At 43.4% G+C, this 112,570-nt stretch overlaps 7 protein-coding genes and 1 long non-coding RNA gene across 19 annotated transcripts; 4 read left to right on the top strand and 4 right to left on the bottom strand.

Moving 5' to 3' along the window:
- Nucleotides 1-9,430: 9,430 nt before the first annotated feature.
- Nucleotides 9,431-13,780, top strand: VHL (von Hippel-Lindau tumor suppressor). The gene is made up of 3 exons (XM_082210806.1): nucleotides 9,431-9,794; nucleotides 11,097-11,219; nucleotides 11,842-13,780. Exons 1-3 carry the CDS (start codon nucleotides 9,581-9,583, stop codon nucleotides 12,048-12,050), a joined length of 546 nt encoding a protein of 181 aa, XP_082066932.1. The 5' UTR covers nucleotides 9,431-9,580; the 3' UTR covers nucleotides 12,051-13,780.
- A 2,398-nt stretch (nucleotides 13,781-16,178) lies between these two features.
- On the top strand, nucleotides 16,179-46,728 carry IRAK2 (interleukin 1 receptor associated kinase 2). 8 transcript variants are annotated; one of them, XM_082209641.1, is made up of 14 exons: nucleotides 16,189-16,595; nucleotides 20,387-20,566; nucleotides 30,070-30,177; nucleotides 32,344-32,453; nucleotides 33,008-33,202; nucleotides 34,465-34,514; nucleotides 35,946-36,060; nucleotides 38,132-38,241; nucleotides 39,717-39,912; nucleotides 41,598-41,660; nucleotides 43,499-43,699; nucleotides 45,078-45,585; nucleotides 45,692-45,751; nucleotides 46,560-46,728. In XM_082209641.1, exons 1-13 carry the CDS (start codon nucleotides 16,370-16,372, stop codon nucleotides 45,721-45,723), a joined length of 2,094 nt encoding a protein of 697 aa, XP_082065767.1. In that variant the 5' UTR covers nucleotides 16,189-16,369; the 3' UTR covers nucleotides 45,724-45,751; nucleotides 46,560-46,728. The 8 variants fall into 8 exon arrangements, 7 of the variants coding, with proteins under 7 accessions (XP_082065770.1, XP_082065764.1, XP_082065765.1 ...); XR_014216018.1 differs by lacking the exon at nucleotides 45,692-45,751 and adding an exon at nucleotides 46,308-46,387 and having other exon boundaries at nucleotides 16,191-16,595; nucleotides 45,078-45,593; XM_082209640.1 differs by having other exon boundaries at nucleotides 16,191-16,595; nucleotides 45,078-45,593.
- A 290-nt stretch (nucleotides 46,729-47,018) lies between these two features.
- On the bottom strand, nucleotides 47,019-57,958 carry LOC309525539. The gene is made up of 2 exons (XR_014216397.1): nucleotides 56,970-57,958; nucleotides 47,019-47,509 (listed from the first exon to the last, which is right to left on the bottom strand). It is a non-coding gene; the product is annotated as an uncharacterized lncRNA (long non-coding RNA).
- TATDN2 (TatD DNase domain containing 2) lies at nucleotides 50,263-60,599 on the top strand. Of its 2 annotated transcripts, none has more exons than XM_082209357.1 (7): nucleotides 50,263-50,372; nucleotides 51,106-51,482; nucleotides 52,321-53,691; nucleotides 54,638-55,519; nucleotides 56,689-56,816; nucleotides 57,965-58,148; nucleotides 59,038-60,599. In XM_082209357.1, exons 2-7 carry the CDS (start codon nucleotides 51,120-51,122, stop codon nucleotides 59,176-59,178), a joined length of 3,069 nt encoding a protein of 1,022 aa, XP_082065483.1. In that variant the 5' UTR covers nucleotides 50,263-50,372; nucleotides 51,106-51,119; the 3' UTR covers nucleotides 59,179-60,599. The 2 variants fall into 2 exon arrangements, with proteins under 2 accessions (XP_082065483.1, XP_082065484.1); XM_082209358.1 differs by lacking the exon at nucleotides 50,263-50,372 and adding an exon at nucleotides 50,705-50,864.
- A 1,601-nt stretch (nucleotides 60,600-62,200) lies between these two features.
- Nucleotides 62,201-67,995, bottom strand: GHRL (ghrelin and obestatin prepropeptide). 3 transcript variants are annotated; one of them, XM_082210893.1, is made up of 5 exons: nucleotides 67,829-67,995; nucleotides 65,662-65,810; nucleotides 65,438-65,551; nucleotides 63,444-63,552; nucleotides 62,201-62,356 (listed from the first exon to the last, which is right to left on the bottom strand). In XM_082210893.1, the coding sequence occupies exons 2-5, from the start codon at nucleotides 65,767-65,769 to the stop codon at nucleotides 62,337-62,339; spliced, it is 351 nt and encodes a 116-aa protein (XP_082067019.1). In that variant the 5' UTR covers nucleotides 65,770-65,810; nucleotides 67,829-67,995; the 3' UTR covers nucleotides 62,201-62,336. The 3 variants fall into 3 exon arrangements, with proteins under 3 accessions (XP_082067019.1, XP_082067018.1, XP_082067020.1); XM_082210892.1 differs by lacking the exon at nucleotides 67,829-67,995 and adding an exon at nucleotides 66,022-66,118; XM_082210894.1 differs by lacking the exon at nucleotides 67,829-67,995 and adding an exon at nucleotides 66,022-66,118 and having other exon boundaries at nucleotides 65,438-65,548.
- Nucleotides 67,996-72,098: 4,103 nt separating this feature from the next.
- On the bottom strand, nucleotides 72,099-82,611 carry SEC13 (SEC13 homolog, nuclear pore and COPII coat complex component). 2 transcript variants are annotated; one of them, XM_082212200.1, is made up of 9 exons: nucleotides 82,411-82,611; nucleotides 80,785-80,829; nucleotides 79,563-79,678; nucleotides 78,247-78,398; nucleotides 77,209-77,342; nucleotides 76,387-76,520; nucleotides 75,179-75,299; nucleotides 73,496-73,642; nucleotides 72,099-72,867 (listed from the first exon to the last, which is right to left on the bottom strand). In XM_082212200.1, exons 1-9 carry the CDS (start codon nucleotides 82,594-82,596, stop codon nucleotides 72,757-72,759), a joined length of 1,146 nt encoding a protein of 381 aa, XP_082068326.1. In that variant the 5' UTR covers nucleotides 82,597-82,611; the 3' UTR covers nucleotides 72,099-72,756. The 2 variants fall into 2 exon arrangements, with proteins under 2 accessions (XP_082068326.1, XP_082068327.1); XM_082212201.1 differs by lacking the exon at nucleotides 82,411-82,611 and adding an exon at nucleotides 82,058-82,081.
- A 2,509-nt stretch (nucleotides 82,612-85,120) lies between these two features.
- Nucleotides 85,121-105,965, top strand: LOC309524586 (cullin-associated NEDD8-dissociated protein 1-like). The gene is made up of 15 exons (XM_082209266.1): nucleotides 85,121-85,439; nucleotides 89,496-89,639; nucleotides 90,124-90,278; nucleotides 90,851-90,974; nucleotides 91,327-91,583; nucleotides 92,344-92,449; nucleotides 93,413-93,561; nucleotides 94,470-94,762; nucleotides 96,309-96,450; nucleotides 97,025-98,530; nucleotides 100,697-100,792; nucleotides 102,127-102,296; nucleotides 103,166-103,330; nucleotides 103,888-103,995; nucleotides 104,866-105,965. The coding sequence occupies exons 1-15, from the start codon at nucleotides 85,372-85,374 to the stop codon at nucleotides 105,091-105,093; spliced, it is 3,711 nt and encodes a 1,236-aa protein (XP_082065392.1). The 5' UTR covers nucleotides 85,121-85,371; the 3' UTR covers nucleotides 105,094-105,965.
- A 1,065-nt stretch (nucleotides 105,966-107,030) lies between these two features.
- On the bottom strand, nucleotides 107,031-111,267 carry RPL32 (ribosomal protein L32). Its single transcript, XM_082210862.1, has 4 exons — nucleotides 111,132-111,267; nucleotides 109,381-109,481; nucleotides 109,042-109,223; nucleotides 107,031-107,212 (listed from the first exon to the last, which is right to left on the bottom strand). Exons 2-4 carry the CDS (start codon nucleotides 109,474-109,476, stop codon nucleotides 107,083-107,085), a joined length of 408 nt encoding a protein of 135 aa, XP_082066988.1. The 5' UTR covers nucleotides 109,477-109,481; nucleotides 111,132-111,267; the 3' UTR covers nucleotides 107,031-107,082.
- Nucleotides 111,268-112,570: the final 1,303 nt, after the last annotated feature.

Below are 112,570 nucleotides of genomic sequence, written 5' to 3'. Positions count from 1 at the left end.
TAAAGTGGAGATGGAAGCCCTGGGACTTGCCCGAGCAAATGGGAACAGATGCCGGAAAACATGCAGGGGGGAAAGAGAAAGAGAAAGGAAGGGCTGGCTTGGGTGCAGGGAGAGAACTTTTGCCTCACTTTCCTCCTCCCCCCCCTTAAACTGCCCCCCCCGCCTCGTCCCTCCAGTGGCAACGGGTAGAGGATTGGGGCTGGGAGAACACCTGGGAGAAGAACCTTCCTGCATGAGAGCAGAAAGGAGATGCTCTTGTCTTGAAGTGGGTGGGCCAAGCTTTCTTTGGGAGCATTGTCAGGGCAGGGGCACTGGGCATCCATTCCCCACGTCTGCCAGGAGGATACCAAGTCCTCCTTCCTTTGCAGGGCCACGCTTCAAGAGAATGGTCTCCGTCGCCAGCACCCAAGCTGTTGGACAAGAGTGAGACTCCATCATCCGTGGCATTCCAGTCTTTCCTTTCTGGATTGTAAAGCCCTTCCAAGTCGCTGGAGGAATCCATGCTGCTCAGTGCCTTGTTCTCCAGGAATTCTCAAAGATGACTGCCAGTGGTTCTGAGATCACATCTGCCAGTTCTTTTAATACTCTTGGATGCAGTTCATCTGGCCCTGGAGACTTGAATACATCTAAACTAGCCAAATATTCTTGTACTATCTCCTTAGTTATTCTGGGCTGTGTTTCCTTTGCTGAATCATTTGCTCCAAATTCTTCAGGTCGGGCATTGTTTTCTTTATCGGAGAAGACTGAGGCAAAGAAGGCATTGAGGAGTTCAGCCCTTTCTGTGTCCCCTGTTTGCATTTCACCATCTTCTCCTCTGAGTGACCCCACTGTTTCTTTGTTCTTCCTTTTGCTACGAACATACCCATAAAAGCCTTTTTTGTTGCTTTTAACCTCTCTAGCAAGCCTGAGTTCATTCTGTGCTTTAGCTTTTCTGACTTTGTGTCTACACGTGCTGGCTATTTGTTTGAATTCCTCTTTAGTGGTTTCCCCCCTTTTCCATTTTTTGTACACATCCTTTTTTAATCTTAATTCAGTTAAAAGTTCTTTAGATAGCCACCCTGGTTTCTTTAGGCACCTTCCATGTTTTCGTCTCATTGGTATTGCCTGATGTGCTTTTACTATCTCCCTCTTAACAAACTCCCAGCCATCATGAACTCCCTTTCCTTTTATTATTGCTGTCCATGGGATCTCACCCAGCACTTCCCTAAGTTTTATGAAGTCGGCTTTCTTAAAGTCAAGAAATTGAGTCCTAGTATGCTTGGCTGCTCCTTTCCGCTGTATAGTAAACTTCAGAAGAGCATGATCACTCGCGCCTAATGATCCTTCCACATCTACCCCACTAACCAGGTCATCAACATTGGTTAGGACCAGATCTAAAATGGCTGTTCCTCTTGTTGCTTCTCCCACTTTCTGGACAATGAAGTTGTCTGCAAGGCCAGTGAGGAATCTGTTTGACCTCATGCTCTTGGCTGAGTTTGACGTCCAACAAATATCCGGGTAATTGAAGTCCCCCATTACTACTATCTCCCTTCCTTTTGCATGCTTGGCCATCTGTTCCAGGAAGGCATCATCTATGTCCTCCGTTTGGCTTGGGGATCTATAGTAAACTCCCACAATGAGGTCTCTGTTATTCTTCTCTCCCTTAATTTTGACCCAAATGCTCTCACTTTGGCTTTGAGGTTCTAAATCTTGGATCTCTTCACAGGTATACACATCCCTGACATATAACGCCACTCCTCCTCCTTTCTTGTCTGGTCTGTTTCTCTGAAATAGATTGTATCCCCCCATTATTACATTCCAATGGGGTGGTGTGAGGCATCTGGGCCTCAGCAGTACAAGCCAAGCCCTAGCTCCATGGATCTCTTAAATTGACGGAATTCTGTTCCCGGGCAGCTGGCAGAACCCCTCTTGTCAGGGAACGGCCACATGCCCTGGGCAATGGCGACTGGACTACAGTGGTACCTCAGGTTACAGACGCTTCAGGTTACAGACACTTCAGGTTACAGACTCTGCTAACCCAGAAATAGTACCTCGGGTTAAGAACTTTGCTTCAGGATGAGAACAGAAATCGTGCCGTGGCAGCAGCAGCGGGAGGCCCCATTACCTAAAGTGGTGCTTCAGGTTAAGAACAGTTTGAGTTTAAGAATGGACCTCCAGAACTAATTAAGTTCTTAACCCGAGGTACCACTGTATTGATCCTAAGCTGAATAGCTGACCTGCTCAGCTTCAGGTCCTCCACCCCTTCTAGAACCCACCGCTCTCAACTGCCCCTCCCCCCCGCAACATTCAAACTCCTTTTCCAAGCCTCCTCCAATCTTCTCTCTCCACCAGAATTCCACTCTCTCCCCCCTTCCTCCCTGCTTGACATTCCCTTTGGAACTCTAATATCACCTCAATTATCTTCTTACACAATTTTTTAAAAATAGATTTTTTGGGGGGGATCCCACTAAACCCTGGAAATTGAGAAATGGTAGAGTTTGGGATTATTTGGGTTTTCAAGGGAGAAATAGAAGCTGCAAGGGCCATTAAGAAACAATTCAAGGCCCCTGAAAGACTAACTCGAAATGAAAGAAAAGTCCTTCTGCCTTGCCCTGCAGTGTGAACAGAGACAAGGGATCTGGAAGGGGACCAGGATTACTGGGTGTGAGGTGGCAGGAAAAGAGAGGCTTTGAGCAAGGGGTGCTGAGGAGGAGGAGAGTCTGTAATCCAACTTGGGAAGGCTGGCTGCCCTGCTGTGGGGAACAAGTCCCTCTTGAAAGGACCCTGCTGTACTCTTTCCTAAAGCTACAAGTCTCCGCCACGTCTCAGTTCTCCAAAGGTGAGAGCCTGGAACCCTTTGGGCTCTTGCATAGGCGCCGACTCCATGGGGCCTGAGGGGGCCCTAGCCCCCTCAAAAATTCGTTTGGGGGGGCTCTGCCCCCCCAATAATCTCGGGCGCCCCTCCAGCATCAATCCCCACGCCCGCGCCGCCAGCCCCCGACGGGCGCCCCCTCCCCGGCTTGCCAGCTCCGCGCGCACGGAGCGCGCGCTCCGCCTCGCCTGCCAGCTCGGCTCCCTCCTTCCCTCGCGCAGCTTGTTTTGAAATTCCCCTTCCAGCTCCGCCGCGGCTCACCCGCTCCCTCCGCCCTCGCCGCCGCCGCCTCCTCCAGTCCCCTCCCCTTGGCTGTCCCTGGCACAGGCTGCCTCACGTACGCGGCTGCAGGCAGCCCCCGGAATGGATTCCCCGCGCGCGGAAGGGAGTGGCGGGCACGCAAAAGGAGAGAAAGCCGCCGGCGCGCGGAAGGGGCCGGTGGATGGATGGACCGGCGGGCGGCGGAGTCACCTGGCTGGAGGGAGGTGGCGCGCAGCGGAGCTTCCAGGAGCGGCGGCAAGTTACCTGCGCGTCGCCAAGGGCGCACCTGCCTGGCCGCCAGCTGGAGGCTGAGGGCCGCGCTATCTAGACTTTTGGCTTTTGGTCTGCAGAAAATGCACCCACACCCAACGGGGTGAGAAAGGCCTAAATAGCTTTTTATTATCACTATATGTATATCCCACCGCCTCCTCCCCACCTGCTCCCTCGCCAGCCAGCCAGCCAGCCAGCCGCGCGCCTTAGCCGGAGAGCCCCGGCAATCGGCTGGATCTCCCTTCAGCAGGCCGTGCTCACAACTCGGCCCAGGGACCCCCAGCAGCGGATCTCCGGCCCAGCTGAAGAATCCGGCAACAAGCCCCCTCCTCCCCAATCGCTCCGCCGAAATACGCTCCAAAACCCCCCAGATAGGCCGCCGGCCGCCAAGTCTGGTGGCGCCCTGAGCGAGGGTCTCTCCCCAACACCGCCACCTCGAACTGCGTTCTCCCGGCTACCCGAGCGAACCAGCAGCAGGACCCCGGTATGGGCTCTCCCAATATTTTTTATAAGTCGGCGCCCCTGGGCTCTTGCCACCACTCAGCAGAGAGAAGGGAGGCACCCAACTTTTGGAGCAATACTTTCTACATCCTGCTCTGTCAAGTCATCCTATTAGATGCACATAAGCTTCCCGTTTCTGCTTCCTAGGAAATTGAGGGAAGTGAGCTGCAGGTTCTCCTCCCTGTTCTAAAAAGCAAGTGTCTTCCAAACAATCTCAGGAATTGTAGTTTGTCAGGGGTTCTATGACGTAAGAGCAATTAAAACAACCATTCTGATATGATTTATGACACAAGAGGCACATGCTGCAAGTACACAGTGCCAGTTTTCTCACATGGCTTCCATCATTCCTTTTTAGATCCTTTGCCAAGATTCTCGCTTGTTCAAGTGGTCAGATGGGCTTAGTTCACTCACAGTTAATTCCTCACATGTTTCTAGCCTGGGTCTGCATAACCTTTGCATGAACTTTTTACCTTAAAGTGAACTGTAAGCTACATCAGAGGGAATGTTTCTCGTTTTACATCCCCGTTTTTATAGGCTTGGGGATCATTTGCACTCAAATTGGTGGTTCAAAATAAATTCTGATCGACATCACCTACAGTAGGAAAATAGATCAGGGAAAGAGTCTAATCTTCTTTCCCCATATATTAAAATCTCAATACAGATTACAATGATCTCTGCTGTTGTTATTTTTAAAGGAAAAATAAACCCAGGATAGATTATCATATGGTAAATGTTTCATATGTTCTGGATCTTCGTAAACCAGTCTTCTGTGTCATCCAATTCCCACCAAGTAGTGAATTTTTTTTCTGTTCAGGTTTTTGACTTGTGGCAAAATTCTTCTAATTTATCAGGGGCAATACTTACTGTTACGCCTATGTCATGGGATCAATTACCATTTGGTACCTAGTCATTTGTACTTGCCCCAAGTCAATGACTAAGTTTAGATGGTCATCCTATGTTCCGACATTTAAAGTGCAACCCTCTGCATATATAAGGTAAAGGGACCCTGGACCATTAGGTCCAGTTGTGGCCTACTCTGGGGTTGCGGCGCTCATCTCACTTTATTGGCCAAGGGAGCCGGCATTTGTCTGCAGAAAGCTTCCGGGTCATGTGGCCAGCATGACTAAGTTGCTTCTGGCGAACCAGAGCTGTGCACGGAAACACCGTTTACCTTCCCGCCGAAGCAGTACCTATTTATCTACTTGCACTCTGATGTCCTTTTGAAATGCTAGTTTGACAGGAGCAGGGACCGAGCACCAGGCGCCCACCCCGTCACGGGGATTCGAACCGCCGACCTTCCGATCAGCAAGTCCTAGGCTCTGTGGTTTAACCCACAGCGCCACCTGTGTACTCAGATGTAAATTCCTTTACCTCCCACATAAGCATACCCAGAATTCCAGCCTGAATTCAGGGGATTTCCTTTGTTGTGAATTCAGATCTCAGCACACTGTTTGCTTATGCAAGTTTCATTAATTTCAATAAATCTTGAAACTAAAGTCCTTTACAAATCAAACTCTGTTTTGAAGCCAAAAAAAGCAAATAAAAATATTTTTTAGCAAAAAAACAACCACTAACACAGTATGATGCTCTGTAAAGCAAGCAAAGAATGACTGCATTTGGATGCCTTTTAAAATCTATGCAGAAGATTTGACTGAAATGAGAAAGCAAATAGCATGTCCCTTACAATTGGATATAGATTAATTTCCAGAAGCACCCCTGTACACAGATGGGACAAACTGATTTATACCAATTATACATATGAATCACCAACCAAACTTCAGTGCTAAAAACACTTTAAAGGTTTTAAAGTTGGCACCTCCCACACACATACCTCATTGCTAATAGCATCCAGATAAATTCATTCTATTTCCATACAAACAGGATCCCTTCATTTCTTCATTGCCAAGCTTACTGCTGTTAAAACAGACTTTGGAGGCTACTTCCTCATTTACTGCAGAACTGCCAGGCTATGTTCACTTTTTACCCTGTAAAAATGTGCAGGCATCCGCATGACGTAGCCATCATAATGTTCTGCTCCAACATCTTCCCTAATCAGACTCAGGAAATACGTTTAATTTTTTTAAAAAAAAACAACAACCACAGCAACCACAATAGCTGGTTTCCACAGGTGTAGATGACCCATCACATTTCTGAAATTATGACTATACAGGCTGCTAGTTGCTAGTATGCTCTAGTCATTTCCTTCTGTGTATCTCCCTGCTCCCTCTAGGAATCAGCTCTGTGCAATTAGCATTACTTTTCCAAATAACATTGCTTTTAAAGATTTTTAGAACATGTGAATATCCCTGCTGGATCAGGCCAGTGGCCCATCCAGTCCAGCATCCTGTTCTCACAGTGGCCAACAAGATGCCAATGGAAAGTCTGTAAAGCAAGGTCTGTAAGCAGGACCTGAGCACATCAGCACTCTCCCCATCTTGAAATTAGGGACTGGGTCATGGTTGGGAATGGATAAAGGGGCAGCATGGTCCCAATGGAAATTCAACCCACCTCAACATTTGAGCCTGTGGGAAATGGGGCAGATCACATGGATTTGGAAGAACAGCCGCTAATCCACTTCTAGTTTAAAGAAGAACAATGACTGGGTGCTACTAAATCATCCACCTCTGGAAACACCAAGAGAGACCTCTGTAGCAGAACAAGGAAGTGCTATGTTACAACAGCAGGAAATTCTGCTAAATTTAGGCCTGAAGCGATGAAAATGTTAAGTAAATTGAAAATTAGCATCTTGGAATTACCCTACCTTTTGAGATATATTTGCCCCACTATCAATAAAGCTAAAGAACTGCACCCATGTTTCACAGAGAATAATGCACACACACAAAAAGCCTGCAGCAAGATTCTGAACTAATACTGTCTGGTCTTGGCGACATATAGGGTACTAAGACCCCATGATGCATAGGATTGCACTGTAAAAGAGATACTTTAACCCAACCCTTCTCCAAACAGCCTGCTTATACATTCTGATTTGTTTGCACAACCGTTATATTCTACTGTATTAATGGAAAAATCCGAGGGCTCCCTTGGACAGAAAAACAAAGACACCAACCAGGATAACTTGGAGCAAACAGCAGCCTGTAGGCTTGGCCTTTATTGATCTGTTGCAACAGGGTGCTCCCCTCACTTGCAGGAGAGAGGAAGGACCCAGAAAAATGGTGTGCCAGGCCTTATAAAGACTTTTGAAATTGCCACCTTGTAGATCAAGACCCTCATTAAAAGGTTCTTTAATTCCTCTCCACTTTCTGCCATCAAGGTTGTGTCATCTGCATATCTGAGGTTGTTGATATTTCTTCCGGCAATCTTAATTCCGGCTTGGGATTCATCCAGCCCAGCCTTTCGCATGATGAATTCTGCATATAAGTTAAATAAGCAGGGAGACAATATACAGCCTTGCCGTACTCCTTTCCCAATTTGGAACCAATCAGTTGTTCCATATCCAGTTCTAACTGTAGCTTCTTGTCCCACATAGAGATTTCGCAGGAGACAGATGAGGTGATCAGGCGATGGCAAACCTAGACAACATCTTAAAAAGCAGAGACATCACCTTGCCAACAAAGGTCCGTATAGTAAAAGCCATGGTTTTCCCAGTAGTGATGTATGGAAGTGAGAGCTGGACCATAAAGAAGGCTGATCGCCGAAGAATTGATGCTTTTGAATTATGGTGCTGGAGGAGACTCTTGAGAGTCCCATGGACTGCAAGAAGATCAAACCTCTCCATTCTGAAGGAAATCAGCCCTGAGTGCTCACTGGAAGGACAGATCGTGAAGCTGAGGCTCCAATACTTTGGCCACCTCATGAGAAGAGAGGACTCCCTGGAAAAGACCCTGATGTTGGGAAAGATGGAGGGCACAAGGAGAAGGGGACGACAGAGAATGAGATGGTTGGATGGTGTTCTTGAAGCTACTAGCATGAGTTTGATCAAACTGCGGGAGGCAGTGGAGGACAGAAGTGCCTGGCGTGCTCTGGTCCATGGGGTCACGAAGAGTCGGACACGACTAAACGACTAAACAACAACAAGATCAAGACCACCCCCAGAAACATCATACATACATCACAGAAAGGAGGGGTTGAGGGAGGAGTTGTGGTGGTAACCTGAGTGTCCTGTCACCTGGCTGGTTCCCCCTCCCTTTCCAGGTGACAGAGGGGAGTTTGCAGTTTCCTGCCCCCAGAGGGAAGAGCTGATAATTGTCCTTTGTTCCAGTCCGTGCTGAATCCACTCCCATATGAAAGTTCTTTGTGATCTTGGTGGTCTTCTGTCTAGGACTATCAGGGTTGGCATAGCAACTGGGCAGGGCTCCTGTGTATGTGCTGGTATGCTCAAGGGATTATGGCTGCCCTGTATCAAACCCCCATTTTATAGTCCTTCCTTCATGGAGTAAAATAAAAGTGGAACAGTGCAAATCCGATGTATGGTTGATTTTCTATGAATTTATAGAGAAAGCGTAGCGTATGTAGTGTGTGTGAAGTTTGTACAAACTGAATGATTGGGGGGGTTCCTGCGACAACTGTTAAATTGCACATCCATGTTGATCTGCTTGTGCAGAGAGTATACAACTCCCCATCCTATGATTGTTACTTCCCACTTTATATTGCATTTTATGTCACTTTTCTTACTGCAAAAAGCCCATTTTTAATTTCCAAAAAGCTTTATCAGAACGGGACAATAAGCAAATGCCTGAAATAAATAAAACATCAATGTGTCGATGTACAAGGAAGACTAAACCTTTACTGTAGTGGATACAATAAAGGTTTCTCCAGTCCATCACCAGGCCAACAAGGACAGCTAAGTCTCAGCTTCAGCTGATCTAGGAACCCTAAAAGGGAATTTAGTCAAATTCAAGAAGGATAAGGTTATTAATGACTGCTAATCATGACTATATGCCACTTCCAGAATTGGAGGCAGCATCCTTGTTGGAGCATGTTGTTGACTGCTGTGGTAAGTGGGATACTGGGCTATACTCACTGACCTGGGAGTAAGCACTATTGAATTTAGTGGAGATTTATAGGGTAGCACTGTAAGGACGCTGCCAATATCGTCATACAAATCTCCTTAGCTAAAAGGGAAACCATCACTATGTGCTCAAAGCCAATGGATTGTTGTACTTCTCGAAAAGAGGTCATACAATGCGTCTGCAGCCGTATTTGCATATCCACGTTCTGCTTTTGACACGCACACATATTATATATAGCAACTCATTGAGGAAACTCTAATTTCCCCAGCCTACTCTCTGTTTCCTGAGGTTAACATCCCACTCCAATCCCTTCCCCTCCCTCATCGGTTTTAATGGAACTTTTGCCCCACCCCAGCCCCCGCAAAAAAAGAAAGAAGAACTTCAATTTACCATTTTCAAAATGGCTAATTATGAAATGACCATCTAATAAACTGGCTTGGCATGAAGCTAAGGGCGCAACAGAGACCCTTCCCCTTAACAAACGAAACGCCGAACTGCGCAGGCGCCCAGAGGAAGTGAGCGGCGGCGGCGGCGCCTGCCTCTCTGGCTCCCCCACAAAACAATGGCCGCTGAGGGTGCGCATGCGTAGTGTTGCTCTGGTTCCCCCCTCCCTCAGCCTCTACAAAGCAATGGCTGCTTGCGCACGTCTAGGCCCGGCGTGGTAGGCTTCCGCTTCACTTGGGCTGCGCGGCGGAGGTGCTGTTTCGTGTGGTTCCGAGTCGCCAGGATGCCGCAGAAACCCGGGGAGGAGGACGAGGAGAGAGGGGCAGGAGAGGCCTTGGGGCGCCTGCGCTCGGTGAACACTCGGGAACCTTGCCAGGTCATTTTCTGTAACCGCAGCCCCCGCCTGGTCAGCCCCGTCTGGCTGGACTTCGAGGGGAAGCCGCGCTCCTATCCGAGCCTGAAGCCCGGCACGGGCCGACGGATGCACAGCTACCTGGGTGGGTATTATGACGGGGAGAAGAAGGGCGACGGGGGCAGCTCAGGAAAGCATCGCCGCTGCTTCAGTGCCTGAAGGTTAGGCAGGCAGATATTCAACAAGTGGCGCTTCCTGGCACTAACCTTCCAGCGAAACCTGCGCCTGCAGCCGGGCTTCTGCTCCCTCTTCCCTCGGACGTTAGAAGGGCCTCGGCCGTGCGAGAAGCCGGGAGCGGAAGGGCCCGGGGTAGGGTTAGAAAGTGGGGCGGCGGGTGCAGGAATCGGGGGGACACCAGAGTGGGGTGGTTTGGCCACGTTGCCTCTGGAGAAGGAGGCCTGGACTGCCTCGAAGGCAGTGGTTGGGATGGCCGCTCCTGTGTGCAGAGGAGCGCAGCTGGGTGGATCTCTGAAGACCTCCTTTCGGCCCCAGGAAAGTGGTGGGAGCAGCTGTGAAGGGGATTCGGCGCCTTCCAACTGATCCAGGATGCGGCTGCCAGATTGGGGACTGCGAGCCAGCATTGGCTCCCAGTGCTGTACATTTCCGAGCACAATTCAAAGTGTTGGTGTTGTTGACCTTTAAAGCCCTGAACGGCCTCAACCCCTGGATCCCTTAAGGAGCGTCTGCAACCCCATGTCCATCCCAGACACCGAGGTCCAGCTCCAAGGGCCTTCTGACAGTTCCCGCAATGCGAGAAGTGAAGTTACAGAGAACCACGCAAAAGGCCTTTTTGGTAGTCACAGTCGCCCTGTGGAACCAATTCCCTTCATATGTCAAAGAGATAAACAGTTATATGGCCTTCCTTAGGCATCTGAAGGCAGTCCTGTATGGGGAAGTTTTTAATGCTTGGTGTTTAGTTGTGCTTTTATATTAGGTTGGAAGCTGACCACAGTGACTCGGACAACCCAGTCAGATGGGATATAAATTGTTGTTGTTGTTATATTTATTGATAGGAATACTGTATCCCTGTGCAGCTGCTCATGTTTTTCTTTAAACCCAGTACTGTATAGCCTTTTCTGCATTCTTTTTGCAACTTTCATATACAGACATAAGTTTCAGTGAACCACATTTGACTCATCAGTAGTTGCATACCATTTGGAATCAGTCTGTAAACATTGCTGAGCTGTTGAGCTTAGATCCTGCTTATTTGTTTGTTTTTAAAATTTGTTTATTAAATTTCTATGCTGCCCTTCTTTTCTGGCTTCTCGTGGGCATCTGGTTGGCCACTGTGAGAACAGAATGCTGGACTAGATGGGCCTTTGGCCTGATCCAGCAGGGCTCTTTTTATGCTCTTATGCCCTAACTTCATTTGTGATTTGTTTTCTAGAACATCTTTGGCTGTTCAGAGATGCTGGGACAGATGATAGTCTTCTTGTCAACCAAGCAGAGCTGTTTGTGGCTACCCGAAATATGAATGGGCAGCCTGTATTTGCAAATATTACACTACCAGGTAAAAATCCAATTATAATACTAATGTCTTTATCTCTTTACACCGTGAATAATGTTGTGCAATTATAGTCAGATTCCCGTTTGACTAAATAGTAATCAAGTAAAATGTCTGATTATTTTTATTTGTAGCAGTGTGACACCCTCAAAACAGTCCTTCCCACCTACCCAAGGTTTATTTAAGATACTCCCAATTCTGTCCAGTTACAAATAATTTTAAATCATTTGATCTTAACCATAAGAAAAGCCAGTAATAGGGCATTTCAGAAATTAAAAAGTGATGTTTCTCAAACAGTGTATTCCAGTTGCTGCTATTAAAGGTTACTTGTATAGTTTCTCATTCTGTGCCTTCATAATGCTTCATGTTTGTATAGTACAGGAGTAGGTCTTCCAGATGTTATTGGAGTACAGTTACCATTAGCCCCAGCTGGCATGGCCAGTGAGGATGGGAGTTGTAGTCCAGTGACATCTGTAGGGCCACTGTTTCCCATCTCTGGTCTATCAGATTAAGAAAAACATGAATTGTATTTCTTTTTCTTACGGATTAGCAAAACATGGTATTTGTGATCCATGCCTCAATATCTTCAGCATGACATTTAAAATCTCACTTTAACATCTCTCTGCAGTGTACACTCTGAAGGAAAGATGTCTCCAAGTTGTCCGTGCTTTAGTAAAACCAGTGGACTACAGGAAATTAGACATTGTTCGGTCACTATATGAAGATTTAGAAGATCATCCAGATATTAGGAAGGATCTTCAGCGGCTCTCTCTGGAAACAAATGATAGGCTAAGGAATAGAGTTGGAGGGTCAGCAGTGGAAAACTACTCTTACTAATAAATTGTTGGGTATAAGAGGCATTAACTGCTGTACGAACTGAAAAGACATTTACATTCCATAGTGTTTTAGGAAGCAGACATTGCTTTGGTTTAGAACTTGTAACTTCATAACTTAGAGACAAAGCCATGGGACAATGAGGCAGAGTGGTAGAATGCTGCAGCTGAAAATACTCAACGAAATCCTGTCCTGGGAAAACCTATACAAATTGTATTTTACATTAGACCAAATACAAACACATATGTCAGTTGATAGAAGATTAGATTGGCAAAAGCCGTTTCATGTGATTTTCCACTTATTTAAAATATCATTTTATTATATATGTGTTTAGAAAACACCCTGTATGTGTGGTCTTTGGAATTTGGGCAACTTTAATTTAATTATCATACCAAATGATAAATTATCTTTAAACTGCAATTTGCCCCCCCCCCCAATAATTCAGATTGAATACTGTAAATTAGAACTCTCTTGATTTACTTTTTCTTGTGCCAGCGGTTTCCTACAGGTCATTATTTCCTATGGTGGACCAACATACTTCCAATGTGCAGGAACTGCACTCTGTCACACATTTGCCCTATGTTTGTCTATGCTGTTATGGGAATTTTGATGTGATGGGAGCTACTACTGTTCCCACTTCAGCTAGAGAAAGAGCCTGGCAGCTCTGTGGTGCAGACAAAGTTTTTTCTCAGATCACAATTTCACCCTCAGTCAAAGGTTGCTATCACATTGAAGGTGAATTTTGTGAGTATGAAAAGAATATGCTGTCGCTTAGAGGTCCATCAAACTCATTCTTTGCTACTCTTTTTTTTAAAAACACTCCCCAAGCTATATATATTGCCTTCTTAAAAATTATCTGTAAAATTTTGAGGCAACAGTTATGAAGCTGACTACTTTAGAACCTATTTTTGCTTTGAGCTACACAGATGATCAGTGGAACACTATTTTCCTATTTTCCAATATCCTGTGTTTGCAACTATTAAAAATTGTTGGTTTTGGGTGTCAACCCAACATTTTTACCAGTTGATCTTGTACAGTTATTTCCAAGTATCTTAATAGGACTACTGTGAAATGAACTTGTTGAAGACATTACGGTGTATTGAATGTGTTGTAAATTGTTACCTTTTGTAAAGTCACCGGTTTGTGATGTAGCTGTGTACTAATTTTTTTGTATACTTTGTAAATTTCTTTCTAAAAAGTTAAAGCTTGAGAGATTTCTGTATATATGATAAATCTGTACTTTTGATGTTGCCAGACAAATATGTGCACACAACCAGAACTTTCCCTTAGGAGTTCTGCAAGAGGAGGGAAGAGAAAGGTTTACCCTTCACAGAGCTACAGTTCCCAGCATCCTTAACAGACCTATAGTTCCTGGGATTCTTTGTGGGATTCTGTGTGTTCTTCCAGGTCTAAAGGAAGAATCAAAAATGGCAAAATGAAGAAGAAAGTCTGTGAATTCCATGCAAGATAGATTGCAGTAGCTAAGCTGTCAGTTTTGTATCTGAATTTTTGAACATGCTGGGGCACATTTGGAGCATTGTTAGATTTCTTTGTTTCTGATAAATACCTAGTGAGAAGATCAGCTGCCCAGACCAGATTATTAGAATTGCAATTTTGATATTTAAACATTGCTTTTAATATGTATTCAGCTATTGCTCAGCATTCCATACAATGCCATTTCATGTATTATTATTTTTTAACCTATGAGGCATTAAAGCGGTTTTCCCCCTTAATTGCAGCACTATTATTTCCCCCATTCTTTACTTTGTCTGGTGCTTTATTATATGTAAGCAATGGTGGCAGCCATTATGTTTGCTAATAAAATATAGTAGGATGCATGCCTGTTCTTAAAGTTCATTTGTGACTCTCAGGTTCATTTCATATACGGTGGTACCTCAGGTTAAGAACTTAATTCGTTCTGGAGGTCCGTTCTTAACCTGAAGTACCACTTTAGCTAATGGGGCTGCCACACCACCACTGCGCAATTTCTGTTCTCATCCTGAAGCAAAGTTCTTAACCCAAGGTACTATTTCTGGGTTAGCAGAGTCTGTAACCTGAAGCGTCTGTAACCCGAGGTACCACTGTATTTTGTTTTGTTGGTGGTAATGTGTTACTCCCTTTTCAATGTCTTATTTAGCAATGATTCCCCCCCTTAGAATAATAAAACTGTAGAGTTGGAAGGGACCATGAGGGTTATCTAGTCCAGCCCCCCTGCAGTGTAGGAATCTTTTGTCCAACATGGGGCTTGGAACGCATGACCCTAAGATTAAGAGTTTCATGGTCTGCCAACTGCCAGAAATGACCAAGAAGAAGAGCAGCTTCTTTTTCTTAACCAATGTTTCAATGTTGATTGCCTGTGGAACAGATGGATTTTTAATGTAGGAGTCATTTCCCCCTTTTGCTTTGCTATTTTCTTTTCTTAAAACAGTGCAAGCTTGAGAGTCTTAGACTTTAGGCTGGTATGCTTGTTATCTTAAACATTACATGGGTATCTAAAATGGAATTGCTACAATCCTAATCCCACTATCCCAGGAGTAAGCCACATTGAATTCAATAGCACTTCAGAGATGGCATGATTAGGACTGTGCTATCTTTGACCACAATAAAGATTGATGGATGATTGCTGTTAGTCTGGAATCTGTCTCCTTTTTAAAAAAGAAATCTCTGACGAAGATCCTTGTGTATAAGCAAGAATTAGGTTAAAATCAGCAATATTTACATTTACTATTCACAGCCGAGCACTCCTAACATGTGGTTCTTGATGCTGGAGAAGGAAAAATATGTAAGTGATTCAGTATTAGATTATGTACAAAATTAGAATATCCTATTTGGAATATTTTTCATAGAATATTTTAATGGCACACAATTTATGTTTCTGTATTTTTGTAATCAGTAGTGTGAAAGTTTTACATGCAGAAGCAAACGGTGTATTATGATGGATTTACTAAATCAGGGCCAGTCCTACCATTAGACAGTGGGGCGGCTGCCTCAGGCAGCAGAAGCAGAGGAATGGCACAGAGGTGTCAGCGGGCAGAGCTATATGTACCACATACATCCTAACCAAGCTAACCTGCTGTCCTCAGCTGTAGTGGAGGATAGTGGCCTGTCACTTGTGGTGAAGATTAAATTACAAATCAGGTTGACTGGTACATGGAAAGGGATGGGGTGCAAGGTTGCCATCTTGTCCTTCAGCCGAGTAAACAAAATGTATTGGGACTAGTCCTGAATACACCAGAATGGATAGGTGAACATCTTAGGACAAGACTTATTCATTCTAATACCATACCTTTTAATTTGTGTTCCTCTGTTTATATGTTTGTTTTGACCATTGCATCTAATGATGGGCTTCATATTGTAAAAAAAAAGGGGGGGCTTGCTACAATAACAGCGCAATCCTATGCGTGCCTATGCAGAAGTAAACCCCATTGGGTTGAATGAGGCCTGCTCTAGCAATGTAGAGAGGGCTGCAGTCTAAATTGTTTTCCTAGCAGCTGCTTCTTTTTCTATTTTCTCTCTCGCCTTTCTGGTGCCACCCTTTTGCTGCTTCTTGCTGAAAAGTTGGGTGGAATGTTACTTGCATAGTTTTCCTTCTCCACAATTCAATCGACTAGTCACTACTGTTTTCTGTCCTATATTTTCCCCATTTTATGTTTAAAAAAAGAAATGAAAAGATTGCACACTTCAGTTTAGACGATAATAATAATAATAATAATATACCCCATCCGTCTGGCTGGGTTTCCCCAGTCAAGTTCAAGATTCGCCCATCCTAGCTCCCCATCCTAACTCCTTCAACTCACAACCAGTTGATTGTTTCCTGGAGCTAAATTTTTCGCCAGAATACTGTAATTTGCTCGTCTATTCACAATCGTGCACCTCCTTCCTTCCCTATTTATTTTATTTATTAACCTTTCCTTTTTAAAAACCACACATGCCCTGAAGCCAGGGAAGTCGAGGCTCCAGCTAGATCAGCCCGTTCCCTTGTTTTTTTTACTGCTGCGCACCGATCGGCTGGGAAAAATCAGGTGCGAGCTGGTTCCTGAAGAGTCCGGCCGCGGGAGCGCAAAGTGGGAACAAGCGCGCAGCCCTCGAAGAAGGGAGGCGAGCCAGTCTCGCCCTGGCGTCATTGAGAGAACTCCCCGGCGTCGGGAAACGGGGCAGGACAGGGCGGAGTCTGGCAGACAAAAATAAAGCCGCTGACAAGTTTTGTGAAGCGAGGAGTGGCTCCTTCAGACGGGGAGGAGACCAGGCTTGCTGGCTGGAGTCAAGGAGAAAAAAGAAACCCATTTCCTTCCTCCTTCAGGCCTTTGGGTGGACAGCCGTCCATGGCCAAAGGAGAAGAGAGGGGAATTCCCGCGGCTGTGACACAGCAGGAGAAAGACATGGCCCTGCAGCAGCAGCGGCAGCCGCCGCCGCAATATCCCTCGACGCCGTTTTCCTTGGGCAGTTCTGCTGCGCAGTCTCCTTACATCCACAGCATGCCCGCCTGGGTGCTGGAGGATTTCTGCCAGAAGATGGACTGCCTCAACGACTACGACTGGATGCGCTTTGGTGAGCCCGGGATCTCGTCGCCTGGCGGGTGGGGGAGCAGCAGCGCCGGGTTTGGGGGTCCCAGGGCAACTTTTTTGGCCTGTCGGATTTTGTGGGACTTCAGCTCCCCTCGGCGGGAGCGAGTTCAGAGATGTGGCCCAGTAAGAGCAGTGGGGGGGGGATCACACCCCGAGCCCCCGGTGGTGGAGGGATTGCTGGTTTTAAGGAGATAGATGGTTAGATCTATGACAAGCACAGGTGTCCCTATGTTTTAGCTGAACCCTGAATCAACTCTATCCCAGGGACCCTTCTCCTCCCAAAAGCCACAGCTTTGATAGCACCGGTAGAGTTCACAAGCTGCTGGGTCTGATTCAAGGCTTGTGAACTCTACTGGTGCTATGAAACTTGTTGCTTCTTGGATAAAAAAGGGTCCCAGGGATAGTTGATTCAGGGTTCAGCTAAAACATAGGGACACCTGCACTTGTCATATGGAAGGTGAAAGGACAGCGCTTGCCAATAGGGGAACCTGTGGCAGCCCTTCATACTGCACTGAAGCACTTCTGTCCGGCACTTGAGAACTCCACACATCATACAGGCCCCAGATTTATGGATTCAACTGTGCACTGTCACATTAAACTCTGTAATCAAACGTTAGGATAGACATTGGTTTATTTAGCTTTCCAAAGCATTAGAGCAGATTACGAGGCGACTGATAAATCATTTTTTTCAAATAAGTACATCCATTTAAAATATAACTTGAAAGCACTGTTAAAACATCTTCTGGCAAAATAATTCATCTGAAGCATTTTTAAAGCTATAGTGCATTTATCCAACTTGTCAAGTACTTCCATGCTCTGTTCCTGCCCTCTGTACGCAATTCTTACTGCTCTTGCCCTGCACCTGAACATTACTGCTAAACAGCACCTATTGGTGGTCAGTGTCCTGTGTTTTAGTACTTTCCAATCCCTGGCATCTCCAGGTAGAGCTGGGAAAGGTTCTGTCTTGCCTGGAATCCTGGAGAGCTGTCGGTCAGTATATACTGACTGGTGTGACGGATAGATGGCACTGGGCTAGATGGAGTGATGGGCCGACTTGGTGTGAAGCCACTTTTTCTGCCTGGCTGTGGAGGAAGGGATATTGGTGTGGAAAAGATGGATACAGAGACAGCTTCATAGAACTGTAGAGTTGGAAGGGACCATGAATGTCATCTAGTCCAACCCCCTGCAATGCAGGAATCTTTTGCCCAATGTGAGGCTTAAACCCACAACCCTGAGATTAAGAGTCTTATGCTCTGTTGACTGAGCCACAGTTTCCTCATCCCACTCTCCTAAGACTAGGAACTCAGGGTCATCCAATGGAAATTATAGGCAGTAGATTCAGGACAGATGAGAGAAAATACTACTTCTTTCCACAGCACATAAGTAAATATATGGATCTTCTGCCCCAAGACTATTACACCTTTAAAATATTAGACACAGTGGTGTCTACAGGTAGAATAAAGTCTCTGAACGCCAGCTGCTGGGGAGTAACAATGTGAGAGCTGTGACCATAAGTCCTTTTTTTATGGGCTTCCTGGAAGTGTCTGGCTGACCATCAAAGGAAGTGTGATGCAGAACTCAAGAGACCCTTGACACTGTTGTGCAATATTGCGAAGGAGCATTGATGTAATCTAATGCTGACACTCTGCTCTGGCTAAACTATATTATTTATCACATGCCCAGCACCCTAAGGTCCTGGGGCGGGTTACAGCAATTAAAAGACAGTGTTAAAAACCATTCAGAAAACTTACAATAACAGAAATAAGTTGGGTCCTGAAAATATTGTTATGTGCCACCCCAATGTCTGAGCAGTGTGAGATTCCAGGGGCACCAGGCACACTTGCTAGGGTCTGTGCTTTCTTTTGGAAATGAGGCACAGCGGAGACTGTGGTGTCTTTATGATACATGGTTTACTTGCACCTATATACAACCTGAGTCTAGATGGAGGGAGCACAGAGCATTCACATTCCAAGAGGTTTGGGCTTCTTCCATAGCCACAGCAGCTTTAGTCACCAACCATTCCTCTGCCTTTGCCCCCTCCCCATCCCACTGCTTACTAACTCCATTGCATAACTCAGGCTTACTGTCTAAACCCTTTGCTAACCTAAGCTCTAGTTTTTTTGTAATACAGGGAGAGGCCCCACACCTTTGATGTGCTAGATGGTTCATTACCCCCAGGCTATTATCTCAAAGGAAATTAGCTTTTACACATGTTGTTTGCCTAGGATTAAATAGTTAAAAGATACACAGTTTAAGCAGTTTGCCTAAATTGCATTAGAAGGATTAGAAGTGTCTAGACTCCAGCACATATTTCTTAATGAACACTAATGCACACAGGTCCAACTTAGATTCTACCACTTGGTAGTCTGACACAGTTTTACATGGAAGCCTTAATTAAAATCTAGCACACCTTAATTAAATTCCAACACTAACTTCATCTGGAATTTAGGGTGCCTTGAACCCACAGCTTCATAACATTATACATCCCGAGTGTGAAAAGCCAGGGAGGTTAGATCTCATGTGGGTTTTTACATCAGTGCAGTATATTTTGTGGAAGAGGTTTAATACATTTTTTTGGTAATCTTTCTCTTCCCCGCAGCTACTGTTAGCCGTTTGGGAAGAAAAATGCAGATACCTGTAAAAGCATACCTGTCAGTGTCTTGGAGTACTTTCCTAATGCACTGAATGATTAGCCCTTGCAAGCTATACTGCACAGAAAATCTTGTATTGTGATCCCATGCCAGGGGGATTCTAGCCTGGGACAACAATACAGTGGCTGAATGTGATTGGTTGGTTGATTGCCTAATTGCCTACCCTGTACCCTAAGGTCACTAAGTCTGGGTTACACCAATTAAAAATTCAATATTCACATAAAAAGAACCTGTGTCTAGCTTCTGATGCAAAAACCTCCAATCCTACAACTGTTTGTCCCACACTGTTTATTCTGAAGCTTCGGAAGTAGTACGTCATCCAAAGATTGCAGCCTTGAGGCATTGTCATAGAAACACCTAGGCTTGCTACTGTTTATTCTGTCCATCTCTATCACCAGGTTTGGTGCCTTTTACAGAAATTTAAGGTAGTGGACTCCCGATTAGAATTAACCTAAGAATCCTTTAGCTGCCAACGTTTTTGCCTGGGTTATCACATTTCTGTTCTTCCTCGGAAAGAATGAAGCTGCCTTGTGTATAGAGCAGCAGGATGTGTTTGAGACTTTCCTTTTCATTCACTGTGCAATATGAGTCAAGAGGTGGGGATTGCTGGACTACATTCCTTGAGGGATTAATGATGTGAAAGATAAATGCTTGGTTTGCACATGTACAAATACAGTGGTACCTCGGGTTACGTACGCTTCAGGTTACAGATGCTTCAGGTTACAGACTCCGCTAACCCAGAAATATTACCTCAGGTTAAGAACTTTGCTTCAGGATGAGAACAGAAATCGTGCTCTAGCAGTGCGGCGGCAGCAGGAGGCCCCATTAGCTAAAGTGGTGCTTCAGGTTAAGAACAGTTTCAGATTAAGTACGGACCTCCGGAACAAATTAAGTACTTAACCCGAGGTACCACTGTATCTCTCAAATTTAGGGTTGCCATGTTTCAAACAGTGAAAATCCAGACAGAAAAGTTTTTGGACATATGGCAACCCTGCCCTAATTACAGAAGGAAAAAAAAAAGGGTGCCAAATTCGTATGAAAGGGAATGTGTGTTTCTCCTTAAGCTACACTTGTGATGCCTTGTATTTTACTTCTGAACCAAATCTGCCTGGTTTTCTTTTAGCATCCCATGTGATAACTGACCAGACCGAGCTGAGGAAAATCAAGTGCATGGAGAAGGCAGGAATCAGTGTAACAAGAGAGCTGATGTGGTGGTGGGGAGTGAGACTTGCAACCGTCCAGCAGTTGTTTGAGCTTCTGCAGGAACTTCAGCTCTATCGGGCAGCACAAGTAATTGCAAACTGTGAGTAGCTGGACTTCTTTCTCTGGAACTACCTAGCAGTTGCTTATAACAATTTAGTGAAAAGCTCGTTCGTCAACGCCCGTTGCCATTGTCGTTCCTTCTAGAGCTGAACTCCGTTCCAGCAGGGGCTGCTGGTTTTGCAGCCAGAATTGGGTCACTAAGCAAAAAGGGAGGCTGCTTAGGTGAACCCTGAAAGCAAAGAACTAGGGGACTACAAACAGAAAAGAGGAAATGTACATATGCGTGAGGCCATGCAAAGGAAAGGGGAGGGGGAAGGAGCAGGAAATGAGTGAAGCTGAATGTTGGAAGAATCAGTTCACACAGTGTACAGTGGTACCTCAGGTTACATACGCTTCAGGTTACATACGCTTCAGGTTACAGACTCCACTAATTCAGAAATATTACCTCAGGTTAAGAACTTTGCTTCAGGATGAGAACAGAAATCGTGCTTCGGCGGCGCAGTGGCAGCAGGAGGCCCCATTAGCTAAAGTGGTGCTTCAGGTTAAGAACAGTTTCAGGTTAAGAACGGACCTCCATAACAAATTAAGTACTTAACCCGAGGTAACACTGTATAGTTAAACTTTTGAACTTGTTCCCCTATGGCGCAGTGATGGCCCCCTACCTAGATGGCTTTAGAAGATTAGAAAAATTAATGGAGGAGATGGCTGTCAAAAGCCATGATGGTTGGAGACAGTAACGCTTCTGAATAGCAGTTGCCAGAAATAAAAACCCAAGCAATATTTTGTTAGGGGTTTCACTACTTCTCTCTAATAGCAAACTCGGGAGGTTATGTGTCGACAGGTTTGGAGCTAAAACCAGATGACTGAGAAACAAGTGGAAGATGTTTGTATGCTTATGTGAAGCTCATGATATGCCAAAGTATGAAACATTTAAAAAACAACAACAAAACGGGGCATGTACTCCAAAAAAACAAACAAAACAAACCAGCCCTGTGAAGACTGAGCATGCTGTGGTCTGTGGAATGTTACGTTTTAGTTGGAAAAACAAGATAGAAGGCTTGGAAGCGGAAAATGAATTGGGCTGATTGTAGTTTGTATGGTATCCTTGAAGAATATGTAGCTGCCTTAAATCCTGAACGGTAACAGTTCTGTTGGAGATTGAGGATACACTGCAATGTTTTTTGCTGTATTGAGTTTTGTTTATTATTCATACCTTCCTAGCGTGGCCTTTTATAGCCCCTCTTAAAGGTAAAGGTACCCCTGCCCGTACGGGCCAGTTGTGTCCGACTCTAGGGTTGTGCGCCCATCTCACTTAAGAGGCCGGGGGCCAGCGCTGTCCGGAGACACTTCCGGGTCACATGGCCAGCGTGCCAAAGCTGCTCTGGCGAGCCAGCACCAGCGCAGTGCACGGAAACGCCATTTACCTTCCCGCTATAAAGCGGTACCTATTTATCTACTTGCACTTAAGAGTGGTTTCGAACTGCTAGGTGGGCAGGAGCTGGGACCGAAAGACAGGAGCTCACCCCACCACGGGGATTCGAACCGCCGACCATGCAGTCGGCAAGCCCTAGGCACTGAGGTTTTACCCACAGCGCCACCTGATGACAAATATTGTTTTCTTTAGGCAGACCTTTGGTTTGTCAGGTTGATTGCTTTCCCCTGTTGTTGGTTGGCAGTTTTAGTTAAGTTACCGTATTTTTCGCCCTATAGGACGCACTTTTTCCCCTCCAAAAATGAAGGGGAAATCTGGGTGCGTCCTATGGGGCGAATGCAGGCTTTCGCTGAAGCCTGGAGAGCGAGAGGGATCGGTGCGCACCGGCCCCTCTCGCTCTCCAGGCTTCAGGAAGCTCTGCGCAACCCTCGGGAGACCGGCTCCGAGGGTTGCGCAGAGCTGCCTGCAGTCCCCGGCTCAGCACAGCTCTGCGCCGCCATCTGGAGCGGGGCGCTAAGTCCCGCCCCGCTCCGGATGGCGGCGCAGAGCTGCCTGCCATCCCGGGATCAGCGCAGCTCTGCGCGGCCACCGGGAGCCGGGGCGAAGCCCCGCCCCGCTCCCAATGGCCGCGCAGATCTGCCTGCAGTCCCGGGACTGCAGGCAGATCTGCGCCACCATCCGGAGCGGGGCGCTAAGTCCCGCCCCGCTCCAGATGGTGGCGCAGAGCTGCCTGCCGTCCTGGGACTGCAGGCAGATCTGCGCCGCCATCTGCTGTCCCGGGACTGCAGGCAGATCTGCGCCGCTTTCTGCCGTCCCGGGACGGCAGGCAGGTCTGCGCCGCCATCCGGAGCGGGGCGCTAAGTCCCGCCCCGCTCCAGATGGTGGCGCAGAGCTGCCTGCCGTCCCGGGACTGCAGGCAGATCTGCGCCACCATTTGCAGTCCCGGGACTGCAGGAAGATCTGTGCCGCCATCCGGAGCGGGGCGCTAAGTCCCGCCCCGCTCCAGATGGCGGTGCCGAGCTGCCTGCCGTCCCGGGACTGCAGGCAGATCTGCACCGCCATCTGCAGTCCCGGGACTGCAGGCAGCTCTGCGCGGCCATCCGGAGCGGGGCGCTAAGTCCCGCCCCACTCCGGATGGCGGCGCAGAGCTGCCTGCAGTCCCGGGATCAGTGCACTTCTCCCCATCGCCAGCCCCACAAGCTCGGGGGACAGCGGGGAGGCAGAGCGTGCCTTCCCACTGTTCCCCGACCTGGTTCTTCCAGCCCCGCACCTGGGGGGGAAATAATTTTTTTTTCTTTATTTCCCCCCAAAAAAACTAGGTGCATCCTATGGGCCGGAGCGTCGTATGGGGCGCAAAATACGGTAGTTGCTTTTCTTTATCTGTTCTTTTTTTCTGTTTGTTGATCCATTTGTTTTCATTATATTGTAATTTGTTGTTTTACTGTTGGCTCCCCTGGGCTCTTTATAGTATGGAAAAGCAGGGGGTTGGGTTGGGGTCAGATGTAACAGGAACTGTGGTTTCCCATTATGAGTATGAACTGCAAAAATCTTCAGGCTGCCCCCCTCCCCACTCCTCTTTTGTACACCAGAGGAGAGTGTACACCTCCAAATATGATTTTAAACTAACCACAGTTCCTGTGAAGCTAAGCCAGACTATGAGCCTTCTCTGTGGAAACCTTACCTTGTAGAACTCCCCCTGCCACACACACACAATTACAGTATCCGTATTTCAGTGAATGCTGAATAGTATTTTTTTGTACATAGAAATATGGTTTACTGATATAAATCCCCCCTTCACTGCTTTCACACCTGCACATTGGTTAAGAAGGGGAAGTAGCCCTTCTTTGAAAGGAGAAAGAAGAGGGCTGCATTGCCATGCTAACCACAGAAAATAATTTTCTGTTTAAAATATTTTAGACCAGCTTTTGCTTTAACTCATTTTCTGTTAACACCATTTTTTATTTGAGCTCATCGTAACATATACGAATTCCTCTGCATTGTCCTTTTTTGAATGAAAAATAATGTGAATGTGGCCATTGAGAGTGATGCAAATTGGGTACATCTGATTTAAATTTCCTGTAAACTTTGATACACACACACACACACACTGTACTAGGAAAATATTGCATTCATGTAGAAATGCCCATAGTGATAAATTTCAAAAATTAGACAGGAAACATGCTGGGATGTTTTCAGTCTTTTCATAAAAAAAATCTGTCATCTACTGGGTTCAAAATTGTTGCAAAACATGATTAGACAATATGGCAGTGTGCCTTCAATGCTAATGTGAGACACTAGCAGCTAGAGGAAGAATGGATGGTGGTGACTCATGACTTGCCTATTATGCTGCTGTTCTTCGTTGCAAAATCTAGAATCCCCCAATTAGATTACTTCCAGCATGCCAGCAGAGCATTGCTTTCTGGTGGTGAAAGAAGAAAAAAAGGGTGTCATCAGGCTGACAGAAAAATCTTATACGTACATCGATTATAGGGGGAGGGCAGTTTCAGATTTCAGTGGCACCCTGTGTGATGCTGAAATCTGGCTCCCCCCTTCCTCTTACCTTCCATTGGACTTCACAGTTGCAGTGTCCAAGAAGCTCAGCATCCAGTGCAACCAAACCAGTCACACTCCCCTAGATCCACCTTTGAGGGCAGGGAGATACATTGCTATTATCCCAGTGGAATGGCTGCCCTATCCTGTACTTGCTGAGACCAAGTGCAGAAAGGAAAAACACCCTACAAGAAAATGCAAAATGGCTTAACAATTCTGGGTATGCCCTCCGCATCTCTAGATACACCGCCAAATTCCATAAGTCAGGGACAGGGGCATCTATGTCACCCACATGTCACCCGTATTTGCTGTTTTGTTGTATGTGGTATTTTCTAGAACATTTGTCCACACTGTTGGGATTGGATTCTGGGTTACATCCAGAATAACACTGTAGACCTGTAGGCACTTCCGTGGGAGTGAGTTCTGTTGAATTTGGTTGGGCTAACCTCTGAGCAGAATAGGATTTGGGTTAGTTGTACAGCGGTACCTCGGGTTAAGTACTTAATTCGTTCTGGAGGTCCGCTCTTAACCTGAAACTGTTCTTAACCTGAAGCACCACTTTAGCTAATGGGGCCTCCTGCTGCCGCCATGCCACTGGAGCACGATTTCTGTTCTCATCCTGAAGCAAAGTTCTTAACCTGAGGTACTATTTCTGGGTTAGCGGAGTCTGTAAGCTAAAGCGTATGTAACCTGAGGTACCACTGTACAACTAACCTTGAAGGCCCTGGTTGTACTTAGGGTTCCATTGAGCCGGTTCTGGAATCCCCCACCCTCGGCTGCCTGTTTTGGTGGGTGGGTGGGGCTCATCTACCTATCAGCCACCTAATGTCATTAGGGTGTCAGGTGACCCACTCTAGCAAGCCATGCTAGGAAGGAGAATCCAAGTCCAGTCAAGTGGTGCTTGAAGTTACCACCGATCAGTTGATAGGCACTGACTTCAAGCTCCCCTTGCAGCTCTGGTGTTTTCTGAGATTGGCTGCATTTTGGAATTCCCCAAGGGGAATTCTGTAGCACAGCCTGTGCCAGGTGACAGCAAGCCTCCCTTGGCAAAGCACAGTCTGGAACTCGTGGGATGTTGGGTGTGGAACAAGTACTGTATTGTGGATTGATGAAAATGGCTTAGTGGGCCATACTGAGTTTCCCACTGCCAGTCTTGATCCACCGTTTTTGCGGAATCCACCTAGGAGTACAAAATAAGAAGCTTCATTAACAGTAGCTTCATTGTTCATGCTAACTCTGAGGTGCCAGGGTGCAAATGAGACTGACGTTTAAAAAAATGGAAACTCGTTATTGCCCAGGCCTTAAACAGGCCAACCAATGTGACCATTGCAGTGATTTGACAGCCCATGCTGAGAATTTAATTGTTCCAGTTACTTTTCCAAATCAAATTGCTCTCTGTGCACACTCATCCCTGATGCACAGAAAAAGAATTCTATTATCTGTTGTAATTCACGCTGATTCACTCCTAGAAAATGTGAACAATGTTTCTGAGTACTCTTAGCATATAAAGCATGCCACTTTACCTCTTCGAGAAAAATAACCAGCTTTTCCTGCTTTTTACATGCATCTATACTTCTAAACATTTTTGGCATATAGTGGAGAGGATCTATTCAACCAGGTTTCATATTCCTTTAGCAGCCTGGGGTTTCTTTCTTCTCCAGATTTTTTAAAGTTCACTACAAGGAATGCAGCACTTCATTAAAGATGTCAATAGCTGCACCAATGTTGTTGTGTTGGCTTGGGGCACACAAAGAAGGCCTTAGCAAAGGGACTAGCTGGCCTCTGCAAAAATATCGGAGACACCGGCCAAAGAATTATATTTGCTGTTCCTCTTTGCGTTCCTCAAGGGAAATTTATTTGGATCCAGCTGAAAGGATTGAATCAACTCAGTTCAGCTGAGTCCGTGTGCTCCTGATGTGTACCTTAATTAGGAAAATGTTGAAAGCAAACACAGGGTTGTACTGATCCTCATTATCTTTTATGATTGCAAGTGCCTCAGAAGTCTTAAACCTCTGGCTTCAGGAGAGATACTGTTAAAGTCCAGTTTATTAAAATATTGTCCCTTTTTTTAAAAAAGCATCAACAATAACGGCAAAGAGCGATGTACACGTTTTTGCTTATGTTGTAAAGTACAGTGTCCATGGCAACTGAAGTATAGGCGGGTTCATGCATGACCCAAGAGGTCTGCAATGTCATGCATACAATCTGGCTCCAGCCTACAATGCCTGGTGTCAGGAATGAGCCAGCTCCTAGTGGAACTTTACAGCCAGCTGCAGAACAGAGAGGGTTAGAATTGACGCAGGCTGAACAGTGGTCAGCGCAGACTCTCCCGGACTTTGGAATGCCAGTTACCAAGGGAATGACTGAGAGCGGGCTGGAACACAGCCAAAGCTCTCAGGAAGTCAAACAGGCATGAACAGAGATGGAAGCAGTCTGTCAGAACTGGAAGAGGTTGGAGCTGATCCAGTCTCTCCTAAAAGTCATTGAATGGGAGGGCTGTTCGACAGGAAGCAAAACAAGAGACGTAAGGGGCGATGGTTCAATATATTCTGTAGGAACCGGAAGGAGTCTTCTGAAGGGTCATCTTGAGTGATAATGTAGGCGGTTTCGTCCAGAGCTGTCCAGAGCTATCTGTTTTTGCAATAAATATTCCTTTTTAATTACCTACGCTTACTGTGTTATTAAGCCAGGAACTGGACTCCTGACACCTACATACATAACAGCAATCATTATTTGTCATTATATGATGAGGAACACCCTGTGGAATGCCCTCCCATCAGATGTCAAGGCAATAAGCAACTATCTTACTTTTAAAAGACATCTGAAGGCAGCCCTGTTTAGGCAAGTTTTTATTGTTTAATGCTGCATTGTGTTTTTAATTTTCGGTTGGGAGCCGCCCAGAGTGGCTGGGGAAACCCAGCCAGATGAGTGGGGTATTAATAATAAATTATTATAAATTACTGGTATTTTTATATTCAAAATATTTTTAAATTGACTGTAACAGGGCAGAATGGGGGCAAGGTGGGCTTATGCATTCTCCACTGATGCACGCAGGGGCCAGGAATGGAACTCCCATACAAAATTGTTCCCGGCTGTATGTAAAAGTATGTAAACTGGTTAAACATTCATTTTGATACCTTACAGCTAATTCTTTATGCTCTGAACAAATAAGCGGTTCATGATACTCCCCTCAACTCCAAACCTCACAATTTGAGAGATTGCCGTTCATTCCTTGCGCTACAATTTGACAGCAGCAGGACGTAGTATAAAAAAATTAAGATGACTTTGTGAAGGTTCCCTAAACATAGCAGACACGCATTGTGTTAACATAAATAAAAAGAAGAAAAGCAGAGAATCTTTCATAACTATAAAACTGAGACAAAACTCAAACCCTCCCTACCAGTGATAAACACGTATCAATATCACTCATAATAAAACCACAATCCTGCAAACAAAAGCTCAGCAGTGTTAATCCAAAATAACAAATTAGATTTTAAAAGCAAATTCTAATGAGAATTGCAGTTTATGATCTTCATTTCACATTTCTCTTTCTTGATTGTTTTCCTGTCTTTTTGAGTCTTCAGTCAAAAAATCAATTGTATAAGCAACTTGGCCAAGTAAGGCTTTGCCAATGTCCTTGGTCCGTCTTTGATCCTGCCCCATCCCTATCTCTGTGAGACTTACAGTGCAACTCAACAGAGGCATAGCTGGGGGTGGGGGGGAGGGGAGAACGCTGGGAACGCCCCTGCCCCAGGGGCCCAGGCAGCTAGCTACACCACTGACTCAACATAGGCACCTCCGCTATGGACCTCTGCAGACTTCTAGGGAGGAAAAGCAGAGCTCATGCATGATTTTTTTGAAAGCGGCAAAACCAGCATACTATACTGTTACATGCCACCCCCAATCTCCACAGCAGTGTGGGATTCCAGGGAATTTTCAGGCGCTCTTTACCCACCAAGGTCTGAGTTTCCTTTGGGACAATGCGGCACAGCAGAGACTTACCGTACATATATTTACAACCTGAGCCTACAGTGGAGGGGTTCAAAGCACTGCACTCCAAGCAGGTTTGGTTTCTCCCATAGCTGCAGCCTTGGATTCAAACTGTCAACCTACATTGTGCTCTGACTCCCGCTTTCTCCGGCCTGCCACCACTTGCAAACTGCAACTCTCCCCCCCCCCTTTCAGTTTACATCATCCCCAAATGCAATCCTGAAACTCCCTCCTAGAAACTGGCATTGTGTTCTGCTCCACCCCTTTGCTGGCTGGCACATAGTCTTAGCTTTGCTAATGTGTTTCTTAATGGCTCATCACCCTTCACTTTGTTAATGGCCATCTCTCTAGGCAATTACTTCATCAGTAAGGCAGCCTGGCTTATATTTGAATGTTTGCTGGGTTCAGGGGTTAAAAGGTCTGTAACAATACCTTCTTCCTTCTGCTAGCAATTCTGTTGGAATATCTTTATGCCTAGGCCAACCAGTGTGGTACTGATGGGAAGAAAGGCTGGATGAGTGAGATCTTGACTGCTGGGGGGGAGGATTGCATAAACATTGCACAAAAAATACCTGTGTGTGTGTACACCTTTATATCCGCCTTCTCCAACCTAGTGTCCTCCATATGTGCCAGCCAGCATGACTAGTGGTCAAGGATTATGGGAGTTATAGTCCAAAACATTTGGAGGGAACCAGGTTGTACAAGGCTATACAGTGGTACCTTGGGTTAAGAACTTAATTCGTTCCGGAGGTCCGTTCTTAACCTGAAGCACCACTTTAGCTAATGGGGCCTCCCGCTGCCACTGCGCCGCCAGAGCACAATTTCTGTTCTCATCCTGAAGCAAAGTTCTTAACCCGAGGTACTATTTCTGAGTTAGCGGAGTCTGTAACCTGAAGTGTATGTAACCCGAGGTACCACTGTATGTGTGTGTAAGAATAAATAGTTATGCCCTTCCTCCTATTAGTGGTAATAAAATTACCAGTGTGGACCCTGAACATCAAAACAACCCCAAGACCTATGTTAATTTGATCAAATATACATACATAAGCTTCTTACCTCAGGCCCTGACCACTACTGGAATGTAGCCCCTGCCAGGTTGTCCAGAAGGGAAAGCAGCCCTCAGGTTGGGAAAGGTTTCCTACCTCTGATGTATAGGATTACACTTAGTCATCCAAAGCAAGCATTAACTAATTGGTACAGGTGAAAGATTTCAAGGTGCATTGGATCATTGTCATATCATAGATGCTTGAATCTTTTTATTGCTTCCTTGCCTTGAGGATAGTGTCAGAAATCTCTACTGGATTTAAGTGAATTCAATATATGGTGATTTTCCCTCACTCATTCTCTCTCTTTCTCTCTCCATCTCTCCTGACATGCAGTATTTTTTAAGTTGTTGATTTTATGATGTAATTCTGGAATTTCCAAAGTATGCTCAGAAGAGCAGGTGACCAGTTTTCTTCCAGCGTAGTCTTTGGTTGCTGCGGGGAGGAAAGGAGGAACGAATGAATCTTCAAGCTGTTTCTCCCCTCAAAAATATATCAATGTAAATTACTTCTTCTCTGCTTTCACAGGGAACTCACTTTCGTTACCTACTGATTCTGCAAGGACTCCTTTAGAGACCCCTCAACAGGAAAATGCATCCCTGCATCCAACTGGGAACAAAAATAAGGCCACAGCAGGTGAGACAGAAATGCCAGCACTGCCAAATTCAGGTACAATGCAGGCAGGGATGAAAACAAAACAAAAAATGTTTTCAAACTTCGGTGAAGTTGTACAAGGAAGTGGTTCTCAACTGGTGTTAACCACATGCGTGCAATGACTTAATTCCCAAATGTGTCATGCCCTAAAGTTTCAAGAAAGTTCTGAGTATTCTCAGTAGCTGACTATTTACTTAACCTTTGATTCTGCTGGAAGAAGTGAGAAAGTTGTCTGTGCTGCAGTAATTCTACAGATGCAATACTGAGCCTGGTCATTTAATAGTTGTGTAAAAGAGAATTTCAGCAGATGGTGCAGAGCTGAGAAAGGCTCAAAAGTTCTTTTTTCTATGTGACTATTGAAGGTACAAGATCCCTAAATATAGTAGCACCTAACCTCTCCCTTCATCAAAGGAGGGTTATTGCATCTTACGCATAGTACCTGAGTTTAAATGGCAAAATAATTGTGTTGTTGTTTAGTCGTTTAGTTGTGTCCGACTATTTGTGACCCCATGGACCAGAGCACGCCAGGCACTCCTGTCTTCCTCTGCCTCCCGCGTATGATTCATCAAATAAATGGCACGTGCATATTTAAATTTCCTGAAATAAATATTTGGGTGCTCATTGGGAAAATAATAGGCCCTTACCTTTTCATGAGTTATGGAGAGACTTAGCCATTTAAACCAGCGGTGGGGAGCAGGTGGCCCTTCAGATGTTACTGGACTCCATCTCTCATCAGCAGCGTCAGTGGTTTGGGCTGACAGGACTTGTAGTCCGACAACATGTAGAGCATCACAGGTTTGCCCATTCCTGTGTTTAATTTACTTTTGACTAGACAATGCTCTAAACAGCTTCGTGCCATTCGTAATTGACTATATCTTTTTTGTAAACCGCTTAGTCAAGCCGTATATAAATTTTTAAAATAATAATAATAGTAATAATTTATTATTTATGCCCTGCCCATCTGGCCCGGTTTCTCCACCCACTCTGGGCGGCTCCCAACCGAATATTAAAAACACAATACAGCATTAAACATTAAAAACTTCCCTAAACAAGGCTGCCTTCAGATGTCTTTTAAAAGTAAGTTGCTTATTTCCTTGACATCTGATGGGAGGGCGTTCCATAGGGTAGGCACCACTACTGAGAAGGCCCTCTGCCTGGTTCCCTGTAACTTCCCCCATGCCTTACAAATGTCATACAATGGTGATCAGTGAGGGGACCTCCAGAAGGCCCTTGGCGCTGGACCTCAGTGTCCAGGCTGAATGATGGGGGTGCAGATGCTCCTTCAGGTAAACAAGACCGAGGCTGTTTAGGGCTTTAAAGGTCAGCACCAAGACTTTGAATTGTGCTCAGAACTGTACTGGGAGCTAATGCACGTCTCTCAGGTCTGGTGTTATATGGTCTCGGCGGCCACTCCCAGTCACCAGTCAAGCTGCCGCATTCTGGATTAATTGCAGAAATAATAGTAATACAGTCGTACTTTGGAAGTCTAACAGCTTAGTTCCCCAATGTTTGGACTCCCAAACGTTGCAAAGTGGCTCTTCCAGTTTGCGAACTATTTTTGGAAGCCAAATTTCCGATGGGGCTTCCGCAGCTTCCGATTGGCTGCAGGACTTCCTGCAGCCAATCAGAAGCTGCACTTTGGTTTTCGAACGTTTTGGAAGTCAAATGGTCTTCTGGAATGGATTTCTTTTGACTTCCAAGGTGTGACTGTAGTGATCTTTGCCATCTTAATCTGAACACATTTTTTTAAACAAATAAAGTAAAAATAAACGCTACAGCTAAGCAGCCATGAAGTGGTTTGTAATACTGTACTTCAAATTAGTGCCTTAAGGTTTCCCCGCTAACCAATATGTCTGAAAGGCTACAAAATGGTCAGATGATATGGAACCACACTGATAGCAGAGAATGTTCCATTTCACTCTGTGGACATTACTTCCAAGCAAACATGCAGAGGATCAGAGTGGCAGAGAACATGATAACGTGTTCTTTTGTTGGAACAACTGGTGTGAAATGCTGGAGGACTTCTAACCCTGTGATTTTTTTTCAGCGGACACAGATGTTCAGAACAAAACAAATCTTATTTCTTGTGGGGCCCTCGAGGTAGCACAAATAGCCTGTTCCTAAAGTACCTATTTTTGTCACTTTCAGATCCTGCTCTAAAACCAGAGGCACATTTGTTTCCTCTATCCCCATCTCCAACTTCTATGGACCTTCCATATTCTTTACGTTCAAATCCACCAGTATTGCCGAGTGTCAAGGTAAATGTTAAGATTCATAGATTTAGAAGGGAACCTTAAAAATCATCCAGTTGACCCTGCTGAAAGTTCTGCTATCAAAGCAGCTTGCACCCAAGTTATTCCTAATTTTCAGTCAAAAATCCTTGTTCTTGTTTGAATTTGAACTTGTTGGTTTGGGTGCAGATTTATACATATAAATAAGAAATAGTTTTTTAAAAAAATCGTGTCCAATATTTTATATATTTTTGTAACTTGTCAGGAATAAGCAAGGACCAAACTACATGTTATATTATTCACTCCTTTTTAAAAGCGTGACTAAACTAGCCACTCTTGCTTAAAAGAAAAGAAGCCACGTGGCGCCTTGATTCAATGTCCTCTTGAAGTGGATCAGAGCACAGCAGTGATTTCCCATTGAAATTCACCCTCCTTCCCCAGGTGCTATTTGCCCATAAAAATGCTGTTTCATATCCTTCAGGGTCAAGTAGCAATGGATCTGTTGTTTGACAGGTGTGACATCCCCTTGGTGGTGTTCAGTGGAGTGACCCTGCTATGTCTTCTCTCTCTGAAATCTCTAGCCTGGCAGTTCTCCCATCCCTCAACAGGAAGCTATTCCTAATCTCCTCACTGCAAGCCTTTTGTGGGCTCCAGAAGAAGTGGAAGCTGTCACCAGTGGCTTCAGTGAGGAAAACCGAATCAGTGAAGGCATGTTTGCCATTGCCTACAAAGGTTGCAGGGACAACAATTTATACGTGGTTAAAAGACTAAAAGAGGTAGGTGACTTTCTTCATTTAAGCCATAAATTCAACAAAAATTAGAAAAGCTGGTTAGGAATAGGTGTGCCACTGAACGCTTACAGTGGATTCTTGAAACTCCCCCTCTCAAGACCTCTGTTGATTTGGTGGAAGCCCCACAAGCACAGAATTGGAAAATCCTATGGAAAGAAAATAAGTACAGTGTAATTAAACCCAATGTTAACCATACAGAGAGGATGACTTAGTGTCCAGGCCCTAACCAGTCTGACAGGTTAGAAGTGCAAGCAAGTACATGTGAAGCTAAGTACACGCAAGCAACATGCTCCCCTCCGCACACTTTCTTTTCGATACGTGGGGTGGGCACAGCTGTTAGCACAGCAAGCAGTTGGAGTCCTGAGATATTTGGGGGGTGGGGACACACACCTGAGTGGCAGAAGAAGGTGGCAAAGGCTCAGCAGAAGGCAGTGAACTGAGTGTATCTGGAGGGATGGCATGCTCCTCTGCTAACTGCCTGATCCTTCCCTGGGGTCTTCCTCTCCATGCCCGAGGCCACTGGGTTCCCCCTCCCCCTGGATCAGACACCTATTGAGGTTTGGAAATAATAACCTGGAACACATTGGGACATTCCCTAAGACTATCCAGCACCAGCTCTTTGAGTTCCCCCACTCATCCTCTGGCTCTGATCACCCCCTCTATGACACCTCAACAGGGCTCATGGCACTTAGTTGGATATCCCCTGTATGGATTAAATGACATTTGTAAAGCGCTACAGGGAACCAGGCAGAGGGCCTTCTCGGTAGTGGCACCCGCACTGTGGAACACCCTCCCATCAGATGTCAAGGAAACAAGCAACTATCTGACTTTTAGAAGACATCTGAAGGCCTGTTTAGGGAAGTTTATAATGTTTGATGTTTTATCACTTTTTAATTATTATTAATATTCTGTTGGGAGCTGCCCAGAATGGCTGGGAAAACACAGCCAGATGGGTGGGGTATAAATAAATTATTATTATTATTATGCACAAAGGAGCAGATTTTTAAGGGGTTGGCATACTGATTAAATTAAAAGATATCAAAGTTAAAATACCAACTGCATCACCTCCATTCTCAACTCAGCATTTTAATATTAGGCTCAGATTAGTGCTACTGAAGCTTAATTATCTGCTTAAGATAGCAGACAGTGAATATATGGTTTATTAGAATATATACATATATTCATCATTTAAACGGAGTTGACTATTGGGGCAAAAAATAAATGTATTCTCTTTTTATCCTTCACAGCAAAATCAGACACAAAAACTATTCCGTACAGAGGTACAGATCTGCTTCCGGTATGTAGCTACACAAAACTTGATGGTGTCTGCTCAAATGGCTTCAGTTTACTTTGTTTTTGAATTATGCAAATGAGCCTTCTTCTTTTTTTAAGAAGCTCTAGGAGGCATTGGATCTTTTAGCCCCTGCAGGATATGTGTGTGTTTGTGTGTGGAAAATTTACCGTTACATGACAGAGAATGGTAAATAAGTGGAGGCTGTTTTGGTGTTTCTCTCCTTTGTAACTCAAATGCACACATTCCAGGCTGCTACGCAGTCTTTGAATATTTATTGCTGTGCCTTTGCTTGTTGTAAAATCTTTGAAAATAATTAACTGCGATTAAAAGCTACTTGTCTGTCAGAATCAAAGATTTCCCCATTATGTCCACTGCACTCAAGCTCTGGGCACTTCCCCAGTCTGCTTGGAAGGGGAACAGATGTGCATTTTTTGAACAACCAATAGCTCAAGGAATCCCTGATGTAGCAAGATCCAGCTCGAAAGCATAAGAACCTTCCCTGACTCACCCAGATTGTTCTGGTAATTCAGGGTACACGAACTGATGCACACCCCTAACAAATACACTGAGATGCAACTGTTTATTTATTTATTTGATTCCATTTATGAATCACTTCCCATGAAATATCTCCAAGTGATCTCACAGTAAAAATGTTAACAATAAAGACAGTTTTTAAAATCCCATATCTATCTGCCTGTCTGCCTCCTTGTGCATACTTCATATGTAAAAATATTTTCAGATTCAATACAGGTACCAGCTCTTAGTAACTATAAGAAATAATTTTGTGGTTCTTCTGTAGCATGCAGTAGAAAAGTGTCAAGTAGGTATGTGTGTTTGTATGCACAGTTTGATGGAGCTCCACTATGGTCTGTATGTAAAAATAAGTCCCTGTGCTGCCTAAAACACTTCAGTTCAGTTTTGACATAGCAGTGAAGTTGTAATGCAAATATAAGCATGTCAGAAGGGTTGTTGACATACACATATTTTTAGACTTTGAAAGTCATTTCAGTATTTGGAGCAGAAGTCCTTGACTGGTTAGTTTACTTCACGTGCAGGAAGCAGTAGTGATGAAGTGAGGTGGGGGTGTGTGCATAAGCCTGAGGCATATTTCCGTTCTAATCTCACATGGCAGTGTGTAGAGCGAGAGAAACATCCAAGACTTAGTACTCTCTACTGATTGAAAAGATTGCATACTGAACTGTGAAGATCAGAGCTGGCACAACCCATTTTGCCGCCTGAGGCAGAACAGGAAATCTACCCCCACCACTTACCTCCACTGTTGCAGTATGCCTCTGAATGACAGTTGCTGAGCATCGCAGGTTCAGAGAGTGCTGTTTTGCTCAGGTCCAGCAGGCCTCTTCTTATGTTCTTAAGTAGGTATCTTAAATTCTGGCACATTACGTTTTCTCACATATCTGTTCAATTACCCTTTAGGAGTTGCCATCCTAACATTCTGCGGTTGTTAGGCTTTACTGTAGAAAGTGGATTTCACTGCCTGATATACCCTTACATGCCTAATGGATCATTGATGGACAGACTACAGTGTCAGGTAAGCAACCAGTTTGCATGCTGTGTCACAGTTCCACAAAAATACTGTGTTAAAAGCTGACATACTCTAATGTACTATACCAGCAATAGCCAACATAGTGCCCGCTAGATGTTGCTGGACAACAACTCCCATGATATCCAGCAGCTGGTCTTGCCGACTGGGGCTGATAGGAATTGCGGACTTCAACAACTGGAGGGCATCATATGACTGTCCTTGTACGATGCTAATTTTGCCCTGGCTGCACAGATGAGAGGAAAGGCACTTTGGCCACAGTCACTGGCCAGTTATTTGCTTCCCTGTTCCTTTTAGAAAGAAATCAGCTGCAGTGGCCAGTCAGTTGCTAATCACTGTAGCTGTGGAGATGAAGGCAAGAACAAGAACACCGTGGCCCCAGGTGCTAGCCATAGGAGGTTGGGCTGTCTCCTTTTCAGCAATGTATTTATTTATTTATGCCCCACCCATCTGGCTACGTTTTCCCAGCCACTCCAGGCAACTCCCAACAGAATATTAAAAACAAGATAAAACATCAAAGATTTAAAACTTCCCTAAACAGGGCTGCCTTCAGATGTCTTCTAAAAGTCAGTTGTTTATTTCCTTGACATCTGTTAGGAGGGCATTCCACAGGGCGGGCGCCACTACCGAGAAGGCCCTCTGTCTGGTTCCCTGTGACCTCACTTCTTGCAGTGAGGGAACCAGACAGAAGGCCCTCAGCGCTGGACCTCAGTGTCCGGGCAGAATGATGGGGGTGGAAACGATCCTTCAGGTATACTGGGCCGAGGCCGTTTAGGGCTTTAAAGGTCAGCACCAACACTTTGAATTGTGCTCAGAAACGTACTGGGAGCCAATGTAGGTCTTTATTTTTAGGACTTTAAATTGAGTCTCCTTTAAATGTAATTGTGTGTGTGTGTGTGTGTATTGCTCAGAACTTTTGAGATGGAGTGGGACTGTTGAATCAATGAATGATATTAAACCAAGTAGACATGCTGACCCACATTCTTTTCGTAACACATTGTCTGCATACATACCATACATTTAAAGCACATTCTCTCTCTCCCCCCCCCACACCAAAACATCCTGGGAACTGTAGTTTGTTAAGGGTTCCAGGAATTATAATTTGGTGAGGGAGTAAACTGCAGTTCCCAGGATTCTTGTGTGTGTATAGCTGTGTGCTTTAAGTGTCTGGTTTGTACACAGCTCTGGTCATTGGTCCATCTAGCTCAGTGTTGTCCACACGGACTGGCAGCAGCTGTCCAGGGTTTCAGGCAGGGGACATTCCCAGATGTTGGGGATTGAACTTGGGACCTTCGGCGTGTAAAGCAGACGTTCTGCCGCTGGACTACAGGCCCTTTCCCAAAGGTCATTGAGTAATTGGTGGTGAAAGGGGCAGAAACAAGTTCAAACATTTGCCTGCGTCAGGTATTGAAAAGGTTACACGTACTTTTATGTGGGGAAAATATTTACTGCCACAAGGTGAGTCAGGGCAGGATTTGTCTGTCAGCTTCTGCTTGTACTTTAAGAAACTAAAGAAGTGTATGACTAGTTCTTTGGACTTGTGATTTGTGAAGTGTAGCAGCCCCCACCTGAGCCAAGATTTTTTGAAAACTGGGGGTGGGTGAGGTTAAAAAAGCAGGTTGTAGCATAGAATCTACTGATTAAACAGGGGAAATACCATAAGAACTGGCCAATCCTAGGATGTGCTCAGCATAGTTCTCTTGATGCCCAGTTACGGAATCTGTGCAGTATTGGAGTTCGAAATCTGTTCTGCTCAGATAATCAATCCAAAAGTAACAGAAGTGTAATGACTTTTATTAGGTCTTGTACTGCTGTTACCTTTGGATTGTACTGCTGTTACCTTATTCCCCTAATGAACCAACAACCAGACAAGTCCATGTCTGTATTTTAAAAGAGAGAAACTATTCCCTCCAGTCCTGTGAATTGTTTGATTTCTGCGTTGAACCAGCATGAGATTTAATTGTCCACCTATCAGAAAATTTGGGCCAGCAAAGAGCTTGGTTACTCCTACAGAGAAAGGTACGTTGATGGTCACACAATCTCTATCCTTATTTTGCAGGGTGGTTCTGAACCACTAACATGGGAGAAACGCATCAAAATTTCTTTGGGACTTGTTCAGGCTGTTCGGCACTTGCATCACTTAGGAATTATTCATGGAAATGTGAAAAGGTGGGGAGCTGACTTTAAAACACTGTTCTCTTCTTTATGCCATCAAAATATATATTTTAATAAGCTGGTGAACATTTTCAATTGGTTAAAGATTTTGTTGCAAGACAAGAATAGAAATTGGTTCCATTTCAGTTCATTATTGGTTTTTGGATAGAAAAGCATATATAGTTGCAAACTATTTGTGCAGTGATGGACATGTCTACAGCATCTCTTGCTTTGTACTACAGTTATAATTCAGCTGTATTGAAGAGCAATAAGCTTGAAATGTGTTTGTGATAGGATTAGATATCTTTGCACTTACTGGAACTTTCTGTTTTCTACTTCTTTGAAATACTTATTTCTTTTGCTAGGACTGGAAATCAGAATTTATCATCAACAGTTTTAACATCAAATAGTATACTTATTGTAAATGAAAAGTACATGTTTCCCTCATTTGGCTGGCTGAGGGTGTGTTTTCCAATGCAGAATCAGCAGGCAGCGTGGAAGTGGGAGGAATCCTTTTCCACTGGCTGATTATCCCTTGCTGGTTTTAGCCCATTTCCATCCCAGTCAAAAGTAAGCCCCGCTCAGGGGGCAATGACTATAGGACACTTATACAGGGAAGAATTAGTGGTTGCCAGAAGAGTAACATTCATTTCTTCTGCCCACCAATTATTGCTACAAATGTTCAACTACATTCACATTTTCTTAGGATCCAGGTTTTGCAAAATCCACCATTTGGGGTGATGTATTATTTGCCCTAGGGACATGGGCTTGCCAATCAGAAGGTCGGCGGTTCGAATCCCCGCAACGGGGTGAGCTCCTGTTGCTCGGTCCCAGCTCCTGCCAACCTAGCAGTTCGAAAGCATGCCCCCCCCAAAAAAAAAGTGCCAGTAGATAAATAGCGGGAAGGTAAACAGCGTTTCTGTTCACAGCTCTGGTTTTGGTGTTCCATTGCGCCAGAAGCGGCTTAGTCATGCTGGCCACATGACCCGGAAAAACTGCCTGCAGACCAGCTCCCTTGGCCTGTAAAGCAAGATGAACGCCGCAATCCCAGAGTCGTCTGCGACTGCGCTTAACTGTCAGGGGTCCTTTACCTTTACCTTTTTATTATTTGCCCTACAATTAATAGGAAAATAGGTGTAAATAAAACACTGCAGTTCAATAAGACTGATACCATTTCTTCCTTAGTATATCTTTGCAGTATTATCACTTTGTCTGGACACTCTTATTAATTAAAAGAGTACTTAAATTAGTTTGCATTATCCCAGGCTACGTTATCACTTTCAGATGTGAATGACTACAATTTCTTGTAGCTCAGTAGTCTTCAGAACTGAGACCCACATTTGTTTGTTTATTAAGATTCATTTATATGCTTTACTCAAGGCAAATATTGCATTACACTTCGATTTGATTTTATTTTATAAACTTTATTGAAACTTTAAACTTGTGCTTTATTGAAACTTTTACTTGCACTTCTTATCTTTCTTGCACAGTTCCAATGTCTTATTGGATGAAAACTTTGCACCACAACTTGGACATTCTGGTCTCAGGTTGCAGCCTGCAGAGAAAAAATCTGAGCGCTCTGTGATGAAAACCAAAGTCTTGCAAGCTTCTCTCGCTTACTTCCCGGAGGATTTTGTCAGGCATGGGCAGCTAACGGAAAAAGTGGACATATTTGGTTGTGGAATAGTAAGTTGCCCACCTGTTGTGTGCAATGTTATACAGTATATGATCCTCATCTCAAGAGTTTGGCAAGTTTTCATGGAAGTGAATTTCATATATTGCTTTCTCCAAATGAGTTAGCATAGTGTCAATTTATTTTAAAATCAGACTCTGGGTCTGGAAAATTATAGGTCATAAATCAGTGATAGGACACACTCTTTGCAGGCAAAAAGCCAGATTCTATTCTAGACATTGCTAGTGAAATTTTTTTTGGCTGATGGCTCTCGCCCTGACCTAGCCACTGTGATCCACGCGATGGTCACCTCCAGACTGGATTATTGTAACTCGTTCTATGTGGGGCTGCCCTTGAGACTGATCCAGAAACTCCAGCGGGTGCAGAATGCCGCGGTGAGACTCCTTACGGGGTCCTTGCTGCAAGGTGCTATACCAGTTGCACTGGCTCCCGGTGGAGTACAGGATCAGGTTTAAGGTGCTGGTTTTAACCTTTAAAGCCCTATACGGGCCTAGGACGCTCGTACCTATGGGACCACCTCTCCTGGTATGCCCCACAGAGGAACTTACAGTCTTCAGACAAAAACATCTTGAAGGTCCCATGCCACAGAGAGGTTAGGCTGGCCTCAACCAGAGCCAGTGTTTTTTTGGCTGTGGCTCCAATCTGGTGGAACGCTCTGTCACAAGAGACTAGGGCCCTGTGCGATTTGACATCTTTCCGCAGGGCCTGCAAGACAGAGCTGTTCCACCAGGCCTTTGGCTAGGGCACAACCTGACTCCCTCCTTTGGCAATCTTCACAGAATTCTAACCCAATGGTTGCCATTAATTTGATTTGAATTAATTTTATAATGAAATGATTTTAGAATGTTGTATTATTTTATTGTTGTTAGCCGCCCTGAGCCCGGCTTCGGCTTGGGAGGGCAGGATATAAAGAAAAAAATATTATTAGTAGTAAAGAGCTCTGCCTGAGATGTAGGATAGAAGCTGTGAGTCAGAGTAGATAATGTTGAGCCAGACTAATTGGAACACTTACACTGAGTGGCGTAACCAACACCAGTGGTTTGCAACCTTTTTGGTATGGCAACCCACAAGTCCAGATTTAATTGATATAGTGACCCATTGATTCATTATTGCATGAATTCTAGACCTTAGGTCTCAGCAGCCATCAGTCGCATGCATTTTAAATGCACATTAACCAATTTTATAACTTGAGACATCCAATAGGAAAGTGTTCTTAGCAACTATGAGCACAAGTATTTGGGGCCAGAGTCATGTGAACACCTTCAATTGGTGTGAATGGTTGTGAAAACAGACTAAAAGTGCTGGAGGCAACGCTTGGTGAGGTCAGGAAAAGGGCTAAGTAAGACTTGCCAGTTTTCAGAGGCAGGGTTTCAGTGTTCTTAGTGGCTGTGGCTGTCAGAATAATACATTAGGCAATATTAAACATCCACCTGCAAATTGGCATCCTTTATTCACAGATTTCAGTTTCTCTGAACACTGAATTTATTTGTTTACTTCAGTTCAGAAGCTATGCAATATACACATCCCTCAATATAGTAATTGCACTACTTGTAATGACTGTTTGCTTAATGGACATCTCGTTTGAGCGCAGAGAATGAATACTGATATTCCTTTGATCTTAAGGAATAATCCATTCTAAAAAAGGAAAGTATGTAATTATAAAAATAATGTTTTCAAGGTTTTAGCAGAGATACTGACTGGCATGAAGGCAATGGATGAAGGAAGGCATCCTTTTTACCTGGTAAGTTAAGTGTGTGTGTGTTGGTGCTTGAAGCAGGATCATTCCCGATAGAAGATCTTCAACCTGGTCCAAAGAATACAATCCTTATGCCAAAATATGTTTTCCCATGCAGATCAGTTCTGCAGCATATGCCAGATCTTCTCTTTTTAAAATTATTTAGTATTTATTTAACTTACCGTATACCCAGAGGTCTCAGGGCGGTTTCACAGAACAAAATCAAAATATAAAACCACAAAATATATAATCAAAATAAAAACAATAACCCAATACCCCCCACACCTACTGCTAGCAATGGGACTGCCACATCCAAAATCCTAGTACTGCCTTTACAACCCTTAGACAGCTGAATGCTGAACTGGATCTGATTGAACATTTTTTTAATACATATACTTAGCAAAGTAAACAAAAAAATTATTATTTTTACATGCTGCATAAATACAGGGTCTTCTTAAACATATCCTGCGCTGTGGTGTAAAGATCCCTCCGACACCCCCCCCCCCCACGTTTCCCAGAGTTGTAGACCTTTTTTAAGGGGGAGGGAACCCCAAAGTTGTAGGAAAGGTTCCCCAGAGTTGTTGACCTTGATAAAGACACAGAGAATGAAGTTCCCAGCCAATTTGTGTTTAAGTACAAAGCTGACGTTTTCAGATATTGTGGGGGGGGGGTGTAAAGTGGTGACATCCTGAACCTAAAAAGGACCTGAAACTTGGGTCACAAAGGCTGCAGCTGCACTTACCTGAGAGTAAGCCCTGCTGAATCTAAAGGACTTTTTGTTGGTGTTTGTTTGTTTCTAACCACTAACTGCAGGGTGAGCATGCTCTCGAGTCTATCCTTACCTCTGAACTGAGTCCTAATGGTAGTGCGCCCCCCCCCCCAGCTTTCCCCTCCCATGCCCCAAATCTGACTGAATCCCTCCTCCACCTTTTTCCTCAACGGACGGGGCAATGTTCTCGGTGCCCTTCCGCCTCGTCCCCTGTGCTGGGCAGCTCAAGGCTCACTTGCCGGGCGGGCTTCCTCAGCAGTCCCACTACTGTCGGGGGCAGACAGGAGGGAGATGGGCGCTGCGTAGTTTTGCACGCTGCTGCCTCCTCTCCTAGGCAGGAAGCGAGAGAGTGCGGCTGGCCGTAGGAAGAGCCGCTGCCACCCAGCGTTCCCTCGCAGCCGTTCCCGGTCAGTCCTGGACTCCCGCTGCTGGGCACCCCGATGGGTGGGCGCCATGGCACAGGGCGCCACTAACCCTAATGGGTAGCACGGCCCGGCATAAATATTTTAAGAGTTTGTTTCCCGCAATAACCAAAAGTACTTGAACTGGAGGGGAAATCAGTTTGGAAACCCCCCTCCCAGTAAAACACACACAGGACTCATCCAAACTTCTGATTGTTCTGCCACTTTCCCTGGGAAAACCTGATATTTACTGTTGAATCATAGCACACATTAAACGGGTTTTCTGCAGATTGATGTTTGTTCTGATTCAGTGCTAAAGAGTGGGTTTTCCCTAGGCAAGCTATGGGGCAAACAGAAAACTTATTGGACCCATGCTTTCTAAGCACAGGACAAGCGAAAGTGTGGACAAACCCTTGGAGAGTAATCCTATGTTGCTGGAACTAATCCATAGTAGTTTTTAAGTTCTCGTGACCTTGCCATTTATTTTTTGTATGACCTGCCTTAATTATATGAAAATTAAATATGAACACTATCCTCTGCTTCATAGTTTTGTATAGGCAGTTGTCTTCATAGTTTTTTGAGGCAGTTGTCTGAATGAGCTAGCCAGCTTAATATTGTTCGCGTACAAAAGGAGCTGAGCACACTGCATTTGTCCTTCTCATTTTCTTCCATAGAAAGATGTCTTCCTTGATGAAATCCAGGCGGCAAAGGAACTATCCAGTTCTAAGGAGAAAACCTTTGAAAGACTCGCTGCCACAGAAATATGTCACAAATATCAAGACAAGCTTGCAGGTCACTTACCAGAAATGACTGCTGTTTGGTTGGCCACTGCTTCCTGTGTTTGCCTGCGGAAAAAAAATGCTAACATGGCAGAGGTAAGTGTCCTTCTCTTTCCACTTCCTGCTACAACAGCAAAGCTTTGCCCTGCATTCTTATAGCTTTGCAGCCGAGTAGTGCAGGTCTGTATCTCTGCTATTGTCCTGCATCTGGCTATTATTTGGGGTAGGGGAGCTAGTTTGTGCAAAATCAGCACACAGAACAGATTCTTGATTTATTGGACACCACGAGTACACACACAGGTCTTAGCTGCAAAGAGTGACAGGAAGATATATATCCCTAGACTTGAGGGACGTTTGTTTGTTTATACCCTGCTCCTTAATAAAGAGATTCACGAGACCGCTTATAGAATAATGAAAATATCCGTTGCGATAAAGCCACGAAACACGGCAACAGATAAAACACTAAAGATTTGTTTGATCAGAAAGGAAACCAGAGTCTGCAAACAGACTCTTTTCTTCACTTTTTATGCATTTACTACAATAAGCACCATGGTGCTACACAAACAGTGACTTAGATCATTGTAGAAAAGGTGGATGTAAGATTGTCCAAGTTTTTTTCCATATAGTGGGCAGACCATACATCTATAAAGGATTGAGGCCAACAGATGTAGGGCAGGGGGCCACCACCCTCACAGCAGTAGATACAGGCTGTCTTGCTGGTGATGAGGAGACAGCATAATACTCCAAACACGTTGCTAGAATGCCAGCACGCATAATATGTCTATAAACCATATCCATGAATGGGGTGGGGATGAGAGGTCACACATGGAGTGGGTTGAGATCGCAACCCCTTGGCCTCACTTCTGACCTGCTGCTCCTATGCCTCTGATCTTTATGAGTTTGTCTGGACATCTGCAAAGGGTCACCTACACACATGCAGTTGGAGGCATTTCACACAACTGGGGCTCCTGTGTGTTGGTGGGCATCCCTTACTATACAGTGGATGTACGCTGGAGATGAGGCCAACAGGACAGGCAGTGTCATGAGTGGAGGCAGCAAAGTTCCACTCCTTTCATTTTCTTAGCACTTACCGTATTTTTCGCTCTATAAGACGCATTAGACCACTTTGGAGGAGGAAACCAAAAAAAAAAATAATAATTCTGAATCTCAGAAGCCAGAACAGCAAGAGGGATCGCTGCGCAGTGAAAGCAGCAATCCCTCTTGATGTTCTGGCTTCTGGGATTGCTGCGCAGCCTGCATTCGCTCCATAAGACGCACACACATTTCCCCTTACTTTTTAGGAGGGAAAAATTGAGTCTTATAGAGCAAAGAATATGGTACTTTTTTCTTAAGTACTTAAGTACTTACCTGTTTGCTTAAGAGTGTGTGTCCCTAAGTGTTGAAGGAAGCAGTTGCATTCTTTCAGTGAGGAAAATCTGAATGAGCTGTTTTAACATTGCTGTTAAAAAAACAGGTGCATGAAATAATCGAAATGGCAGATCATCAAATACAGTGTCAGAAAATGCCCGAGTGGAACAGATACCATGGACTCTCCATGAATACTCCAGAAGAAAACGATGAGTCAGCCAGCCCCCTTCATTTTGGTTTCTCAAATGAAGCAAATCCCGGGTCTTTGAACTGTGGAGATTTGTTGCCACCTTTGATGAGCGCCATGTCTCCTGAAACATACTCTGGGCAGATATTACGGGTCCCTTGCGAGTCAGATGAATCAAGTAACTTTTCGTGGGACCCTACAGATGATGCTGCTGCTGCTGCCTGCCAGCCACCAAACAACAACTCTCAATATCTAGAAAATGTTTCTCCCACAAAGCCTCTGGCAAATGATTCAGAATATAGCAGTGTCTTCTCAACAAAAAATATGGACTCTAATAAGGAGCCACTAGAAATAACTGGTTCTTTAAATAAAACAACTCCATCAAATACAAATACGGAAAGCTCTGGTGCTGCCTGTTCTTCACAAGGTAACAAGGTAACTTTTAAATATTCTTTGAGGAAAATTAGGAACATTTATGAAGTATATAATAACAGTATTACAAATATTATTATTTCATCAATTTGCATGGCAAGATGATCCCTGTCCTGAAAACCTGACAGTCTAAAATTGGCCACAGGGCAGACAAGAGAAAGGTGAGATAAGTGGATGAAGGGTAAACAGGGAAGGAATATGCGGCTGTTTCAGATGCTTAGGCGTAGTGAGAGTATTTCATTAAGGCTTGGGAACTAGATAGTTGTGTCAAAGGCTTTATGGAAAAAGTGGACTTATAGGAAGAATTTGAAAGAGTAAGAGAAGTGGTATCATGCAAGGGTTCTAGGACAGTTCCAAGCACATGGGGAAGCAAGTTCAATTAAAACAAAAATAGGCAACTTCAGAATTATACTGTGACCTGGACTGTTGGAGCTAAATTATGTGACGTGTAATTAACACCATTTTGGTATCATGTAGGATGTGGTAGATGGGTTTCATGTTGTCATCATACTTTGCTTATTCTGCAATAGTTTCGATTTTGTAGTGGCCCTCAGTTTTTTTTAAAAAAATGAATCAACTCTTGGGGGGTAATGGATTCCTTAGCAGTAGTTTCTCCTGCTGTATAACATAAAATCCCTGGGATAGATCATCCAGGGATTGGGCAATGGCGTCATGAGTATGCCGATGACATCCACCTCTATCTCTCCTTTACATTAGACCCAAGAGTTGAGGGTCTGAAAAAGTGCCTGGAATTAGTAATGGGCAAGAGGCTGTAAACAACTTCTGGAGGGCCACAGGTTAGCCCCTCCTAAGTATAAGCAACTTTTCAGCAATTCCTTCAGGTTAACTCAAAGAAAATCAACATTCTATAGCTTATTCAAAATAACTTTTACCTCAGTAATTAGTGATTGTATACATTATTTGTAATGTCACTATATTACATTGCTTATTTGCGCTTTCTTTCAGCAGGGGTGAAAGAAATAAAAATCAACGATAAAAAGAAAAAGATGATGGAACGATTTTTACTGTATGAAGAAAATAAGATAAATACTTGTGAACTCCTTGAAGATTTGATGTAACTAAATCATCATCCATGCAGTTTGCAGAAGATTAAACTTTACTGGCAGTAGAAACAAAAGCACAGTGCATTTTTTGAAGTTACATTGGGTACCTATACAATATATAGGATAGGATGGGGAGAGCATCCACTTGAGGTGATTAGTGTCAAGAAGATTATATTCACAGCTTTATGGCTGTGATTGAAATGTATTTTGGTAGACACAGCTCTCTTGAAACCAAAGGCTGCAGCCAAAGTGAAGCACAGAACAGAACAAGAGGGAAAAGCATCCTTCTCTAGCATTGTATAAACTGAATTTTATGGTACATTTATAGTGCTTGCCTGCACTATGAATAAAATGCTTTGGGGGGGGTCTTCTCTTGCTCATGGTTTTATCATTGTCTTTTTATTTTACACAAACCTCCTCTGACATGGCAATAGAATTCTTCTTTACAACATGAAAACTCAAGTTACTTGCTTAAGGAACTGCTATGGTCAGAATTCTATTTGTATTTAGATTTTATTTATTCATTTCTTACATGTATATCCAATTACTCAAGACAGCACACATGTTTCTTCCCCTTTTATCATCACATCTCTGCAAGTTAGGTTACATTGAGGGATGATGACTGGCTCAAAGTCACCTCAGTGAACTTCATAGACAAGGAGGTTTGAACACAGGTTACCCTAGTGTGATGCAATATACAGAACTGATGTTGTGCTTTGCATCCAAGCAGACAAAACTGGTCAGAGTTCTGATTGCTCTAAATTTTAAATGCATCTATAGCAGCTAAAATAATATACATTTTGCAGGACTGTCTAGTTTGTACATTCCTTAGAAATATAATTCAGAATACAGTAACTCACACTAACAATGCAGTCCTATGCATGCTTATTCAGAAGTAAGTTCTACTGAGTTCAATAGGACATATTACCAGGTAAACCAATAGGACATAATACCAGGTATTAATATTGTAGCCCAAATTTGGCAAAATCCTGTGAATGAGACATATTTCAATACTATAGAGATTTAAGCAGTCCTAAATCCAAGATATGCAGATGACACAACCTTGATGGCAGAAAGTGAGGAGGAATTAAAGAACCTTTTATTGAGGGTTAAAGAGGAGAGTGCAAAATATGGTCTGAAGCTCAACATCAAAAAAACGAAGATCATGGCCACTGGGCCCATCACCTCCTGGCAAATAGAAGGGAAAGAAATGGAGGCAGTAAGAGATTTTACTTTCTTGGGCTCCATGATCACTGCAGATGGTGACAGCAGTCACGAAATTAAAAGACGCCTGCTTCTTGGGAGAAAAGCAATGACAAACCTAGACAGCATCTTAAAAAGTAGAGACATCACCTTGCCAACAAAGGTCCGTATAGTAAAAGCTATGGTTTTTCCAGTAGTGATGTATGGAAGTGAGAGCTGGACCATAAAGAAGGCTGATCGCCGAAGAATTGATGCTTTTGAATTATGGTGCTGGGGGAGACTCTTGAGAGTCCCATGGACTGCAAGAAGATCAAACGTATCCATTCTTAAGGAAATCAGCCCTGAGTGCTCACTGGAAGGACAGATCGTGAAGCTGAGGCTCTAATACTTTGGCCACCTCGTGTGAAGAGAAGACTCCCTGGAAAAGACCCTGATGTTGGGAAAGATGGAGGGCACAAGGAGAAGGGGACGACAGAGGATGAGATGGTTGGATGGTGTTCTTGAAGCTACCAGCATGAGTTTGATTAAACTGCGGGAGGCAGTGGAGGACAGAAGTGCCTGGCGTGCTCTGGTCCATGGGGTCACGAAGAGTCGGACACGACTAAACGACTAAACAACAACAACAACAAATCCAAGATTACTCTAGCTGATAGACTTGGTACTTCTGTTTCATGTAGCAACAACCTTTTGCTTCTTCAGCAAAACTTCATTATTTACCTCCTAATGGTAAGTGGTTCAAAGGGATGGTTGTATAGAAAATATTAATGCTGTATTGGTGATTTTGGGGGTTTAAGTTTGCTAGTAAGCTAATAGTATTATTATAAAACTATTTATTCACTGACAGTGTTTACCTTTTGAAGCTATTAATGAATACTGTATAGGAAATATTTTGTAGCATATTTTGTATTTTATGTATTTTCAGAACTTTGATATTTTTTAAAAAACTAAGTTTTGAAGTATATTTGCATCTATTGTGTTCTATCCTTTTGGGCATTAATAATTTTGCTTGCTGGAGTTTTGGGGTTGCAGGGGCAAGTCTTGCAGTGCAATCTTAAGACTTGTGTAGTGAAAAATAAGTGTCATTAAGTTCAGTGGGGCTTACATCTAAGTAAATTTGTATAAGCTTCCGGTCTGAAGCATCCAAAGAGATGACAGAAATAGATTATTATGCAGTTCCATGGCTTTACTGAATAGCTATATTCCCCCCCCCCCTTTGAGCTCCATAACTCATCATTGCAATATACCAGGGGTCTGCAACCCGCGGCTCCGGAGCCGCATGTGGCTCTTTTACATCTTTGCCGCGGCTCCGGGGCGGATACTAGCGAGGGGAGGAGGCGCATTGTGTGCCCCGACACTCCCCACTGTGGCAGGCGCTGTACTGGCTGTGACGTCGCATGGGGGCGGAGCGTGCATTAGTCACACACCGTCCCGACATCACCTTCCCGCCCGCTGTCAGATCGCGGCTCCAGAGATATATTTGTTTTAAATGTCACAATGGTTTTGCGGCTCCCAGTTTTTTTTCCCCTTCAGAAACGGGTCCAAGTGGCTCTTTTTGTCTTAAAGGTTGCAGACCCCTGCAATATACTTTTCAGGTTCATTGCTCCAAATGCTTAAAACAAATTATACATTTGAAATAAATTATTGAAAAAGGCTGTTTTGTGAATGTGGTCCTTTTAATGGTCTACGGTGTTCTGTCTCCATATAAATTCTTTCTCTAGTTATATGTGCCACTGTTTATGGTACTGAACATAAATTTGTTTTGTTTATAATAGCCTGCTCTACATCTATCGGGACCCCTAGCGGGTTGCAGCACACAATCCCATAAAGTACAATACAGTACACAGTAAAACTCAACAGTAACATTTCAAAAACCATCTTCACAACATTTCAAGCAGTTAAAAAGGTCAGAATTCCACAATGCTGGTAAATCAAGTGCGGGCCATATATAGCTATCACTAAAGTGCCTTGTATTTTCATACTCCACACTGTAGGGCCCTAGCAAGATGGTTCAATTATCTGAGAGTGTCTCTGCAGATGGGGTTGCTTGGATCCCAATTGTTTGCTCTCAGCACGTGACTAAGGCCCCAGTGGTCATCTCCAGTTGCATAGAAATGTCTGAATACCACAACCAGCCACAATTCCCCACGAAATTGGGCGTTTTGGAGAGGACGGCCTCTCTCTGCGGGGTCTTCGCCAGCCGGCGACAAGAACGGAGCCTGCGCCCGGCGCGGCCCCACTCACGCCCAACTTTAGCCAGCTGCCGAACAGGTTGCGCAAGCGCGCTTCTTCCCCCCTGCCAAGCTCGCTTCCTCTTCCCGTTATGTTGCCCTGCGCTTCAGTCACGCGGACCCCTGCGCCCGGCCACGCGCCCGCCCCCTGACCCTCCTCTCACCCAATCAGAAGACGAGCCTGTCCAACACCTTCCCCCCTCCCCCCCTGCTTCTCCCGGCGTTCGGTTGCCGCCCCTAAGCTTTGTGAAGAACAGGGCGGCTGCGAGCGAGAGGAGGCGCGCGCGGTACTGTACTGAGCGACGAGAGTGGGGCCCTGGGCGGAGGCGGGGGGGGGGAGGGAGAGGGAGGCGCCGCGCGGCCTTGTAACTGCCAACCGCCCTAGTTTGTAAAGTGGAAGCCGCGCGTGGGGCAATGTTCCCCCAAGGGGGGGGGGCGGCTGATGCGGGGAGGGAAAGAAGGCGGCTTCGTCTCCGAAGGGGCGGGCCCCCCGGTGAAGGCAGCCAATGGCTGCCGGCGCTTGGCAAGGAGGGAGGCCGCTTGCAGCCCCTGAGGAAATCTCTTCCTGGCCTCTCTGCCTCTCTCCTCCTCCCAGGAGTGAGGCGGGTTGTGGCAACTGTCCCGCCCGCCCCTCATTCCTGCTTCCCACTCAAGGCAGGCTGGGAGCTCCGGCCTCTTCCTCTGGTCCTCCTTTATGGGTGTTGAAGGAGGGAGGATAGAAAGAGGCGCCCTGGCGAGTTGCTGGTGACATGGGTGGATCGGGGCCTTGATAAGCACAGGTACCTGAGTTCTGTGGGCACCAGCCTGGGCGCGCTTGAGAAACTGGGGTGGAAGTCGGGGAGCATGGCAGTCTGTTCTCCAGTCTTTGCATACACACATATGAGTTCATACTTTAAAAGGACATGTTTCTAATCCCTTGCTGTTCTCACACGTTACAGAAATGTGCGGTCTCTCTGCGGCGCAAGCTTGGGCAGTGTGCATGTGTTAAAAACTCTGGCTTTTCTCTCTTTTCATGCGCAGGTAATCCAGCCTCAATGCAGCCAAACAGGAGGCGTAAAATAGAGTGGGACAGCTTGTCTGTTGGATCGCCCGCCAAATATCGCAGACTCGCCAAAGAAGCGCCGTCACAGCCTTCCCCTAGCAGTAGGTCTGCTACATCCATTGAGACGGCTACATTCAGGAAAGCTCCAGAGTCTTATAAAGCGTTCTCGAGAACTTCCTTCGCTGCAGCGGATTCTTCCTCTGATGAGACTGAAACGAATGATGGAATTGACAGCATTCTTAGAGAGAGCCCAGACCGCCCTCTTTCCAATAAACTGTTCCTTGTAAAACGTCCCGCCTGTGACATGTCGGAGGAAAATGTGACGTCTTCGCCTCGAGAATCCTTGAAACAAAAGGTAGATAAGTGATGACAAATATTGGAATATCAGACGGGGTCGAGGGGAATTGCATTTGTTTATAATGTACTTGTGTTTGTTTGTTTTTATAGTTTTTATCATGGATGATAAAATCCTACCTTGGGAGTTTTTGTTGAAGGGTAGGATAGAAATTGTATGAATATTTAAATAAAATGTATTCAGGTTGCAATTCTTTGTCCCTTGGGAAGTGTCTTAGAGGGAGCCGTATATACCAGAGCTTCTCCAGTGCTAGAACTTATGCCTGATTCCAGTGCCACAGTGCCTCTATAACTCTGGCCCTATTGTAGTTGTTGGGCCAAACGGGACATGTTTAAGCTGTTTGTGGGTATGTTAGGGGAGGACTGTGAAATACTTTGAGTTTTTGGATTTACAGTCTTCTCAGCAGCTTTGAAGTGCCTCCAAACTGGAGAGAGAGAGATATTCCCACATGGGACCTGGTGTAAGTCTGTCCTGTACTGTTTCCAATGAGAAATCTAGCCAATGGGAATCAGTAGCAGTGTGGATTCATCAGTGCTTTAAATATGATGGTTAAAACACATTTCTCTCTCTCTGCCCCTTAGGATTGCAGCCTTAGTGGAGCATCCTTGGTAGCTTTTCATACTTTTTGAGGATAGTCAGGTTTTCAGAAATTTGTTAATTTATGTTCAGTTGCTTAGGACTAATTTGCCCTAACCAACCCCCCCCCCTTTTTTTTTTTTGCAAACTATTGTATGGTTCTTTTAGGCTGGCCTTTTTAACCTACAATGTGAAGATATCATTTCTATGAAATGGATACTAGGTATGTTGTATGAAGTTTACACTGTTATTTACTGTTTAGATTAAACAAGATGGCTGCAGTGAGACAGGTCCAAGCCTCACACCAAGCACAGAAAGAAAAGGTGCTTCAAAGGAAGCAGGTGCTGAATGTGGCAGGAGGAGAATGAAAGACCAGGACCAAGGATCTCGACTAATATACCGCAAAGCTCTGCTTGCTATACTTGGGGGACCACTGCGACCTAGAAGGGAGGTGGCACCTCCAAATGGAACCCTGGAAGAAAGCGTTCCTAAAAAAGTGGCATCTGAATCAACTGGCCACCTGAGACGTCCATCAATAGCATCAAAACTTGGAGAGCAGCAACCTGGAAAAGAGTCAAACTGTCTGAAAACCATAGAAAAAGAGCACATTAATATTTCTATCAGGCAGGATAGAAAAGAGTCTCATGGGTCAGATGGCAGCTCAAGACGTGTATCTGTAGTTTCAAGTTCAGAAAGAGAAAAAGACTTTAAACAGGAGTCCACCTTTCAGAAAGCTGCTGCAGAAGATGAACATAATATCTCTAGGCATTGTGGAAAAGAGGCTTCCAGATCAAAGGGTAGCTTGAGGCATATTCGTGCATTATCAAGATCTGAAGATGAACCAGAAGTTGAACCGGACTCTGTCTTCCAGAAAGCTGCTGCAAAAGAAGAAAAGAAAACCTCTAGGCATAGTGGGAAAGTGGCTTCCAAACCAGGTGGCAGCTCAAGGCACATTCATCCATTAACAAGATTTGAAGATGAACCGGAAGTTAAGCAGGAGTCGACCTTTCAGAAAGTTGCTGCAAAAGAAGAAAACATTATTTCTAGGCATAGTGGAAAAGAGGCTTCTAGACCAGCGGGCAGCTCAAGGTATACATTATCAAGGTCTGCATTATCAAGATCTGAAGATGAACCAGAACTGGAAAAGGAGCCAAAAGACACCAACATTTCTGTTGGACGCAGTAAAAAAAAGGATTGCAGAGAGCATTGCAGATCAGATGGTAAATTTAAAAGCACATCTCACCTTTTACTGGTTGAAGGAGAGCAAAAATATAAGCAAGAGTCTACCAAACAGCAAAGTCAAACTGATGATGAAAATGCCTGTGTCAGTCCGTCTAAAAAGGAGTATGGGAGACCAGGAAACCAGCTGAGAAGTGTGTCTGAAGTGTCCAGGTATGAAGGTGAAGAACTGTTCAAGCAAGGTTGCAGCAGTGAGAAAACTACAACAAAATACAACAGTACCTTCACAAAGCAGAAAACTGTGCCAAAAGAAAAATATGTTTGCCCCAGTTCATCTGATGCACGTTGTGTTACCGCTGCAAAGGAGTTTGTGAATTTCCAGAGGACAGTTATTGTGGAATCTTCTCCAAAACCTGTGTTTGTGGATGACCACAGTTCAGAGGTAAATGAGATGGTGAGTCATTCTCTTGTGGAATAAGGTTTTCAAAATGAAACCGTAGCTAAATGTTCCTGAAATGTAATTGATTTCACACAAATGAAGAGCCAGCACTTAAAAGTAAACACATTCCCAAAAGTTTGAGAAATCCTTAAGATAGCTTCAAGGATTCACCCTTGAGCTAGTAGGAAAAGAATGTAGTTTGAGGAAACTTAAACTAAACTTAAATTTAAATTACTAAAAGGTGCTATTTAAACACAGAATCCTTCCAAATGGTTTTAGAAATGTTTAGTAGCGGTTCTCAGAGGTGCAGGATGTAAGACAAAATAGTAGTTACAAATACAACCTTTGTTGTTTGTATGATTCAGGATTAAGAGATAGTTTTCTGAATTCCATTAACTTAGAAGTTGCCATGTAGCAATGTACAAAACTGATTTCATCCTTTTTATGATGTCATGTGGCCTTTTCTGGATGACACTCATAATAATAAATTGTGTCCCATATAGCATTGCTGATAATACAGAAGTCTTCAGTGATCCTCAAATTTTACTTACCTTTTGTGGTCGACTACCAAATATCCGAAATAAAGTGGTGTTTGCTCTCTGTGAATAACAAACTGCAAGACTAACATGCTTTTATTTCAATGTGCATTTTCTACCAGTTGTCTGAATGGCATGTTACAATTCTTAAGCATTTTTCACATATTGTTGCCTTAAATTATACAAAAAAATCCCTCATATCTTCCTTTACTTTTGTTATAAACCAGTATAGGCATGGCAGGCCTAACAGAGATTAGCTGGAGAGCCAGGTCTATTTTTCTTTTAAAAACAAAATCTGCATACCTCTTGTATTTTTGTCCTCTTCCCCTGTGACCTGGTCATCGTCCCTTGCATATAATTTAAACTAATCAGATGCAAGATAACCAAGCTGAATTGATTTTTTCATTTTATTTCATGACTTGCAGTTAATGGGGAAAGAAAGAGAGTCCTCGGCTGAAAGTGATTGGTCTGACATGGAGGATGCAGAACCACCTAGTACTTTCTCCCAGGAGGATTCTATCCCAAACCACAGTACGCCAAAAACTGTGGAGACTTCACAGTTGGCAACAGAGTTGGTGATGTATCCTCCTCATTTGTACAATCGCAGAATGAGCGACTATACAAAGTATTGGACAAGCTGCAGCAAGCCAGTGGATTGTTCTTCTTTTTCATGTTCTTCTGAAGATACCTCATATGCCACCCATCTTTGTGATGTTTCATTAGATACCTCAACTGATAGCCCATCAACTACACCAAGGGATAAAGAACCTTGTGTGCGTGTTAGGCCCCGGTCACTTGGTTCTCAACTGGTCGATGAAGAGAAAAACAGACGATGGAGTAAAGAAGTAGCATCATGTGTTCCTATTTTCTCCACATCTCGCAAGTCAGAGTCTTTTGTCAATCAATATGTAAACCAGGATTTGCCTGATGACCTGCCTAAATATTTAAAAGAAGGATTTATTGATACCCACTGCCATTTGGATATGTTATATACAAAGACAGCTTTCAGGGGCACTTTTTCTAAATTTCGAAAGACTTACAGTAGCAGCTTTCCTGAAGAATTTCAGGGATGTATAGCTGACTTTTGTGATCCTCGTACATTGAACAACTACTTATGGGAAGATTTATTAAAAGAAGACATGGTTTGGGGGGCATTTGGCTGTCATCCTCACTTTGCACGTTATTACACAGACCTTCATGAAAGAAGTATCTTGCAGGCAATGAGGCACCCCAAAGCTATTGCCTTTGGAGAAATGGGGCTGGATTACTCTTACAAATGTAGCACTGAGGTCCCAACACAACATAAGGTAAAGGAGAGTGCTGTTACTTTTTGTGCTCAGTGTCTCTTAAGATTTGTGAAGAAACAAGTCATTCACTTTGTAAGTTGTCATTGGTCTGTAAAGTTGTGAAGCAGTTGTTCAAAAAACCCACTAAGTTGAGATGACAGTAGCTTTCTTTTGGGGGGGAAAAAACCTTTCCAGTCCATTGCTCGGAGTATATTGCAATCCACAGAATAAGAGGATTGGTTGCTAAATCATTTTGTGGTGCTGGTTAAATGTATTAATGTGCAGTGCTAACCTAGAACACGGGGGTGATACGAAGCTGAAATAATTCTTAAGCATTTCTGTTATCTAATCACTCGTAATAGGCTTTGGTTTGAATACATTAGCAAAAGAGACATACCCCATATTTTGGAATTTTAGCAGCACGTGATTTCTACATCCAAAAAGTAGTATTGCAGTGGTGTATGGTAGCAAACAACCTACTAGCAGAAATGTTTGGTCAATAGCTCAGGTAAGTGGTCAGAACAGGAAGAATGCAAGAAAAATGCATCATCATGTGTAATATTAGTTGGCTGCAAAAGAACAATTCTCAAGAAAACGTGTTCGAAAAACTTGCTGTAGACACAGAACTATACATTGAACGGCTTGGATCCAGAGTTACTGGTTTCCCCCCTTGCAACCCCCTGGGACTCTTTTGAAGAGTCCCTAAGTTTTCTTGAGCAGCTGTTCAGTGGCTAGGGAGCTGCAGGAAGGAAGAGGAACTGGTAAAAATTGCCCTCATTTCCTACAGCAGCTGTTGCATGAGTGGAAATCTATTGAACATGTCAGTACTGTATCTACAATTTGATCTGTTTATCCAATGTTAAATTATTCATATTGCTTTTAGTTTAGTATGTGGTGTTTCCTAATTGCATCAGCATCATGTACAATACTGACACTGAAGCTCAGCAAGTCTGCTCCTTTAATGCCTTTTAAAATGAAATCAATGAAAATGTGCTCCTGGACAGTTTTCTCTCTCTTATGTCCCCCCCGCCCCACTCCCTAACAAAATGGACTGTGTTGATAAAAGTGGTAAGATTATAAATGGTAGTGGTGGAGTGAGGTACTAGATTGTTTTCCGCACATCTTACAGTTTTGTTTTCGGGGCAGTTCTAATAGCATTTGAAGATATACTCCTTTCTTGCTTGCTTCAGGTATTTGAAAGGCAACTGAATCTTGCTGTTTCCTTAAGGAAACCATTGGTAATTCACTGCAGAGATGCTGATGATGACTTGTTGGAAATCATGAAAAAATGCGTACCCAAAGACTACAAGATACACAGGTAATTGTATTAAATAATTTTAAGTCTACCCATCCTTGACTTTAAAAAGAAGCTGAAGGCCAGAGGTCCTAAAATTCTGTATGGCTGTGATTCCCTGGTTATGACTTACAAAGATCTATAGGGCTTAGGTACAAGCTATCTGAAAGAATGTACAGTGGTACCTCGGGTTACATACGCTTCAGGTTACACTCAGCTAACCTAGAAATAGTACCTCGGGTTAAGAACTTTGCTTCAGGATGAGAACAGAAATTGTGCTCTGGCGGCGCAGCAGCAGCAGGAGGCCCCATTAGCTAAAGTGGTGCTTCCGGTTAAGAACAGTTTCAGGTTAAGAACGGACCTCCAGAACGAATTAAGTACTTAACCCGAGGTACCACTGTATTCCCTCGCAGAAGCCCGCCTGGGTTCTGAGATCCTTGGGGGAGGCCCTTCTCCTGGTCCTGCCACCCTCAGGCATGCTTAGTGGGGATGCAGGAGAGGGCCTTCTCGGTGGCTGCTCCCAGACTTTGGAATTTCCACCCTAAAGAAGTTAGGCTGGCTCCCTCATTGTCTTTCCACTGGCAAGTGAATACTTTCTTGTTCGAACATGCTTTGGGGAACTGGCTGCTTTTAATTTGGGGGCTGGTGCCATGCAGTTTGTGTTGTGATTGTATGTTTTTAGTACACATCTCAAAAAGATATGTGTTGTGTGTTTAATTGTTTTTTAATTATTGTTCCCACCCACCCCAGCATTTTTAGCTGTTCTTATTTTATCTGTAAGCTGCCATGATTTCCTGTCAGAGAAAAAGGCGGTGTATACATAAATAAAATCTCCCTTTCTATTTAAAAAGTTACCATTTAATTTTTCAGACCAGCATTCTAAAATCATAAGTGAAAATTAAGACATAACTTGAATGCTTCGAAGGTCTCTATTTCATTGAAATTAGATTCTGTAATTCCTTGAATATAGTATTAAAATTATAATCTGCAGCTTCTGCAACCAATTTTGGCTGAAGTGTGGCTTTTATTCCAAGAAGAAATTAACAACATAGCAGCCACCATTCTGTGTCCAGCTTGCTGTGTGGTCTTTAGCATGGCCAGCATTACTGTTTTCCTGTTGCTGGTTGGCCATCGTATGTTGCAGAATGACCATTGTTTTCTCTCTATCTTAGGCATTGCTTTACTGGCAGATACAGTGCCATAGAACCATTGTTGGACCACTTTCCAAATCTTACTGTTGGATTCACAGCACTGCTGACATATCCATCTGCTACAGAGGCTAGAGAGTCAGTTCAGAAAATCCCGTTAAGTAGAATAGTTGTAGAAACAGATGCGCCATATTTCCTTCCTAGGCAGGTAAGGTATTTTGTTTTATTTGGGGTTGTTTGCAATCCTTTGTCCCTTTATTGTGTGCTGATTGATACTTCATTAAAATAATGTCCTTTCTTGTTTTAGGGTGTAGTATGAAAGAAAATGTTAATGGTTTAGGGTGAAGCAGGCCCTTCATATAGCGTAATGCAGTGGGGTTTTTTATCACTCCTTCCTGTTGAAAGTCATGGTCCAGGAAGAGAGGGGAAAATATCAAAAGTCAATCACTGCCCACACAGGTGGGGTCATCAGGAAAGGTTTGGGGTCTTGGACCATGGTCTCCATTTCCTCAAGGAAGGACTTCTGGCAAGAGATAGGCTGCACCTCACAGTGGTTGGCAAGAATGTGTTTGGTAAGAATCTCACAAACCTGATCAGAAGAGCTTAAAGTAAATCCTGAGGGGGAGGGAGACAATATTACAGATGACAGGGAAACACCTGGTACTGGGGATAGTAGCTTCATAGATGCGCAGAAAACTGAGGCGGTGCTACCTGTTAATGGGCAGGAAACTACAAGGAAGAAGCAGCTGCAGGAGGTCTGACATGCCATCTGGACTTTAAGAAGGCTGATTTCAAAAAGCTAAAGGAGCTACTGAGGCATAGCTCAGTTGGTAGAGCATGAGACTCTTAATCTCAGGATCATGGATTTGAGCCCCGTGTTGGGCAAAATATTTCTGCACAGCAGGGAGTTGAACTGAATGATCCTTGTGGGCTCAACTTTTACCATTCTATGATTTTGTTGGGGGAGATCCCATGGTCAGAAATACTCAAAGATAAGGGAGTCAAAGATGGATGGGAGTTTGTTAAATGTGAAATATTGAAGGCACAAATGCAGACAATAACCTTATCTCCTAAAACTCTGCTGCTGCTTTTTCCAGGTTCCCAAGACTGTATGCCAGTATTCACATCCAGGAGTAGCTCTGCACACCGTTAAAGAGATTGCTCGGCTCAAGGAAGTGTCATTGCCTGCCATGTTAGGCATTCTAAGACAAAACACAAAAAGAATATATGACTTGTAGGGAAGCACAAGGGAGTGTGGAAAAGAGCTGATGAGGAAATACTTTTTATGTAAATATAAATTTGGAACTTGCACATAATTGTTGACCAGCTTGGATATTGTGACTTCTGGAAACAAGGAAAATATTAATAAGTGCTTAATTGAACCACAGTCCTTTAAAGTTCACACCTTTTCCTGCTGCTTCCCCTCCCCTCTGCTATTTGTTCCCTTCCTTTTAAGGTGCCTTAGTGTTGATTTTATTCATAAGAGTGGCTTTCTTTTTTAATTTTAAATTATCTTGGGCAGCCAAAAAATTGTCAGCATATTGATTTTTTAAATTTTTTATTTGCTTTTTTTTAATGTATCTGAAGGAGATTATAACTGAGCATTTTTAGAAGGCCAGTTTCCAATAGAAAGGAGAAAGCCAGGGATGCCTTAGTACAGGGTAGTCAATATGGTGCTCTCCAAACGTTGGACTCCAACTTCCATTAACTCCAGCCCCACCATGGCCAGTGACCAGGAATGATGGGCAGTGGACCCTGATGGCTACCCCTGGTAAGGCGAGGCTTAGCCTTAAAAAAGAAAGTGCTCCTAAATTGTCTTTGCCTTGTCTGATTATTTCTCTTGAAGCTGCAGTCCACGTAACTGCAATACCATATATTCTTAGTTGAAAACCTTCCATTTGGTATAGCATGAATGTACTCAAAGAAGTAATGACATACATTACCAGTATATGATAGTAATCCCCCCCCCCATATGCATTAGCACAAAGGATCATTTCTAAAGATGTCTATAAACTATATGGCAAGAACCTTAAACTGAACTGAATTTGCATAATAACTCAGAGATACTGAAAGGGCTGTGAAATACTCTCTAGATCTAACTTCTAATCTGGTGTCATCTGCATGTTGTTGGACCACCACTCCCATGCTGGCTGGGACTGATGGGAGCTGGAGTCCCAACAGCATCGGGAGAGCCTTAGGGTGAAGAAGGCTACTCTAGATACACTGTGTTCTCCAGAAACCGAAGCACACACAAAGTACTTAAACAAAGCAAGGGAGTGAAATAGGCTCTCAAGATTATTTTGCGGTAAACCATGATTTGTTTTTGTTTTAATTAGGCAGTTTTAACCTCTGCAGTGGGTTCCTTTTTAATAAAGAAAAATGATTCCATGTTTCTATATTGTTCTATTATGTATTATTTGGACTTAAAAAAGATTACTTGTAAATAAACATATTTTTATATAAATATTCATACATGTTGTATACATGACTTTTGGGCAAGAAATTAAAGTATTGCAACCAATAACATGGAAAGCAAACATTGTTGTTCTCTGCTCTTCCTTTGCCTTCAGTTCAGCAGTGTCTTCATGTTATATGGAAAGGTCCTTCTGTATATACTTCTATTTGTTTTATTAAAAGTGTTTCCTAATGTTTGTGAAAATAGCATTCTAAGTAACTTTTTCCTTCTGCACACGTGTGTGAGGTGTATGTATGTATGTATGTTTATATGCAGGAATAACAATAAAACCATGCTCTCCCTTTCCAGTCATAAGACAGCTCTCACTTTTCCATCTTTAAAACATCACCGGAGCACAAACTTAGCTGTTTGACACCTTGAAACTCTCAAGCCCAGATTTGGCTTACTATAACCACATGAATGATTTGGCTCTCTGGTTGGAGGCGCTATGCTTCTGAAAATCAGCTGCTGGAGACCACAGAAAAAGAGTGTGTTCTTGTGATAAAGCTCCACTTGTGGGTTTTCCACAGGCATCTGGTTGGCTACTGTGAGAACGACGCTGGACCAGACGGGCCACTGGCCTGATCCAGCATGCTCTTATGTCCTGGCGAAGAGGAACTTGACCCATTTTGCTCCTCCCTAGGCTTTATAGGGCAGTGCAGAATGCTAGCAGTATGGTGTTCTAACCCAGAAATATAGTTAAGGTCTCTCCTCCTCAATCACTGCCATTCTGTACTGACCTAAAAAGCCCAGGCTGCAATCTTCTTAGGAGCTAGCATGTGTAATGGCCTGGGATTCGGACTCAGAGGCTGAACCTGAGGAATCCCAGCCTGCACAGGATGGGTCCTCACCTGTGCTGGATCCTCAGGTGCAGGCACCAGCTGAGTCTGCTTTGGCTCCTGAGGTGATGGAGGACCCATTGCCTGCAGGCGCTGCACTCTCAGCCCCATCAGGGGAAGAGGAGGTTGCCTCTGGGCCTGGTAACCCTCCAGCCTCCCCTGAGCTGCAGAGGCTCAGGGCAGAGAGGCGGAGGGAACTAAGTTCCCGCAGGAGGAGTGTTCGCCTCCAGGCCAGGAGAGGCGAGTCACCTGTGGACCGGGGCCACCCTATGCCTCGGGGCAGATAAAAGCCAGCCAGCCCCAGTCCCAGGTTGCAGGAGCAACATTTGTTGGTAGCCAGTTCCTGCCTGCACCCTGTCCTGCCGGAGCTCCTGACCTCACCCGACTCCCTGCCTTGGACCCAGCTTCAGCTTTGACGGATTGCCTTCAGACTGGACTCGGACCTCGCTTCACGGTTAACCCACAGGACCAGCACAGCATGTCTGCATGGGACATAGTATAGTTTAGCATGATATGCTAATGTGGCTCAATTGCCTTGAAGTAGAATTTAGGAGTCCCTTGACCTGCTTTTTAAAAATGCATGCAACATAGCAAAAAAATGTCATTCTTTGCAGAGTTATGCCTGCGATCCAGATCATAGCTAATAAACAGGAAGCCTCATCCTTTTTTGTGGTAGCAATTGTATTCCCTAGTGTCAACACAGTTCTTCCTTTGATGAAAGAAAATTCCACACTGTTTTAGAAACTGATAAATAAGCACAAGCTCAGATATTCTTTTCTCCTGCAACAAATGCATGAGGCAATCAATAATATCCAGCTAAATTTATTCTAGTCTCCCAGCTCTTTCCCCTGATTACAATCTTTCCGCTAACCCTCTTATTTGCATATTTTATTTTATTTCTTTACAAAGCTCTGTAGCTTTGCCATCACAGAATCTTCCAATAAGTTGCCAGATATGCTTTTAACATTCTGTAATAAAGGCATTTATTAGGTATGTCAGATAGCATAAAGTAATATTTGAAGCAGTAGAATTCAAAGCATGAAACTCGTTTTAATGTAAAGTTGTTATGTTAACTCCAGCATCTCGATTTTCAGCTGTTTTTTCACTGTGTTTCTTGGCTTTCTGAAAGGTCAACAGGGCAGTAGTTAATATAAAAAGCTATGTTAATGTAAAATGATTTTCAAGGCTCTACCTGTTAAAAGAGCAAGTAATATATGAATGAAGGTAGACATGAGAAGCTATATATATATATATATATTGTCCCCATACATAAAGTGTTAACTCTATGGGATCAATAGCAGTAAAGCGGGTAGAGAACGCTTCAGCAAAATAACAACAACAACAACAACTCTGAAATCTGTTCTTAGTTATGGGGGTTTCCCCAACCCACTGGGGCAGATATAGACAAGCACATAGGAAGTCTTGTTGCATTAATGGGTGACTTCACTGATAGAACACTTTGTCTTTTAGCAGGAGTGCTACCCTACAGGGATGCCAACAGGATTTCCTGAGCCTTATGCTTTGTTTAGATTGGGTCTCCTACACCACCACCACTTCCAATCTGAAACATAAAAATAGGTTTGTTTTCCACTGTGATGGATAACAGCTGGAGTTCATTCTGCCACAAAGATTACAAGTCCCATACATTCAAAATATGATTAAATCATGACATGGGTTTGAAAATGCACAAGATTTACAAATGAAAAACATGGTGGCCTTCTAGTTATTCTGAATGCAGAGTCCTCCTATCTAAGCATATTTACTTGGAAGCACTTGTTTAAGAGGAATATTCTCTAGTAACTATTTAGGATTGTTGGTGTGCAACCAGATCCTAAGCATAATTTACTCAAACAAGTTCTGTTTGTTCCCATGTAGATGTGCATTTGTGTGCAGCCTTAATTTCTGATGACTTGGGCTAGAAACAGAACTGAGGTACCGTATTTATCAAGTAGATTGAAAGGAACCTACAGCTTGTACAAAAGCAGGGAATGCATTGAGTTGCCTTTGCAGCTGATGTCATTGTTTTATCACTGCATGGACTGATGTAGTTAGGGGAGGATATTCAAAATGTGTTATACGGGGTATATTATTATTATTATTATTATTATTATTATTATTATTATTATTATTATTATTAAAGTTGATCTCCAAATACCTTGTGGAGTGAATTTGGGTAAAAACCCTGGTTCCTTGAATGAGGAGATGTTACCTTTATTGCCTTCAACAAGTATGTCTTCCAGAAGCTTCTCCAGTATTGGGCCATAGTCTTTGTACTGATCTTCTGAGATTTTCATGCCAATTTCAAAGGGAACAGTGAACTAAGGAAAGTTGCAGGACGTTAAGGTTTATTACTACTATTTATTATTACCATATACCCGCACAACTCAGGGTGGTTCACAACATAAAAACACAATGTAAAATCATTCCAGACTATTACACTTCGTAGGCAATATTTACAGAACTAAAGACTTGTTTTCTATATCCGCTTTCAAAGCCTAAAATAGCCAAAGAACTAGTTGGCCTCAGAAAAACCAGGCAAGAGCATTCATATCCAAATTACAAAGTGCCCAGCAGGTAGCTTGGTCGTTAACCATTTTTCAGAATCTGTGTGTACAAATGATTTCCATGAAGGACTGGCCCAAAACATTTTGCTGCCTGAGGCAGGGGACAAAATGAAAAGATGACTGGACTGACAACTGAATCTTATTTCAACACTAATGAAGGGATAACATCCTCCACTGAACCTCTGTCTTTCAACAGAAAGGGTTCAGGGGTTATGAAGAACAGCCATGGGAGCGCTGCTGTGCCCCGTCAGCACCTGCTGCCTGTGGCAGTTGCCTCACTTTGCCTAATGGGAGGACTGGACCTACTTCTAGAAGAAAGGGCCTAGTTTCCATTATTTATAATTTGGAGCTTTGTGGTCAATATGGAAGGGTTAAGAACTGTGTGGGAAGCTGCCACATAAGAGATTCCATTTCAGAAACCAGTCTGAAACAATTTTTAAGGACAACCTCATCTGCAGTGCACAAGTCATTTCTGCAGACATAGCGCCTTACTCCTTCATGACTTCGTTGTGTTTCTGGTGCAAGAGAGACTAGAAATCCCTATTTTACCTGTGGTGGCCCTGCGATACTGTCACAACGTTCTTGGAACAGGCATTTGACACTATCCTGGACATTGTATGACAAGACTGTATAGACAGACCAGACCCTGCTCTATTTCGTCAGTATATACAGAGAGCTACAGAAATAGTTTATCCATGTCACAAGGACATTATTTTGTTTCAGACACAGCAAGAATGCAAAGCAGCCAGTTATCAGCAAAGCTTATCCGACTCTTCTGTTCGTACCTTCTTCTCTCAAGGTTATTGGAAAACCTAAATACCAAATTAGGTGGTAAAGAATGTCCCGTTTTCATACACAGAGCGTAGTTTTTGGGTCCTGTCCTTCATTATCTCATTCTTGTTGCAAATAAGAATCCTGTTCAGTGGCTAGATACTAAATACTAAAAAGACTTCAGTTACAACCCCTAGCTGCCTTGTAAGCAAATGAAAAATAAAAGTTTTAAAAGTGAGTAGAAAGAGGCAAGAGATCCGAGACCCAACATAAAAGATTCAAGGTTCGGGCCCTTTGGGTTACCCATACTGTAATCATATCCCTGTGCATGGGGTTATCTGTATATGCACTGATCTCTGGCTGGAGTATGATTTTGGGCAGTGGCTATTTGTACATGAAAATGCTTAATGCTATGTCTTAAATTATGGGGTTCCCCCCTTTTGTTATGATACTATGTACATCAGTAACACGTTTTAGGAGGAGGGGAAATCTTTTACTCTTAATTTGCTTGGTACAAGTTGATTTGGGGCAGCAGGGGTAGGGAGTAGCAGACCCTCCATGTCCCTATTTTCCAGGGACCATCCCAGTATCTGATTTGAGCTCACTTTTCCTTAGGATGTCCCTATTTTCACTGGAGAAATGTTGGAGGGTATGGAGTTATCTGACCCCCAAGCTATCTGAGGGCAATCCTGTACAGGGAAGGTTTTTTATGTTTAATGTTTTATTATGGTTTTATATATGTTGGAAGCTGGTCAGAGTGGCTGGGGAAACCCAGTAAGATGTGTGGAGGATAAATAGTAAAATTACCATTATGAATGGGACGTCCCTATTTTTATTGGAGAAATGTTGGAGGGTATGGAGTAGTTACCTTTATTTCTATTTCATTGCTGTCTCTCTCAGTCTCACTTCCATGAACATCCAAAAATGTTTCTGCATCTCGGCGATGGAACTTTGTTGTAGGTTTTGGGGAGACTTTTCGCTGCTAAAAACAAATCACATGCAAACCCAATAGGCAAATGATTAACTGTCCAGGATGAAACACCTTTTGATAAAGTATCAGTGTGGGGACGTAGCGATGTGTTCAGCATTTACCTGAGTTTTTGGTTGTTCAGGACTTAAAAAACTGGAACCGGCTGTGGTGGTCTCTGTCCAGAGAGAACAGATAAGAAGCATTCCTACCACAATGTTTCTGATAAACATGGTTGTCTTTAAAAGATGCCTGTGATTCAAGCTGTATCGACCTGCAACACAAAGAAAAGTGGTGCATTCTCAAATAAACTATTCGTTTTAAACTCAATAGGCGAATCACATGAACTGCTAAAGTTTTAATTAGTCCATCATTTAATAAAATTTGGCACATAGAGCCAGGATCCCCATACATTAATAAACTTGGTATATGATGTTTTTAACAATGTAAAACAATGCTAAGCAAGAGGTAGAAAAATGTCTTACCCAATACTTCCTGCACGTATGAATTAATGGAGAGCAGTGTTGAAAGCCTTTAAATAGTCATCAGTAATGTTTGCTTTGTGTACATAATACCTTTCAGTCCAAGTAGTATTAGGCATTCCTTGGAAACACATTTCAATTAAGTTAAACAGTAAACGTAAGGAAATGCATTTGATGCATTAGCTTCAAGAATCTAATGCTTTTGGGGGGAAATCTGTTTGATTTGTCTAAGAATTTTTATATTGCAAGGGTAAAATCATAAGATACAGCTGGCACAAATACACACACGCACACGCATATATACATATACACATGTTTTTTTCTGGGGGCATGCATACCCCTAAACATTTTGTGAATCCCAGTTTGAACTATAAAATCACTATAGTGATTTTCTTGAGTCAAAATGAGAGTACAGTGGTACCTCTGGTTAAGAACTTAATTCGTTCCAGAGGTCCATTCTTAACCTGAAACTGTTCTTAACCTGAAGCACCACTTTAGCTAATGGGGCTTCCTGCTGCCGCCACGCCTCTGGCGTGCAATTTCTGTTCTCATCCTGAAGCAAAGTTCTTAACCCAAGGTACTATTTCTGGGCTAGCAGAGTCTGTAACCTGAAGCGTCTGTAACCCGAGGTACCACTGTACCCCTAAACAATTTTTAAGAAAAAAGCAGTGTGTGTGTGTGTGTGTGAGAGAGAGAGAGAGAGAGAGAGAGAGAGAGAGAGAGAGAATGAGAATTCCTGGGTGGCAAGCTCCAAGTTTGAGACAAGTACTATTCTTTGGTCAGAGAATCCCAGTGCAGATTTTAAAGCCACAAAACAAAACGTGGAAATATAGGCAGTTAGACCTTTAAAATATGCCCCTCTGAGTTCCAAAATGTCCCCTCACAACTAAGTCTCCCTCTCACCCCAGCATAGTAAAAGACCACACATTTGGCAAGTTTAAAAACTATCCAAAGATCAGATTCAGAAAAGTTTCACAGGCAATAAAACTCGCTTGGTTGCAAAGTGGTAAAAGTTCCTAAATGATTGATATAAGAGCACCAGAATGGCTGGTGAGAGCCATGCAGTTGAGCTGCAGAAACCTACTCAAACCTCTTCACATGCTGAGCTTCTCAGGTAGACTGGGGAGATACAATAGGCTTGATTACCTATTTCCTCCCAAGGTAAGAGAAGTGATATAGCTAAGCCTGGCATGACAGCTCACTCTGGTATTAACCTTTAAATGCATTAATTAGATTTTAGCAGGTTAGTTATATGAGACTCGTTACCCCACAGATACCCTCATAAATAGAAAGTTCCACACAGAAATACAATGCAAATTAATTCCTCACTCTTGTGCTCCCAATGCCCTTCTTCCTGAACCTGCAGCACTGGTTGATGGCTTCTGAAAATCCAGTTTTGGGGAAATAGGCTAGAGATCCTCTGAGATCATTATCTGTTGAGCCAGAGCAAGCCTTAGTCTGGTTCCTTCTCATTTCTCCCTGCCTCCCCTTCCTGCTGCTCCTTTTGTGCATTGCTCTTCAACAGGTGAGCCAGGACCCACTTCACAATGGGACCCAAGGCTGTTCACAACAGTCAGCAGCACTAACACTATACAAATATATGGTCTGATTAAGAATTGGGTTCCCAAATGCAAAGTTTGGGTTGAAGGTGGATCTCAAGTCTGAAAAAGTTGGAGACTACAGTACTTCACTAGAGTGGTGGGTGGGATGGGAAGGGGTTGTGCCATGTTGATCTAGTGGCAATCAATATAATTCTCATTATCATGGTGTGTAGGAGTGTAGTGTACACTTTTTTCCTGCTGGTTCTTACCTCCCAAATCTTAAATGGTATGAGGCCAGGTTATTTGAAAGCACCACCTCTTCCCATAGAATCCCGCCTGTCCATTAAGGCCTTGCATCCAATCTCATTCAGAGCTACAGCTGCATGTGCCATGAGGCTGGCATCACATCCACACCATGCATCTAAAGTACAGTACACTTTATACCACTTTAAGGCACAACTTGCCTCAAAGAATCCTGGGAACTGTAGTTTGTTAACAAAGGAATATCTACAACATATTTAGCTATAGGACAAAAATATACCGTATTTTTTGCTCTATAAGACTCACCAGACCACAAGACGCACCTAGTTTTTGGAGGAGGAAAACAAGAAAAAAAATGTTCTGAATCTCAGAAGCCAGAACAGCAAGAGGGATCGCTGCGCAGTGAAAGCAGCAATCCCTCTTGCTGTTCTGGCTTCTGGGATAGCTGCACAGCCTGCATTCGCTCCATAGGATGCACACACATTTCCCCTTACTTTTTTAGGAGGGAAAAAGTGAGTCTTACAGAGCAAAAAATACGGTAAATAATTTTTTTAGCTAGATAACATGTTTTTTTGATTCTGTGGGAAACTTAAAATTCTACATATTCCTCTTTCGTTTCCCTGTTTGTGTGATAGTTTCAATATGGTTAAATTGATCCAAACTACTCAAAAAGCACTTATTGGCTTTTCCCAGTTACTTCTTATAGTTTGGCTGTGATCCTAAGCTTACTTGTTGGAAGTAAATTCTTTTGAACTGAAGGATAAGTAGGATTGTAAATCATGGTACCAACAGAAGGCAATAAAACATTTTCCATGCAGCAGAATGCTCTAGTAAAGACCCTTAATGTACCCAATATATTACCTAGCAAATTGCCTATTATGTTCCACAGCACCATAGGCATTTTTTAAAAAATTGAATATTAGGGTACAACCACAACACTGGCAAATATGCCTCCCTCTTTAGGGAGGGAAGTTTGTACTTTCCCCAGCTTGGTAGATTTCTCCATTCCATTTTTCACACCTTTAAAAAAAAAAGAGACATATGGCTTGGGTGATGAGATTCTGAGCTAGTGATGGAAACTGTAGGCAGAAAGGTAACAAGTAAACCTGACCTTTTGTGAAGGTTTTGCTATTAAAACAAAGCATTCGCTTTGGGCTGGGTTTCAGGGGCAAGAGGGCAACATTTATCAGCTGAAAGCATTTCTCTTTGCTACGGCACTGACATAATAGCTTGATCTATAAATGTTCTCGGAAATACTGGCCTTATATTTATCCCCCCAGTGAAACAGAATGTAACAGTTGTTAAGTGTTTAAGCCAACATCTATAAAGGGAAAAAACTACTCAAATCTGAGATACGTACAAATAATGCTAATAGCAAAATTAGCAGCGGCTTTGGCATTCCCTTTCCGGGGCCCCCCACTGAGCCAGCGCTTTGGTGATCTTGCACCAGCCAGTGAAGGTCATCTGAATTTAGACAGGCCAGTCTGCCAGGGTGGTTTACTGTATTTTGCTGTTGCTGATCTTATCTGCTCTTGCTTTTATCAATGGCTTTGTGGCTTGATTTGCTTTTATATTGTTTTAATATAATTGTAGCCAGCTTGGGTACGTAGGGCATTATGAGGGATGTAAAGTGGTCAAAACTATTTTGATATGATTCTTGATCAATCTACACCCCTGCATCCCTGTTCCATTCCTCTCTTCCTCACATGTCACTTACACAGCAGTACACAGCAGTTGCTTCGCCAGGCAGGCATCCTGGGCCATAAAGATAGTGGGCAAGTTTCTTTGATGTATATTAATCTTAGGGCCTGGAAATAGTTTCACAGGAAGGTGATAAAGATGCCTATCTCCTTGCCATCCTTCCATCCTCTCTTGTTTACTCCTGTTTGTGATCTCAGGAGTTTCTCTAGTCCTCTTTTATTTACTCTCAGATTATGCATGCATGCTCAGAGTAGTAGTCTTTGTAGTTAAAAGAATTTCTTTTGATCGGACTTTCTCCCCACGTGGGTTTGTGGAAATGCTCAGAAGAAATCTGATTGATTCTTACGAACACTCTGTAAAAAGTTCTTTTGTGAATAAAAACTACCTGGCCAAGGGGCTGCAGACACGGACAAGCACAGAGAGACACAATTATACGCACCCTTCCCAGAGTCTTGCTGGTTCAAGCCTCTGTGTGTATTCTTATTAATCAGAGTTCAATCCTTCCTTTACTTTGTGAACGCAACAGTCACAGCCAAGGTGAGATTTGAACAAGGTACTTCTCTGCTCCCAACTCAAGCAATTTATATACCGCTCAATTACTATCTTCTCTAAGTGGTGTACAAATAATACACAATAAGGTTAAAAATCAGTGAAAACTATTAGCATCAGAATTCAGTTAAAGTGCCTGCTGGAATAAAAGGCTTCAGTAGGCATTAGATATTCAAAAAGGGAAGGGGCCTATTTGTCACAGCTGGAATGGAGTTCCATAAAAATAGACCCACATGAATGCACAGTTGCTGGTGGATATAAGCCAGGCTTCCTCAACCTCAGCCCTCCAGATGTTTTTGGCCTACAACTCCCATAATCCCTAGCTAGCAGGACCAGTGGTCAGGGATGATGGGAATTGTAGTCTCAAAAAACATCTGGAGGGCCAAAGTTGAGGAAGCCTGATATAAGCCATGGGTAGGCAGACTAAGGCCCGGGGGCCAGATCCGGCCTAATTGCCTTCTAAATCCAGCCCGTGGACGGTCCGGGATTTAGCGTGTATTTGCATGAGTAGAATGTGTCCTTTTATTTTAAATGTATCTTTGAGTTATTTGTGGGGCCTGTCTGGTGTTTTTACATGAGTAGAATGTGTGTTTTTATTTAAAATGCATCTCTGGGTTATTTGTGGGGCATAGGAATTTGTTCTTTTTTTCCCCTTCTTCAAAATATAGTCCCCCCCCAAGGTCTGAGGGACAGTGGACCAGCCCCCTGCCGAAAAAGTTTGCTGACCCCTGATATAAGCCATGCATCCTTGTCATGGGGGACTACTAACAGTGACTCCCCTGAAGACCTCAGTGATCAGACAGGGTTATAATGAATCAGACAGTCCTTAAGGTATCCTGAACCGAAGTTGTCAAGGGCCTTGTAAATTAACACAAGAGCCCTGAACCAGGCCTGGTATGCAGCCAGTGCAAGCTTTTGAGCGCCTCAGTTATGTGCCTGTCCCCGTCAGCAATCTATCCATAGCTTTTTGCACCAGGTAGAGCCTCCATACTACCGTACTTTTCCATCTATAAGACACCCCCATGTATAAGACACCCCCTATTTTGGGGGACTCAAATTTAAGAAAATGGGGGGGAGATGGCACACAGTTGTTGAGCTTTTTTGGGGGGGATTGCTGAAAATCGCTCACCCGCACACATCTCAAGATCCACCTCCTGTCTGTCCCATCACCAGTAGAAGCTGTCAATCGCCCGCCCAACTGACGGAGCGTTGGCCAATCAACACCACCCATTGACACAGCAACCAATAACACACACAATAGCTACTGACAGCCGCAGCAGCAACCAAGCAAATGTCCACCCTATGCACTACTCATGTATAAGATGACCCCCACTTTTTAGCATGATTTTTAAAGAAAAAAACACCATAGTCTTATACACAGAAAAGTACGGTAGTTCAACCTTGTGCTGGCACAGGAAATTCACTCCTACAGCGGACAGGCAGAAACTCACCCAGTGTTTAAATTTGTTGCTTCAGGTCCTACCCTCTGGAGCATCAGAAAAAAATGGCTCAAACATCTGTATGATAGATTATCATATCACATCTGAATAATCTCTTCTATGGTGAAAAGTTGAAGGAGTTGGAGGAGTTGCTCTCCAGACTCCTCACCTTCATTTGGCTTCCTTCTCTGTACACATTCCAGACTGTTGATACCCTTCTAAAACTCCAGACACATTACTGCACATGATATCTGACCGAAGCAGAATAGGAGACTGAAAAGAACTAGCCTGCTTGAAAGACAATAGACTTAAGAAATGATCGCTGTCCTCATATCTGGCTCTTCAAACTTTTGACTTGGTCAGATTTTACTGCTGCCCCATCTCCTTCCCTGTCACACAGGCAGATTTTGCTCTTCTTAAGCTCTTGCTGTTTTCACTCTACTTGTGTATGAAGTACCAGTAACCCTTTGGACAAAAGGAAAGGCAAGCTTTGGACCAATAACTTGATGATACATATTTACGGGGGGGGGGGGGGGGATATATAAAATAACCTCTGTAAAAAAGTAGCCTTCTTTCCAAACAGTTGAGATTGTTTTGATCAGACTTTATTTAGTTTTTCTTTTAAACAAAAAGAGGTACACAAAGTGGCTTAGAGTTTATTAGCTTGATAATATTTTGGAGGTCAATTTCACAAGTACTTGCAACCAATAGAAGGGCAAACTGTAGAACAAAAGCAACTTTGAATTTCTGGTAATCCTTCTCCATGTTTAAATGGCAGTCTCCATCTCTCTTGCTTAAGTTCAAATTCTGTATTAGGTATCTGATGCAGAGTTTCTTTCTTTTTATTGAAAGAGAAAACATTACCAGGCTTTAAATGATAAGAAGACTGTAGTAAGCAAAACAAGTCATTCTGAAAGAGATATTGATCCATAGAAACTTTTCATCTCCTCCTAATGGAGAGGAGTTAATGGAAGGCTTCTCAAGAGTTTCCCAGCAAATTAATGAAGAAAATGAAGTGATGCTTAAAAGAAAAAATCTGACTGCAACTGAGCAATACCTTTTGATGTACAGTTTGCCTTGAATTTTACCAAGTGTCAATTAAGGCAAAATGCTATGGTATGTATAGCTTTCCTGAAACGTTAGCTTTGCTTGTGCCAGATCAAATAAATTTGGTTTAATAAGAAAAGTAGTAAAAATCATGTCTATTTCCTTGCATTGATAATTTGGGATTGATGTTAACCCATTTGTCACTGTTCATTCTGTTGCCCTTCTGTAATAGCAGATACTGCTCCCTGGCCCTTATTAACATCGCTGATGCATGCCCACTGTCCATCTACAGATTCTTTCCATAAAGTTACCTGTAAAAGATCAGAATAAGAGTGTTTAGTTCTTGACCAGGTTTTAGAATCCACTGCACCTGGCAACATGAGTTTATTCTGAAAATTTCCCCTTGCCAATAGTTGCCAATCATTCCATATTTGAGGCAGCACAGCATTCCCACTCCAAACAGATTCAATTAAATTCACACAAGACAAGCTAATATTTAAATTTACGTTCTTCCAACATTGCTAAAGTCAATACAACTTAGTGAAAATATGGTTAACTGATGTCTGTTTTTAACTTTTAAACAAGTTATTAAACTTCTAGAAAAAGTAGATCCCACCCCCACTGCTAGAACCTTGGAAGATATAGGCCTGGTTTAGATATGATGATCTTGGTATAGTAAGCCTTATCTTAGTAAATCAAGAACAAACCTTGGGTTTGTGCACTCTCCTCCTCTGTTTCTCACATTGAAGTGCAAGACTTGCAGCCTTTTGTTAATTTAGTTTCCCTATATATCCAAATTGGGGAACTGGTTTATTCTCTGACTACAAATAAGGATCAGAACTGAAATATTTGGACCTCATGAGCATAAGAACTAGTTAGATTAATACCTGCATATGGCCATGTGATTGAAAGTATAAGAATAAAATGCTTTACACTCACTTTATTATCTCCTCCAGACACTGCAAGAATATTTGCAGTAATGGACCAGCTAACATGCCAGACTACGTCATTGAACTTGTGTAGCAATTTTGGTGACCATGAATTTCCAGAGGGATCATCACACATCCAGATAAAAACTCTGCCATCCTAGAAAAACAACAAGCAAAGCTGTAAGGACAAGGGCAAGCTCACATTCAGCACTAAATACAGCAAGGCCTCCTTATCAAGGGCATCTTATTTTCAGAACCACTCAGGCAGCATCCCAAAGGCATGTGGCTGCACCATTTAGAAGCCCGTAATTGTTGGCCCATAAAAATACTGTATACATTTCCAACAAGCAAGTTTACAGAATATAGCATATTGACACAGGTCAGAGGTGAGAAACTTGTAGTATAATAATATATAGAGGGTACAATTCCCATCATTCCTGACCGTTGGCCCTACTGGCAGGGGTTGGTGGGAGTTGGTGTCAAACAACATCTGGAGAGCAAAGTTCCCCATCCCTGGATAGGTTTTACCTGGATTATATTGCTTCAAGCTTTAAGTGTGCCATTGTACAACTGAACATGGGAGGCTTACTTTTACTATTTTTACTATTACACTGGATGCTCGGGATGCGAATGTGTTGTGTGTGGGAGGCACGCACGGGTTGCTATTTGACGCTTCTGCGCATGTGCGACTGCCGAAACCCGGAAGTAAACCGTTCCGGTACTTCCAGGTTTTGGCACGTCCGTAACCTGAAAAAACGCAACCTGAAGCGTCTGTAACCCGAGGCATGACTGTATTAAATAAATATCACTGAAAACATATACTGTATATTTACATGGTACATCAAATATGCATCCCCAAATCTGAAGACTATGTGGTACAGCGCAGAAAGGACTGTGCCACAATGAATTTCTGCAAGCTTGAATCAGTTATCTGTTGCGGAGCTACCCAAACTAGCCTGATGGATGTATATGCCTTGTCAGTAGTGTACTGATAAATCAGCAACTGCACTTTTAGATTATGAATTTTTTAGATCAGTGAGACATACATCTTTTGCTAGATGAAATAAAGTGAAAGTAAAATATATGTTTTTTTAAAAAAGTCAGTTGGATCCAGAATCTTTCCAGTTGGTGTAGGGCCTGAGATCTAGTGGAGACTCCTGGAGGAGGAAGGATTGGGGAAGTGATTTTTGCTGATCTCCCCTTCTTCCTGAAGCCCTCTGCACCATTTCCCACACTACCTTGGGTTAAGAACTTAATTCTTTCTGGAGGTCCGTTCTAAAGCAGAAACTGTTCTTAACCTGAGGTTCCACTTTAGCTAATGGGGCCTCCCATTAGCTGCGCCACTGCCACACGATTTCTGTTTTCATCCTGAGGTAAAGTTCTTAACCTGAGATACTATTTCTGGGTTAGCGGTGTCTGTAACCCGAAGCGTCTGTAACCCGAGGTACCACTGTACTCTGATTTTGGGGAGATACAGGGGAAGGGAAGAATTGGTCAAAACCACCTCTCTCTCTCCCCCAACCCTATCTTCCAAATAACTTTCTATTAGCCAAATTTCACTTATGGAAACCCTGGATCCAACCACAGCTTCTATAAGCAGAGGGTGGCGGTCTCAGGGGCTTTTTTTGCCTATAGTAGTTATAGTAGTTATGTGAAAAGTAACTGTATATAATTTACTCCATTCAATCTCTACCTGTGAGCAGCTGGCAATAGTACTTGTTGGCAAGCCTATGGAGGGGGCCCAGGCTACATCTCTGACCCAGTCACTGTGAGCTTCAAGTTTTTGTTCTTCTTTCCACTGGCCATCTTCTTCTCTGGCAGGATTCGAGGGAGAAAGGTGCAAATGTAGAAAGAGCAAAACAAAACATATTCTCATCGTATTTCCCATGCAGAAGCTTAGCGTTGTAATACTGGCTGCCAGTTATCTGGGCCCAATTTAAAGTGTTGGTTTTAACCTATAATGCCTTAAACGGCTCAGGACCACAATAACTCAAGGACTGCCTCTCTCCATATGAACCTGCTCAGACCCTGAGATCATCCTCTGAGGCCCTTTTTCATGTGCTTCCTTCCATGAGAGGACTGGAGGGTGGCAATATGAAAACAAGCCCCTTTTACAGTGACTCCCTGTTTGTGGAATGCTCTCCCCAGGGATGTTCGGCTTGCGCATTCATTATACACCTTTAGGCACCAGGTAAAAACGTTTTTCTTCAAGCAGGCCTTTGGCTGATTGACATCCCATGTCCTTTTAAATGTATCATGCGATGGGGGGGGTTCTTGGTTTGTTTTCGTTCTTATATTTAATTACGTATTTTGTGCTCTTTATATAGTAATTTTATGTTGTGAAATGCCGAGATCTACGGATGACTATATACATTTAAATAATAACAGTAAAAACAATAAAAAGCTAACCTTCCACAAAACAAGAGCAAAAAACTAAAGCTGGGACAGCCATTCTGTCAAAGCAACACTACAACACTACAAATAACGGGCTGATCCTATACCCAAGATACATAAAGGAGAAGAATTTAATAAAGCCTTGTTCCAACAACCCACTTCAATGATAACCTAAGGGTTTTGCAGGACTTTCTGTTTTAAACAGCAGCTTCCCATGCCATAGTTGAAGCTACCTGTGAATATGGAGGTAATTTTTTGTAAGCCTCTTCAGAACACAGCTTCTGTTTGAAACTCCAGATAAAGCCATTTGGGCTCCAAGACATGGAAGTGCAAGCACAGATGCACACATTGGAATGAAAGTGAGCGAGGTTAGAGTCAGAAATAAAGCCTTTTAAGCAATTTTAATACCTTGGAAGGAGTGTGGGTGGGGGGAGGTTGAAAAGAGGAAATACAAAGAAAGGTCTGTCATATAGGAAGACTTTAGGTAAATTTGTCAGGACAACTTACTTCCAAATCTTGATAAGGTTATCACAGCCGCCTGATGCAAAACGCTTAATGTAGTTTGGTTTTTGGCTTGATGGCGGTTCTATAAGGCTTCCTGGTACAACTGCAGGGGCCCAGCTAACAGCATTGCAGCCAATCTATGCAAGAACACAAATTTATGCAGTTTCTTCCTATTTGTAGCCAAAGCAAGCATCCAAATATTTCTTAACACAACTAACATAATGACAGGATACTTGCTGAAGTAGCACACTAAGCATACCATTTATCATGCTATTCTGAATAGTTTCACGTTAAACAGAACAGTATAATTATGTCGAGAAATGAAGGCCCTGAGTCAATGCCAACTTTTTCATCTTATTTGTTTGGACGTATGAAATTGCCTTTCACTGCCAGACGATCTAGACAGCTACTGCCTATTGTACTAGCACCAGCATTCTGCTTTTTATTTTATTTTAAGGCAGACATATTTTCCAGTCCTGTTACCAGGATTTTCTTAAGTGGAAACACCAGCAACTGAACTTTGGACTTCCACGTATGCAGTCTAACCACTGGGGTATGGGTCTTCCCATATGTAAACATATTAACTATGTTTTTGGACATCTGACATTTCATCAAAGTGGCTTTTCGTTTTAACTTCAGTTCAGTACTACAGAGTAGCAAAACTTTCTGCAATAAAATTGTGATTATTATATATTGATTTACATGCAACTTAATGTCAAAACTGGTTTCTATGCAGTTTACAATGAATAAAATTGTTGCACCGACATTAAAATAAACATCCATATCTGAAATGCACAATAAAAGAATCCCATTAAAATTACTCACTGTATGTGCATTGCTGATTTTTTTCACTTCCCATGTTCCATCACCACTGCAGCTTAGCAGAGAGATGGCCCCATCAGAGCTGCCGCAAGCCAGGATCAATCCAAAGTCTTGTGGAGCCCAACATACGGAATTCACTGCCAGAAAACACAAAAATTGGTTGAGTTATTTATAAAGGCTACTTAAAAGTGGAGGGGAATTTATGTGTACCTTGACCTTAATGGATTTGTCAGCAATGACTGAGGCAATCAGAGAAGCCTAGGCTTGTTAAGTGGATTAAAAGTCTGTCACATTATGCTTAAAGCTTTTGTTTTTAAATAGCAACTAAGTTTTAGGAATTTTAGATAGTACCAAGGTAGATTTCTCTGTGACTGCACTTAAGACAGTACATAGTTTATTGATCCTAGTAATGCTTTACCAAAATTAATATAATGTAATTTCTGGAAATGGGGTTGATAGCAGACAGTTGCATTGTAATAACAGAAAAACACCACAGATGTGGGGTTTTTTTATGTTGCATTCCAGGACTAAGAGCCTTTCAAACTGGCTCACAATCAGAATAATAACAAAATGCAATAAAATGCCATTACCATTCCAGTCGGTATGGTTTTGTTTCCTAAATAAATTTTACTTTCACTGTCCGTGAAGTTCGGTCTTTAATAGAGCATTACACAGAAAAGGACAACGGACATGCAACAGAAGCTCAGCAAGCTCAATTAAGGAAGACTAAACAAAGATCTGGGACCAGCATGATTGCATGAAGTCTCTAATCAATGCATGAAAATTATAACTGAAGCAACAAAGTACAGTCGTACCTTGGAAGTCAAACGGAATCCATTCTGGAAGTCCGTTTGACTTCCAAAACGTTTTAAAACCAAAACGTGGCTTCCAATTGGCTGCAGGAAGCTTCCAAAAGAATGTTTGAAAACCCGAACAGTCACTTCCAGGTTTCGATCGGGAGCCAAAACGTTCGAGAACTAGGCTGTTCAACTTCCAATTTACGACTGCACTCAGCTAGCTAGCAGGAAGAACAGCCAGTACCTGAAGAATCGTGCCCTGTGTATTCATGTGCCTTTTCCCAGGTCCCATTCTCCTCCTTCCAGATAATAACCTTCCTGTCATAGGAACAGGAAGCCAGGATGTTTCCATACATGGGATGAGCCCAGGCAACCTGCCAAACAGGGCCTTCGTGTCTACAAAAAAACAGAAGGAAACGAAGGGGGGGGGGAATATTACTGAACCAAGACTTTATTATCAAGAGCATTTACAAGCCATTCAGTGTCATGGAAATATTTTCAGTTATGGATACATATTACCACTAAAATATCAAAATTATATTTTGTAGTCAGAAATTCAGTATCTTTCCATTTATTTTTATTTTTAAAATTTCAGAGTATGTACCTATTAGTATACCTTTTATAGGGAAATATATGGAATTTTCAGTTACAAAAATAGTCACTGTCTGGGAAACAGGACAAGTGATTTGCTGGAAAAATCAGCCAAATTAACAATAAATTCCACGGAATCTTTTTCATCTTTTAAAATCCCTTTCATCTAATTCTTCTAAAATAAATATTTCAGCTCTCTAGTTCCTCAACCAAGGGTAGTACTCATTATGCCCAATGCCTTTTACTACAGCTCTTCTGGTGTTCATTCTTTCACTCTTCCCTCTGCCCCACCACTATCCTGATGATTGTATGCTGAAATCTCTCTCTCCCCCCCCCCCCGAAAATTAGGGATGGGGAACATGAAGCCTGACAGTTGTGTGTAGTCCTTAGATTAATTTTGTACAGTCCTTGGTCTAATTTCATGGGGGAGAGAAGATTTTTCATTTGATCTGGCAAGAAGTGCTGGCAAGGAGAGGAAAAATGGGGGGGGGGGAGGCTGAAATTGGTAGAGTGATGGAAGGAGGGGGAGAAAGCCCCCTGTGAGAGTGATCTGTCCCTCCTTCCTAGCAGTGTGCTGGGCACAGTAGGACAGAGAGGGAGAGGAAAGGGGTGTCAGAAAAAGGAGTTTGTGTTGGCATGCAGTCCCAATAGATACCCCCAAAGAAATGCAACCCTTGAAAGAAAAAGGTTTTCCCTCCCTCAGACTGCGGTAATTGACAATTGCAAAATAAGAGACGTGTAAGTAATTCTGAGGCTTATTTTAGCCAATCATAAATGATACACTTTCGAAGAAGTGTTTTGCTAAACAGCTTTGAAGGAAGACATTATCAAGCAAATTGAAAATTGCGTATGTAAACAAAGCACATTAAGTTTTCACCACTCTGCCCCCAAAGCCATTAATTGTACCCCTAAGCAGAAGCTGAAAATGGGGAAATTGTCATAGGATTATGTTGTCTTTAATTGACTCACCCTCTTAAGTCTGCTATGAGAATTTGCCCTCCATTCCTTACATCAAATATTTTCACTGATCTGTCTGAGGAACAAGTTGCCAACCGCATGCCATAATAATCCATCTGAGCATCATGCTGGGAAGTAATAAAGAAGTTTTCACGATCATCTATAAATTCTGGATTGATTGATTAATTAATACAACTGGTTCTAAAATCTCAAAAGCAACAAATCCAAATGTGTAAAATGCTGAATATCACAGTGCAGTACGATGAAAAAGTGTGATCACACAGCATTTTCCTGGAAAACCCAAATGCAGCCAATATTGTACCCAGATTGAGATAGTGATGACTATCAGGCAAAACGGGGCTAGAGTCTCAAGAAGGCAGAAATTGCCCTGACCACCTCAGCTTCTAGTGGGAATAGGTAAAATTTAAGGATGGAGAGTATAAAGTAGTTTAGAATTATTGGGAAGGTCATGTTAACTTTATGCCACAATATTATCTGCTATTTTGATACAACATGGCTAAGCTGCAATAATATAGAATAGAACCTGCACCAAATAGTCAACTAAATTAATGGTAGGAGCAGGATTGGAAAGCTACTTACTACTCACTCAGAAAGTATCCATTATTTACCCTGGATAAAGCTTGTAGCAAGATGGCTATTAACAGCTTTTCACACCAGATGTACACAACACTAAGTCCTGACTGACACAAATGGGAATTATGACAGAGCACAGTTCTGGAAGAAATTGCAATGCAGATAATGCCGATGGGTTGTGCCTTCCTCTGTTGCATTTTACCTACTCAGCCATATAGCTCCTACTGCTATAATTTATTTATTTTTTTAAAAAAGCATTTTCTGCTCATTATCACCGTTTCCAAAAACCATAACGCATAAAAAGCATTGTATCACCCTCCTCTATATACAACAAAATGCTGGTTCTATTAAAAAGGTCACTAAGCAAGACTTTTCCTAAACATAAAATCCAAAGGGAACTTACCCACAGCATGCTCAACTCTCTCCCTGGATTAAAGCTTGCGATTTCACTTTGTCCCTACCATTCCCACCACTGCTTCCAAGCTCATCTCACAACTGAAATAGGTGGTCCCATTAAGACAATTGCTTAGGACAAACGTTCTGTCATTTACGTCATTCTTTTAAAATAAAGTTAATCATTACGATTTCTTTCTTTTTTGAGGGGATATTTTTTTTTTTTTAAAAAAAAGCAAATACTTACGATCATGTCCTCATGAGAAGTGTCCACTGTATTAATTACAGACACCTAGTAGGAAAATATACAGCAAGACATTTTAAAATAAATAATAGAGTCCGACCCTAGAGTTTCACTCAATGATTAAAACATGCCATCATCTTTTGCTTCACATTTTTAAGTAAGGTTTGACTGCATTGTTTAATGGGTGTCCAAAAAGTTGAAATTGATTTAACCCTCAGGTGACTTTGCAGCATCGCCATGCGTACAATCACTTTCTGAACTCAGCAACCTGTGGAACTTCATTGACATCATACTGAGATCAGTAGAGGTAGAATGTGACATAGCAAGTTAAAACTTGCACTTCTGAAAGCTTCCTGCTGCACTGTAAATATATATATATATAACAACATAAGATGAACCCCGCTAGATCAGTCTAAAGGCCTATCTAATCCAGTTTTCAGTTCTTGCAGTGGCCTGTGAGACACCTATGCTGTAATATTCCCACAAGGAGGACATGAGCTCAATTGAATTTCCACCAAGATTCTCTGCAACCAATTCAGAGACAAATTGTCTCCGATACTAGAGATTAAATAACTGCCATGACTAGTAAACCCTAATAGCTTTATCCACCACATATTTATAGCACTGGGCTCCATTCACCCCAGCACTACCAACTTTATCTTTTCTTCTTTTTGCAGCCAGGGGTGGGGGGGGCAGAAAATTGGAGGGGAGAGCTGGATCAGGCCCCACATTTGGGGTAAGTCTCCTGACTTAGATTATTTAAAGGGGAATTAGGCAAAAGCATGGACCATAGATCCTTTAGCAGCTGTTGAATATGGCAGTTAAATGGAACCTCCAGGAAATACGTCTGTTAATGTGGGAGCAGGGGTGCGCGCTAAGCACTACTGCCTTCATGTCCTGGCTGTGGGCTTCCTGTTGGAGACAAGATACCAGACCCTTTGGAGCTGACCCAGACCTTGGGTAGGCTTTGTTCTTAACAGGCACCTTATGCTTTTAAAGCGGCGCAGCTACTGCGAAAATAAACACACGCAAACAAGAAAAGCCAATCCTTCGCCGATGTAAAACCGTGTGTGTGTGTTTATGTGTCATGTTCACTGACCCCCCTCCTATGGGAAATCAGGGGTGTAACAAGTACATGAGGATGTCCCTGTTGGGTAATAGGTGGCCTGCTCAGGAGATGGGGCTCAGCCCGCGAGTGGGCGGCGACGCTTTCCCCCGAGCCTGCCCCCCAATCAATAATAATAATAATAATAATAATAATAATAATATTTTATACCCTGCCCATCTGGCTGGGTTTCCCTAGCCACTCTGGGCGGCTCCCAGCAAAAATATTAAAATACAATAATTCATCAAATATTAAAAGCTTTCCTAAAAGCCACGTGTGGTGGGTGGCGGCGGTGGGCACCCTTCGCAGGCTTGACATCCCTTGGGAAAAGGCGTGCGAGGATACCCCGTTACTAGGGGCAACCCCACGTCCCGGACCAGGGAAGCGCGTCCTCCCCACCCCCGCCCAGGGCACCCTCACCCCCTGGGCAAGCCGCGCCGGGGGCTAGCAAGGCCGGGCCCGAAGGGCTCAGCGCGGGAAGCGGGCGACGGCCCCTCTTTATCCCTCTCGGAGCGCCCCCTCACCATGGTGACGGCCGGGGCGGAGGGGAGTCTCCAGCTGCACCAGCCGCTCTCAGCCGCTCTCAGACGTGGCAAACCGCCGCCGAGACGCGCGTCCCACGACGAAGGCCTCTCGGCCGGGGGAAAAACGGCCTTCCTGCTGAGCGCGCAAAGGTTCCGCTTGCCGCTCGTTCCGCCCTCCTTCCCCATCGGCTCCTCACGGGCGGAGGCCGCTCTCCGTTGGCGCCGCCCCCGGCCCTTGGCACTCCGTTCTCTCCGTTAATTCAGCCACTGGCACCTGCGGGTCTTTGGGGAGCCCCCAGTTCAAATTCCACCTCAGCCCTCCCCCCCCCATGCTGCTTCAGGTTCTTCTCGCTCAGCTCCCGTTCCAACTTTTGTAAAATTAAGAATTGTTTCCTCGTGCTCTCACGCCGCCTTTCCCCCCCCCCACAAAGCAAATTACACTGGCATTGTTCCTCTCTCCCGCCCAACTCCCTGCGATTTCCCTACGAGGTAGAGCAAGGGTGACTTACTCAAAGTGAGCACAGTGGCTGGAAACAACATTTGAGCCTCCCACCTATAAATACACTTCCCTGGCTCCCAAGGGCAATCGTGACTTGCCTCATAACTGCTGCTAAGAAGCTAAAAATGGGCTATGCATTTGTATATTGGAGTAAATGTATGCAAGAGAAGCTGAAATTGCTTTCTTCTTCACAGCAGGAGATGTAGGATACAACCTCTGTGCCTGAATGAACTTATTTCAAGAATGAGAAAATGAGGCAAATAGCACTGAAAGAATTTTAGGACTTTTTGGCAATAGAAAAACTCAAATCTCTGGGTCTGGATGGCATCCACTGGAGATTGCTGATCTTTTTGCCAGAATATATATAGCAGGGGAATCTGAGAGATTACCAGTCGATTAGTTTAATATATGTTGTGAGAAAACTGGTGGAGAGTATTGTTAAAGATGTAACTACCAAGCATAGAATAACAAGTGCTCCAGAAGTAGAATCCGCATGGGTAAGTCCTGCCTCACAAAACTTTCAGAAAGTTGTTTGACAGTGTCAACAAGCATATAGATAGGGATGATCCTATCAACATGGTGTACTTACTTTCAAAAAGCTTTTGATAAAGTACCTCACCAAAGACTCTTCAGAATAAGAGAACTTGTGTTCAGATGACTGTCTGTAAACAGTCTTTTCATATTTTTTCCAAATTCATATTATATATTGCTTCCCATAGAAATGTAAATTTATTCCTACAAAATACTAAACTTATACTGAACAGTTTTGTGTACTAAATAAAAAAATTCCTTCCAGTAGCACCTTAAAGACCAACTAAGTTAGTTCTTGGTATGAGCTTTCGTGTGCATGCACACTTCTTCAGATACACAGTTTTGTGTACTGTAAGCTGTATCGTATGCAGAAAGTTGAGCCCACAAATCAGCAAACAAGTAGCAGCTACTTAATGTTCATTTCAAAGAGTAGAGTGGTTTATTTGTTTGCAATCATTAAATATTTTCAGTTTGTAACCTGCAATGAGAACGTTTTGAAAGCACTGGAAAAGCATGTTCTCTGGGCAGGGGTATGTACAGTATTTGACGCCAGGTAAGTAGATTCTAGATCCAAGTTAAATCAGTCACAGAGCTAGTGTAAGCTGCCACTAGAAAATCAGTTTGTGGCTATTGGTCTTACATGCACTTACTTGTGAGTAAGTCCCATTGCACTCAGAGAGACTTCTGAGTATATACACACATAGGATTGTGCTAAGGTACTTCCTCTGCCATGGATGCATTATGTGGCCTTGGGAAATTCACTGTTCCTCATCTGTACAACAGAAATAAAAATGGCTTACCAAGAAAGGTTATGGGGGAGGGCAAGAGGACCCAGCAATACTTTCCCATTGAAATCCCTGTTTGAAGCAGAGTTCTGCTACAAAAGCTAGTTTGTTTCAGTAGGTTTAGCTATGCCAAATTTTTCAGGGGATTGGTTTGTAAGTAATTTATAAATAAACCGCTTCCATAGAAACATAGGAAGCTGCCATACACCGAGTCAGGCCATTAGTTCATCTGGATTAGTATTGTTGACACTGCCTGGAAGCGACTCTTCAGGGTTTCAGGTAGGAAACATATCCAGCCCTGCCTGGAGATGCTGAGGACTTGGGACCTCCTGCATGCCAAAGCAGATGCCCTATCATGAAGCTGCAACCCTTCTCCTTTTTCTTACTATTTCACTTAAATAATTTTATATTTATTCCTTCAGGGATCTCAGCTTGCATGTAGCTGGCTGGTTTTTTAAAAACAATATTGCATATTATTTCTTCTTCAATTTAGAAAGCGCTGTGCAGACAATGAGTAGTTGTGCCTGTTCTTCCATTTGGGGGAACAGTTGATTAATTTCTAGAGAGAAGTTGATATTCAAGACAAGCCCACCCCCATATCAGCTATTAATTACAGCTGACCCCACCACGCACCCAGCACGGAGGGGGTGATTTATCGCTGGTGCTTCTTTCATTGCAAGAAGATGCAGGATGTTAGCAAACACCTGCAGTCCCACTGCAGCGATATAGCAGAGCATCCTCTGGAATGGGGTGAAAAGACGCGCAGCAGCTGCTGCCTTCTCTTCCCCCCTCTCCTGTAACTTGAGAGGCTGCGGATATCTGCCAGTAGGTGGCGCCCTCGGCCCAGCCGTAGCCCCGACTATAGGCTATATATATCCTATGATAACAGTGCAGGGGCTCAGCTTTTCCAGCGACTTCTAACCAGGGGAGGGGGTAGGAGAGGGAGGAAAAAAAAAAAGAGAGAGAGGAAAAACACTACCCCCGTCTCACGGTGTCCCTCCTGTCGCCATATTCTCCATGCAGATCTCCAGCAGAAGGAACCCCTTCTTAGGGCAGCAAGAAACTTCAACTCCTTCCTGAACACCTATATAATATTTTAAAACAGGCTGCACAGAAGAGATCGTCTTCCAAGGCCAGCTGTCCAAGATGACTAACATATCCTATCACATCTCCAACCTTTTGGAGAAGATGACATCCACCGACAAAGATTTTAGGTAGGACCCGAGCTTTGGTAGCGTTGGGTGCATATAATATTATGCGTGGGTGCATGTTGTAAAGTCAGGTTTTGAGGTTTCGTATGTTGTTGGCTTTTGGATTGCACACACGTGTGTGTGTTTCCTTGCAAGCCTTTTAGAGGGAGGGGTTGTGGAAGAGGGGGAGGCTTTTTAAAAATACCTACGCCTGAAAAAGGACGCCCTTATAAAGGGGATGATGTGAACTAAGGAGGCTCACTGGCTGTAGTCAATGCAATATCGCCCCTCCCCCCTATACCATGGGGCCTGTAGTGATTGCTGTATCTATAGACAGGGTTAATAAGACGGATAGGAAACGTACTGCAGGCTTCCAGGGTTGAGAAGGAGAATGCTGCCTTCCTAAAATTTCTCACTGGGTAGCTGATGTTATGATAACCTTTTATGTTCCTCCTCCGAGACAGAGGTAGAGATGCACTGCTGCTAGACAGCTGCAGTGGGCCATGGTGGGAGTGGGTGGGGAATCTTCCTAATCAGCTGTTACCATTTGGGAGACGATTGGTCGCCTTCAGTGCATTTTTAAAGAAAAACAAATCTGATCTCGCACAGCTGGGGAATAATAGCCAACTAAGCCCTTGTGTTTGGAGGAAACCAAACTGAAGTTCGGTTGTAACTGGAAGAAGATGCACCCAAGTCTTGCAAGCAGCAGCTGAAAACGGGCTGTAGGTTACGGCTGCATAGAATGTATATTTGAAGGAATCACTGTACAGTATGACTAAGTAAGAGGAGTGGGTGGGAAATCAGCCACCAAATGTGTAAAAGAGGATTTGTAGCTCTGCCCTCCAGAATATGGTGCAGAGGGAAGGAAGGAAATCCCTTTGATTTCCATGGAATGTATGGCCTAAATTGGTCTAAATCCAAGCACTAGGATTCTGGTTAGGGTTACCTGTACTTGAGGGATGCAAAAAAATATGTTCTATGTTCAAAATTGTGAGGAGGAATCAGGGTATCTATCGTGTGCTTGATGTGCCAACAGTATTGGGCTGGTATGGTGTCCCATCACCTTCTAATACCAGTGTGATTTATACTTGACTACTGCACTCATGGGGGGACGCGGGTGGCGCTGTGGGTTAAACCACAGAGCCTAGGGCTTGCCGATCAGAAGGTCGGTGGTTCGAATTCCCGCAACAGGGTGAGCTCCCGTTGCTCGGTCCCTGCTCCTGCCAACCTAGCAGTTCGAAAGCACGTCAAAGTGCAAGTAAGATAAATAGGTACCGCTCCGGTGGGAAGGTAAAGGGCATTTCCATACGCTGCTCTTGTTCGCCAGATGCGGCTTAGTCATGCTGGCCACATGACCCGGAAGCTGTCCACCGGCTCCCACGGCCAATAAAGCGAGATGAGTGCCGCAACCCCAGAGTCGGTCACGACTGGACCTAATGGTCAGGGGTCCCTTTACCTTTACTGTACTCATGAATAGAATTTGATTCTATTTGGGGAAATGATATTGAAATATGTTTACATTTCAGGGTGGTGATATCCTGGTGAATAAACATAATTGTTTATACAGTACACTTATTATTTTACTGTGTGTATAATATGTGTTGGAAATAAAGTATTCCTGTAAACACTTACATGGGAGTAAGCCCTATTGAATCCACTGGGGCTGATTTCTGAGACAGCATGCCTCCAATTGCACTGTGAATTTATTAAAGGCCCTGAACCAGTTTTACTCATTTTTCTCAGTGTCTCAATTATATATCTGAGTTGTGTATTTTGAAAGCTTACTATTTTAACCTTATTTCTGGTGGTTACTTATAACTGAGAGTTCAGCTCTTTTGAGATTCCAGTTTTAAGCAGAAGTCCTTTTTTTAAAAAAGTCTTCAGAAGGAATACTGTAGTTATTAAATATTTTAGATAAAACCTTAATGGGATAATTAACTCCAAACAAGTATTTTTAAAAGTTCTTATATTCTGACCTTAAATGAATATATTCTGAACAAAGCCCAACTGATTTCAGTGGAACTTGCTTCTGAGTAGGTGTGTCTAGGTGGCAGCTTTAAGGCATAAACTTGTGAGGTTCTGTGATTAGTCCATGTGTGATGAGAATGAAGAGTAATGACTTCTACTCTGATAGAACATCCCACTCTGAGGCATTAGGAGCAGGCCAAGGGCATCACATTGGCACAGCAGTAAGTGTTGGGTGATCTCATTAATGCCACATGTGGAGTCACTATACTCAGGTGAGGTGTGGGCCTAAGTATACCTATAAGGTTTGCAGCAACCACAAAAAGCAGGTATATTGATGCTGACCTACAGCACAATCCTATCTATGTCTATTCAGAAGTAAATCCTATTGAATTCAGTGGAACGTACTCCCTGGTAAGAGTATATAAGATTTCAGCCTTATACAGTATACCTAATTTTTGAAGATCCTACCTGTGTGGCTTGCAGCTAGCTAACACAGTGGATAATATTGTGGTTGGTGACTAGTTTCATGATGGTGGTGGTGAGGCAGCTGCAGGACTAAGGTTGGAGCAATGGGCCAAATGTATTTATGTTTCCACATATTGCATACTTCTTTGGCTCTGTCTGCCCTTTCCAGGAACTATGTGTGGGAAGAGCTCCTCTTATTTCCTCTTCTCTTTCCCCACTTCCCTGTTCATGTTTTGGCAACAGCAACAAAGGGGGAAAGAGCTAGGTAGGAGAGGTTGATTGGGGCTTTGTATATTTTCATATACAGTACATTTCAAATAACTCTAGGTTCCTAAGGAAGCCTTTCATTTCCATTTACGTATTCCATCTCTTCTCCCCAAAGTGGATTTAGACAGTGCTACTTTTCTAGAAAAAGAGGTGCTGGAACTGAGCTCCTGTGAGCTTTGGCTGGGAAAAAAAGCCCTGGATATAGATATGGAAGAGAGTAAAAAATGCAGAGAAGGCGATAGAAAGAAGTTTAGGCAGCTTAGATTGTGGCACAGACCAGCTGTGAGGAATTCACAAGCCAGGCTTGGCCTATGAATGGTGATAACGCCTTACCTGTAACACCACAGGTTCTTAGTGAGCACCTTGTGGGTGCCATTGAAATGGTCAGCTCTTTAGTGTGCCTGGGTCTGCTCCCTGCACGCTACTTGTTCACTTTTATATATGGAGCATTTGCAAATAATGCCTTTCTGTGAGTTTTCACCCTATCCCCAAATATGTAGAAAATCCTGTCCCAATTCTCAAGGCTAATCCCTCACTGAAAGCTTTGGAGTCCTTCGCATCTGATTTTGCCAAATATTAACAGCTTCCCCTGCCCTGTCCAAATTATGTGCTAATGATTCTCAAGCAAAGATAAATGGTACATTAAGAATGGCTGTTTAGGGCTAGAGATTATGCATCATTGGGAGCTGCACTTTGTACATGATCCCGGAGAAACGATGTTTTGCAATAGGTATTAGTATCTCTAGGGAAGTGCCAATATTAAACACTGAGGTGTGGACCAAGTTTTGTTTCTGTGTAGCACTGCCTCTTCCAGCACCCGTTGATAAAGTGCTGGCTTTGTGTCTGGCATAGCACTTTGGTATAAGCTAGCACCCGTAGCATTCTGTTAATGAAGGAGAATACTTAACATTCTCTAATTGTAAACCATGCATTTGAGAATAGATGGGAAGATAAATATAACTATTTCAGCTAGTGAAGGCTCACAGAGCTGCTTCCACTTTTGGGCAACAGATGGAACATGCCATTGTCCCATTGGTGTTTTGCTGCTGCAAATACTTAAATCATGCACATCTCTCCAGTCATGTAGTATGTGCAGAATTAAGTGTGGTTGTGTTGGAAAGATTGAGGTTTTTTAAAATAAAAAAATGGTTTAAGCTAAGTAAATACTTTGCTTCCATATGCCTGGTTATCGCTAGTTAAGGGAATTCTGTATATTGATTTAACTAGTAGGCAATCTATGGATTGGTTACTGTTGGTAAAGGTTTGTTCTTCCTTTCACTCCAGCTCTATGGATTTTAATCTTTCATTCCTTTTAAATTGGAACTGCTTCTGCCAATCAGCACAACCTATTGCTGATGTGTGTGTCGCCCCCCCCCCCAGGTTTATGGCTACCAATGACCTGATGATGGAACTGCAGAAAGATTCCATAAAGCTAGACGAAGACAGTGAGAAAAAAGTTGTGAAAATGCTTCTAAAATTACTTGAAGACAAAAACGGGGAGGTGCAAAACCTGGCCGTCAAATGGTAAGACCCCTCTACATCAGCTACAGCAGTACTTGGGTTTTTTACGTAAAACTGCTAAGTAATCCAAAGGAGGCTTGGACAGGTTTTGCGTGGGCTATGTCGTCTTGTATTTTGCTTTTCACCCTGTATGAAAACTTGCTGTTTCACACAATGTAGGTTCAGTTTCTTTGCCTGCTGATCCTGTCCACAGACACACCTTGAGGGGATTATGGATGATCCTACAGCATATGTGTGTGCATATTTGCTTGCAATAGAAAGGTGTACTTTTTTTTGTTTGACTTGCCATCTCCCAGTGTTGCCTTGTGACAGATGCCGCTGGTATAAGGCAAGTTCCTATGTTTGCTCCCATGAGTACAGTATTTCCTTTATAGCGGTCATCTTCCAAGCCTTGTCTGCAGAAGATTTATATTGGGAACAACTTCATTTCATGTGTGATACCTCTTATCTCTTTCTTCCTTGCCACCCCCTCACCCTGGCATTGCAGTTTGGGCCCTTTGGTGAGCAAAGTAAAAGAATATCAGGTGGAAACAATTGTTGATACACTGTGTACAAACATGTTATCAGATAAGGAACAGCTCCGGGACATCTCCAGTATTGGGCTGAAGACGGTCATTTCTGAGTTGCCTCCTCCATCTACAGGTAAAATGCACAAAACCAAAACCCGAACTCTCCTATTTGAAGTTTTGTAAAATTCCTTTTCCAAATCCTAGAAGCTATTAAACAGAAATGCATTCATGTCCTGAGTGGAAAGGGTTTATTTTACTTTTAAAGCTAGAAATGAAATGGTTGAAAATTACACTAGGACTTAATGCAAATCTCACCACTCTGACTAAAAAATTGTCGTAGTCGAAGGAAGATAATCTACATTTGAAGCATTGCCAGATATATTTCCTTGTTCTTTTTCAAACCCCTTAATTCCCCTCTTTTGTTGACCATTCCGGGTCGCCCAACCACTGCCACAGTGTCGTTTCTCCTGGCAGATCAAGAGGAGATGATGACTGCAAAGGTTGTCAGGTTTCTAGCTGGGGCAATCAGAATAAGGTCTACTATTTGACTGCTGATTCAGGAACCTAAACTGTGTTTTATAGAATTTACTTTTTATTTTGTTCTGTGTATATCACATTGTTTTTTTGTTGCTATGGCCGATGGCTGATGCAAATAAAGTTTCATTCATTCACCCCTTAATTCTGGTTTTCTCCCCACCCTAATAGGTTCCACTATGACAGCCAACGTATGCAAAAAAATCACAGCCCAGCTTACTGGAGCCATTGGAAAGCAAGAAGATGTCTCTGTGCAGCTTGAAGCTCTTGACATCTTGTCAGATATTTTGAGCAGGTATAAAGAAAATGTTTCAAACAGTTGTGTAGTAGGATGCATCTGCAGCAGCTTTCTAGAGATGAAGAGCACAGAAGCATTATTACGCTTTACTAAGTGTGTTATTTCCTGGCACCAAGCGAATGACACGTTAGAGAAAAATCAATTCAGGCAGTATTCATAACTCGGTTTTAATGAGCTTGTTCTTAAAAACTGTGTTGATAGGAAAATATGTGAATTCTGTTCCTCATTTTGTTGTAGAAAGGTGTAGAGAAGTGCCAGCAAGTTGTTTCTTCGTGGTGTTTATGTGGCCGCTATTTGGCGAGGAGTTATGCTGACACGAGTCTCCTGTGTCTCTTGCCCATGACTGCAGGTTAGGGGGGACTCTGTATTCCTTCCATTCCTCAATCCTGAACTGCCTCCTTCCTCAGCTGACAAGTCCCAGGTTGGCCGTGCGCAAAAGGGCCATCATTGCCCTTGGCCACTTGGTTTTGACTTGCAATGGGAACATCTTTGCAGAGCTTATGGAGCACCTCTTAGCAGAGCTGAAGAGAAACAACTCCACCTCTACCACCAGAACATACATCCAGTGTATTGCTGGAATCAGCAGACAGGCTGGGCACCGCATAGGTAAGTCGTCTTTTGCGAAGGCTTTGCCACTTGTGACTGCTGTTACCCAAGTGGATTTCTATGCCTATATTTCCCCCGTAGCTCTTGGTTTCCTTCCTCTAGTGAGGTGGGATTTTTACCTGGGCCTATTTTGAACTCCTGAGTTAATATCTTGGGGATCTACCGGTAGTTGTACTACCATAACATCTTTTCCTGCTGTAGCAACTTTGAGTATCTTACGGCGTAAGCAGGAGCCAAAGGCAGTTTTTATTGCTTGGGTAAGCTAAGAACCTTTTATACTAGGATCAATGGGGCTGGAAGATGCCCAGGTGTATGAGAGCCCAGCTTTCTGGCCTAAGATTCTAATAGGCCACTAGCAAAGGAGTGAAGAAAGTGTCAAAGATATATACAGAACAGATCAATTCAGATGGCTCCAGCAAATGAGCTGGGAAATTGCTCCATATGGATAATTGTAAGCAATAAAAAAAACTTCAGCGGGTGATTTAAATTGAGGATGAAGGAGATATTCTCACTGCGGCTGCTACTATTTTCTTGGATTTATGTGGTCCCAGATCTATTGATTTCTAACATGCAAACTGCCATTGCACTGCTGTAACTGGATAAGGGCTCCCTTTCACGTTGTAGAGATAGTTATGCATTATGATATGTCTGAAAAACTGATATTTCAGATTTTACTTCCAGCACTATCGGGAGCCCCCTGACTACTCACTAGGCCTGGGAAAATTTATGTTTAATGGTTCACTCCTTCGCTGTCTTCTAGGAGACTATCTGGAAAAGATGATCCCCTTAATCGTTCAGTACTGCAACGTTGAGGATGATGAGCTGAGGGAATATTGCTTCCAGGCCTTTGAGTCTTTTGTGAGAAGGTTTGTGTATGTTTATCATGGTCTGGTTTTCCGTGACATGCAAAGTTCAGCATGCCGTGTTGCTTTGTGTATTTTTTTTGGGGGGGTGGTGTGGTTGTGAAGGGTCTGCTTTTCAATAAGCTGCTATCCAGAAATCTGTGCTATCTGATCTGATTTTATTCTGGTTAAGGGAATTGTGTCTCAGGAGCCCTCCAGTGATGTTTTCTAGATGGTTGTCTGGCCCCTTTGCATGCCTATGTAATGACTTCCTTATGTTATATAACCACACCTGCTGGAAAGGGCCTTACCACTGAATGGAGACCTATCAAGCAGGACACATCTGGTGGATCTGGAAATTTTGTAGTGAAGAGTCGCAGTTCTAAAATAATTGAAACTTGAGTCATGTTTCTGCAGCTGAAATCCCCAATAGTTTGTTTTCAGGGAAGAGTATAACTTCCTTTTCCTCATTGTTCTAAAGCTTAAATAAAATGAAGAAAAGGGCTTATGTCATTTAAAAAAGACAGGAATAGAGTGAGATTGAATCGGGCATTATGAAAAGAGATTGTGTGCTTTGTATAACTGTTAAGGGAAATTTTGACACACTGAACCTCTCCTGTGATCCTGCCTAGAGTGGTCCAGTTGTGGAATTGTATCTGGTCCAGATAATGATTTTATGCAAATATCAGTTTCCAGATTGATTTCAGTAGAACCCCGGGTGTATACATATTCCTTTGTGCATGTGAATCTGGCCTTTTTGTTGAAATGAATAGGCAGCGCTTCGAGAGGGTCATGTGTGCATTTGAGACCTCATAGTTGCAATCAATCACAATTAAGAAGTATGGTGATGTTTCTGAAACTGATGTAAGGTGTTTCAAGCCTTGGGGGTGACAGAGACTGTTATTAATTGGTTGTATGGAGAATACTATTTATTGAATTAGGTATTTTATTCCATTTTCATTTGAGCTTTTCTTGCTATTTTCAAAGGTGTCCAAAAGAAATTGGCCCTCACCTTCCTAGCGTGACAGCATTGTGCCTCAAATATATCACTTATGACCCAAACTATAACTATGACAACGAGGAGGAGGATGAAGAAGAAATGATGGAAACTGAAAATGGGGAGGATGAGGAACAAGGTATGGCATGCTTAGGAATCTGATGGTGATATATTCAGAGAATCCTGGGCTGCCCCATCAGTATCCTGAACAGTCCTTTCAAACCTCTCTGTCTCTTTCCTGAGCCATCCAGCCCAGAGGCTGGCATGGAGAGACTCATCTTTCCATGGTCAGCAGAACATGAAAACAACGTGTTCATTGCTTTTAAAGTAACCGTAAATTCACTCTCCAAAAACATGTCCAAGTTGATTTTGGAGCACCTGCAAGATGGGTTTAAATAGATCAGCTGAAATGAATTATTTTCATTTTTAAGCAGGAGAGGCAGTGAGGCCTGGCTTAGCTATAATCAACGGCCACTTGGCTCCTGTTTCTCAGATAGGTCTTCCAGTGCCTACTTTTCATAGAATCATAGAATCATAGAGTTGGAATAGACCAAAAGGGCCATCGAGTCCAACCCCCTGCCCTGCAGTTGTTTGAATGAGAGGGAGAGATAGCAAGCTTCTTCCCATTGTGTTGACTGAGACTGGCTATTTCTCAACTCTGTTCCTCCATAGCAGGATCCACTGAGAGGCCAGTCTATCCAGCAGCTAGCAGAAGGAAAGAGAGTGATTCTCCTTCTCTTATTCTTGCTGGGACATGCAACCAACTTGACCTTTTTCCTTTTACATTTCTTTTCTGTACTGAAGTATGTCCAACACGGCCCTCTGTCCCTTTTCCTTGTAATTCTAACTGGACGGAAAACTATATCAAAATCCTATTGTACTGCAGTCTTACGGGAAGATTTGAAGCAATGGTTTATTGTCCCATTGTTCGCCTTGTGTTTCTTTGTTTGAAAAAGAGAAATAAGATGTAGACCTGTTACACCCTTAAGTAGTCAAGATCTACATTTCCACTTTCCTAATGCTTGGTTTTCCACTTTTCCTCCTTAGAAAGTGACGATGAGTACAGTGACGATGATGACATTAGCTGGAAAGTTCGCAGGTCTGCGGCGAAGTGCCTTGAGGCTATTGTCAGCACCAGGCACGACCTCCTGCAGGATTTCTACAAAACACTCTCACCGGCTTTAATAAGCAGGTTCAAGGAAAGGGAGGAGAATGTTAAAGCAGACATCTTCTGTGCTTATATATCTTTGTTGAAGCAAACGCTGCCCATTCAGAGTTGGTTGCATGCTTCAGATGAGGCAAGCAAGGAGGATATACCTCTCACCATGCTCCAGAACCAGGTGAGTGATGGAGCAGGCAGCCAGGGGCCTGAAGAGATGACCCTGCCTCGCACAGAGATGGGGAACCTGCAACCCTCCAGATTTTGCTGAACTTCTACTCCCATCATTTCTGACCACTGACCTTGCTGGCTGGGGCTGATGGGAGCTGGAAGGCCAAAGATTCCATATCCCTGGCTTAACAAGGTGGTTTCAAAACGATGAACTTACATTAGATTCACTGGCTTGGTTCAAATGGAACTCTGTTGGTTCAAATGGAGATCTGTTGCCCTTAAGACAACTGATGATGAACAAGCTTGCTCTGATATGATGAACTGGTTCCATAAGTAGATAGACAGCAGCAGCAACAGGAAGATGCAGCCTACTATTTTGTGGAGGAGCCCTTCCTCTCTGCAGATGCCTTGGAGGAAAGGTGCACTAGTTTAGCATGGTGGGGAGGTCATGGCAGCCGTGGTCCAGGTGCAATTTTTATGGGGGGGGGGAGTGACCAGGCACCTCCACAACAGGCACCTTCATTGGAGCTTGGCTCTGTGTGCTAAGAAGCTGTGCTTGGCTGTAGCTCTGGTCTGTGGTCAGGTCTCACCTGGGAGTGGGGGGGGAGCAGGAGAGTTGGCTGCAAGGCTCCAGCCCACCCTCCTCGGCTGTGGCATGCCTTGAGCCTGGCTGAAGCAGCTCCGCTCCTGGGTCAGGTGTGACCCAGGGGTGGAGAGCAGGAAGAGAGTCAGTGGCAGTTTTGCCGCCCCTCTCCTCTCCTGAACTGTGGTACGTGGGAGGTAGGCTCTGCCCACCCGCCTCCCTCGGGGGTGCACTCCATGCACCCACCCCAGGCGGTGTGGGCATACGCTCTGCCACTTGAACATTCACGTAATTGGGTCTTCTGTCAGCTTATGAAAATGTGGTGTGCTGTGAAAATGAAATAAGAAAATAACTCGTCATCAGCACCCACTGCATTGTTTTCAAAACAATATGATTTCTCTAGCAGCTGTAGCAAAGCAGCTACTATTCTGAAGTGAGCAAAATGTTAGCTGCCATTTAGAAGTTGTGTTTCACTTTCTGAATCCATATCTCAGCTTGATAGCAATGGGGTCTGTGGCTCTTGAGTGCTTGCAGAGATAGGGCATGCATTGATTTGAAATGTACTTGATTGGAATGATCCTACTTCGTGGATCTTGGGGGAACATTTTGGTGGGTCTGAAGTTTTAAAAATGGCTCCTGTTCAAACGTTTGGACACACAGTACACTTGCTATTGTTGTTTAAAAAACATCCCTTTGGAAGAATAGTTCATGTGAAAAACTTTATCTGAAAAGAATTGGATCCCCTATGTGTTTGCTTCCTGCCCCCCTCTGAGAAGCTCACCCATGTCCACATAGATGAATATTATGAAGAAACAATCCACGACTATAACCTTTCCTGCATAACAGAAACCATTTGCAAATTGGCTCCCCTTCCCATTCCATACTAAATGATTAATGCCCAGTCTTAGACTTGGATCACTTGCTTCTTTAGCTTCGTGTTGGGTTACTAATGAGTTTCTTTCTAACCTTACAGGTTCCAAACATCGTCAAGGCCTTGCACAAGCAGCTCAAAGAGAAGAGTGTCAAGTCAAGACAGGGGTGCTTCACTCTCCTGACAGAACTGGCTAATGTTCTTCCTGGTTGCCTTGCAGATCACATTCCTGCACTAGTACCTGGTAAAACTTGTCAGGAGGGAGGGGACGTAGCAGGGCAAAAGGTTTTCAGTATAGAATATTTTTCATTCTCAAATGTGATGCACCTAAACCATATGACAGTGGCTTCTTTTACATACATAGCTAACCTTCTGCTCCTTCAGAACAAGTTGGTGGATATTTTACCATTGGCTTTGCAGAAGCCAAGAGTTGGTACTATCTAGTCCTTTAAAAATCCATTTGAACTTCATGGGTTGGGGGTAGTGAGCTTGAACTTCATGGGTTGGAGTTCTGAGGTGAGCTTGTTCCAGCACACCTTTGCTTTAGATAGAATTGGAGTGTGGCGAGAGAGCAGAGTTTACCTGCCCTCTGAGGAGCTATATAGTAGGGGAATGACTTCTGTAAGCTGTTATAAGGCACCCAAAGGGATTTGTACATGAAACAAATTGTGCGGAAGGTGCAAATTATTAAAGAATGCAAATTTATCTGTGACTACATCCCCACCCTGCCAGTTCTCTTTGTATGAGTTTAATTCTGTCTGAAGCTAACTTTGTATTCTAAAAATAGAACCAAGCTGACTAATACTTTCTCCAAACAGGCATTGTCTTCTCCCTGACTGATAAATCCAGCTCCTCCAACATGAAGATTGATACGCTGTCTTTCCTTCACGTCGTCCTTTGCAACCACTCCCGGGATGTGTTCCACCCACATGTTAAGGCCCTGTTGCCCCCCGTCGTGATTTGCATAGGGGATCCCTTTTACAAGATAACTTCGGAAGCTCTGCTGGTTACGCAGCAGCTGGTGAAAATCATCCGGCCCCTGGATGTGCCTTGTACGTTTGATGCCAAGCCCTATGTGAGAGACCTCTTCTCTGCTACTCTGAAGAGGTTGAAAGCTGCTGACATTGACCAGGAGGTGAAAGAACGGGCCATCTCTTGCATGGGGCAGATTGTTTGCAACCTTGGAGATTACCTAAGCAGTGATCTCCAGCCAACCTTGAAGATTTTCCTGGAGAGGCTGAAAAACGAAATAACCCGACTGACCACAGTCAAAGCGCTAACTTTAATTGCCAGCTCCCCACTCAGAATAGACTTGAGGCCCATTCTTGCAGAAGGATTCCCCATTTTGGCTTCCTTCTTGCGAAAGAATCAGCGTGCCTTGAAACTGAGTACCTTGACGGCTCTCGACATCTTGATCAAGAACTACAGCGACAGCCTCAAGCCGGCCATGATTGAATGTGTTCTAGTAGAGCTCCCTGATTTAATCAGTGAGAACGATATGCACGTTTCTCAGGTGGCTATCGTGTTCCTTACAACCTTAGCTAAGGTTTATCCTTCGTCCCTGTCCAAGATCAGTGGTACAGTTCTCTCGGGACTCTTTCAGCTTGTTTACTCGCCTCTGATGCAAGGCGGGGCCCTGAAAGCCATTGTGGACTTCTTCCAAGCGTTGGTTGTAACTAAGACAGTCAACATGAGTTATGCAGAACTGATGAAGCAGCTGACTAGCCCTATATACTCTTCGAGCCCTGGTGGGGCACCTGCAAATTTACATAAGCAGGCCTATCACTCTGTTGCAAAGTGTGTGGCAGCCCTTTCTTCCGTGTGCCCCAAAGAAGCACCCGGGGTAGTCAACCAGTTCATTCAGGATGTGAAGAATCCCAAGTCCAGCGCTGCTGTAAAAATGTTGGCCTTCCTTTCCCTGGCCGAAATAGGACGCACCACGAACCTCAGCGCTCAGAAGGAGCTCAAGGCCGTGATATTGGATGCGTTCGCTTCGCCCAGCGAAGAGGTGAAATCAGCAGCTTCCTACGCTCTGGGCAACATCAGTGCGGGCAGCCTGAAAGAGTACCTTCCCTTCATGCTCAAAGAGATTGGAGGCCAGCCTAAACGGCAATACTTGCTGCTCCACTCCTTGAAGGAAGTCATCAGCTCCTCTCCGGGAGAGAGTCTGAAACCCTACGTGGAGGACATCTGGGCCCTGCTCTTCAAACACTGCGAATGCACCGAGGAAGGGACCCGCAACGTAGTCGCCGAGTGCCTGGGGAAACTGACCGTGGTGAATCCTTCTCAGCTGCTGCCCAGGTTGAAAAAACAGCTGTCATCAGGTATCAATGAGGCCAAGCCCAACTGTAGCACTATTAAGATGCGGTCGGCACTAAGGCCCCCTGTGCCTTTCGTGACTCCTGTCATTGAGCCAGTGCTGTGGAAGCAAGGGCAGCCCACTAATGAAGTCGAGTGAAGCAACTGCCTCAGGTGGTAGAAGCCCCCGAGGTGGTGTCTCCATGGGCAGGCCTTAAAGCTGGAACTAGTGGCAGGGCCTCCCTCTCCAGTAGATGAGTGATTTTGTTTGGCGTATTTTAGTTAGAGGGATTTATAGATGGCTTAATCAAAGAGTTCTCTGTGGATAATAACCTTGGACATACAAACTCAGCTAAAACTCACAAAACTTACTAAAAACTATGCATTTGCATTCATTTTTATAATATTAGCAGATGGTCGCTAGATGCTGCAGCAAATTATAATAATTTGTTTGTTGGCTCTTCTGTATATTGATGCGTGTGTAGCTTCGGAGGAGAAAAGGCAAGAGAGATATTCCAGCTAGGAGAACAAAATGACAACAAAAAAGGGTGGGGGAGACTATTCTGGTATATAGATGACTCGATGAAGAAGAAGAAGAAGAGTTTGGATTTGATATCCCGCCTTTCACTCCCTTTAAGGAGTCTCAAAGCGGCTAACATTCTCCTTTCCCTTCCTCCCCCACAACAAACACTCTGTGAGGTGAGTGGGGCTGAGAGACTTCAAAGAAGTGTGACTGGCCCAAGGTCACCCAGCAGCTGCATGTGGAGGAGCGGAGACGCGAACCCGGTTACCCAGATTACGTGACTACCGCTCTTAACCACTACACCACTACAGTATTTGTTTTTAAGAGAAAAAAACCCTTAGGTTTTTATTTAAAAGGGCAAACACTCGTTCTCTTCTACATTTGTACGTTCCTAATGAAACCATATTCTGTAGGGTATTAACAAAGTAGGTTTTCTTCAGATGTCTTAACATTTGCCTAACAGGGGTGTCAAATATAATGGGCAGTTCTGGGTTAACCACTAGGCCAAGTCACCTTAAAAATTATCTGTAATCCCCCCCCCAAGTATGTTTATCAGTGTACGCTGCCTTGCTATTTTGTGATACATTATAGAAATACTTCTATACAATGGTACCTCTGTTTATGAACAGTCCTGTGAACAAACCATTTGGTATACAAACTTCACAAAACCAGAAGTAGTGTTCTGGTTTGCAAACTTTACCTCAGTCTATGAATGGAAGCCGAACGATGGAAAGGCACCGGTGGTGGAAAGCCTCATTAGGGAAAGCATGCCTTGGTTTAAGAACGTGTTTGGTTTAAGAACAGACTTCAGGAATGGATTAAGTTCGTAAACCGAGGTACCACTGTATATAAAGTAAGCATACTGTGGAATAGGGCTCCAATTTTATTTGGGCTTGCTATTGTGACAGAATTGTCTGAGTGCAGCTCTGTGGATGACTATCTTTATATAATGGGGGGAGCAATTGGCTACATTCCACATTTCAAGGGGCTTCATCTAGGAGGGAAATTTCTGCATTGCAGAAAATGGGTGTAGGCTCTTATCGCTGTGACTAATGCAGAGGGAGATATTAAGGAGTCATCACAGAGGTGTGGGCTTCCAGAATGAAATTAAACAGAGATTTTCTTTTCTTTAAACCAGTGTTTATGTTTGGGAATAAAGCACTGGAAAGGTTTTTAAAATCCCATTTTAGACAATACAGTATTACTTTGCCAGGCTAAATGTTCCCAGTAAAATTCTGCTCATACTGTCAAGCATATTTGTTTGTCACTTTACCCTACCCTTCGTCTGACAGTGTGCAGCTGCTGCCAGTCTGCATAAAATTTTTATTTCATTAGACCATTAGATGACCACCCTGCTTAAACTGCAGCTGTCTGCCAAGTGGCTTAAGCAGGGAGATGAATGTAAAGTTAGTTATAGTTTTAGTCCTCTAGCTGGTAACATCACTTGAGTACCAAAAAAGGTATGTCATGCACACTTAATATTCCTGTTTGCCAGCTTAGCTTGGATTTCTCTCTCTCTCTCTCTCTCTCTCTCTCTCTCTCTCTCTCTCTCTGTGTGTGTGTGTGTGTGTCTTTTGGAGTAGTGGAATCTGAATAGCAATCTTAATAAAATGTTATCTGATCTCTATGCTCCTTCTTAAGACGATTCTTTGCTCTGTTTTGATTGCAGGTTCACCATATGCTCGAAGCACAGTAGTAACTGCAATCAAATTCACCATTTCAGATCATCCACAGCCCATTGATCCCCTTCTTAAAGGATGCATAGGTAAATCTTTGTTTCATGCAGAAACCTCCCTGGGTGATCAGAATACCAGGCATTGTTTTGTTACGATAAACAAATACACAGTGGCTGTACAAGTGGTTTGCTTTAACTGCCTGCAATTCCCATTTACCGGTACTCAAAAATAAATAATCTAGGGGAGTTGTTCTTTAACCACAATCAGTGGAACTGCAAGGCTGAATGCATGTTTTAGAAGGCCCCTTCAATATATTAGCCATTATGCTTTAGAGCAGAGAAAGGCATACTGGGATTGAGTTTACGCCTGGTTCCTCCTCGCCGCCTCCCTGGTTTAATGGGGGACTTGAAGAGCACTGATTACATTGCAGGCAGCACACACATGGTGCCAGAGCACAACTCAAAACAACCCTGATGATAGTAGTGCCCCCCTGTCCTTTAGTGCTGGTTTTGTCATGGAAATGCTCCTTGTGCAGGAACTTGTTTGTTTCTATACATGGCTTGGTGATTTCTACAGTAATCTATCCACAGATTAAGGATGGGTGAATTTAGTAGTTTTTTGGAGCCACCTCATAGGTGAAGAATTAAGAAATTTTTAAAAATCATGGATGGAATCAAAGGTTGTACAAGACGAAATTTGCTCATACAACAGGACCTTGGCTTTCTCTGCACAGCCCTAAAATCTGCTCTGGAGAGTCCCTTAACTCCTTCAGATCAGACTTTGGAGGGCCCATGAGAAGAGAAAGGCAAAGTCCTGTGGTTCCAGCCATGCACAGATTTTGCTTTGGACAAAACTTCTCATCTGCAGTTCAGTTTACGCGGAGGCTGCTAATTTCAATACTGCATGATCAGGTTTGTCAAAAGGAAATTGCTTCCTGCTATATATTCTGACATTTCGAATACATTTGAGTTCTGTTTCCAGTTTTAGTTTTCAGAGAATGAAGGAAAAAGGGAATGGTGTTAATAACAGATGCAGCTAGTCTAGTCACTGCAGGCCTCCTCAACCTTGTGCCCTCCCAATGTTTTTGGATTAGCTGCATGTTGGCTAGGGCTAGTTGTAGTCCAAAACATCCGGAGGGCATCAGGGTCAGAAGTATAGAAAAGAGGGTTTAAGGTGGCTTGTTTCTACAATGCCAACACCTTGTTTTCACAGTTTCTGTAGGTGTGACTCAGTTGATGGGGTATTGTGTCTGTCTTTTATGGAGTGAGACTGTCATTTCATAGTGACGTTCCCATGCTGATCAAAGGTGACCATGCTGGATCTTGTGAGAATATTTTCTTCCACATCTGCGACAAGGTGACCAGTTGCTGTTTCCCAGCTGGTTTTGAAGTAAAAGCTGCTTTTTTGTACTATTACTATGCAGGTGACTTCTTAAAAACACTTCAGGATCCCGACTTGAATGTTCGACGTGTTGCTTTAGCTATGTTTAATTCTGCTGCTCACAACAAACCTACTCTGATCAGAGACCAGCTCAGCACAGTACTGCCCCACCTGTATAATGAAACCAAGATTAGAAGGGAATTGATACGGGAGGTATGGACCAATGTAGATAATATTATCCATTTCAGTTTCATATTGTGATTTGGCTTTTTCCTGCAAAGTGTGTGGATTTATCTGGTTTAACTCCATAGGTTCTGTTTGCCTAAAGTCTGCATATATTGCATAAACAGAATACATAATTGATATTTGGTTTAGCAATTTCACTGTAAAAAAGGGAAAATATGGTTTGGCTTCTAGTTTCATGGACCCGATAGCATTTTAATGCCCTTACGAGTAGCATGAAGTAGCAAATGTTTTTCTGACAACTGAAACAGTTCAAACCCCAGCTTACACACACATTAAAAAATGCTTTGCTGATAATGTCTTTGCTTTAATGTCCAAAGTAATTACCAATGTAAATAGGCAATAATCAGGATAAGGATAAATGGGCTTTAATATTTTGTATAGCAGGGGAGTGCAGACATTTGTGATTATTATTGGTTGGGTGGAAAAGTCTAATAGCACATGTAAACTTTAGCAGAAGTTAGATCTGTTCATTTCATCATATATAAATTTTGGCATCCCTTCTAACGATTTATAAAATTCAAGAAATTATGTTCTCCCCATGTAGTACAACTTGTGTTAAGCTTTACAGTGCAATCCTATGCACTTAAGTTTCAGTGTTAAACTGAACTTTCTTCCTGGTGTTTTTAGGATTGTAGCCTCAGGGCAACTATGTGGTATAGTTCACTGTTCAGGATAGGGACTGTGTGTTTTCTGGGGAATATTTGAGGCAGCAGCGGATATATAAGAGAGGATTTAAATGTTGTTGACACTGGTGTCATGCAGATATTGCCTACTGGAAAGCTCTTCTCTCTTTGAATGACCAGGTGTAATAGCATTTCCCCTTTTTCTTTTTTTAGGTAGAAATGGGCCCATTCAAACACACAGTAGATGATGGCCTTGATGTAAGGAAAGCTGCTTTTGAGTGCATGTACACACTTTTGGAAAGCTGCCTTGACCGACTAGACATTTACGAGTACTTGAATCACGTGGAGGATGGCTTGAAAGATCATTATGACATCAGGGTAACTACCTCCTTTTCATTAGCAGCAGAGATTATTTCATCTGTTACTACTTCACTAAGGGCTGTTTGGAGGTTGCTCACCTCCCACGCCATGTAGAGAACAAGGCTGTTTTCTTCCTCCCTGTGCCCAAGTGAATGCCTAAACTTGGGTGTTGTTTGAACATGAGCTCTTTTATATATTCCTAAATACTGAAACCCTTTTTAGTGGTTTTGAAACTCAGGAGATCAATGTTTGGACATCACTTCTATATAGGAGAGTAGGGAGGGAAGTGTTGCCGGCCTGCAACTCACTGCCATTCTTGTGGAGTTTTTAGGAGTAGGGAAACAGCTGAACAATGCAGTTCTGTAATTTGCTTCCCTGGTTTATCATAGAAAGATCCATCATTTTAAAATACAATGGGAAATTTGGTGCAGTGATCCATTTGAGGCTGATGATGGTTGCTTGAACCTGTTGTGTGAAAGTGATCGTATGTTACTGGAAATTGTAGCAGTGAAAATCTTCAGGGGGGAATAGTTCATGTAGCCTTTTCATTTTTCTCCCCCATATATTTTTTTTAGATGCTGACTTTTATTATGCTGGCTCGCCTTTCAACACTCTGTCCTAATGCAGTCCTACAAAGATTAGAACGACTAGTTGAACCCTTGCGAGCAACTTGCTCTACAAAGGTAATACACTAGGAAAGCTCAAATATTTCATTTCCTTGAGCAGTTTGCTTCCAGGTCTGTTTGATCCCGTCCTCCATTCTCAGGCTAGATAGAATACCTACCTTTCAGTGCTGTAAGCCAGGGATAGCTAACCTTTGGCCCTCCAGAGGTTGCTGGAATACAATTCCTGTATTCCCTGACCTCTAGACCTGCTGGGATTTGGGAGCCCAACATCTGGAGGGTAATCCTGTACAGTATGTAAGCCAGTTGTTTTAAACCAGAGTGCTGTGGCACCCTGGGGTGCCTTGATGATCTGGGTGCCACAGGCAACACTGGCCTCTGTCCCTCTTCCCTTCCCTCCCTCAGATGCCCCATCTCATCTCTGCCTCCCAAATGCTTGCACAGCTGTTTGTTGCAGCAGCCCTGGCTAATAAGCTCCACAAGCAAATGGTGCCTCTGGGAGGCACCTCTCTTTGGAGTGGGGTGGGGGGGTGGGGAATTCAGAGACCAGTGGTGACAGTAGCAGCTGGCCAGAAGACACCAAGGAGAGAGGCTGAAGGAACACTCCACAATGAGGGTGTTTGAAAAAGGGTGAGAGGCTGCCAGCTCAGCAAGCAAGTAGTGATGTAATTGGGCTCCTGGGCCCCAGTGGTGCTGCAGAACGAATGCGGTTGGCCAAGGGAGTTGTGGACTCAAAAAGGTTGAAAATCTCTGCTATAAGCCATTGTAAGATCTCTGTGTTTTATTCAGTGCTGCTGTTCCTCTCACACAAAGACTTCTGCTCGCTCAATGCAATTTCTCCAGTTACAGGATTGGTAGTCAGTTTGATTTTTTATTAGCATATTTTTGTTCTGCCTGAAGTTCATTTTTAAAATGTCTTATTTTTCTTAGGTAAAAGCTGGCTCTGTCAAACAAGAATTTGAGAAGCAAGATGAACTGAAACGCTCGGCAATGAGGGCAGTAGCTGCCTTATTGACCATCCCTGATGTAGATAAAAGCCCTGTGATGGCAGAATTTTACTCTCAGATCAGAGCAAATCCAGAAATGTCTTCACTTTTTGAAAGCATTCAAAAGGATTCTACTTCATTGTCTGCTGCAGAATTAATGGACTTGAGCTAGAACTCCCAATGTTCTCCTCCTCCTTACACTCCACTATGCTGAGGGTGGACAATCATATTCTAGAGCTGATTTTAGATGCAGATGCCATTTTAAAAATGACAACTTCCTATATAAACAGGCATGATTTTAGAAACATAAAAATGACAGTAAGGCCTGTTGATATCAATAGGGTAACACCACTTTTAAGGTCACTTATTCTTTAGCTCAAATACACAATCATGATTTTTTGCCAAAAGTTGTGCATTGACAATTATATCTCAAATCACTGATGTGGTGGCACTATCATGGAATTTTATAAAACAGTGATAAATGAAGTTATGCTATAAAGATCTCATAATTGCCTCAGTTAGTGACTTTTATGTGTGCTAATTTTACACTGACTTGAGTGACTTTCATAGTAGCAGGTGAACTGAAGTGCTAAACTATGAAAGTAACCCAACTATCTTCCACGATGGAATGCCTTATGCTTAATATTCGTCTGTTACCACATACCTCTTAAATGCAGCAGCTGGGTATTTACTATTCCCCCCATGAGAGCTTGATACCAAAGCATTTATTTTAAAATACAAAAAGTTAGCATGTCACTCCCAAGAACCATTGATCTTTCTGGTATGAAGTATTTAATAATGAAATGGCACCAACTGGTTATAAAAATGCTAACACCAACATACTGCTGTTTAAATCTCACAGTACAGCAGAGAAAATGTTAATTTCTTGCAACCGTGGATTATTAAGCTTCACTTATACGATTTCCCCCCCATTTGAGTCAGTCTGTGAATCACTTAAGTGCTCTATTTATAAAACAGGGTGTCACCTTTTTTGTTCTACATGAAACACATCCAATGAAAATAAAGATCATAAATGCATCAGCAGTATTGATTCAATCGCAGCTTTCTTTTTTCTTTGCAAGTTGATTTCTGTAAGGAGTTCAAGTTAGTTGCTACAAAAATACTGCTTGTTACTAGTCATACCTCAGGTTAAATACGCTTCAGGTTGAGCGTTTTCAGGTTGTGTTCCGTGGCGACCCGGAAGTAACAGAGGCGACCCGGAAGTAACGGAATGGGTTACTTCCGGGGTCCGCCGCTCAAAATGTCACATGCATGTGCAGAAGCGGTGACTCGTGCACATGCGGGTTGCGTTCTGCTCAGGATGCGAACAGGGCTCCCATTCGAATCCAGAGGTACCACTGTATGCAGATATGGAAGTTCCAAGATACCCAATATTCTACCCATCCAGCAATGACTAAGCTTGTGCTCTCAACTTGAATAAAACAGAATGTAGGGTTGTACAGGATTTGAGGTTATATTCTAAATTGTAAGCAGCATCTGCTTTCTTCAAGTGAGGAAGCAGGAAAGATCACAACACATAGACAAAGAATAAACAGGTATGCTGCCTTGTAGCAAGTCATTTGGTCCATCCTAGTTCCTATTGTCTACTGTGCCATGTAGCAGGCAGGGTTCCCTCCCAGCCCCTACCGACAGATGCCAAGGATTGAACCTGGCATCTTCTGCATGCTAGTCAGGAGCTCCACCACTGAGCTATGGCCCTTCCCCAACTTCTCAGAGCAGAACACCTTAGTAATTACCATTTCACATACTATGCATATGCAAATGAGCTTTCATTGAAGCTGGTTCCAAAGGAGGTATACCTGTTTGGCACAGTCACTCTTTTTAAGATGTATGTTTTAAAGCAAGCTGTGAAGTTACCTTGAGCAGATACAGCTTAGTGACTTAAGAATTCCTGCTTTTTTCTCACTGCTAATGTACACCTCTTCCGTGATAGTAAATTGTAATTGTGTGGGTTTGCAAATACAGTATCTGTTAGCAGAAGACAGTAGTTTATAAAATATTACTACCTTTCTAACAACTGATCTTCATATGAAGTTACAAAAATTGCTTTTATATACCCTCACAGCAGGAACATCAGTTTTCTGACACTTTTTTGTTTTGTTTTACTTTTTATTAAATACAGTTGTACAAGAACAACTATTTATTCATTTTCCTCACTGCGCAGTCTGGCATTTGGATTGGTGACTTTGATAGCAAGCTGAGCTGCTCTTTCCACAATTACCTTCCGATTCTTGGATGAAACATTGTGAGCAATCTCTGCACAATAGGACCTGATAAAAGATAATGGCATTGTGTCACGAACAGTTCATTACCATTTTAAATCTAATTCTAGGAAAGGCTGAGTGAGAATCTAAGATGCTGGAGGTCCATGAAGTAGTCAAGTATGTACTGAGGAAAGTAGAGGGGTAATTACATATTAAGGACAATTGCACAACAGTCCTAATGTAAATGTTCTACCTGCAAGTGGGACATTATGTTGAAATACTACTGTACTATTATGTCAAAAACAACATGTCTTTGTTCAAGTCTATGCGCAGGAGAAATGGCCTTTGCATTCAAATGTCACTTTCCACAGGCAGGATGCTTTTGACATAGGGGTTGGAGGCATTTAGATATGTGGAAGCAGTATGCTTCCAAAAGGAGTGCCTAGTTTTTTTCTGTTCTAAATGCAACTTGAAGACTCCAGAAAGCATAAGGGAGTCATTTGTTACAATACCACACACAGGCTTAAACGAACTGGAAGACTGAAGGAAATAATGTGTAAGGAGCTTCCAGATCAAGGTAGACCATGGGATTCTTAGCTCCCAAGGACATTGTTCCCCAAGGGCAGTCCAGATGGAGGATTATTGTGCAGCAGGTGCTGCTCAGGTTTCCACAGCATCCATGCAACGTCATCAAAATCCCAGCATACCATTTTAGATTTAATCTTATTTTGTCTTGCCACAGAAAATTCATTATGTGAAAACAACACATTATACAACTGCCATCATCACTGCTGTGCAAGTTTCGAAGTACTTTTTTTGGTGGCCAGTTTGTAATGGGTGTGATATTTCTGTGGGTGGTCTTTATTGCTACACCCGAGTTGTTCTTTTCAATGGTCCAAACAATGAGTGTGTGCCTATTTCCACTGCTTGCTGAAGGCACACTGAAATTCCAACAACCCAGTTCAGAGGAACTATGTTCTCAAGATCGCAACATTGTAAGAGATTCCCTTGGGAGACAAAATCCAGGTACATCTACTGCAGTTAAACGTTTTTAACTGAGGTTTTGCACAAAAACTATACAAAAAAATTAATAGCCTTGATTGGGCCCACAGGTACAGAAATACCCACTCATATACTCAGACTGAGGAAAGATAGGAGTAATTTGAAGGGAGGGACCACAACACCAAAGATTACCCGCTGGTGTGAATGGAAAACAGCAGTATAGTTATGCACATTTTGATTGGGTCCAGTAAGAAAACCTGCCCGAGCTGTGCCGTTCCCTATTTGACTGAGCTGAATAGATATTGGGGAATCAATAGGACATTATAACCTTCCTCAAAGAGCTCTCTGTGGCATTTTAGCCTACTAACACTGTGGTAGAGTTTACAGAGAACCTGTCCCAGGCTGCCTAACAGGAATCTGAACCAGGATTTCCCTACATCAAATTTCAACCATCCCTAAACCTCTACAGAATTATCTTTGAAGCAGATACCTAAATGGTACCAACTGATACTCTGCTGTACTTTGAACACTATAATGGATGCAATGACCTTCCCAAGCGTGAAGACAATCTTCCTCCCCTCAGCATTACTACATTAAAGAAATATTAATATTGTAATATACAAGGAGATTTTCTAGTGGTAAACCTTCCAGCAGTGACAGATTGAGTTCTAATCCTACACAGGAAAAGCGGAAGATCGAAAAGGAAAAAAACGGATGGGGAAGAGATGGCTAGTAGCAGTATCCCATTAAAGAAAAGAAAAACAGGTGTGTGAGAGATGAGCTAGATCCCACAACTCCCAAAATCTTTTTGCATTCAGTGACTACTACTCCTGTAACCAAGCCAGAAATCTTCAAACACAACATGGCATCCCTGAATCCCTTTTCCAACTCACTTGTTGCTCATCATCAGCACCTCCAGCTCTTTGACGTTGTGGACAAGGAACTTTCTGAATCCTGAAGGCAACATGTGCTTTGTCTTCTTACTGCTACCATACCCAATGTTGGGCATCAAGATTTGGCCCTTGAACCTTCTGCGGACTCTGTTGTCAATACCTCTGGGCTTCCTCCAGTTACGCTATAGAAATCCAGGGAGAAAGAATATCAAAACCTCAACATCTGCACCATCTATTCAGAGATCTAATATATTACCATGTCAGTGCTGCAAAACCAAAACACAAGCTGGCACTCTTGAGTATTTTAATATCTGGTGATTCATCAAAAGGACACCTTACCTTAATTTTGACATAGCGATCAGATTGATGGCGGATGAACTTCTTGGTCCTCTTCTTGACGATCTTAGGCTTGATGAGGGGTCTGAGGGCTGGCATCGTGTCTAACAAAAACAGAGCACACCTAAGGAATCAACACACTATAGGAAATAATTACCCTAAAAAACAAAAACAAAAACCACCCTGTAGCAGCGCATCTTTTCTCCCTACCATGTCGAAAGCTGGAAGAGCATGAAAAGCTCTCCAGTCCTGGGAGGTAATCAAATTAAGAGCTGAACCTCTGAATTATTTTCTCCCACATCTATTTAGTGCAGAGAAACCTTTTAAAAATGCCAGTAATGTCCTAGGCCTAAAATACATATTATTAATGGGCTTTGTGTAACATATGCTGTAAGTAAACCCATTACTAGTAAAATGAGCTGCAAGATTTCACAGAAATTATCCTCTTGCTATTATCTTTCCATGTTAAGTTTTCCATTTTAAAAAATATTTCATAAAATTAGTAACATTAACCAGATATAATACAAGCGGACTGGGCTGATTCAAAATGGTAACTAACTGTGGACTTTTTCTCATGATGTTTTATTTGAGTATTCCATCACTTGGGAGTTGTGGCTGATGGCAAAGCTCCTCAACTGTGCTTACAATTGTACAGTCATACCTCGGTTACAGAAGCTTCAGGCTGCGCGTTTTTGGGTTGCGTACCGCGCTGAACATGGAAGTACCAGAATGGGTTACTTCTGGGTTTCGGCGCACGCACATGCGCTAAATCGTTTTGTGCATGCGCATAAGTAACGAATTGCGACCCGTGTGCGCACTGCGGGTTGCGAAACGTGTCTCCCGCACAGATAACATTTGCAACCCAAGTGTCCACTGTACCCAAATAGAATCCTCACACCTGCCACCAAATATATAGAGGTTGAGCGAGGGACAGTACAGTAATTTAAATCCCACTTCACATGCTGATTGAAGGTGGATGGTACACAAATGTTCACACCTATGAAATATTTATGGGTTGCATCCAACCAAATTGTACTCAGCAGGGCCCCCGAAATGAATGAACCCAAGTTACTCGTGTCTATTAACAAATATACATTGATCTGCTACACCTTCATGAATTTTCCCGATAAAACTGACTTCCGAATAAGTACCACTGTCAAAGATTATGCCAAAGGTGCTGTATTTTGCACGTGCGCGCGCACTCACAAAAATCCAGCCGAGGTAAATCAGGGCCAGAACCTTATGCACACTTAAGCCTCAGGAGAAGGCGATGGGGTTTACTTCGGCCTAAATGCACATTATGACTGTGCTAAGCGCTGTGTTGCAAAGGTCGATTTAGAAAGCTGAATTATCCGCGGCGAAAAAGCTCAGTTTGTGAGCAACTTCTTTATTTGAAGCCAAGCCCTCCACCTTCGATAAAGATTTACTCGTCGGAAAAGCTCAAACCCTATTAGGAGCTCTGTCCAGTTTCCCCTCCATGGACCACCACGGAGGACCCATGGTGCTACTCTGGCGAGCGAGGGCTAAGCCTTCAGGCCCTTGTGCTTGTCTGCTTTGCCCTCGCCTCCCGCCCTCTCCATGCAAAGGGAAACCGAGCTTCGCCCCAAGAGCGCCCCCAAACTCCCCGCCCCCCCCAGCGCGCCTGGAAATAGCGACGGGCCCCGACAGAGCAGGCCTCAAGCTGCCCCTGGAAGCGGCAAAGTTCCCCCAGGAGCCTCTCCCGGCAAGGATGACAACGGATCTCCCGGACTTACCTGCTGGAGAATGGCGGCACCCGCGCAGGGAGCGAGCGCGGAGAGAAAGAGCGAAGGCGGAAGGCGCAAGGGTTGATGGGACGCCGCTGTAGGGTCCTGGCAGATCGGGTGAGAGCCACACCGAGAGCACAGAAGGACATAAAGGCGGAGTCACTCAAGCCTCTGCTCCTCCTAAACAGAACCCTAACGTGTATTTTATCATAGAAAAACGTCCTGGCTGAATATTTCAGACTTTAATTGTTATATTAGCTTCTGTGAGGTTAGCTAGCTAGGGATATTAAGGACCTGGAAACGTCACTTCCGGCAAGCTGTAGCAGAGGGGCAGGAGCTCAGAAATAAGAAAGTGGTAGAGAAACTTGGGCAGGGAAATTTCGGGTTCGCATGAAAGCTTTTTTTAATGCTTCCCACCTCAAAAAGGGTGCCCATAGATAGCAACGAAGGAATTGAAGATTTTGGCACGGATTGGACAGCTTCATGTTAGGCATTAATAAAAAGTAGAATCAGAAGTTATGGCGTGGTGGTGGTGCGGCTTAGAGAATCGGAAGTGGAATCCTGTGTATCAGTCTCACCTTAAAGTCTAGGAGCTGAGTGGTGGGGAGCTTGGAGGCGCTTGAGCAGGGGCTGCTGCTACAGGGACACCTGGTGGTCTTACATGGGTAGCGCAGGCGCAATCTCCATGCCGCAGCTTCTGCGGTTGGTTCTGACCGCCTCGTGGAGTTGCTCGCAAGTTTCGCCCGCTCTCGCGTTAAAAAGTAACCCCGTTTCTTCTACGGCAGTTTTCTGCTAAATAAAACGCTCGTCTTCCAAAGGGACCACTTTTATAAGTTTAAAAACAGACTATTACACAGACCATTGTACATCTGCAGTGTGCAATCCTGGACAAGTCTCCTCAGAAGCAAATCCCATCAAGGTCAATGGGTTTTGCTGTCAGGTTCATACAGGGAACAGGTTCTTAGTTATGATCATCATCTCTTAAAGACATGCTTGTTGATGATTCAGAATCTCCTGCTTATCCCTGTGTAGCCTTATGAGGCTTTACCCTCGGGTGGGAAAAATATTGCGCCTGGGAAAGGGAAGTGGGAGTCAACAGACACTCAAGGAATAGTTTCGGAGAAAAGGCTTTTATTTCTACCATCCATGAACTGGTAGAAGGAGCAAGTGTGATAAGTCACAAAAAGCATGCACGAGTTCACAGTGATGTGCACAAACATATATACCCCTTTCCAGTTCCCTCCTCCTTTCTCCTCCTTCTTCCAGAGTCCTGCCCCATGTTGAGGTTCCTGAGCATGTACAGAAAGCTGTCTTGGGACTATTGTGGACTCTTGGCAGGAAAGGGGGTGAGGGGGTTTCAGTGTGTTCCAGTTGTTTCATTCTTGTGCTTTGGCATGGTTCCTGGAGAGAAAGCAAGTTGCAATGTGGTTCTGAGAAAGGCCTGAGAA

Source organism: Podarcis vaucheri, assembly GCF_965113315.1.
Source record: "Podarcis vaucheri genome assembly, chromosome: 2".
Lineage (NCBI taxonomy): Eukaryota > Metazoa > Chordata > Lepidosauria > Squamata > Lacertidae > Podarcis > Podarcis vaucheri.
This window is presented reverse-complemented; position numbering and strand designations above follow the sequence as displayed.

What these genes read in the sequence shown, in the direction of transcription:
- VHL (XM_082210806.1), top strand. Translation starts at nt 9,581, where the DNA reads ATGCCGCAGAAACCCGGGGAGGAGGACGAGGAGAGAGGGGCAGGAGAG. An exon ending in ACGGATGCACAGCTACCTGG is followed by an intron (nt 9,795 to 11,096) that starts GTGGGTATTATG and finishes TTTGTTTTCTAG; the next exon opens with AACATCTTTGGCTGTTCAGA. An exon ending in TGCAAATATTACACTACCAG is followed by an intron (nt 11,220 to 11,841) that starts GTAAAAATCCAA and finishes ATCTCTCTGCAG; the next exon opens with TGTACACTCTGAAGGAAAGA.
- SEC13 (XM_082212200.1), bottom strand. Translation starts at nt 82,596, where the DNA reads ATGGGGAAGGAGGGCGGAACGAGCGGCAAGCGGAACCTTTGCGCGCTC. An exon ending in CCGCCCCGGCCGTCACCATG is followed by an intron (nt 80,830 to 82,410) that starts GTGAGGGGGCGC and finishes TTTTCCTACTAG; the next exon opens with GTGTCTGTAATTAATACAGT. An exon ending in CTATTGCCAGCTGCTCACAG is followed by an intron (nt 73,643 to 75,178) that starts GTAGAGATTGAA and finishes TTGTTTTTCTAG; the next exon opens with GATGGCAGAGTTTTTATCTG.
- LOC309524586 (XM_082209266.1), top strand. Translation starts at nt 85,372, where the DNA reads ATGACTAACATATCCTATCACATCTCCAACCTTTTGGAGAAGATGACA. An exon ending in CAAAACCTGGCCGTCAAATG is followed by an intron (nt 89,640 to 90,123) that starts GTAAGACCCCTC and finishes CTGGCATTGCAG; the next exon opens with TTTGGGCCCTTTGGTGAGCA. An exon ending in TGGGGAGGATGAGGAACAAG is followed by an intron (nt 93,562 to 94,469) that starts GTATGGCATGCT and finishes TTTCCTCCTTAG; the next exon opens with AAAGTGACGATGAGTACAGT.
- IRAK2 (XM_082209638.1), top strand. Translation starts at nt 16,370, where the DNA reads ATGGCCAAAGGAGAAGAGAGGGGAATTCCCGCGGCTGTGACACAGCAG. An exon ending in ACATATTTGGTTGTGGAATA is followed by an intron (nt 39,913 to 41,597) that starts GTAAGTTGCCCA and finishes AATGTTTTCAAG; the next exon opens with GTTTTAGCAGAGATACTGAC. An exon ending in GAAGGCATCCTTTTTACCTG is followed by an intron (nt 41,661 to 43,498) that starts GTAAGTTAAGTG and finishes TTTCTTCCATAG; the next exon opens with AAAGATGTCTTCCTTGATGA.
- RPL32 (XM_082210862.1), bottom strand. Translation starts at nt 109,476, where the DNA reads ATGCCAGCCCTCAGACCCCTCATCAAGCCTAAGATCGTCAAGAAGAGG. An exon ending in ATCGCTATGTCAAAATTAAG is followed by an intron (nt 109,224 to 109,380) that starts GTAAGGTGTCCT and finishes GGATTTCTATAG; the next exon opens with CGTAACTGGAGGAAGCCCAG. An exon ending in GTGCTGATGATGAGCAACAA is followed by an intron (nt 107,213 to 109,041) that starts GTGAGTTGGAAA and finishes ATCTTTTATCAG; the next exon opens with GTCCTATTGTGCAGAGATTG.
- GHRL (XM_082210893.1), bottom strand. Translation starts at nt 65,769, where the DNA reads ATGTTTATCAGAAACATTGTGGTAGGAATGCTTCTTATCTGTTCTCTC. An exon ending in CTGAACAACCAAAAACTCAG is followed by an intron (nt 65,552 to 65,661) that starts GTAAATGCTGAA and finishes ATTTGTTTTTAG; the next exon opens with CAGCGAAAAGTCTCCCCAAA. An exon ending in GCAATGAAATAGAAATAAAG is followed by an intron (nt 63,553 to 65,437) that starts GTAACTACTCCA and finishes AACTTTCCTTAG; the next exon opens with TTCACTGTTCCCTTTGAAAT.
- TATDN2 (XM_082209357.1), top strand. Translation starts at nt 51,120, where the DNA reads ATGCAGCCAAACAGGAGGCGTAAAATAGAGTGGGACAGCTTGTCTGTT. An exon ending in GTTCAGAGGTAAATGAGATG is followed by an intron (nt 53,692 to 54,637) that starts GTGAGTCATTCT and finishes CATGACTTGCAG; the next exon opens with TTAATGGGGAAAGAAAGAGA. An exon ending in AAAGACTACAAGATACACAG is followed by an intron (nt 56,817 to 57,964) that starts GTAATTGTATTA and finishes TCTCTATCTTAG; the next exon opens with GCATTGCTTTACTGGCAGAT.